This window comes from Trematomus bernacchii, unplaced genomic scaffold (genome assembly GCF_902827165.1).
Source record: "Trematomus bernacchii unplaced genomic scaffold, fTreBer1.1, whole genome shotgun sequence".
In the NCBI taxonomy this organism is placed as follows: Eukaryota; Metazoa; Chordata; class Actinopteri; order Perciformes; family Nototheniidae; genus Trematomus; species Trematomus bernacchii.
The window spans coordinates 4,949,066-5,073,450 of NW_022987662.1; the positions used below are offsets into that span (position 1 = coordinate 4,949,066).

At 40.7% G+C, this 124,385-nt stretch overlaps 9 protein-coding genes and 1 pseudogene across 16 annotated transcripts; 5 read left to right on the forward strand and 5 right to left on the reverse strand.

Moving 5' to 3' along the window:
* Positions 1-3,144: 3,144 nt before the first annotated feature.
* LOC117486912 (cysteine-rich venom protein TEL1-like) lies at positions 3,145-9,004 on the reverse strand. The gene is made up of 7 exons (XM_034135501.1): positions 8,990-9,004; positions 8,508-8,589; positions 6,075-6,151; positions 5,738-5,828; positions 4,818-4,957; positions 4,504-4,598; positions 3,145-3,197 (listed from the first exon to the last, which is right to left on the reverse strand). Exons 1-7 carry the CDS (start codon positions 9,002-9,004, stop codon positions 3,176-3,178), a joined length of 522 nt encoding a protein of 173 aa, XP_033991392.1. The 3' UTR covers positions 3,145-3,175.
* A 602-nt stretch (positions 9,005-9,606) lies between these two features.
* On the forward strand, positions 9,607-19,377 carry si:dkey-12h9.6 (macoilin). The gene is made up of 11 exons (XM_034135450.1): positions 9,607-9,812; positions 11,557-11,698; positions 11,813-11,939; positions 12,206-12,329; positions 12,628-12,806; positions 13,387-13,834; positions 13,910-14,068; positions 14,834-15,004; positions 15,872-15,998; positions 16,680-16,854; positions 17,491-19,377. Exons 1-11 carry the CDS (start codon positions 9,736-9,738, stop codon positions 17,679-17,681), a joined length of 1,920 nt encoding a protein of 639 aa, XP_033991341.1. The 5' UTR covers positions 9,607-9,735; the 3' UTR covers positions 17,682-19,377.
* A 163-nt stretch (positions 19,378-19,540) lies between these two features.
* Positions 19,541-30,549, reverse strand: nrbp1 (nuclear receptor binding protein 1). Of its 2 annotated transcripts, none has more exons than XM_034135595.1 (18): positions 30,054-30,549; positions 29,529-29,778; positions 28,731-28,853; positions 27,360-27,461; positions 27,168-27,257; positions 26,990-27,030; positions 26,717-26,811; positions 26,474-26,557; positions 25,946-26,004; positions 23,897-23,995; positions 23,671-23,803; positions 23,304-23,394; positions 23,071-23,121; positions 21,908-22,043; positions 21,624-21,677; positions 21,444-21,507; positions 21,276-21,331; positions 19,541-21,167 (listed from the first exon to the last, which is right to left on the reverse strand). In XM_034135595.1, exons 2-18 carry the CDS (start codon positions 29,745-29,747, stop codon positions 21,072-21,074), a joined length of 1,593 nt encoding a protein of 530 aa, XP_033991486.1. In that variant the 5' UTR covers positions 29,748-29,778; positions 30,054-30,549; the 3' UTR covers positions 19,541-21,071. The 2 variants fall into 2 exon arrangements, with proteins under 2 accessions (XP_033991486.1, XP_033991485.1); XM_034135594.1 differs by having other exon boundaries at positions 30,032-30,549.
* Positions 30,550-32,524: 1,975 nt separating this feature from the next.
* capn3b (calpain 3b) lies at positions 32,525-46,859 on the forward strand. Of its 4 annotated transcripts, XM_034135533.1 has the most exons (23): positions 32,525-33,031; positions 35,137-35,206; positions 35,684-35,802; positions 36,398-36,531; positions 36,900-37,068; positions 37,642-37,725; positions 37,830-37,921; positions 38,033-38,110; positions 38,482-38,642; positions 39,627-39,796; positions 39,880-39,891; positions 40,668-40,876; positions 40,987-41,020; positions 41,722-41,745; positions 41,985-42,077; positions 42,876-42,953; positions 43,045-43,102; positions 43,183-43,247; positions 43,944-44,012; positions 44,096-44,174; positions 44,699-44,815; positions 44,981-45,039; positions 45,488-46,859. In XM_034135533.1, the coding sequence occupies exons 1-23, from the start codon at positions 32,720-32,722 to the stop codon at positions 45,512-45,514; spliced, it is 2,313 nt and encodes a 770-aa protein (XP_033991424.1). In that variant the 5' UTR covers positions 32,525-32,719; the 3' UTR covers positions 45,515-46,859. The 4 variants fall into 4 exon arrangements, with proteins under 4 accessions (XP_033991424.1, XP_033991425.1, XP_033991426.1 ...); XM_034135534.1 differs by lacking the exon at positions 41,722-41,745; XM_034135535.1 differs by lacking the exons at positions 32,525-33,031; positions 35,137-35,206; positions 35,684-35,802; ... (6 more) ...; positions 39,627-39,796; positions 39,880-39,891 and adding an exon at positions 39,928-39,979.
* znf106b (zinc finger protein 106b) lies at positions 45,902-55,954 on the reverse strand. Its single transcript, XM_034135532.1, has 21 exons — positions 55,895-55,954; positions 55,397-55,527; positions 55,242-55,303; positions 54,691-54,894; positions 53,604-54,602; positions 53,163-53,526; positions 53,010-53,070; positions 52,463-52,617; positions 52,306-52,366; positions 51,160-51,943; positions 51,025-51,071; positions 50,796-50,938; positions 50,469-50,603; positions 50,098-50,214; positions 49,558-49,749; positions 49,095-49,157; positions 48,695-48,814; positions 48,237-48,308; positions 48,059-48,130; positions 47,728-47,874; positions 45,902-47,600 (listed from the first exon to the last, which is right to left on the reverse strand). Exons 2-21 carry the CDS (start codon positions 55,523-55,525, stop codon positions 47,529-47,531), a joined length of 3,999 nt encoding a protein of 1,332 aa, XP_033991423.1. The 5' UTR covers positions 55,526-55,527; positions 55,895-55,954; the 3' UTR covers positions 45,902-47,528.
* Positions 55,955-56,344: 390 nt separating this feature from the next.
* churc1 (churchill domain containing 1) lies at positions 56,345-58,614 on the forward strand. Its single transcript, XM_034135702.1, has 4 exons — positions 56,345-56,551; positions 57,265-57,400; positions 57,884-57,954; positions 58,111-58,614. The coding sequence occupies exons 1-4, from the start codon at positions 56,513-56,515 to the stop codon at positions 58,201-58,203; spliced, it is 339 nt and encodes a 112-aa protein (XP_033991593.1). The 5' UTR covers positions 56,345-56,512; the 3' UTR covers positions 58,204-58,614.
* A 1,896-nt stretch (positions 58,615-60,510) lies between these two features.
* Positions 60,511-69,583, reverse strand: ttbk2b (tau tubulin kinase 2b). 3 transcript variants are annotated; one of them, XM_034135669.1, is made up of 15 exons: positions 69,395-69,583; positions 68,803-68,925; positions 68,578-68,725; positions 67,886-67,959; positions 67,662-67,802; positions 67,468-67,572; positions 66,928-66,993; positions 66,750-66,842; positions 66,531-66,656; positions 66,282-66,439; positions 65,004-65,193; positions 64,331-64,545; positions 63,729-64,236; positions 62,596-63,290; positions 60,511-62,050 (listed from the first exon to the last, which is right to left on the reverse strand). In XM_034135669.1, exons 2-15 carry the CDS (start codon positions 68,869-68,871, stop codon positions 61,705-61,707), a joined length of 2,934 nt encoding a protein of 977 aa, XP_033991560.1. In that variant the 5' UTR covers positions 68,872-68,925; positions 69,395-69,583; the 3' UTR covers positions 60,511-61,704. The 3 variants fall into 3 exon arrangements, with proteins under 3 accessions (XP_033991560.1, XP_033991559.1, XP_033991561.1); XM_034135668.1 differs by having other exon boundaries at positions 60,511-62,053; XM_034135670.1 differs by having other exon boundaries at positions 61,829-62,115.
* Positions 69,584-71,178: 1,595 nt separating this feature from the next.
* mideasa (mitotic deacetylase associated SANT domain protein a) lies at positions 71,179-82,941 on the forward strand. The gene is given in 14 exon segments (XM_034135523.1): positions 71,179-71,703; positions 72,144-73,849; positions 75,137-75,355; positions 76,125-76,328; positions 76,330-76,468; positions 76,826-76,898; positions 76,984-77,126; positions 77,226-77,329; positions 77,500-77,575; positions 77,728-77,816; positions 78,270-78,413; positions 79,657-79,773; positions 79,892-80,058; positions 81,953-82,941. Coding segments are annotated over 13 exon segments (3,237 nt in total). The 5' UTR covers positions 71,179-71,703; positions 72,144-72,376; the 3' UTR covers positions 82,242-82,941.
* A 22,139-nt stretch (positions 82,942-105,080) lies between these two features.
* On the reverse strand, positions 105,081-113,442 carry LOC117487024 (potassium voltage-gated channel subfamily S member 3-like). 2 transcript variants are annotated; one of them, XM_034135672.1, is made up of 2 exons: positions 113,398-113,442; positions 105,081-106,710 (listed from the first exon to the last, which is right to left on the reverse strand). In XM_034135672.1, the coding sequence occupies exons 1-2, from the start codon at positions 113,440-113,442 to the stop codon at positions 105,265-105,267; spliced, it is 1,491 nt and encodes a 496-aa protein (XP_033991563.1). In that variant the 3' UTR covers positions 105,081-105,264. The 2 variants fall into 2 exon arrangements, with proteins under 2 accessions (XP_033991563.1, XP_033991562.1); XM_034135671.1 differs by lacking the exon at positions 113,398-113,442 and adding an exon at positions 107,301-107,334 and having other exon boundaries at positions 105,081-106,762.
* Positions 113,443-118,642: 5,200 nt separating this feature from the next.
* LOC117486913 overlaps positions 118,643-124,385 on the forward strand; it is a 6,666-nt pseudogene continuing 923 nt past the window's right edge.

Below are 124,385 nucleotides of genomic sequence, written 5' to 3' on the forward strand. Positions count from 1 at the left end.
AGATGCTAAACACTTTCTTTTAAAATTAGAAGGAGTGTGTTTTAAAGACAGGATGTCATCCTAACAGGAAGTTACCTTTTCGCCTTCCTCTGGAATTATTGCAGCATGGATTCCACAGGAAGCCCTCCCAAAATCTACCTGGGTCTTATCAGTGTATCATAATAAAACACACTGGGATTTCAGTGGTCTTAGAACAACAGTCAGTTACATATTTTAAATAGTAAATAACTACTTATGATTATTCAGCTTGATGCTGTGACATAGGATTTAGGAAAACACGAGTAGGCATTTTGAATATCTGTTTTTCTTATTAGCCACAGCAATCAGGTGTGGTCACAAACTGTGTTTATTTCTTGGCAAAGCCATAGGATATCCATTTTAAATTAATTTTCCTCCCCACTTGTGCCAAATCCACCCTCTCAGTGTTCTCTTTCCTCTTGGTGAGTCTACTCCTCACGTACAGTCAAAGGATGCCTGCTCCTGAAGGTTTTGTTTGCCTAGTGGTACGATCTATGTAAGATCGCGGAAAAAGGTAGGACCCAAATGCAGACTACAAAAACTGAAAAAAGGTCTTGAAACAAAAAGCGAGCTTTATTTAAAAGCTGGTAGACAAAACATGGCATAACTTGAAACGGTAGCACAGAAAACGACAACACAAAAACTGACCATGAGAAACATGGAGGAAGACCGGAGAGACAAACATGAAGCGTGACGTGAAGGGAGGACAAACAAACAATGAACCGACCGGGGAACACAGGAAGAGACAGGCGTAGACGAGATCCTGAACATGACATGGGCTGGTGTCAATGGGACCCCGGATGGAGCAAGGGCTGGTGTCGACTGGACCCCCAATGGAACAGGACACAGAGTTGGCAGGACCCCCGGTGGAACAGGTGTCGGTGGGACCTCCAACAGGACAGGATACAGAGTTGGCAGGACCCCCGGGAGAACAGGTGTCGGCGGGACCTCCAACAGGACAGTACACAGAGTTGGCAGGACCCCCGGCGGGACAGATGTTGGCGGGACCCCCAACGGAACAGAACATGGAGCTGGCAGGACCCCCGGCGGGACAGGTGTTGGCGGAACCCCCAACAGGACAGGATATGGTGTAGGCAGGAAACCCGGCGGAGCAGGTGTCGGCGGGACCCCCAACAGGACAGGATCTGGTGTTGGCAGGAAATCCGGCGGAGCAGGTGTCGGCGGGACCCCCAACAGGACAGGATCTGGTGTTGGCAGGAAATCTGGCGGAGCACTAGTCGGCGGGACCCCCAACGGGACAGGACATGGGGTTGGCAGGCCCCTCAGCGGAACAGGTGTCGGCAGGACCCCCAACGACACTGGACGTGGAGTTGGCAGGACCCTCAGCAGAACCCCCAACGGCACAGGACATAGGGTTGGCAGGACCCCCGGCAGAAGAGTAGTCGGTGGGACCCCCAACGGGACAGGACATAGGGTTGGCAAGACCCCCGGCAGAAGAGTAGTCGGCGGGACCTCCAACGGCACAAGACATAGGGTTGGCAGGACCCCCGGCAGAAGAGTAGTCGGCGGGACCCCCAACGGGACAGGACATAGGGTTGGCAGGACCCCCGGCAGAAGAGTAGTCGGCGGGACCTCCGACGGCACAGGACATAGGGTTGGCAGTACCCCCCGGCAGAAGAGTAGTCGGCGGGACCCCCAACGGGACAGGACATAGGGTTGGCAGGACCCCCGGCAGAAGAGTAGTCGGCGGGACCCCCAACGGGACAGGACATGGGGTTGGCAGATCCCCCGACAAAACAGGTGTCTGCTGGGCGGGACCTCCAACAGGACATGGGGTAGACGTCGGCCGTAGAGCCAACAGGACACAGGGGGCCGGCGTCGGCCGGCGAGCCAACAGGAGACGAGGTGCTGGAGTCGGCCGGACCACCGACAGGACACGAGGGGCTGGAGTGGGCCAAACCACTGACAAAACACGGGGGGCTGGCGTCGGCCGGGGAGCCAGTACTGGAGCCGAAACTGGAGCCAGAAACATGGCAGCAGGGGCCGAAACTGGGCCGGAACCATGGCTGCTGGGGCCAGGACTGAGGCTGGAACAATGGCTGCTGGGGCCAGATCTGGAGCTGGAACCATGGCTGCTGGGGCCAGATCTGGAGCTGGAACCATGGCTGCTGGGGCACGGGCTGGAATCCTGGCCCTGCGTCTCTTAGAGGCCTTTTGGAGACGCCGTGGACCTCCAACAGGACAGTAGTCGGATCCCAGGAAAGGGTTAGAGGCTTGAGAAAAGTTTCCAGGACTACATGTAAAAAGATGTAGCCACTCAGGCAACAAACCCCTGAGCCAGGGCTTGCGAGCAACCTCCTGGCGTGCCTCCTTCAAAGCAGTCACTCTACCCCGTATAGATGTGGCGTCATACCAGGTATAAAAAAGGTACTCTAGAGAGTACGCAAGACGTTCCGCCTGGAGAATAAAAAATAATTATAATCTGCTGAGTCCAATGTTGGTCGGTTCATTCTGTTACGATCTATGTAAGATCGCGGAAAAAGGTAGGACCCAAATGCAGACTACAAAAACTGAAAAAAGGTCTTGAAACAAAAAGCGAGCTTTATTTAAAAGCTGGTTGACAAACACAAAAACTGACCGTGAGAAACATGGAGGAAGACCGGAGAGACAAACATGAAGCGTGACGTGAAGGGAGGACAAACAAACAATGAACCGACCGGGGAACACAGGAAGAGACAAGACTAAATACAGGGAGGGGTAATCAAGGAACAAGAAACAGCTGGGTAAAGGAGGGAGAAACACAAGGGCAACAGGTGAACACAATCAGACAATCAGGTAGGAGGGAAAACAGACAGGAATCAACAGGCAAGACAGGGGGTGAACACTTTTCAAAATAAGACAGGAAACCAAAGACAGAAAAAGACAAGACAAAACACAACACAGACAGATCGTGACACCTAGTCAGGTTCCCGTGCCAGAGGACACTTCCTTTCTATTCTTTGGTTTAATACGCTCAACTATTTCCAGGTTTTATTAATCAGCAAAGGGACACACGCCTTAAAGAGAAGTATCTTTTATTGAATCTGACTGATATGTCAGAGCCCATGAGGACATTTAAATGATCTGAGAGGTGCACTTGCAGGAGGCGTTACTGCAGGTCGCCTGCTGCTTCAGATCAGGACAGTTGCTGTACTTATCAGCGTAGGGACAGGGGTTGGCTGCAGGAGACAAGAGAAAGGACAATGAATGCATAAATACAAATATATAATGTGAGAGCTCAATATTAAGATTGGAGTTTTTCAACTTGTTCTCAAATATGTTCCTAAAGCAGAAATGATCTCACTGTTTGACGTCAAAGTAAATCTACATCATTACATTGAGATCCGGGAAGTAAACAAGGTTATACTGAAAGAAGTACATTTTCATTCCGTCTGTGCTTAAAGAAACCTTTTTTTTGGCTCCACTCACTGAATTTAAACGAATCTAGTAATACATGTATTTATTTTATTTTACCTTTTTTACTTGTGATAATTTTGGTTTTAATTAGAGTTTTCTAAGCCATGAGAAAGCCAGGGAAGATGCATTTCCCTTGAACAAGTGTGCATTCAAATGTACTGAATCTAGTCCTGCAGTATTACTCTACAATGACGGCAATGGAACGTTTTGGATTTTATTGTGTCACCTTTGACATTTTTTTGCGGTTAATTGTCCTGCTTATAATTAAAAGGAACACAACTTAAATAAATGTAAAAAAAACCCTATTAATTCAACAGTTTTTTTATGCCCCATTTAGTGTATATGTAAGCAGTAAAAAAAAAGTTTAAGAAATCGTTTATAACATAATTTGTGTAGTTAAGTGTACTCCAATCATCCATTATTATTTAAAAGTTGTTGATAAGATGAAGTCTCGCAGTGCAGTATTTGCCACGGCACTTAGTCACCACAGGAGGGTCCTGATTTGTAGGGGCGAGCGTACTGGAAGTTTCCGCTGTAATGTAGGCCAGAGCATCAAATATTAAACTTTACAGCAATAGACACTCACACTCAGCCCAAACATGTCACGAATATGATCTGAGCAGGCAAAGCACTTTGAGTTATTATTTAATGACTACTCAGCATGTGTAGAAAGACAAATCAGATGCAAATTGCAGTTTTACTTCTCATTACTGCAAAGCATCACCGTGCTTTTTGTGTCTCTAGTTAATTATACTGATGAAGTTTTCTATATCATTAGTATTAGAATAGCACGAAAAGTAAGCAACCATAGTCTAAAATGTAAAAAACGATAGCACTTTTATCAGAGAAGAAAAATAATGTAAAAGATTGATACTTTTTTGAAAGCTTTTTCTTTTCTTTTTTCTTACTTAACTTCCAAATATATTTAATAATACATCATGGGACTTGATCTTGTTTCCTTTTAACTCAATGGACTCATACATCAATATTCATATAAATGTTATTTTTAAGTGAGAAAGTATGCTGGACTTTTCATTTGAAAAAGAGGGGAAGACATGTTTTACTCACGGTGGGCAGTATTGGCAGACGTAGAAGTACTTGTACTGAGAGTTGGGACAGTACGCCACACCACAGCCAACCTTGTTGGACCTGTACCAAACAACCTGTGCAGAGAATAAGAGTAAAATCAAATCAGCAGGAGGTCATCATAATGATTAATACTGTTTTCATAGTCTCTTTGGGATACTGAGTATGTTTGAAAATCACAAAAGACTTGGAAATCTCACTTTTTGTAATATGTGACCTTTAAATACACTCAAAAGTGTTGGCTTCTTTGTTTGCAAGTTAGTCAGAGTGCTCCACAAACTGAGATATAATTGTACCTGTGTGTAATGTCCGACCACTCGTCCATTAGATCCCACTCCGTAGCGCCAGTTCTGCACCTCGTCGTACCAGTCCTGGATAGCGTTGCTCCAGGGGTCCTGGGAGCTGGACATGTACAGGTTCTCTCCACAGCCGCTAGCTGAAGGTTGAAGAGGAGGAGAGAGACACTTTAGTCTTGTTAAAAACCATCATAAATGTACGCTCAACTCTTGATCGCACATTAAAAGGGAATCGTCGTCGTCAGGAAATTGAGTTGAACCCTCACCAACCCTTTCTCTCATTCTAAGGACATATGGCCGCTTTATGTGTTGCTCTGCCTCATCTATTACCCCCTCCTCTATTGTTAATGTAGTTCTTTGATAGCGAAATATCATATTTGGAGTAGTTAAAATATTACATGATTGGGTTGAGAGCCAACGCTGTGGCTTTTAAATTAATCTCATCAATAATTATACTCTTATTTAATATTAGGCACTCATTTTGTCCACATCTGGCATGACATATGCGGAATACAACTTTTTTGATTAAAAATGTATACAATACATTGCAAAAATTGTTCCATTATACAAAAATCACAACTTCATAAAACCAATAATAAAAAATACTTATGTTTGTTCCCCTCAGATCTAAAATGAATGTACTTCATGTTCAAAAACTGTAATTTCTTTAAGCAATATCTCGCATGACCTTCTAAGTTTCACAACGGTGGCATATTTAACGTAATTATTCACTAAGGACTAGTCCGATCATCGCCAATATAATCATATTTCTTCTACAGCTTATGATACAACCTGGTTGAGTAACACTGTAGTTCTCACCTACCTATTTGTTTGTGAAATGACAGTGTGTCTGACTTTTTAGTAAAGTACATTTTTTGTTAGTTTTTTTTAAAACATGGGGACTTATATAATGAACTTACAGGTGATCACTCTGGATCTGTCAGGGCTGTGGTTCATGGAGCAGGTGTTGGCCCATTTCTGAGTGTTGGCTGCAGCCTCGCTGCTCCAGCTCTGGGGGGGGACACATCAGCACACGCAGACCACCAGTAAAACACCAGCAAATCTACAGGTGCTGTGTGCTTGTCTGGAAATCATTTTATCTTCTACTGATATTCTGCACAAGGGAACAATGTGGAATATCAAATCAACCTTTAATAGGCTAGATCAAATGAGAAACCATGCTCAGAATAATGATCAATGAAGCACACTATGCCTTAGAAGTTGTGAAATAATTTGAATGCAACATCCATATATTACCATTTCCAACATGTTGCTGGCAGTAGGCTGAACATTTCTTCTCAGATCATTGTGCTTGTGCCTACGAAAGTATGTTACTTAACAAAAAACCCTATGCATTTAATGTTATTTTGGACCATTATTCATATAGTAATCACATTACCTGAGCCCTTGAGTTGCCTTGAGCAAAATAGTTACAGCATATATTTAGTGATTTTAATGTTAACAGATCATTGATGCAATAACATTTGGACCCAATTTGCCTGACTTGACACATGGAATAAAACATGGGCGTAGGAAGCATCCTCAATGTGGGTGAGACAATTTAACAGGGGGTGTGGGCAGGAGGTGGACCTCACCTCCTCTAGGGGGGTCCAGGGGCATGCTCCCCCGGGAAGATTTTTTTTTAAATGTTGAAGTTAAATGCATCAATCTGGTGCACTTTGAGAGCAAAATTAGGGACTAAATCTATGGATACATCTCTCAACACCCATATGAAACAGAACTGTAAACAGATTTACTTTTTCTTTCAACATTTATTTGAACAGCAAGTGGAGCCTAAACTCAGTAACAGAATGTGGGCAACACGTTCTTCTCCACAGCCGCGCGACCTCTGAGTCAGACGTTACTTCCCCCTTTTCTATCCTATGGGTACAGCCACTCCCCCTGAACCCCGTTTCCCTGCCAACCCCCCCCCCTCCCCTATGCAAGCCCCTCCCTCTGAACCCAGGGCTCGCTACAATACTGTATACACAAACTATACAAAAACGCCTTTACGCTTTGGAGCTTGTTTATCCATCTGTAAGCAACTGCCAGCTAGGTCTCTCAGTCACTCACTCCTGATCGTTCACTGCGCAGTGACAGCTGCTACGGGCCTGATGTGTGAAAGTGAAACTATCTGATAGATAGAACATAGGTGGCCTATCAAAACGGCCCAGCCCAGAATTTTTTTTTTGGCCCTCCGGCCCACGCACAGCGGCCCACCGGGAAAACTTCCCAATGGCCCCTGATTCAAAGGCATACGAGAGGTAAATCTAACATCCCAGGAGGAGATGAGTTTCCTCTCGGCAGAGATTCAGGCCCTGGTGCAAAAACAGGCGGTGTCTGTCGTGCACCCTCAGCACAGAGAAAAGGGTCTTTATTCCATGTACTTCCTGGTTCTCAAGAAGACAGGAGAATTCAGACCTATTCTAGATCTCCGCAGCCTGAATCGGCACATTGCCTGCAGAAAATTACGCATGTTAACTATAAAACAATTACTGGGGCTAGTGCAGCCGGGCGATTGGTTCACCACCATCGACCTGAAAGACGCGTACTTTCATGTAGAAATTGCTCCAGAGCACAGGAAGTATCTGCGTTTTGCCTTCCAGGGGATAGCCTACGAGTACAACAGATTACCGTTCGGCTACTCCCTATCCCCACGCACGTTCAGCAAATGTGTGGCCACAGCGCTTTAACCGCTGCGCGCCCACGGCATGAGAGTTTTCTTTTATCTGGACGACCTCATAGTCATGGCCAGGTCCAGGGAACGGGCAATGTTTTGCACAGCCCAATTGATCCTACACCTAACCAAGTTCGGCTTTGCAATCAATTGGAAGAAGAGCACCCCCATACCTCACCAACAGGCGTTGTATTTGGGAGTGGTGCTCGATGCAGGCACGCTGCGCGCCACCCTGTCAGAGAGCAGACGCGCGTCCCTGCTTCGGGCGGTTCGCAGGCTGCGACAGGGGGCAACAGTGACAGCTTTGACTATCATGCAGACTCTGGGTCTCATGGCGTCTGCTCACGTTGTGGTCCCGCTCGGGTTACTGCATATGCGCCGCCTGCAGAGGTGGTTCTCCAGCCTGCGTTTAGATCCCAAGAGACACAAACGACGTCTGGTGACCATCCCCCCCTCGGTGGAGGGCAACCTCCGGTTCTGGGGTCCCCGGATCACCTCCGGAGGGGGTCTCCACTGGGACGGGTGACCTCCTACATCACAGTGTTCACGGACGCATCCAGAACAGGATGGGGAGGGACCTGCCTGAAGAGAGCTATAGGTGGGCGCTGGTCTCTAACAGAAACACGGCACAGCAACCTCCTACAGTAGAGCTACGGGCAGTAGTGTTGGTCCTCCAGCATTTCAAGCCCTTGATTCAGGGGAGACATGTACTGGTCAAGAGCGACAACAGCACCACAGTGGCATACATCAACAGGCAGGGCGGAGTCCGCTCCGCTGCCTTGTTGACCACAGCGGAGAAACTGTGGTTATGGGCTTCAGAGGTGGTGTTATCTCTGAGAGCCCTCCACATCCCGGGACTGGAGAACAGGGGGGCCGACCTCGTGTCAAGGGGCGGCTCCCTGACAGGCGAGTGGGCGCTTCACCCGGAGGTGGTGAAGCAGGACTGGGTCCAGTTCGGGAGAGCAGAGGTGGACCTGTGGATCTGACCCCCTCCCCGGGCGTAATGCGCTTACATTTTTCCAGGCCCCCTGGAGGGTCCCGGGGGACGTAGTGCGCGCTGGGCCCATACAGGGCTGGAGGGCTCTCCTCGCCTGCCTAGGGGCAGAGGAGAGGCCTCCTTTTATACGGTGAGATGCGCGCGCATTCAGGTAGGCCCGCCCCGGGGCCGGCTACGTTTATAGAAGTCTCAGTGGATGAATGCTTGCGTGATATGATCAAGGGGTAGTACCCATAGAGTCCAGTAGAGGGCTCCGCCTGTGCTTATATAACAAGGGGTTACCATACGTAACCCCTCGTTATGACCAGAGGGTGTGCAATTTACAAAAGTAAAATGCTAACTAAATTAGAAGTATTGATAAGATATACAAAGATTTTTCACTCGTGTCCTTGACAGCTTATGATCTTTTTAATTTGAAAGGCCTGTGTGTTTTTAAATCTTCCAGTCTCTTCCTATTCGTTTTTTTCATATATCTTGTACATCAAGGGATGACCTCACGTTGGCCTTCACCATAATCTGAGTACTTGACATTAATCTCTACATAAATATCCAAAGGGACAACTAGCTGCTATCGCACAACTTCGATTTTATAGTCTGATTTATGTTATTTTATTTTTAACACAGTCATTTTGGTCATTTTGCACATGTTTGCAGAGCTTGGACTGTTGAATTGAAAATGTTTTTCTTCTTTAAATCAATAACTTTTTATTGAATTAAATCTGGAAAAACGGTTAAAGGCAATAAAACTGTGGTTTATAAATTGATGAAGAATTCCCACAAGGGATTTATGTAACCAAATCAAAATTGTATTTATATTGACATTAACATGCATAAACACAATGTCAGCGTTTTTTTAAACATTCTCTTTTTTGCTATTGAAAAAAGGTCGATTTCACTTGAAAAAATAAATTCCAAGTTGTTCTGTTAGATACTTGTCCAAAGGTTGCATCATTTATCCTTTTCAAACTAAATATAGTCTTCGGACACGAACGGGTTAACCCATTAGGTACAGTGTGTACAGTGTGTTGTTCTGCTCCCCTCCTGCGATGAACACTTGTAGGTACAACACCCACTGCGCATGCGCATAGCCTGTATCTGTTTCCAGACATCATCATCATCACAGGTTGAGCTGCACATCCTCGAGGATCTGCTTCCTCTATTTTCTGCTTCTTTTTTCTGCCTCCGCTGCCGCTTCTGCTGCTGCGGAGCGAAAACTACAGCACGGAGGGAGTAGAAGCCATAAGATGAAGAAACGATACGTGGACGCGAGCAGGCTACGGAAAATGAAAAAGCTGAAAATAACGGAGAAGCTTTCTGAAAGGTAGCGTCGCCTGGCGGAGGAGGCTGCTGCTTTTGTTGTGGTGTTCCGTCGTCTTTGTGTAAATTTCAGCCGTCGTCATCCAGCTCACCTGTCTGCCTCGCATCACTTCATCCCGTGTCTCACATTTTATATGTCTCAGTGTGCAGCTTTAACACGCTCCGTTAGGATTTCACTGCGCACACACACACGAGCGTACAAAATGTTGCGCGAGTTACTTCACCCGACATTGTTTACGGAAAGACAGAAATCAGCAGCTGTGCAAGTTAACGTCGGCCTGCTTCCACTCAGGCATGTTACATCTGCTTAATCTGTCTCCTTGCGCACACAATTAGGCCGAATTACTGCACAATTAATGCTCTGTTTTGATTCACTGTATTTTGCTACTTGGCTTAAAAAGAAGCACAGGTCGTTTTGCACATCATTTGTAAGCGTCTAGACAGAGTACAGACAAGAAAGACTGCCTCAGGAGAAAGAAACCACTTGTTTTAAGCGTGCATTGTTTCACATGAGCAAGGCAGTAAATTCAATAATCAGTTTAATAGCTTGCACTGTATTTTCAAAATATAAACACTGGCTTATATTTGATTGAATTTGTAATCACATTTACAATTGTTGCTCCTTTTATTGGGGAATTTATGTTTTTTATACATATTTTTTGTTATATTTGGCAGCTTTGATAAAATACAAATTCATTAAAATACTCTTTTCTTAATAGCACAAGATATATTTGAACTTATTTGATGAATTTAACATGCAGTAACGCTCAATTTCTTTCTTTAGTTACCCCTACAAATTAAATATTGCTTTTTTGAGGTGAAATTAAAACACACTATTTTAAGTAACCTATAAGGGTAATTAGAACTCGTGTGAATAATTAAAGCTCTTAACTCTTTCAGATGAAATATTACTTTTTATTGTTGCATATTTAGCATTTTCCTCTTATTATAAAATACATGTTAGATCATTTCAAGTACATTTAGTAACAGTGACAATAAAAGGGAGGGTTTTAACTCTCATGTGCAGGAGGAAACTGGTGCTCCTTCTCTCCTCCAGATGAAATATTGCCATGGTAACCAAACAAAGAGGGGGTGATGTGATGTGCAGAACAAAGGAGGAAAGCAAAGCTCCTGTTGTGCTCGTGGTCGCCCGACAAAACGAATGAGGGAGCAGTCATTGTTCTGTGGTGTCTCTACTTAAAAAGGACGGACTGCAGTTTTAAGACGCAGCTGCTCAATTATAGGTTCTGCAACGAGGATTTCCTGCTTTGTTTTGGATTCTGTGTGCCTTCAATGCTTTGGCTGAAGAGGCTTCGCTGTATCTGAAATATCTCAGTCGAGATAGAATACACATTTGTTATTCATTTGTCCAGAGTATGTTCATCCCATAATGATGTTTTATGTATACAATTGAAATGTACTAGATCTACTAAGATAAGTCAATTAGTTGTGATCTATTAAATTAATTACCAACAATTTTGATATTTGTTGGTTTTGATTAATTGAAAAATAAACAAAACAATGTGAAATTAAGCCTCCTAAATGAAAATGTTTCTTTACTCATTATTGACCGTGTGCAAACTAAATATCTTTGAATTCAAATATCTTTGAATCTTGGACTTTAGGAAACACTAATCAAAGTTTTTTTTATTATTTTTTATAGTATAAGTTACTAATTAGTGAAGAAAGTAATCATCAGACTAATTAACAATGAAAATATTTTGACTTTATGATCTGTGTATTTGCAGTGCGTACACCTTCGTGAAGTTTATGATGATGTGGATGCTGGTGCTGCTGGCAGATTTCATCCTTGAGTTCAGACTGGAGTACCTGTGGCCCTGTTGGCTCTTCTTTGGGAGCGTTTACACCACGTTCCACTGCCATGGGCTGGTGAGCACCCTCCTGAGGGATTTTATATTGTGTGCCCAGATAATGATAATCCAACATAATGTTTCCAGTGCATTTGACTGAAATTAATGTGTTTTCTTCTTTCTTTGTCTGCAGGCTATTTGTGTTGTTTTTGTTTGTGCTGCCTTCACGCTGGACATCTTTTGTTTAATTTTTGTTCCTTTGCACTGGCTGTTCTTTGTGGCAAGCACTTATGTGTTATTCAATTACATATGGCACACAGGTGAGACATTTGGACACGTGGAAATATTGTTTGTTTTGTTGTTAAATGTCCCACACAAAAGATAACCTAATTATATGTTGTATATATTGCTTTATAATATATATGCAGCGTTTACCATTAACAAATCCTGAAAAAGGCATATTATTGTATCTGATAAAGCTTTTCATAGTGTGTAAATACCAATTTGAGTGAATTAGCTCTGATTTTCATTTGAACAAGGACCCCTTTAACCCCATCACATCTAATTATTTGATATTTCTCTGCAGAGAAAGGCATCTGCATATCCACGGTGTCCCTGTGGATTCTGCTCGTCTACACAGAGGCGTCACTCCGACTAAAAGACCTTAAAACCTCTCATGCAAACCTGTCTCATCTTTTTGCTGCACACTGGTATGTTCATTCGACACAAATCTCTGCCCTTATAAGAATATCCAGAATGTATATTCCTTACATTCAATGAATTGAGCTGCAATGAACTGCATTAGTATTCAACTTTGATTCATTCTCTGTGTGATATAATGAGTCAAGCTGGATGTGTGTGCACAAAAGTATAAAAGACTAGATTCACATGTATGCTGCCAAGTAACAAATGAAAGACATTGGGTGTGTTCTGCTTGCCAATATGTGATATCTCTTTTAAATGTTGCACTCATATTCCCACTGTGTTGTTTCCCCCCCTTGGTTCCAGCATTGGGTATCCTGTGGTGTATCTGGGGTTTGATGCCACGTGCTACTTCACCAACATCTTCAAGCTGCGCATTCAGAAAGCTGTGCAGAGTGAGAATGACTTCCACATGCACCTCCTGCAGCACTCGCTCCCCCCAGGCCTGCAGGTCTTCCCAAAGACGGGAACAGATGGCAGCAGCAGTGAGTCTTCTGCACACATTTCACCACACACATGTCTCTACCATTCTTACAATCTGCAGGGTGTTCCTTATTCATGACATCAGACGATCGGCACTCCCAAGTATACTGCATATTCAAAATGAACGTGTGGAAAAATCTGCCAGTAACTGTTGTTCACAAAGTTAGGTGTTAAGTAAATGTAATAAACGTAATTTTATTTTTATGATTCCTCTGAACTTCAGGGATTTTATAGAATTGTAATAATACAATACATTAGTAATTCATAAAATCTTCAGGCAGTGAGAACTGATCACTGCAAAAAAAATGCAGGTAACATCTAAAGAGTAAGTCAAAAAATGAGGTATTTTGTACGCAATGTAATTTCTCCCCTGGTACAGGTCCTTGCAAAAAATCACAAATATTATAATTTTCTCAAATAGTGTGAGTCATATCGCAATTGGAATGTCATTACATTTACTTTGGTTTGCAGTTAATATTTGTAATATCTTAATCCAACAATCAGAACGTTCTCCTCTGTTTTTCCACACTTCAGTGAGAGTGATAAAATTGCATGTATTTTTCTTTCTGCCTGTATTTGCAGGCTCTAAATGGAAGATAAAGCCTGAGTCCACTCAGTATCAGTGTCAGAACAGCGCTGTGCTGGCCACTGACGAGGCTCACACCGTGGACTGCCTCCAGATCCGCAGCGAGGAGAGAGCGCCAGAGAAGGGAGCGCTGGAGGGGAAGTCCGCTGAATCAAACCGGCGGCCATTATCATCCAAACCTGGTGAGTCCAGAGATGTGCTTCCCTGCGGGGCAGCAGGACCCGAATCCTCCACAACCCCGGAAAATCTACCTCAAGATGAGCCAGGAAGCAAAGCTACGCGGGCGGCTAAAAGCTCCTCGCCAAAAGCCAGCAGAGGCAGCACAAACACTCCGTCCCCCCCCGCAGGGAGGACGGAGAAGAAGCAGAGATCCAGCTCAAAGACGGTCAGCCCCAACCGGGACGTCCCAGAGAAGAGCAATCACCACGCTGAGCAGATGAACAAGTACGCCATCAGTACCTTCAGCATGGGATCGTGAAATCGTAGCTTTTTCCTGAAACTCTTCCTGTTTCCTCTCAGGCTGGAGCAGGATCTGAGGAGGCTGCGGGCCGAGCTGCAGCTGAGCCGGCAGAGCGAGCAGGAGCTGAGGAGCCACGTCTGCAACCTGACCAACAGTGAGCGCAGCCTGAGGCCAGAGGTGTCCCTGCTCAGACAGTCCAACATGCTGCTCCAGAGCAAGTGAGTCATCCTGCAGATCCTCAGCTCTTTGGCTCCTCCTGTGGGCTGCTCAACACATTACATCAGGCTATAAATAAACCCTAAAGGCAGGGATGAATGCATGCAGAAACACTGTGTTCATCTTTGTGAAAAGCAGACCGTTTGTGGGCTGATGTTTTAATCCTCACAGAGATTGATGGTTCTCTTTTTAAAATGGAATTCATATCTTATCAAGTCATATTTTATTTTGAAGGATTGTGGCTCACAATTCTCATCCATAATTCTCATCCATAAATGAATGATAGCTACTTACATTTGACTGAAGTCTTTCATGAGATATTCAATTCATGAGAATATCAAATTGTATTAAAATGTTTTATTTATATAGTTTGGGGCCCTTAAATGAGTGCATTTCTCAATTTTACACAGTAGCCTAAATGTGTCTCAGTTTTATCTGGAACAACACATATGCTTTCTCTATGCTTTAAGAACATGACTTTGTTACATCGTCCATCCAATCACAGATGAGTTATCAACACATTTCCCACATCAAACCCTCATCCACAGCCAGAGGCTCTAAATCTGGTCTGAGATGAGCACTTTATGCAAAGCTTTGATCAGCAGCAACACTTCTGATAAGACATGCTACCGTTTTTAAAGCAAGGTGCTCTGCAGCAACTACATATGATTCAGTTTGTTTCTAAAACACTGAAGTTAATCTCAAACGAACCCACTTCTTTTTGGTCTTTCACATTATGCAAAGTAAGATTAACGCTTTTCCTTCAGGGTTCTGTGCCTGTCTAAAACCAAGCAGAGGGACAAACAGAGCAGCGCCATGCTGGAGAAAAAGACGAGAGCAGAGACGGAGGCCAGACTCTTCGTGGAGAAACAGTTGGCTGAGCTTCAGGCTCAGAAACTGGAGGAAGCAAACAACACAGCGCGGAGTCTCAACAACAGGTAAATCACACCTTTCAAACCTCAAACTACTCGTTGATGAAGTGGCTTTGTGCCTGGAAAGTAGAGCTGCATCTGCACCGGTACGCTTCTTCTGAGTATAACTAAATGCTGCAGTGAGTGTACGGCCAAACATTTGAAGAAATAGTTTGAATTATGCTTATTCGCTGTCTTGCCAAGAGTTAGATAAGGAGATTGATTCAATGCTCATGTGTGTGTGTTCAGTGAGAAGCTGAAGTGTAGCTTAGTATATCAGCATAGCATATATTAGCATAGTATATTTGAAACAGGGGAAATAGCTAGGCTCTGTCTAAAGGTAGGAAACTCTGCGTACAAGCAGGTCTATAGCCCGCTAACCAACACATTAGGTCTCATTTCTCATGTTTACACGAACAAGAAGAGTGAAAAAACACCACTTGGGGTTTGATAGGAGCTTCAGTATACTGTATGCCACACTTTGTTTTGGATAGCACAGTGTTTGACTATAGTCCCAATATTTATTTTGTTTGTTTTAGACATTTTTGATGATGCTAGTTGGTGAACTGTATAACCATAGGACAGATTTATGCTGGATGTTTCCACTTGCTTCTGGCTTTGTGCTAAGCTAAGCTAACTTAAACATTAGTCTTATATTGAACCTCCAGATATGAGAGTCGTATCAATCTTCTTGGCAAAGTGAATAAGCTTGTTTTGAAAATATCAAACTATTCCTTGAATGCACACAGGACATTTTGTACAGACTGTTAATACATGTTCTTGCATTTTATGTAACTATATTGATTGTATATGTAGATGTTTCTTTTTGTATTTTTCCAATGAAACTCCTCTCTTACCGCTGAAAACTGTTATTTTCTCCATCTCCTACACCAGGCAGGAACACTGTGAAACCCAAATGTTAAGGAAAAGAGTTAAAGATCTAGAGACAGAGTACAAACAACTACAGCTGGAGTGTCAAGTCAAAGAGAGTCGTGTGCTAGATCTAGAGAGTGATGTTGAGGTATATTTCTACTCTATTTGGGAATGAACTTTTAAGTGTCTGTGAGTCTCAAGTGGTCCAGTACTTGTCCTCAGTTTGGTCATGTAGTTTTGCTGTTTACATTTGGTTTTTTATGTCTGTGATTCTTTGTGTTTGTTAAATATATCAGAATCATCCACCGAGACCATTTAGTCATCTTTTTTTATTTTGGCCTGCAGTCAACCTTTTGCACTTTGTCATCATGTCAGTATGTAGTAATGTGAATGGTTGTTTTTGTCGTCTTGACTTCAGCTGTGGACGTTGTCGTACTGTGTTGTATTTGATTTCATTTGAGTGACATACCCTCCCTCCATGAAGCATGCTTACACCAAAGTCAGGTCTTTCATACAAATGTTGCACTGCTTTAATAAACGTTTCAGGTTAACGAAAAGCTCATTAAAAACTGTTGCCAACAAAGAAATGACCATCTGTCAGAGTATCTCAATATCTAATTGATGGCCAATTCATTATGGAAAATGTTCGCTCTCTGAGGTGCATTGCTTTCCTAAGATCATGAACACAAAAGACACATAGTCAACTTTTAAAAAGCCAAAAACACTTAGGAGACCAAAGCATCGAATCCCTCAGTTTTCATGACACAAGGTGGATCGATGTTTTGATATTTTAAGCACGTTCTTACTGTCGATGTGTTTCTGGTCTCAGGCTCTGGGAATGTACCGCTGTGTGGAGAAAGAGACAGACATGCTGCTGTCCACTCTGTCGGCCATGCAGGAGAAGGCTCAACATCTGGAGTACAACCTGAGCGCCGAGACTCGCATCAAACTGGACCTGTTCTCGGCTCTGGGGGACGCTCGCCGGCAGCTGGAGATCGCTCAAGGTTCACACTCCCTTAACTCATCAATTTTAACTTCATCTTTGGATAAAAAAAAAAACAGTATTCGAAGGCAGGATTGAGATACTCTATGACCTTTGGCTGCCATTCACAAGTCAGTGTAGTATCTGTTAGTCATGATAAACAGTCAAAGTATGCCATCAAAAGGTCAGGAAAACTGTCATATATCAGGAACACATTTTTTAGTATCGTGCGCATATTAAAATAATAATTATTATAGTGTAGTATGTCAACAAAAACAAAATATTTTTTTTTATAATATAGTATGCCGTAAGAAAAGTTTTTTAAATGGTATAATATAATTTTTATGCGAAGATATTTACTATAAAAATATATATTTGTTTTATTATGAAGAAATTATAAAAAGATGGTCATAGTATAGTATGCCATATACGTGACTTAGTATAGTATATACAAAAAAAGTCATAGTATGTTTAAAAAAAGTAATATTATAGTATGTTAAAAAAGATAAGGTCATAGTATAGTATGTAGAAAAATATGTGAAATAAAAAAAAGGACTTAGTATAGTATGTTAAAGAAAAAGCCATACTCTTAAATGTCACTAAATAAGACCTGTCTGTCAGTGTTGAGCCTCATGTATTCCCTGTGTTTGTCGGACAGATAAAGTGATGAGGCAGGACCGGGAGATTAAGGAGATGAAGCAGAAGATCGCCGAGGTGATGGCCGTCAGCCCGGGGGTTTCCTACATGGCTCCTCGCCCCCCGGTGCCGCAGTATCTCACCAAGCTACTGAGCTCTGAGCGCTACATGCTGAACCCACGAGCCCTCATGTACCAGTGCCTGAAGAAATAAAGGAAGTCGTCACCTTTGTCTGATCCTGGGGAGAGCTCACAGATTGTTAGGACAGAGCTGCATGACACCATGAAGTCATCTACTTCCAGCCAGCGGTGGAAACAGGAAGAACCTCCACAAGTCGAATGCCTTTTGCTGCACTGATGGTACCAAGTTCACATTATTTGTTTACAAGGGTTCAAGAAGTGTTTCACTCCAAAATACTATATCTCTCTTTATGTAGAGATACAGCTAACACTTTCTAGTTGAAATGCATCAGAGAAAAGCACACTTCTTCAAATTCAGACCCTGTTAATTTATCTAAATGATTTTGGGAAATTGAAGTTCATAATGTACTAGAAGATACATCTTGCTGCCCTGCAGACCCACGAACTTACTGTAGCTTTAAAACACAGGTTCACACTTCAATTAATCAAAAGTATAATACTTACAAGGTTTTAATATCACTTGTGCAATGGTACATCTGCTGGATACTACAATCAAAATAACATGGTCTAATTTTTTTTATCGTGTTTATCCCTTTGAGTCAAATGAATATTAGTTCATAAAAGCATCCAATAAGTGTTTTTCACAGCGGGCATTTGGACGAATCAAAAGAGAAGCAGAGGTGTTACTAACAACATGAACAATGGCTCTGCTTTATTAAAATGTTTTAGCCCTGACAGTGAGTCAGCGTGCACAAACCCATGAAACTCAAACTGCTTCATGGGATTCAGCCATTGTTAATTTATTATTCATAATGTCTTCTGTGAAAAGCGAATTCAAATATTAAGATATCCTGCTGAGACATGTTCTCAGATTCAATGTGAATATAGAGAGATGATACATTTACCAAACTAAATCTGAATTTTCTCAAAGCATATTTATAATTATGAACAATTTCCACAATGCTAAATTCTTAAGAAGAGTATGTATAAGTATACATTTTGGAATCCCTTCAGAGTTGGCCGTTTACAAGGGTTCTTTTTTGAGAAACAGGTTGAAATCTTGATGTTTCTTGAGAACATTGTGCAGTGATGTTGATTGTTGGAGTGACCAGAAACGGATATCACAGTTTGCGGCGATTCTTTTCTCTTTGTTTGGCGGCTCTCGGCGTAAAACAATGGAAATGGTGATAGTGACTTTGTCCCTGAGTGACAGGGGAGTTGTTAATAACGAGGAATGGTGTCGACCAAATGTGGTTCATGAATTTAATTACTGTGCCTATATACATTACTTTCAAACAGGAAAGTAAAACACAATTTAATGTGAAAGAGTAATGTGTTTGAATTGAAGTGCTATGTACTGTTTTTGTAGTTCCTTTGATTTATTTTCTACTCACAAGGTAAAGAATTGAAAATACCCACGCAGCTGGAAACACTCATGATCTGGATGTCGCCATTTTGGTAGCTTTTTATTTAGAGTGTCTTTCTAGGGTGTTTTATATCAAAACTATTTTTTAGTCTTGCTGTACTTTTATTATACTGCTGTCATTTTGTACGGCGATGTGTTTTGTCAGCATGAAATGTGTTTTATTCAACTGTTAATTGAGCACACATTGTGACTTTCAGTATGTACATGAATATACTTGTACAAGGGCTACAATTTCTTAACATTTTGAACAAATAATTCAAATAGTGATGCTCTAAAGGGTAGAGATCACACCCCTGATGCATCAGGAGGATTTCTTTTGTATAAATAATTTAAACAATTGAAATGTGTGTGTGTGTGTGTTCATTATGTTATCAATATTAGCTTTTTCTGCAAGAGGAAACACATTTAAAACACGCACAGTCGAGTACAACGTCTTTCAAACGGCATTTCCTGCATCAGAAAGATGTCCTTTGTCTTATAAGTTGACACCAAACAAAGACCTGAAGTGCTGATAGTGTAAATATTTATTTCAGGAAGTGAAAAAAAGGGGTAAATGCATTGCAGAAACAGCACAGTGTCCAGCATAAAGTGTACAAGATGGTTACTAACATGCCAGGCAGCTCCACACCTGTATCTCTCCAGACCGTCAGAAGGCAGTCACAGCGGAGAGTAGACCGGATCACTGCCGACACTTCAATCATTATCTAAGTGCTTCCTACTGCGAAGAGGCCACATGACATTTCCAACAGGATATAAAAGTGTACAGCAGTGCAAAGAGATCCCCGAACAATTAACATTTACGGGCCGAGAAGTGAACATCTCCATAGCATAGCTCTGCTGTCCAACAGAACAACGAAGCCATGAAGAGAACTGAAGATTCAGATACATCTAAATGTTGACAGGCCTAAACTGACCATCTCCTTTATTATGACTGAAAGACAATTGAACCAATGCATCAGTTACTTTTTAGACGTAGAACAGCAGACATGCATTCCCCAAACATCATGACAAACATCCTTTGGATCATTTGCTTTAATGTGAAATATCTTCACATGAATTCTCCTGTGTAAATGTCACCTAAAGACACATTTATATTGACCTAGATTCAATCTTTAAGTCTGAAATGAGCTACTTGGAAAACTGAAGCTACAGTAGACATTGGACCACAGTCAGGTGACAAACACCCCCCCCCACACACACACACACACTCTTTTTTTTTTTTCAATAGAAAATAATAGCGCGATTCAAAGGCTGAGAGAAAGTCAAGCTTACATTCAAACCACCACCGGCCTTAGTGCTGGAAGTGAATTACAGTACACACTCAAGACAAAATAAACAAATAAATAGACTTCTTTTTCAGATCGTGGCTGCAGCTCTTCAGATTGGGTTGCGGCTGCACATTTAATTAATTTGTCCTATAATCAAATGTTTTCAAATGAAAAGTGACGTAGCATCTGTTGCATTACGAGCTCAATGCATTCGAGTCTTCAGAAACCGATAACAGGAAGTGGGACGCCGCCTTACTCGCTGCTCAAAGTTTAAAGAGACCAGACTTAACCTTACAACACCATAATACACACACACACACACACACACACACACTTCAGTATGCCGGGACAGAGAATTTGCTTTATACAGACAATTATTTAACAGTTTAAGTACAAATCTTTAAAATACAATTTAATACTGACTCAAGGAAAATACTGCAGTAATCCAGTTTTATGTTGCTTACCTCCTTCGCTACTTGAGAACCGAAAGAGATAAGCCAAACAGTGAAAACATTTGTATTTTCCTTGTTGCGACTAGGATTCCCGCTGTCAGAAGAGAAGCAGATGGCTGTTTGGTGTGGGAGGAGAGAAAAATAAGATAGAAAGCGACAACCACTCAGTGGCAGCTTTTCCCCCCCAGGAGACCCGACAGCAGACCTGCAGCCGGAGCAAGGCGTCCTCCGGTCCTCGCTAAGCTTCTGCAACACAGAGGCGGAGCCAAAAGCTAGTCCTGTTGACGAGGAGGCTGAGAGAGCCGAGGAGTCCACCGCTACGAGGAGACCGTCACCGGGTTGAGGGAACCGTTCCTGCTGTAGAACTTGGAGAAGGCCTCTTCGAGAACTGAAGCAAGTCGTGGCTGATCGCCCTGAAACAGAGGCAGCGGGGGGGGGGGGGGGAGATAACATGTCAGAGGCTGCTGGGGGTTATTATAGCAGAAGTGTTCAGTCTGAGGGTCGTCATGGAGACCTCTCACCTCACTGATGAATCCGAGCTGAACCAGCTCCCCCGACAGATCATTCACGTTCTCATCTGAACAGAAAGGCAGAATGGTTTTTGTAACGACTGCATGATGCCAGTACCGTCTACGATCAAATGATAGAACTCGGCCCTAATGAACGAAGCAATAAACAAAGAAACTCACTTGGTAACAAATCACAGCTCAGGTGCCTGTTCAGTTTATCCTCCAGTTTCAACAGCAAGGTCAGCTGAAAAGACAATCAAATAATCATTACAAAAGACATATCAAAACATAAAACACTCTCATATAAGACTAAATACTAAGAAGCAGAGACAGTTATCATTTATCAGAATTGAAACTCACATGGTGCTTGTTGCCCTCGTCAACAGGCTCAATATTGCACTGCATCTGGAGGACCTGTGAAGGAGAACAGTTTAATACAGGAAGTGCAGACGATGAAATGTATTATTAAAAAGTATACACACAAAACCAAAAACAATTCACACTATAAGAAGCTTTTTGTTAGTTCTCCAGTATGATTCGAGCAGAAATCTCACTCACTGCTTACATACAATTAATACAAAAATAAAAGTAATTTACTAGTTATTTCTCTTTAGGATTTGTAAATATGATATGACAGATCTTACCTTCCTGGTCTCCAGCTCAGCGGGTTCAGGGGTCGGGGTTTTCACAGAGGGGGGAACGATGGGCGACTTCACCGTCTCCTGCTGAGGCTGATGAGGACTTGGTACCCCAAACGCCGTCAGAGGATAGATCCCATTCCTGTTGCATCGAGGAAAATAAGAGACAACCTCAGGACGACTGAAAACTAGTTCATGCTGTCCAGCTGCAGGATATCTTTAAAGTAAAGGCTTTGCTGACCATGGATACATGTGTATATCCAACTACAAAAAGGTCCTATTTCTGGCCTAAAGCTGTTCAGCAGAATGAATCAACTTTATTGATATCACCTTTCATGCAGAGAATTGAGCACAATGACCTTTACAGATAGCAATACACTATTAACACAAAGAGGAAGGGACAAATTATCTATCTACAAATTGGAGAAGAATTTTAAAAGATTGAAAACAGAAAGCTAATAACTTTAGGTTTTTATATGAAGCTCAGCGCAAGTTCAACCAGGAAGACCTTCTTTTCTTATTAATTTACTATTTCTATGTTACTACTCTCTCTCCTCTCAATAAGTGATCGGGGGCGTCACTCCCCAGCTTAACCTATCACTTCGCTCTATTCCCACAAGCCTATCATAGCGCTCCGCTAAACCTTTTAAATCTGCTCTCCCCTCTGACAGCTGTCATTTCAGGTGACTCGACGCAACCCCCCTCCACCCCTTTTCACCTCCTGTCCCTCTGAATCCAGGGTCAAGCTAAGCCCCTCCCCTTCAGACCGAACCCAACTATCCATTCACCACCACCAGTGTCTAGGGGGGTTTCATCAGATCGGTTCTCCCCTCCCGAATGATACTCCTGCACAACGGGGCCTAATCGCCAAAACGTCATTACATTCATTTGTGTATTCCTGGCAATAAATATGTATTCTTGCATCAAAACCGTCTCTCCTGATTGAAATGCTGTTAGATCAGCAAAGATGATTTCTAAAGACAGTGTTTTTAGGCTAAAATGGTTAAAAGTAGGATCTCCTGAGGAGTTGCAGCGTCCTTGTGAACAGTTAAAGATGAGCTTAGTGTTCAAGGAGAATCATATAACAATAAGGAGTCTGTGCCAGTAAAAAGAAGCAAGGCCATGAGTGCCTTAAAGGCCCTGACTCTGCAGACAAGCTTTGTTCCTACCTTACATCCTCCAGGAACTTGTCCAGCTCAAGAGCAGGGAACTGAGAGAGCCTGAAGCAGAAGACACAATGTTACTCAGCAAATCAAGACAAGAAATATACACGTGTAAATAATCTATTGATTTCAGTGTGATAATATGAACACAGGAACCCTTCTAAAGACTTCCTTCTCTCCCAAAGTTTTCATAAGTTTATCTCTGTACGTCCGCACTATGTGGTTCCACGCAGACTCACTTCATCTGAACTCCATCTTTGACTTCAACAATCACCAGGTTGGGGTCCATGTTCTTTGTCATCTCTTCTAAAGCATTTTCTGGAATCATATCTGCAGGCAAACAGAGAAGAGAGCGATCAGAAGAAGCAGTGTTTAAGTCCTAAGTAAAATAAAACAAATATCATTTTGGAAAATGAATGACCTTTATAAGAAAACAGATCATCTTCAATTCTTATTTGTAAACTCTGTATTTGCTTTGAACAAAATGCCAATAGCTGTATATTAAAGATAATAATTGCCAGTAATCAATCAGATGACACATGTTGTGAGTGAGTTTTGGGTGTGTGTGTGTGCGTGCGTGCGTGCGTGCGTGCGTGTGTGTCTCACGTTGGTGGCTGACGATGCAGTGAGCAGCCAGCAGCTTCAGTAATGGCACCTCGAACAGGGCCTGGTGAAACAGCAGCTCCTTAGCGGTGGGCCGCTTACAGGGGTCCACCTCCAGACACTTCTGGATAAATTCCTGGGAAATCACCGGGGGAAAATATCTTAAAGTTATACATTTACAATCCAGACAGCTATACAGGCTCTTAATATTTGTGTATCGCTCACTCACCCGCTGCAAAGGGTCCTCTAGCATCTGAATGGCATTGTTTATGGCTTCTTGGGACACATAAGACGAATCTCCGTTACTCTGGATTTCCAACACAGCCATCTGAAGGAGTGAGCAGAACAGAGGAGGGTGGTGATTGGAAGTGATTCATAAATAAAAACAAGTCAACAGCAGCCAATGGTCATCCCTGCAGACCTGAGTGTCTTTCAAAAGTCTGAAGGGTTAAAAACAGCATTTCCATTTTTCTGTCTTGCAAACAGAGTGAACTAACAACTTGTCTTCATTGTTAGTTTCCACATGCCTAAAACAACCTCAAGCTAAATCTAAAAGTTGATGGCTAAATAAGAGCATTTGAGAAATTGTGCAAGGCATAATAGTCCGAATAGTCCATTAATCGTTTCATTAATCGATTATCAAATTAGTCGTTTGTTGCAGCCCTAATTTCTATTTCCGTAACTACAGTAAAAGGCAAACTTAGCATGTTGATGACATCCTGATTAGGGGTGCAACAACTAATCGACTTAATCGATTAAAATCGATGACCAAATTAGTTGCCAACTAATTCAGTCGTCGATTCGTTGGTGACGTCATCACGTGTGTTTTACGCGCCGTTAAGCTCCAACGTTATCGGTCTTTCTATCGGTACTGGAGACATCTAAAAAATATATGTCACATGTATTATTGCTACATAAACATTATATCGCTGTCTTAGTGTCGCCAACTCGTTTCTAACATGCAAAAAGACAAAAGAAATGCGTCTAGGATGTATTTTCGATCTTTCCAATCCAGACGAGAGACCTCTCAGTTTACACACACACGGCTGCTACATGCATGCAACACACACGGCGGGGATGGCGGAGAGAACTAAGCGCTCCAAGGTGTGGTTAAATGTCTTGAAGTGGACAATGCTCATTGCCAAAAGTGCCATAAGAGTTTAGCATGTAAGGGCGGTAACACGAGCAATTTGTCTAAACATTTAGCAAAAGTGCACCACATTCAGACGGAGAAATGCACCGGGTTCGACTGTCTTTCTAGTAGCTCTGTAGCCCCATCCACGAGTAACGTTTCCACGTCAGCAACACACGGCGTTAACAAAATGATACAAACATGGGTTAATGATTAGAGGTAACTGAGTTATTTATTTTGTTAAAGTTTCAGCTATTCTGTTTACCGTTCTGTCATCAGATTATTTCATACGATTTGTTAAAACATTGTTTCTTTTGATGTGAAATATTATTTATTTAATTTAAATCAAAAGCAATGTTAATTTTGTTCACAATTTGTTTAGTTAATTTAATAATATATGTATTTTTGAATCAAGTATTCATCTTTATTGTCTTCATTGTTAGTTTCCACATGCCTAAAACAACCTCAAGCTAAATCTAAAAGTTGATGGCTAAATAAGAGCGTTTGAGAAATTGTGCAAGGCATAATAGTCCGAATAGTCCATTAATCGTTTCATTAAAGGTGGGGTAGGTAAGTTTGAGAAACCAGCTCGAGATCGCTAGAATTTGAAAATACACAACCGGAGAAAATCTGCCACTTCCTTACAGAGCCCCTCCTCCAACACACACGAACGCGCACATGACCAATGAGGGCACGAGATAAGTTTGTGCACAGATGGAAGGCTGACAGGCAGGTAGGCCATCCAGTCATTTTAGCCGGGCCGGCTGATTGGTGGTGCTTTTCACAGTACTACGGCTTCCACAGATGACATTCTTTAATGGATTTTTTATCAAAGCACTTCAGATATTCATTGCTATCGGGATGTTAAGAGCATTCCATGGAATATAACAAAAAGTGTATCTCGAGCCGGTTTCTCAAACTTACAATTGACCTTTAATCGATAGATTAATCGATTATCAAATTAGTCGTTTGTTGCAGCGCTAATCCTGATTTCTATTTCCGTAACTACAGCAAAAGGCAAACTTAGCATGTCGAAAGCTGGGGTGACATTTTTGTTAAGAATAAATTGTTACATACTACAGCAGAGCAATCAAATACATTTTCCATAAACAAAGAATGAGCCACCAACAGCTGGTTTCTTCTCACCTCTAAGGCGCACATCCCAAAGGAATAGATATCCACGGCTGTGGTGACATTGGCAACAGCTGGAAGCAGAAAATCAAACTGATCAAAATCACTCTCTGATATCTTTAAAAAGACAATTTTGAAGAAGAGTTTCTTAAAATAATAAATATCATTTTAATAATATGTTTTTTTAGTTGAACCATTTCACAGATCCTCAGAAACGGCCATATCTTTGTGAGGAGAAAAGTCAATGTGCCACATGAGCTAAAAATTCAGTTACAGGTTGTCGTACACTAAGAAGAAACAGTTCTGTAATGAACGACTGATCAAATATGTGAAAAAGGGACAAGTCGTTGGCACAAATGTTGGTTTTTGCATTGTATTGTATATTCATTACTAATCACCTGTTGATGTTATGAATTGTCTGTACTGCTTAAGCACAGAGATGGGAAAGACGTGCAACACATTTCCCACGCCTGGCTGCAAACCACGGTGTAACCAGACACTCTGAACAGACAGGATCTTTCATGAGAAACGTCTGGATCTTACCTCCATACTCCGGAGCAAAGAAGTGAAGGCTCTTCTGCTCTTCCCGACAGGTTTTCACGTGGTTGTTGATGGTGTCTGGTGCAACTGAAACGGTGGAGAAAAGCCTTAATAACAAGACAGCAAGGTACTGGTACTAATAATAATAATAGTGAGGGCATCTGTAGTAAAAAAAACTAATAATTGGCAAGAGGGACGTAACCCTGGCTTTACACTGCTGATCTTAGAGATTCAAACGATCTCTACCTGAGCCGATCTTGATGAGGCCGTTGTGCTGGATGAAGATGGTGTCACAGGTCAGGTTGCCGTGGATGATGGGAGGTTCACAGGAGTGCAGGTAGCTGGAGACGAGCGAACGAGCGTTAAGTCAACAAAACAACTGCTACCACAAGAAAGAAAATCGCCATTGCCATGGCAAAAACTATATATGCGCATTTGGACAACAGCCAATGCCCCATATTACAATTTATTCTTTATAACTACGTAACTCAGAGAAAATAACGTTTCTGTTCTTCTTACCTGAGGGCAGACAGTATCTGTGTGCACCAGCGCTTCCAGGCCTGACAGACAGGAAATAGATCAAAGAACATTTAAGATCATGAAAAATATGTGACAACTGTTTGTGACTTGTCCGCATCGTTTCCCCCAGTAACATCATTTACAAATGTATGGAGGAGGCACAGCAAAGCTTTCAAACCTTTTCATTCATGGTCTTGTGGTTTTTCTTCGTCTTTTTCAAAAACTGCTTGAGACTTCCAGAGGACATGTACTCAGTGATGAAAATGACCTGCAGGCAAGTCAAAGGAATGAAAGCAGATCAACGTTAAACCCATAACACTCATTTCATATGATTTAATAAAACAGGGATTCATTTCAGATGATAACCCACCCTCGCTCTGTTCTCTTTGACGTCCGCCCAGTACTTGTGAAACTTCACAATGTTCAGATGCTCCAGCTGGATCAAATTGTCAAAAACGGCTTTGACTTTTTCCTAAAAACAAAAACAAAAAAATATGTCATTAGAATTTGAGTTTATACATGTCACATTTCCACAGTAACATTTAACAGAATTTACCATCTATCTTGTCAAATGTAATGTTTCAAAAAATGCCACATGAGCTCATCATGTCTTAAAATAGAATCATTATAATGTCCTTGCCTTCTCTCTAGCAGCAGGTTGGACTAGTGGTCAAACAGATTGTCTTGTAAGGGTCAAGGTCAAAATAAATGTTGACAGCTGTGGGTCTTGCTCTTTACTTCATAGAAGTCCATCAGCTGTTTCATTTCTATAAAAGGGTTTATTAAAAGCTCAACAAGACTGAGGGCACCATTCTCTTTCAGTCATATGCATGATGAAACACAAAAGCTGCATGTTGAAAACAGTCTTGCAACAACTTCTGTGTTTTTAATCAAAAGGGAAGCAACAGACTAGATCGGATGCCATTAATGGGGCGACGCCTGCGAGCTAGTTCAGGCAGTCAACTCGAGCGCCAATGATACATTAACACGTGACGCACCTCGTCCCTCTTACAACCAACCAAAACACATTCTCCTAAACATGCCGCTCTATTTAAGCTGCCAGGTCTTCCTGCCTCTACCTCGCTATGCTGCTGCTGCCACTGCTGTGTTCACTTGCTATTGCTACGTTCATGTTCGTGCTGCTGTGTTTCATGTTGCTGCTACTCGCCTGCCCCACCACCACCCCAGCTTCCACCTGTAGGCTCGGGGGATAGTTATCTAATCATCACTCAATGTTCTTTGTAAATCTGTGGAGTGATGAGGCCCGAGCCTAGACGTCAAACTCAAACTATATGCTGCTTACAATAAACATATTAAGAAACACGCGAGTTGTCTGACGGAACTCAACCAAGATAAGGGTGGGTTAACAGAAACCACTTCAGAGTATTGCAAAACCACCAACAAAAATGAATAGATGTCAAAGAGTTTACGCAAAGAAGAAAAAAGTTTCTGCCTCTACTCAGCTTACAGTGTGTGTATGTTGCTATGGTGCTGGCAGCAACAAGTCTGACCACTTGCCAAAGAATCTTAAAGCCATACGGGGGAAAATGAAAATCAGTAAGCTGCTATATTGTTTTGAGATCAATGTATAATGTTTTGGGAAATGTAACCTCACACAAAGAAAGCACAATCATCCTAACCTTATCAAAACACTGGACTCCCCTGTCCTCTAGTTGACATAATATTGTGGACATAACTGCTTCAGACACGACTGAATACGTCCTCACAGCGCTGCACCCACCTCCTGTAGCTTGAAAATCTTCCTTTCTGAGAACATGACCTCATTCCACACCACCTCCACTCCTTCCTCAGTGTCCATGGCCAAGTAAGCATTGTCGATCCCAGGGACGTTACGCTGATTCACCTAAAAGAGGAAAACAAAATAATGCATCAGGCTCACAGGTTTTATTTTGATAGCTAACATGTATAGGTTAAAGCTATTCTTACAGTCAGCAAAAACAGAAGTCTAAAGTGTGAAGCCATTTTCATTGCTTTCACACAAAATGCACTCAATGACCACCAAAATCCATGTACTCCGTTCTCATCTATACTTCTCCATCTGTTGGTAATGCATATCGTATGAAGAGTTTTGAAGGGGGGGCTTCAGTATTGACCAGTGCTTGCTAGCAATTGAGTGTAAATGCACTTTATACCTTAGTAAAGGTAAACATGAGCCCTACTCGGACATGTTTGCATGTATATAGACTCCTGCATTTACTTCCTCACTTACAACATTCTCTGCAAGATTTCGTTTATTGTATTTATAATGTGTATATAGTTTACTCCATCTGCATTACTCGCACATTGGTCTTGCAACATAATCTTGCACCATTTTAAATGTACTCTGTTTCTTCTCGCACTGTGTTATTGTTTTTAAAATGTGTTTTATGTCTTATATATATTCATGTTGCATTGTTGGAGGAGGATGGGACTTAAGATGTTCATTGCTATATCTACACTGTAGCTACTGTCCATGAAAATAAAGCCTTTGAATATTTAGTAAAGGTAAACATGAGCCCTCTTCAGATTCATCCCATACCTCTTCTCTGCGTTTCTGCCAGCGTCCACAGGGGCTTTCCTCTAAAATCTCCGACTCATCCTCGCTCTCCTCTTCCTCATCCTCGGTGGCAGCAGTGGCTGGAGGATGGGAGACCATGGACACGGGGGGAGACACGGTCTGACCTGCGGGAGCAGCTGACTCGGTCTTCACTTCCTGGGCTGCAGAGTCGGAGGCCTGCTTGTTATCTCCCTCTGACATCTTCTTGGTTGTTGTCAGGCCCAACAGCCAGCTGTAACACAACAAGATACACCCAAACACAACATCAGCATCATATTTAATACACACACTGACAGCTGATGAAGTAAAAAAACACACAAAGTGGCAAATACATCGCAGTGCAAAGCTAGCTTGAGGGCAATGGTGTTCACTTGGTGGGTGTAGCTGCAGCAGAGCAACAACCTTTGCAACATAAGCTTAATTAGCACTCCACAGTAAATGGCATTATGAATTCCATCACAATTATAAGTAGAAGAAGCACATACGTTTTAAAGACGGGAAATATACCGATGCCAGCTCCAGTTTAGCAGACTTCCTCCGGCGCAGACCAATCCCAGCTTGTTGTTTTGTTAGCTTTGTTAGCAGAGCTAGCTTTGCGATGATGCTAGCTCCTTGAGTAACTAACTGTACACTGACAACATGTAACAACGTTCACTGCCGGCGATATTCACTTATATTAATATCTCTCAATGTGTCAATTGGTCGCCAGCTAGCTAGCTTTAGCAGCCCCTGACTGCTCCTTAAGACTCCGGCTAATGTGCGCTCTCAAAATTAGCCACCGCTAATGTCATTAAAACTACACAATTTTACCACAGCGCCTAACCTAGACACGTCCACTGATTAATAACATGACTACAGTTAACATACACCCGACAGGGGAAACAAAGGGAGGTTCAATCTATCATTAACTCTATATCCTCGGACAATCACGGCTGACTGACTTAAGGTTAGCTTAGCAGTAAGTCAAATATGATGGCGACAACTTCCAGATGCAAACTGCACTACGAGCTCGGTCACAGTGAGGTTGCCAGATAGGGATAGTCCCATCCTCCTTCTGAGGTGTTCAATTTATTTATAATAATATGAATAATCATAGCAACAGCATGCAATACTTTGTTGCTGGGCTTGATGTATGGCAAGCCGATTTAGCTTTTATTCATTTCTGGAGGATATCAACAAATCTATTCTTACTAGTAATAATGTTTATTTCTGATATCAAAAATAGAATTTTAACTAGTTAGAATGCAAATTCTTGATATCAGAAATTCAATTGTAACTTGTTGTAATGTGTATTCTTGATATCAGAAATGCGATTTTAACTAGTGAGATTTGCATCGTTTTTCTCTTTCATTTCAATGGGAGTTGGAATTTGAACTTGTTCAAATGCCAATTTCTGATATCAGTAATTCAATAGTTGATATCATAACAATTATAACTAGTTACAATTGAATTCATGACATCAAAAAAGGATTTGGAACTAGTTGAAATTGTATTTCTGATATCAAAAATTGGCATTTCGACTAGTTGAAATTGAGTTCTTGATATCAGAAATTGGTATTGTTACTAGTTCAAATGTAATTGTAACTAGTAACAATTGAATTACTGATATCAGAAATTGAAATGAATGAGAAAAACGATGCAAATCTCACTAGTTAAAATCGCATTTCTGATATCAAGAATACACATTAACTAGTTACAATTGAATTTCTGATATCAAGAATTTGCATTCTAACTAGTTAAAATTCTATTTTTGATATCAAGAATTTGCATTCTAGTAAGAATTGAATTTTTGATATCAAGAATTTACATTCTTACTAGTAGTAAGAATTAATTTTTTGATATCCTCCAGAAATGAATAAAAGCTAAATCGGCTTGCCATATTGATGTGTAATTTATGCGTGTCAATGGGTTATGGTTTCTTGGCATATAATATTGCCCTATATGCCTACAATTAAAAATTAAATTCGAAGAAAAATTCATTCATCAAGAAAATTATTAACTTTTTGTGGAACTCAGAATAAAAAAACGCATTGCATACAGCTCGAGGAAATGTCATTCAATATAACTTTGTTATATGGAAGTCCATTCATGACAGCGAAACATTTTTTGTAGAAGTGTAATGCAACCCCTGTGAAATATGTCTAATATTAATTGCTGTGAATGTCATTGTCAAATCAAATCAAATCAAATCAAGTTTTATTTATATAGCACATTGTATTTCTACACACAATAATACTAGACTGAATAGCCAGAGTGAAAATAAACATCTTGAACCAGAAAGCTGGTTTCTCTCAAACCTGGCAACCCTCCTCTCTACAGCCCCCCTCTTCTTATTTGATATGAGTCTGGATTGACAGACAGTCAGGCCAACTGAATCCTGAAATATGACGACTGGTGGGACAGGTCTGTTATAAAACACCAGGAAGAGTCAAGGCGTTTGTTTTGCCACTAGGTGTCAATATTACTCAAAATGCATCATGTTTGGAGTAATTATGATACAGTGCTTGTCTTTTGCGTTATAATAAAATCAAGTAAACTCTTCAAATATCAGATTTGCTGCTAATTAAAAGCACAATAATTGTATCATTATAGCAAATTGGTATTTCAGTACACACATCTAGATACATACCGAGACACAAGGCAACATCATTTTTTAATGCACAGCAATTTTGAGTTAAGTTTTACAAGTTAAGAGTAGGCCTACTTTGCTTCCATAACATGTCTTCTTTCCTACTAGTGTAACAAATCTTCCCTTCATACACATAGTATAGTGTTAATTCTACTACATATCTCAGGTAACAAACTGTCATATGTTCAGTTTGATGTATAGATTTTTGGACAGCCGCCTTTATCAGCACATTGAAAATGTATTAGGGTCTCTCTTAAGGAGCCCCCTCCCCTCCTCTGAAGAGGCCTATATATAGGTGTAGCCATCAGCAGACGCACAACAGAGACTGTGGGTGCTGGTGGAGTGAAAGTGCAGAGTGTACATGAGCAGTGACAACATTTACAGCAAAATAAGGAACTAGAAGTGATCATCAGAGTCAGGGAGGACACAGGAAGTCTCCTTGGGCTGTTTTGCAAGTCCATGCTCTGTTACTGCCAGTAAGGTTTTCTGATTTTGCACTTTATAAACTGATTTTGAAAAACAGGAACTGGCCTTTACTGACAAGATGGGGGACGAGCAACATAAAGAGCCTGTTGTTGAAGATATACAGGTGAAAGTGCTTTATGAAACTGAAGCATCATCTGGGCCCGATGAGAAAGCTGCCTACCCTCCTGCTGGAACTAACTCCATCTACTCTGCCATTCTGAGCCGAAACGAGGCTGTCAAGGATGCCACGCGACTAAAGACCTTTTTGGAACTTCGAGACAAATACGCGAAGAAGAAGGTGGTGTTTGAAGACCCCCTGTTTCCTGCAAATGACTCCTCACTCTTTTACAGTCACAAACCCACCATGAAGATTGAGTGGAAACGTCCCTCGGTGAGTGCCAGACTTTAGTCAGGCTCTTAATGTAACACTTTCTTTGACATGTTGGGAGAGATGTTTTTGAATCCCTGTGTATCTCACCACTTCCACCACAACACATGGCTGGGGTGTCATGTGGCTGCATGCTGTGGATGCATAGCTCTGGGTTGTCACCTTCTACAATCACAGACAGCTGAATGTCACACAGTGCTGGGAAACATTGTGGGAACTCAATGCTGGCTTTAGAGTTTCATATTTTTCTGATTGCACTAGCAGCAGCTTTATTCATTCTGCCAAAAGTCCTGCTGTGACTGTTAGGGCTACTTTTATTTGTAAACTTGAACAGTCACATCAATCAGTCAAAGCTATCTACAGTATATAGCAGATTTAATACATTTTCAACAAAAGCAAACAAAACAACGGACAATAAAATGAGGCAATGATAGATGAATGAGACAACACAAGCCATACCTTAATTAAAAGCCAGGCTAAAAAGACATGTCTTAAGTCTTCTATAAAAAATGTCCACGGTACCTAACACACCGACACAGATCCAAACAGTAACGTAAATGCAGACACAACAAATGACCCAAACCTTAACATAATACTTAACACTTATGTTGCTTGATTGCTTAGTGATTAGAGATTAATGGTTAGTGATGTAAGTTGTTTTTTGCCTTACCGTTTAAATTGGTGATACATGATTCCCTTCAGGGGGTCAACAGTAGAGCACGCTCTAAATTCGGAAATATGAGGTAGCATTTTCACAGCCTTATGGTGAATCGTTTGATGAGGGAAACAGATTCCCTGCTGGAATCCCCCCTGATTAGAATTTGATTTCTCATCTCTATCCTTTTTGTTATTATCTTGTTTTATAACCCGTGAAAACTGAGCAATTTAGATATTTCGGGAGTTTAAAAGTGCTAAACGTTTTTTTTTGCTCAAGTTTTGTGTGCTTTTTGGTTAATCAAAAGTAGTTTCAAAAGCTCTTTAAGTAAAATGATTCCCATTTTGTTGGCTTGGGATGCCTCTTCATAAATTGTGTGCATGAGAGGGTGATTTATTCTCTAAATGCTTCATTTGAAGATTTCTAGAGGCCTAATTCCTATCCAACATTACACAAGAAATAACGGCATTGAATATAAGCATAATTTGTGTAGCATAAATATGTTTTCCTTCTTATTCTTTTCATCATTTGGTGACAATCTACAGAATACCATGTAATCTTCCAACATAAAATCAAACAATGTGCTCCAAAAAAATTCTAACCGGTAGTATTTATACAGAAGGCAAATGTTGAGAAGAATAAACCATAAAATCCCTAATAGGTGTCTAAAAATAAGGTGCATGATGAATCATTTCCCGTAGGACCACAAACAGTCAGACACTTGGTTTTGACAGGTTTGTATTTATGATCGGAGGGCTTTTCTGCACGCAGCACAACGTTATCACTAAAGAGGTCGCGACCAGCAGACCTCCAGCAGCTGCTTCCTCCTGAATATGCAGCGAATGTAGCCAGAGAAAATTCTCCAACTCACTCTCAGTTTCAGGGTCCTCATGTTGTCAATCATTGCAAGTGAAGTTTTATAAATTCAGTTTTTAAATCGTTGCAGAGTTAGGCCCAGAGTTAATTGCCTTTGTTACAGAGGGGGTGCAAAAATCAGGCAGCAAAAATACTCTCTGCCAGATTTAGAAGCACTCCTTTAATGTTTTACCTGATTTAACACCTCAAAATCAATAAAGAATTTGCCACGTTTTGGTTTGAATCAGGATCTCAATCTGTCCAAGTATAATAAAAAAAGCAATCTGACCTGTCATCCGACAGATTTCAATGAATATAACATATGTCAAGTATTATACCCAGCTTTGTTAACGGCATAATTAATTAGTTTAAACTAGATTTCCTATTATTACCATAAAGAGTGCATGTTATATTGCAAGACATCTTAATTTGGATATTAGACTAAAAACGCACCAAAACATTTATATTTTCCCATATTATAAATATTTGATCAATATATTTAGGCTTTTGAAATGCATGCATCCTACATGGTATTTCAGAAAGACAAAAAAAGTCTGGCGCTGATATTTCTAACACTTGCTTTTCTTTTCCATGACAGGAAATATGTGACGACCCCCAGTTCATTGTAGATGGAGCCAACAGGACAGACATCTGTCAAGGAACATTAGGTAACTTTCAAACAAGTGGAAGAAAAGCACTTGATTTAGTCTTTCGATACATAAAATAGCCCATCACACTGATCTCCAAGCCTCTCTATGGGGCACACACATAGACATTTGTTTTCCTTAGTTAAGCCTACATGTTCACAGAAACAAGAATTGAAGAGCAAGAGCATGGAGAAGGGAGAAAGAAAGAACACATTCATCTGATTTTGGATGGATGTTTAAGAAAAAGTTGTACAAAAAGTCAATTGTGTCTCAGCCATACACTTCTGTCCAAGCAAAAGCAGTGCCGTTGTTTAGGAAAATACAATATCTATAAAATATACATTACAGCTTAAACATGGGTGGAAACTGGAGCCTGGAACACTGCAGCTGAAATGACCATGAGATTGAGCCCTAATTTAGTTACCTCACTGATGTTGCTTTATGAAGTTGTACCTTGGGATCAAGTGTTTCTGCAGCTCTTAAATCTTCTGTTGACAGGTGACTGCTGGCTGCTCGCTGCCATCGCCTGCCTCACTGTGAACGAGAAGCTGCTGTACAGAGTGATCCCCCCCGACCAGAGCTTCACCGAAAACTACGCCGGCATCTTCCATTTCCAGGTTTTAAATGGATTTTTGACCCACTGTGTAAAAAGCAACTGAGCTTTCATCTTCTGACAGATAGTCTCAGAAGATAAAGTTTAAATAATAAAAGAAAAAGCAACACATTTAAACCAGGGACAAGACATGATGTGCAAAACATAAACATATTACACTGAATTATTTTGCATAGGTTAAACATCAAAACACAATATAGCTTGAATGCTAATTTCCTTCATGGTCCTTCATTTTAAGACAATAAAAACACAGCAGATAATAAAATATAAAAGTGAAAGTTAAGGGAAAAATCAACAAAATATAGACCATTAAGAATATTCTTATAAGTAAGACAATTCGAAAATTCGAAAAATGACAAAAACATATTTACGTATTCAAATAAAAAACAAATAAAAGTGTATCAAATTAGATTAAAATTGACAGCAGTAACATGACCCAAACGTTGTTTTAATTATGTTTTTTACATGTTACATCTCACACATGAAAGGTGAAAGTATCTGATAAAAACACATTTTAGTTTGCCTTTGCTAAGAGATGGCGGGAGATCAATCTGTCTCTTCATTGACTTTGTTTTCAATCTGTTCGTTTTTTTACTCAGTTGTGGCGTTATGGAGAATGGGTCGATGTGGTGGTGGACGACCGTATCCCCACCTGCAACAACCAGCTGGTCTTCACCAAATCTTTCAGGAAGAATGAGTTCTGGAGCGCTCTTCTGGAAAAAGCTTATGCCAAGTGAGTGCAGCACAAGAGTCGTGCAGCTTCAACGTTATATCTTAATAATGTTAATTCTTTCAGTAGAGTTCAGGTTTTCTTTTCAGAAAATCTGTCAAACAAGATGATTGACACGTGAAACCACTGACCTCTCACCCTGCTGTCATAATATTTCTTCAACCAATTTCAAACGAAACAAGTTTTAAGATAACAATTTCACCTAAATGTCCCTTTAAGGTCTATACCTTTCTGCAGTGTAGCGACAGTTACTTGGCACATCACTGCTCTGTCCTCATGTTTCCCAAATTTGCTGCAGACCCTGTAAAAAAATCCAAAGCTCGTAAAGAACCGATGTACAGTGAGCAGAATGATTGATCTCTCTCTCTCAGGTTGCACGGATCATATGAAGCCCTTAAAGGGGGCAACACTTTGGAGGCCATGGAGGATTTCACCGGAGGGGTTACAGAGTTCTTTGAGTTGTCTGAAGCCCCCAAAGAGCTCTACAGCATCATGAGGAAGGCGCTGGACAGGGGCTCGCTGATGGGCTGCTCCATAGATGTGAGTGGTGAGGAAAGTATGGGAAATAAGTGCACAGGAAACAGAGAAAATTCACTCAAACATTACAGGGACACCAAAGCAAGATGCAACAACACAACTGACTGAATTATGAAAATCAATTTAGTGGTTTTCCTTTTCCTGTAGTGTGTCATATAGGTTTTTTCCCCCGTCACCCCAATTGGACACATTTGTTTATTTCCATAACACAGTGACATCACCATGTAACACTCGCACTTCCATTGGCCAGCGCTCCAACACATTGTACGTGATAGGCTAAGAGGTGGGACATCGCCAAGCAGTTTGACCAATCACAACAGAGCCGGCCAGCTAACAAATCAGAGTTGGAGGAACCCTATAAAAAAAACGCAGATACATTTATTTTCATAAATTAACATGTATATAGAGTGCTTTCCCAAATGATGAGAAGCTAAAAGTAAGTTCAAAGTAATTGTATCAATATTTTTAAACTTTGAAATCAAATCGAGAATAAATTACTGTATTAAAATGATGTTTTAACAGCATGTACTTATCCATGTCCAATGTGTTTTTTTCTCTGACTTGTGTATCTTTCAGATTACTTCAGCCGATGAGATGGAGTCTCGGACTGAACAGGGTCTGGTCAAAGGTCATGCTTACTCCATCATAGGCCTGGCAGAGGTGAAGTATAATGTCCACCCACAATGCTGTGAATGCAGATGAGATATTCTTGGTAAATGAAGGCCTTTAAAATGGTGTTGACCGATAAAATATGTTGTTTCTAGTGTGACGAGGTGGCAAAGGATAACAAGATTCGCCTGATTCGCTTACGCAATCCCTGGGGCTGGGTGCTGTGGAAGGGACCATGGAGTGCAAAGTGAGATTATATCTGGGACATGGGAACCTTTATTTAACTGTCATATAACATCTGCAAATTATTCTGATGTACTATGGCTTATTCTTGTTGTGTATTACATTTGTTTTCCAGTTCAAAGGAATGGTCGACCATTTCCACGGCTGACAAGGAAAACCTAAAAAAACAGACTGTAGAGGAGAGTGAGTTCTGGTGAGTAAAACCACCGTGAGAAACTCTTCTTCACGTCTTTGTCTCGTTTATAAAATAAAATATATATTCTATATTTGTATCAGTTTGTAGCTGTTTTTGTTTACATTCAAGCCATTTGCAATTTCTTGACTGTAATCTTAATAAACAGGAGCACACACATTTCTTAATCATAACTTTACACTGTACACATGAATGGATGTTGCTAGTTCTTCCCGTTAGCATGTTAGCATCTAGCTCAAATCACATCTGAACCCTCATACTTTACTTTTTTCAAGCCACACTGGCTGTAAAGATAAGAAAAAGGGCAAAGTTGTTTCCATTTTCATCATATCGAACTCTAAAGAACTTCCTTTTGTCTGTTCGACCTCTAGGATGGCTTTTGATGAATTCAAGAAGAACTTCACAAAGCTGGAGATGTGTAACCTGACTCCCGACACCTTGCAGTGTGAGGAGAGGACCAGTTGGACAGTGTCGGTCAACGAGGGTCGCTGGGTGCGTGGCAGCTCTGCTGGCGGCTGCAGGAACAACAAAAGTAGGCCTTAATGTTTCCAAAATATTCCTCTTAAAGCCAATAAGTTGGGCGTTGGGGTTATTTAAAAAAAAAAGAATGGCCACCTCACTACACATTTTCCCGCTTATTACATGGCCACATGCTAAATAATCAAACAACTTGACAGCCAATACTATTTGAAATGATTTTATTGACTTAAAAATGATCGTATTGCTAATCAGAATCAGAATCAGAATCAGAATACCTTTATTAGTCCCACAGAGGGGACATTTGCATCGTTACAGCAGGAAAGAGCCACAGACAGCTTAATGTTACCTATGTTAAGAAAAAAGTACTAAGTTATGATATAATAAAAAATATAATATAAAAAATAAAAGTAAAAGAAAAATACTTTCCAAAATACAAATCCTGTAACAGTTCTTAGGATTTAGCAGCCAGGTATATATTACACAGTTATTAATGGCATATGTATATAATGTATATATTGCACATATAGCACATATTGCACATAGTATGATGGTATTTAACTGCAGCAAAAAAAAACAACGGCTGGAACTGCGGGAACAACTTAAAATGAACGGCAGCACTGATCAAGGTTTTCTGTAACTTTCCAAGTCAAGGCAGGCAAGGCAAGTTTGCTTGCCTTGCCTTGAAGTCAGTTCACAATTTATCTTCCACTAACACGGCCTAAACACTGCAAAGCCCATACTGTGTTCCTGAAAGTGTTTACTTCCTGTCTGCCTTCTTCTGTTGATTTATTTGACGTCCAACGCTCTCTCTTTTAATCCTTTAATTCTCTCCCTTAATCCTCTTTAGCAACGGTCATTATGTTGCTTAGCAGCGGTGTTATTGAGTATTAATAACCTCTGAAAAGTCTGAATTGACCAATCAGAATCGAGTATTCAACTAAGCCGTGAAAGATCAATATCTTTCCCACCTGGATCTTGTGTTGTCACTGCTGTCATGTGACCACTTGTAAATGTGAATATACTTGTTGTGTTTCAGACACTTTCTGGACGAACCCTCAGTATCGGCTGCAGCTGTCCGAGGAGGACGACGACCCCGAGGACCGCCAGGCGGCCTGCACCGTGGTCGTGGCTCTGATGCAGAAAGGTCGCAGGATGCAGCGCCACCAAGGGGCCAAGTTCTTCACCATCGGATTTTCCATCTACGAGGTACTGATCACAAAGAAACACAACCACTGGATAAGCTGATGTGCATTCAGTGGGTTCAAATGTCTTCTTCTTTGTCTCTGCAGGTGCCCAAGGAGGTACGGCCATCTTGAAAGAGGACGTTAGTTTGATGATGTCCACAGTGTCGGCCTGCATTTCCAGAGATTTGAGTCTGTGTGTGTTTGGGTTAGCAGTTCATGTCGTAGATAAGCAGTATATAGCTCTTGTGAAACCTTAATGTACACGTGACATCACAAGCCCAACTACTTTATAATAATTTACAACACTGACTTAAAGTCACTTATTTATTTGATTTTTTAACCGTTTAGTCAACAAAAAGTTATAAAATAGTGAAAATGCCCCTTCCTATTTTCCAGAGGCCAGTCAAACTGTTTGTTTCATCCATTGTAGTTCTTAATTTCAATTGAATGTATCCTTTATTGAGCTTGGAATTATTAATTTAATAGTTTTGACTACTTGTCTTATTTGAGGAGTTTATTCCCATTTTAAGTACACATGACAGGATAATTTACAACACTGACTTAAAGTCACTTATTTCTTTGAATCAAAAAGTTATTAAATAGTGAAAATGCCCCTTCCTATTTCCCAGAGGCCAGTCAAACTGCTTGTTTCATCCATTGTAGTTCTTAATTTGAATTGAATGTATCCTTTATTGAGCTAAGAATTATTAATTTAATGTATTTCATACTTTCAATCCTAAACGTAGGATCTTTGATCTTTTTGCCTTGTCTTCTATGTCTCAATTCCCTCTTTTTGAATGATCCATTTCCGTTAATACCTTTTCTGTTTTGACTGCTTTTCTTATTTGAAGAGTTTATTCCCATCCCACCATCTGATATATCTCCTTCCATAGATGCTTGGACAGAATCAACACCTACAGAAGGACTTCTTCCTGTACAACGCCTCCAAAGCTAAATGTAAGACCTACATTAACCTGCGGGAGGTGACGGAGCGCATCCATCTTCCTCCAGGAGAGTACGTCATCGTCCCCACCACCTTTGAAGCCCATCAGGAGGGGGAGTTCATCCTCAGGGTCTTCTCTGAGAAGCAGAACATTACAGAGTAAGTATCACTCAGGGTGGCACACTGCAGCTGATGTTATTTTGGGGATAGTTGACAAAGGTCATTCAAGGACTAGAAGGAATCCTAATGTGATTGTTTTTCCCTCACAGGGAGGAGGATAGCGTCGGGTCTGACAAAACACAGGTTCGCCAAGTGTTTGAATAAGTAGTGGGGTTGTAGATATGTCTTGATAATTCTGACTAATATTTCAGTGGTGAAAAGGTTAAAAACAAAAGTGTAGGTTCACCTTTTATGTCTAATTATTCTGACATGGTTTTAATCACTTCTAGGGGCAAGTTTATATGTTGGGATCCACATTTTATTTGAGGACACGGTATATAAAATATGTTTGAAGGGGATACTTTCTTTTACAACACACTTGAATTTGTTTTAACTTTATAAGAAATTGAAATTGAAAGAGAATCAGACGTAAACAAAATTGAGGATAGGATAGAGATCATTATGATATTTTATTATTAAGTTATTAAGAAACATACACAAGCTCCCAGCTTCCCAATGGAAAATTAGACATTCATTCCCAAACAAAGCATCCTTTCCTACTTCCTTTTTAAAAGGTTAAATATATGAAACATAACAAAATAGTGCAGTGCAGAGGCCTACTTCCCGAAACACACTGAAATATCAGTTTGCATTTCATATTTTCTAAACCCCAACTGTATAACACACATAATTAATCAACATTGTTTTCTCAAACTATTTGTCATCTCCCAATTCACACTCTACTCATTGTTTTCCCACAAAAATAACTAACTGTCATGATAAGTGTTTTCCTCCTTTTCATCTAATTCCATCCTTCTGTCCTTCCTTGTGTCATTGGTCATCAGCAAGACACGAAAAAGAAGGAGAAGGTAATGCATGCATGTGTCAAAAGCATTGCTTGATGGCTCTTTAAACTCTGCTTTATCCACTGCTTCACTCCTGCTACTCTCCATTATGTCTGCTGTTTTAAATGTTGGTAGTTTGTGCCATTATCGCATATAGAATAAAACCAGTGGAATAACTATAAATAACTCTCTCTTTTCTGTTTCTGTTTGTCTTTTTTTAACCCGTCTCTCCTCTTACTAACCAATGCCGTCGCCCATGCCAGCCTATTGTATTTGTGTCAGACAGAGCAAAAGCCAACAAAGAAATCGAGCATGACGGCATTCGGGGAGAGAAGAAGAAGAAGAAGAAGCCAAAGGTAATCTCCCGATTTTAGGACACAAAACGTTGACACTGCAGACACACAGCTAAGAGCTGGTAGTGACTCATTTCTGGAGACTGACGGTTCTGACATGCGCTCTCGACCAGGTCAAATAACCCCTTTGAGAATTAAACAATTGAGAGTGGGGCCAAATGATATCAAGTGTCTCCGCTGCACCTGTTTCCCTGTGAGGCCTCAGGTTAGACGGGCCAAGTTGTTTGTGTTTATCCAATTAGCTGCTTTCCTGTGCTACGGGAAAGCATCCAGAGCTTAAACGTCATACATGTATTGTTATATATAGAGCAACAGGAACACATCGTTTTAATGTTTCAAGATGACTGAGAACTCAAAAGTTATCGATAGGAAAAGTAGTCCTATTTGTGCAATATTTATTTAAGAATCTGGTCAAATCATCTCTGAAAAACGACATTGCTCTACTGTTCCGTTATATTCAGTAATGTCCTTATCCAGCACATGGAGGTTGTCAAACTTTTTCCAATTTACACCAAAACCACCTCACAGTAACTACATATTTGGGCCAAAAATCATGTTCATTCTTATTTTGCAAAAGACATTCCTCTTTGACTGTCAATATCCACGAATGAATGTTACATTTACGGCGTAGGTTTTATTACTTATTGGTAGTATGTGTCTTTAGTTTTGTTGTGTCTTTACTGTTGTGTTATGACTGTTTGCTGTTCTGTCATGAGCAAACTAAAGCAGATTGAATATGGCGATGACATATTGGACCCTAATCATCTTAAGAAATGTACTTCTTTCTCACGTGGCCCTCAGATAAATCTACTCCAAGAAGAGGAGGAGACTGAGGAGGAAAAACTGTTCAGAGCCATTTACCAAAAGATTGCTGGAGATGTGAGTACAGGAAGGATAAAACAGGCAAGACTTGGATTTACAATTTATATTTATATTAATACATGAAACAAATTGTCCCTCCCTCTATCAGGACATGCAGATCTGCGCCAACGAACTCAAGACGGTCATGAAGAACGTGCTCTCTAAACGTGAGCACACTGGTTGATTTGAGTCATTATTATGTATTGTGTGTCATGTGATCAATCATACCGAGCCTTCCTTTCTACAGATAATGACATAAAGACAGAGGGTTTCAGCATTGAGACATGTCGGAGTATGATCGCTTTGATGGATGTATCCTTTCAGCTGAAACCACCAGAGTTTATACAGAGCTCACAACAGATAAGGTGGTTATTTATTGGTTTGAACTCCTCTAGTTATTGAACATCCTCAGTTACTCAGTGGAGCCACCCAGTGGTAGAACATGGAAACTATGTTACCTGTATACTCTAGTATAGCAAAGTCAAAGAAGTAACACATCATTTATCAGTAGTACAAATTATGTTATCCTTATTTATAATATTGACATTCACATCTGTAAATCAGAATTCATTGTCATCTATTCTTTGTAGGTCTATGCATTCTGTTTAAACACAACATTTCTGCACAGTTACATTTCAAGATGATAGGCTTCACTAAAATGTGTATGCTGATGCAGGATTGTTTCTGACTTAAATTAACAACTTTTTCCAGAGTTTTAAAAGCAATTCAGGCGTTTTATCTAAATATTCTGCTTAAATCCATATCTTTTGACAGTCAAAAAAACGGTTTGCTTTTCTGCTTGCAACACACAAAGGGAGGCATGTGCCTGTTTTTAAAAGGGTGGTATATTCAAATTGAGGATATGGTTTATAGGTCAAAATTAATATTAATTTGATAAGTTAAATAGAATGTTGAGTGTAAAAAAGTACACACTTTTCAGCCGTATTTTATCAACTTTAAAATCGTCCTTACTGGCTCCGTTGGTTTTCCATAACCGACCTCTCTCAGACTGATGGTACGGGGAAGCTGAACCTGCAGGAGTTCAAACACTTGTGGAAAAAGATCAAGGAGTGGCAGGTGGGACCGTTTTTAATCTTTCTATATCTTCTGCTTATTTTTAAAACAAACAACTGACTGTCCGTCTCCTCGTGTGTCTCCAGCTGATCTTCAGAAAATACGATAAAGACAAATCTTGCTCCATCAGCAGTTTTGAGATGAGGAACGCTGTTAATGATGCAGGTGAGCACAGCTTCAAAAAAGAAATACTTTTAAGTATTAACGACTCACCCAACATTTCTCTATGCATGTGTAAAGAAGTGCATTACCAACGGCAACTCACAAGATATCAGTTCATGGATTTCAAAAAAAAAAATGTTCCCATTTTATTTAGGATTGTGATTCAGCTTTTTTATTGTAAGCCTCAACAATGATTTAATATTCACTGGATTGGGTTAACATTTGTACTAAACATCCAAGAAACCATAAGGATAATTGCAACATTTCTTCATTGAAAATTACAGATTTTATACTACCTTATATTTAGGCTTTGAAAATAAAAAAGATATAACTACATAAATTGTGGTCTATAAATTAAAATGTAAATGTTGTAGACTACACGTCACATCTTTCAATTCATAACCAAATAAAATGGCAAGGATTCTATATGTCTCAGCTTTTGTCAGAAATAACATCCCATAATTGCCATTCTCTTGAAAGAAACTGGAAATAAACTATCGACTAATCTGAGTCTCCCTCCCATGCAGGGTTCCACCTGAACAAACAGCTGTATGACATCATAGCCATGCGCTACGCAGACGAACACCTCAACATCGACTTCGACAGTTACATCTGCTGCTTCGTGAGACTAGAGGGCATGTTCAGTAAGTAACACCACACCTCACCTTTCATTCATTTATTTCCTCTGAATAGGTTACACTTTAATCTTTGCAGGGCTAAATGTAAGTTGTATGAGCCGGTATCTGCTCATAATCACTGTGCGTTTTATTAAGAGTTAAATAAAGACTGACTTGTTGCGTCTCTTGCAGGAGCTTTTAACGCCTTTGACAAAGACGGAGATGGAGTAATAAAGCTCAATGTCCTGGAGGTAAGCCTGTTTTAGTATTCTTTACAACATGATATTCTGTGTCTTTTGCCATTTATACTGTATGTCGTTGCGTACAGTACCACAAACATGTTCTTTGAGAGTCATGCATGTGAGGAAGGGCATTCATGTTTTAAAAGTAAGAGAGTAATAGTTTGACTGAAGAGCTTTTAAACACATCACAGTCTTTGATTGCACTATGAGGTACTTCTATGTTGGATTACATAACACTTTCTAAAAATCTGTCCATTTATTAAAGAACAAACATTTCAACTACTCCTCACTAAAGCGCAATGAAATACGACAACACATACTACATCCACAAAATCGACCATGCATTATAAAACAGTTGAATGTGTCTTGGGTTTTTAGTCACAATGTGTACTGTGAGTACACTATCAAAGTGAAACCCCATTTAAGCTCATATTTGTTTCTCTGTCTCTCTTTCCAGTGGCTTCAGCTGACCATGTATTCTTAAGTGACCTTCCTGAGCGCTGACACGTGGAGCTGATGTTCATGACTTCAGAGTTCATCTCTTCTTGCACATACTTTTTGCGACATCTAAATCTTTTTCACAAATCAGATGTTTGATTGCGAATCATATCCGGATTTGATGTGGAATTTAGATTTTTCAGATCATTCAAACTATGATGGTGTAAATGTAAGGTCAATGTTATGTCACTTATGTTAAGGTGTCAGCATCAATCATGTTTTGGGCAGTGAAGTTGTTAAGAATATTTGGTTTGTAAAGCTAAACTTTGGGTATCATTGTTAAGTAATGTTTGAATATGAGAACCAAAATGTAACCTTTTGTATAACAGCATTTTTAGAGAATATATAATGTTTTCAAAAAAGCAGAGGAACATTTTCTAGATTATATTTGTATGTTTTATTGCTGTACACACATGTGTATGAAACACAAATCAAATACACACTGTCCAGTATAACATGTAAAAATGAAGGCATGAATTTAAAACGGATTTCTTAGAAGTTACTCTCTGGACAGTTTGGTCTTACAACTTTCACCACCACTTCTTCCTTTGCCAAAAACAAAAGTTCTCAAACATATGAAGGGATACAGGGGACAAGTACGATGCCTACTGTTCATCTCTGAAATGTAACAATGTAAAAGTGATCAAATGATAGATGGTTTATATATGTAATGAAGCATAAGACAACAGTCAGGAAGTCATTATGGAGAAATTGTTACAGGAAAATAACTTCATGATTCATATCAAATTGTATTATCGCTAATACAGTGTATCAGGTTGCTAAATATTAGCCCTAGGTTTCTCAAACTCTCCACAAACGTCTATGTAGGTTTTGAAAAACTTTAGAAGGGATTTTAAAATGACCATGTATTCTTAAGTGACCTTCCTGAGCGCTGACACGTGGAGCTGATGTTCATGACTTCATCTACTTTTTGCGACATCTTTTTCACAAATCAGATGTTTGATTGCGAATCATATCCGGATTTGATGTGGAATTTAGATTTCTCAGATCATTCAAACTATGATGGTGTAAATGTAAGGTCAATGTTATAAACCATCTATCATTTGATAATTATAAAATCCTCCTGTCGACCTTTGAGCCCTGACTCGTATCAAGTTGTTGTTGCGTCGTGGAATTATAAAGCATTTCAGACACCTTTAAAGCGGAAAGCAACACATGTCACAGACGGTTTACGGGTATTCGGGAGAACAACTGTATATTACGTGATTGTAAAAAACAACTGTTGGGGGTCGAGTTGCATTGTGGGTATTGCAGGTTGCTGATCTTAACAAGGAAGCTGAATGCATGGAATAAAGACAATATCCCCGGTTCTGCTGCATCAATTTTTACCCTTTTTTTCTTCTGTCCAACGTGAGTGTAATAATGTGATAGCAGCGCAACACTAGATCAATAGAATCATCTTTTCAAATAGCAGGATTTAATGTGTACATTAGTGTGAGTTGTGCAGGTTCAGAAAATTCCTGACATTTCTGCTTGGCTGTTCCTCAGCAGACGCACACCATATTAAATATTGAAGTCAGTTCACGCAATAAGCTGTGTAGTAAAGCTACTCGGAGGTGTTTCAGCCAATGCAGCATAGTTATACATACAAATATTTGTCAAATGTAGCTTTGTACTACTAATGACATTTCTGTTTCTGAGAAAGGTAGCTGTATAAAATAGTCATGAATTCACAGTTTATAAAAAATAAAAACATAAATAAAACAGTAATGAAGCACTCAATTAACTGATAATAAATGTCATTATTCAGGGATCAACGACAAGCGGACTGTCACAGAGACCACCGAGTACACACCAAACCAAAGAGATGCGAACAGTACTTTTATAGCTAGAGAAATAACAGAACATTACCTCCCATTTGAATTTAACAGAAAGATTTAACCCAAAATCCTGAAAAGAACTTTGAAACCAAGGGTTCAGCTAAGTACTGTAATGTATGGGACTCCAACCGTATATGCTCAGTCTCTTCAGCTCCACCGCTACTCCACTGGTTCTGTACGCTGCACCTCACTGTCTTTCTCCACGTGGCTCTGCATGTGTTCAGGAAGCTTCTGCAAAGATAATACAAACAAGACGCCTCTTATACTGTTTTCTGTTCATATCATCACGATTCAGACTCTCACACATTACTCAGCTAATACTTCACTCACACAGAATGACACAGGGTCGGTGCATTACCTCTCTAACAGCCTTATGTGTGCCAAAAAACGAGCTGCAGCCTCTCCAGCGACACTTGATCGCCTGCAGGTTTGGGTTGCTGTGATCTCTGAGGAGGTGCTCAGAGAGATGCTCCGCCATGCCGAAGATCAGAGTGCAGTTATACCACTGTACAGAGGGCAAAGGTCACAGAGACACATGTTAAGATGCATTTAGAAATGGTATATTCATTCAATATCTTGTGGAATATGTCTCTTGGAATTGGATCAGAGTAAAGGCACTGAGATTACATTATGTTTCATCCGACTTAAAATCTCTGAATGCTTTATGTATAATGAGTTTGAGTCGTTACCCAGCAGCGGCAGTTCTTCATCAAGTTGAGCTTCACAGCTTGGATGGAGCCATCATAACAGCCCGTGTAGATCTGAATGGGACAAACAATGTCAGATATTTCAACAGTATCATGAATCAACCTCTGGCATGCAAGTCAGGATTCAAAATGATGGCTGGGCAAGTTCAATTCCACGTACCACACTCTTATGTACGGCCATGCACATCACCATGTCACTGTGACCCCCGTACACCTGCAAGCGGTCATGGGACTGTGAAGACACAAATACAGAAGTTAATCTAATAATATATAGTTATTCACCTGAAACATAAGGAAACAGATGACTAATTAAGATAACAAACTAGATTTGTAAAGGTTTTTCAAATAGGGACTGGTTTTCCTTCATTTGTAATGGTACAAATGAAAACTATAAGCAGTCTAATTGTGATTTGTAAAGGAAACAAAGCTTGTTTTGAGTATTCTGCAAGGATGGAGAAGCAAAAGAAAGACTTATACAAATGGTCTTTTTTTTAACTGAGGTCTGAAGTAAAAAAAATCTAATACTTTTGTTTTTGATTAACTTTTAAAAACACTTGCCACTCATTAAAAAAAATATGATCTAAACATTATTGTAAACTTGAGTTGTAAATACTCTACCTGCAGCTCATAAATTCGGACCATCTTATCCAGAGAGGCTGTCACCATCACTTTCCCCAGGATGATTATCGATGTGACGGCATGATTGTGACCTTTGTAGATTCGGACCAACTCACCCGTCTGCAAATAAAGATGGACGATAAAAAATAACGTTGACAGTGAATGAATGAAGTTAAACAGAAACGACCTTTAACGCAAACCCAGGGAGTCACTGTGCTTAAATTAAAATGTTAATGTTTCAAGATTAAGAAAGCAACTAAACTAAAGCATGTTTTATATTTTTGTCTCAGTAACTTCCAAGACTCATGACATTTTCTGTTTATTACATTTCGTAGTGCAAGTGCCCGTCCTTTTCGTATTCATAGATAGTTAAACTCATGGAAATATATTTGACACTTACGTGGATGTTGTGAGCCTGAACCGATGTGTCACTGGAGCCGCTGAAGACCAGGTCGTTCACCACCTGAAAACAACAAGTAAATCAGTACAATTGATGTACAAGTGATATTTTCTTTACTAGAATTTCCTCTGCAAACACATAGTACTACTGACCCTTTTTATACAAATGTCAGTCGCAATTTCGAATCATTTAGTGTCCTTATCCAAACAAAGACCATCATTATGTTAATATATACTTTCACTTTTAATACTATCACCTGGCTGCTATAACACTATTTAATACATGCTACACTTATTGTTTTTAAATACTGGTACTGGATGTGTAATTGTGCATGCTTCTTATTTACTATTAAGCTATTTTTGGCTCTTTACTTTGGGCTGTAGCAATGTAAATGTCCCCTTTGTGGGACGAATAAAGGTGTTCTGATTTGAAACAGTGTCCAGACGTAGGTGTGTCTCCTCACCTTCATGCAGAGGACAGTTTTGGTGTGGCCGTCCAGCGTGCGCAGCAGCAGGCCGTTCTTGGCGTCCCGCACGCTGATGGTGCTGTCGTAGGAGCCGACCAGCAGCACCCGGCGGGCGCCTTCCTGAGCCGTGCCCAGACAGCTGACCCCGCGCGGGCCGTGGCACTCGAACACATCCAAGTTCTTCAGAGTCTACGAGAGAGATCAGGAGGAGGTTTAAGAAAGATATAGAGATAATGTTTATTGGTTTTTAAATCCGCTGTAAGAACATTGCTCTGGCAGAGAAAGGAGAAAGCAAGACTTGTGCAATACAGTCTACAATACTGTAAAATGAGTGGCTACATATACAGATAAGAAAAGCTTTTTGTTAGCGTGGTCAAAAGAAAACTCTGGTTACAGGTCTACACGAGTGAAAAACATAATCTGACTGAACCAAAACCAATATCAAATCAAAGTTTATTTATATAGCCCAATATCACAAAACACATTTGTCTCAGTGGGCTTTACAGTTGAACAAACATAGAGGACAGTGTCACTCACCTTTAAGTCAAAGCTAGCCACTGATCCACAAGCGAGTCCAGCATACAGGATGTTGGAGGCAGAGTGCAAACACAACACTCTGTCTGACAGCGTGACCTGCTCCAGACACCGTGTGGTCTAGAGACAAGAGGAATAAAATGCCTCAACAAAAAATCAAACGTTCAAAATGCAAACCCGACAACAGGAGGCAGAACTTTAGATTGCTTGTTAAAAACCCATTAGCAATTCAACGATTCAATTATAACTAGCTCTGCCAGTAAAAACTATATTTTTTTGACAAAACGATGGATGAGTCCCTCTAATAATGGTGGAAAAGTCAAATTACAGGGGGTCATGTGTATCACAATATCAGTTGTCCAGGCATTTTGTACCTTTATGCTGAAGCAGCGGATGGTCTGGTCACTGGATCCGGTGTAGAGACGAGCCAGAGTGTTAGGGGACGACGACACCAGCAGACAGTTGACCTTGTTGGTGTGACCTTCAAACACTGCTTGGCACTCCTTAGTCTGGATACACAGGGACAACATGATATCTTATATTTTAAAAGCGTATAAAAAGAGAAAACGAACACTCTGCATGATAGAGAGGGGTTTTAGTTTGATCACATTTGCTTATTCTCAGGAGAGGGACACACTAGTCAGCAGAGACACACTTGGGCCAAAGTGAGAAGACATTTTGGATCCTGATGATGAACGTACCATGAGACTGTAGGCCCGCGCTGTGTTGTCCCCTGAACACGTGTACAAGCGGCCGTCGTGAACACGGAGGCCGTGGACGGGGCCGGTGTGGCTCGAAAAAACTCCAACTGATGGCTCCTGATCCTCGGACACTTCAATGCACTCTGGGTGAAAAAAGTAACGAGGTCTTTGCTTTTCATCTCAAAACATCTTATGTGAAACCTTATGTAAGCAGGAGAAAAAGACTCACCTGAAGGAATCTTTACATCTTCAACTTTAAGTGTAGGCTGACGTTTTCTGAGTGGCAAAAAGAGAAAGAAAGGTCACATTTACCAGAATAGTACTGCTTGTAATGTTTAGGATGTTGCATTAAACACCATCTCACCTCTCAACTTCATTTTGCTGGATCGTCTGTGTGCCTGAACAGCTGACCTCCACACTGACAGAGCTCTGAGGAGGCTCCGGCTGGACGGGAACATTCTGTACTTCCTCACAGTCCGATTCATCGATATTAATGACCACCGGGACGGGGGGGTCAATCAGTTTGAGAGAGGCGTCGCTCTCGTTCCCTCCATCGTTGTCTATTACAACGGATGTATTTAGATCTTTTTTTGGTACAGGAGTGGAGATGGGCTTTTCTGCGGCTGGCTGTTTTTTTTTAATAGGTTCTATGCAAACAACATCTCCAATCTCTTCCACTGAGTCACTGTCATCTACCTTTTCTTCTTCTTGTCTCACTAACCTCACGCTCTCCTGCCTGAGAGATGACTTCGGAAAATGATTTGTATTTGCTGATGTAGAGCACTCTGTTGCAGGTTGTTTGAAAGAGGGGACAGCCATTGGAGGAGAAGCTGAGTGTGGAGGGAGGAAATCAGAAGGTAACAAGGAGACAGGAGACTTCACAGGATGTGTGTCAGAGTTACAGGAGACAAATTGAATGGCTTGTCCAGAGGTGGATGGCTGGGAAATGTCTTGCATTACTGGTATGGTTGGGAGGGCGAGCGGGCTAATGGAAGGGGGTGTGTTTGTTGGCGATGGTTGCCGGCTCGGGGGGGCGGAGGGGAAGGCACTGGAGGAAGGCAGAGGGGAGAGTCTTGGTTGCACAGTGGGAGAAGGGGCTGCAGGTAAAAGGGGGGCTTTCTCTACGTTAGATGTTGCTTTGTGTATTTCTAGAAGAGATTTAGAGGGAAAAAAACAAAGTAATGTATTAAAAAAAAAATCCATTTTGATACAGACAATTAATGAAACAGAAAATCAAACTAAATTAGTAGAAACAGGGGGGCAGAGAACATAGCTTTTAAAGAAAATAACCCTCCCTTTAGTCATCCAGTTTCAGCATTTTGGTCAGGGACCCAAATATTACGGCCATGTTGATAAATACACATATGAATACATGAAATTCTATATATACACACACAAATATATACGTATATATTCACACATACACATTTACATACATATATATTTATATAATATATTTTTTAAGGTAAACCAAAAAGCAATGACAAGCAAAAACAAAGATGTAATGTACCTTTCATCCCTTGCAGGATTCCAATGCGCTGGGCTCTGAGATGGTTGACCTCAAAAGTGAACTGTAATAGCAGGAGGGAAGAAAAATGTAATGTTAACCATGAAAATACACCATTGGAAAAGATTAAAACAAATCTGTGTCTTCATTAGTGTGGTACCTGCTGCCTCAGTAGCAGGAGTCTCTGGACTTCAGCGTAGGCGGCCTGCAGGATGTTGCGGGCTTGGATGAGAGACACGTCCAAATTCTGCAACGAGTGGCTCAGCTCGTCCTCCCTCAGAGACACAGCGAGCAGCTGGTCCATCTGGCCCTGCTCTGATAGGCAGGAAACATACAGAAAAATATACTCTGAGATTTATGGGATGACTATCCAATGACATGACTGGGATGACAACGTCAATCAGAATAAATAAGGGGCTTCGGAGTTTAAAACTAGTTAATTTCTCTTCCGTTTCTGTTTTAAACTGCATTATGTACATTCCCTTGAGCCGTCTCTTCATAAAAAATATGTTATTTAAATAAACTTGCCTTCTTATATATCCTGTTTCCAAATAGCCTTGTTATGTGACCTGTGTATATTTACACTCCTACAATGAAACGATAATGCCTCAAAATGTCAGATATCCTTCACAGTATGTCAGAATTACAAATTATAGAACTTTTAACTAAAGTAAAATAAATAAATCAAATAAAAAGGTTATATTTACCATTGTTTGACTTTGTTTTCTTTTTTTTCCCACTTGGCTCGTTCTCAGCCAAGCCATCACACTGTAGCAAAACATGATAATCAGGTTTTAACAAAAAAAAATGTTTTATGTTTCAGCGGTGGACCTCACTGAGAAAAACTGTATAATACTCACCATTTTGTGTTTCCTCTTGCTAGTATCACTGTCGGCACTCAAATCTATGAACGCTACGTCCAACTCCACCTTCACACGGACAGCTTGGACTGTGCGAGTGCTGCAGCCTTCCTGTGCTGCGTCAGGCTGCTCCGATGGCTCCTGCCTCTGAGGCTCTGACTGCGGCTCTGTGTAAGACTCGTAATACTTTGTGTTCTGGGGTGGAGGAGGTAGTTCGGTCCAGTGTACGCCTGGTTCAGGTAGTTCGGTCCAAGTGTCTGTGAAATCCTCCCAGTGAAAGCCCTCTGACAGACTCATGTCGATTCCCTCTGCTCGTGTTGAACTCTCTTTTTCAGAATGACGCTTCGTAAGCTCAATTCCAAACCTGTTACCACACAACACAACAGATATAAAAACTTATGTTTGACAAAGGGCAACACTGACAGTTAAAACAATGTTTACCTGGGCCTGACTTTGTCTCTCTCCTGCTTCTTCCTCTTCCTGTCCTCATACTTCTCCCTCCAGTTTGACTTGACTTTAGGTACTGATGAGCTAAACACATTATTTATAGTTGGTTTAGGCACAGGCATTTTTCCTCCCTGAACTGCGGCTGAATCACGGGCAATTCGAACCTTGCGGGCTAAAGTTGTTCCATTTGACACATTTTCCCATATAGGAGCAATGTTAGAGGGACCAGCACCAGCAGTGGAGGAAGAAGCAGGGCTGTTGTCGTATGAAGATTGCATAGATGTAGCTGCAGCAGAGGCAACATGAATGGGAGTTTCCTTGGCTTTGTTCCTGAAGGAGCACCGTAACTGCTGCTGTCTCCCAGCTTTAGTTTGCCCCCCCGTCTCACTGCTCTGTTTCCGAGCTTCACGATCGGCCCGACACGGCTCCCTCACACCCAGCGCGCGTCTGATCTGCCGCAGCATCGCGCTGACGTCCACGTCCCGTATCGGAGCTGCGTTTGTGGATTCGTTTGTCTGAGAATGTTGAGCTGAAGCTTCCTTTCCTGAATGAGAACATACTGCACTCTCACCCTGGCAAATACCAAATATGATAGCTCCGTTATGAGGAAGGTGATCACTGGTGAAGTCTCCATCGTATGGCTTGTTGTAATAGTCATTCTGTTGGTCTCTTTGGGAGCACTGCTGAGCTGATTGGGCGCACTTGTGAACAGGAACGCAATGTTGAGTGTGACCCGGCTCTCCTGACAAACAAGACAATCTTCCGCTTTGATTAGGCAGAGATGATTCTCCTTGGTGAAGAAGCCTTTTCACACTGGACAATTTATTCTCTTTGTTTTGAACAACAGCAAGGGTTCTTCCTTGCTGGAAGGTTCCCTGTTGCAGTTTCCAATTGTTCATTTGTTTGTTCTTCATTAACACTGCTCGCACTTCTGCACGCTTCTGATCATATTCCTGCTTCTCTTTCTTTCTCCTCTTTTTTCCTGCTTTCTTCCTGTAATGCAACAAAAGTCACAGTTATTAAAGCGCATTGAATCATGGAGAGAATAAATTGCAAACAGATGACAAGATGAAATTATTACTCCTCTTTTTTCAGGGCCTTGTTTCTCTCCAGGATCAAGTTCATGGCCTCATTGCTCAGAGTCTTAAACAGAGGTAGGGGCTTTTTTTTTCTTTTCTTTAAGCTGTGCAACTTGGCTTTGTGTCGAGGGGTGGAGATGTGCTGAGCATACTCATTTAGACCCATGGAGGATGCGTTACATGCCTGACATTCATGAAATGAATTCCTGTCAATGGAAGAACACAAAAACAAACAACAGTTGTGTTAGATATTAGTTTTTTAAGCTGGTCAGTGCATGTTATGATTACTTATCTCCGAAAGACAGGGAAATACTTTGGAGCTGTATCGTTTTACCTTTTTTATACAAGTGCAGACACAACACAAGTTTCAGCACACAACCAATCAATCGTATATTCATATGTTGTTGAAGTGTTGTATTACAAATGAATGGAACTAGGAATAGTCAATCAATGCAAGGTCTAAATAAGTATATTAAGTATGTGTAATATTTTTGCATCCCTAGTAAAAAACAAAGAGAACAGGGTCATATTAGTATTGCCAAATATCACTCACTTGCCCAGCACCGTCTCCAGCTCTCTGTGGTGCAGCATACCATGCACATGATCTTGTGCTTCCTGTAGATCAGAGACATCTTGTTAACATTATTAAACATTTAATGGCTGTATATAAAAACACTGAAATATATTTGTAAATGTAGATCCACTTACATCTTTCAAATGGATCATGCGACACAGTGTACAGTAGTTGCTTTTGGCCTTCTTGGAGTGTTGTCCATTGTCTTTCTTCTTAAAAGCGGATTCCCCCGAATTATTAGTTGGTGTTTGAACCTCTGCCATTTCTGAACAGGTGAAACAAGAATGATAACCACACAAGCTTTTCAGAAACGAGCCCAACTGCAACCACTCAGAAGCATAATATTATCACAGCATAAAGGCTAAACGAAATAAACACCTTTGGGAGTTTTATATAATATCATGCTGCACACGTTTATAACCAATATAGCATTGCAATTATGTAATTTAGACTTAGAATAGCAGCACAACGTGTTTGGTAAATCACCACCAGCGTTTACGTTTGAGTTGGACTAACGTTAAACGGTTGGCAACAATTCACCCCTCGTGCAAAGTTATCGGCATTTAAATACATTCATGACGTTTTGTGCTCAACCAAACATTATATGAAAGTTGTTAATAAATCATAATTACCAGCTGTATTTCACATGGCAACAAAAGTCAACTGCAGTCAACGGCCATGTTTGCTTACGTAGATTACGTAAGGTTTGCGGCGGCCAATCGTGTGCTAAAGACGACACCGGAAGTTTCCCAAATATCGCTTTCTAAAAATATCGCTTTTTAAATAATGTCTTTCGTATTTATTGGATAACTTAAAGACATGGAACTATGCAAAGACAATCCAAAAAAATCTAAAAAAGTAAGAAAGAAGCCCAATAATTTTACCAATTTCTACACACGTTAATTCCTGTTTGACCACTTGTATTTAGTTTTTATTTCGCTCTCTTTTTTTCTGTATATAATGCATCAGAATTGTATTCATTTAATGAACAATGATGTTCCTTTTTCTGATATCTTTGAAAAAATTGTGAAGGAAAAAAAGACGACACCGGAAGTGTCACGACACTCAGTTTGCTTAGATCTACAACACATCTGTGAAGAGGAATTAAGCGCTTTAGCTGCGAGCGTTTATCTACAGATCTGTGAGTTTTAGGGACCACCTTTCGATGCGGAAGAGGAGATTGACCCAAAAAGAGGAATAAGAAAAGCTGTTTGTTAGAAGATTACAGTGTTTTAAGATTTTCCTTCAAAATGTGCAACGGGTGCGTGCAAAAGGAATACCCGGACAGGGTGAGTTACTAAGGCAACATACTGGTTAATGTTTAGTTATCTGTAGTTAGCTTGCTATGCGTATCATGTAAAGATAGGTAAACAACCCGCTGCGAAAGAGCAGAGGTGAGAAGTACATTTAATCAAGTACAATTTTGAGATAGGCCTACTTGTACTTTACCTGAGTATTCCCATGTTATGCTACTTTGTACTTCTACTCCACTCAAATTCAGAGGTAAATCGGGTACCTTTAGTCCACTACATTTATTTCGTACCTTTTAGTTACTTTACAGATTTGGAATAATGATGTAAAATATAAACAGCACTTAAATAATACTTAAGTTACACCTGGAGTAACATTCAAAAGCTACCAAGCAGTAATTTATGCAATTTAAAATGAGTTCTACCTTTACCAGCTTTGATAAACACATCAATAATTATAATCAAAACATATAATATACTGTATATTATTCTGAAAAGGGCCAATTTGTATAATGAGTACTTTTACTTTTGGTACTTTAAGTATATTTTTATGGTAGTGCTTGTGTACTTTTACTTTACTTTTGAATGCATAACTTGTACTTGTAAGAGACGATTCCTACACTCTAGTACTTCTTCTTTTACTCAAGTAGAAGATCTGAGAACAACTCCCACTTCTGCAAAAGATGATGACATGTCAAAATTGGGTTGTCAGAAAGCTAAAATGTGATGTGTTCCCTTGACTTTCTGCTCAGGGTAACACCTGTCTGGAGAATGGCTCCTACCTGATGAACTACCGGTGCTGCGCCAGCTGCCATCAGAGGGACTTTGTGCTGATCATCAATAAGGCCACAGAGGATGAGGATGGAGAAGAGATCATCACATATGACCGTCAGTCACTCTTTTTTTATGCTCCTGAAACTTTGACTGTGTTTTTATTGTTGTAAGGAAATAATAATCGAGTTTGTGTCCACACACCTCCGGGGTTGTTGTTTTTTAAGTTTGGGCGAGGCCCCTATCAGTAAAATCTGAGGAAAATGTTCATGTTGCAGCATGCAGAGGTATCTTCTGTACTATAGTGTTAACAGTTTTGGGAAGATGTTTTTCTATCCCTCTAACTGAGAGCCGTAGTACATTACTAAATATGTGCAGATTCCTAAATTACAGAATATTTTAGATTTCAGATTTTTATTATAACATCAAGTTTTAAGCTTTGATACATTTTTGGTCAAATTTGGAATAAGATAGATAAACCAGAACCCATCATAACTCACAAAAAAGCTAGGGGCTTGTAGTAATAATTCCAACTTTCCTTAAAAACGTCTTCCACAGCAGGTTTGTAATCAATCCAATAATGTCAATTTCTCTTTACAGATGTTTGCAAAAACTGTGATCATGTCGTCGCCAGGCACGAATACACTTTCTCCGTTGTTGATGAATACCAGGTCAGATTCTACTCTGTTTTATTGAACATAACTATGTATATTTGTATGTAACGCAAATGCTTCTTTAACTACCACACTCATTTAACAGTATTTATGGTTAGTTGTTCTTGCCACCGTTTAGCCTTTAGTAGATTAAGTCTGTTTTGTGTTGTCCAGGAGTACACGATGCTCTGCATGCTGTGTGGGAAGGCAGAGGACTCCATCAGTGTGTTGCCAGACGACCCCAGGCAGTCTGCTCCTCTCTTCTGAGTGTCACCACCGAAACTGTTCCTGGCTGCAGGCTTCGGGGATCCAACCCTTTTTTATTAAATGCATGCAACATTTTCTTCAATGAGTTTACCATATTTTAAGTCTTTGGCTGTTTATAAACTACTGTATGCTGATAACAGTTGAGCAGGACATAAGGCTTTTTCATATTCCTTGCAACAAATATTCTGTAAGTGAATTGACAGTGTTCTGTAAATAAACAGTTTTTACTACGTTTTATTATGGCCTGCGTTTCCTGTTCAACACAGAATATTTGATGTTCATAAGTAAGAACGACATCTTTCAATGCAGCTGTATACAAGTACAACTTTTTTGAATATCCAAAATGTGTAAAAAATAAATAAAATTCAGTGGCTACATGGTTTGTTAAAAAATAAAAAGCATAAGGATTCATCTGTTAATATCTTTCAGTTCTTTATTTAGCCAGACGGCTTTCCCCCGAAATAAGTATTGCTTACAGGCATTCAGCAGCTTGAAGCATTTTCATTATGTAAAGCTCTGGGCCCAGCTGTGCAGTTCCAATTTGGGAAGGACATGTGAAGCTGCTTGGGACTGATTCTTTATTCTTGACCTTGGCAATGGCTGTTGACAAAACATGTCAAGGATGAACATTCAAACGCACATTTGTAACAGAGAAGCAATGAAGCATTTATATTTCCATGACAAACTAAGAAGCTCATAGGCGTCATTCGCACTGGGGACGCTTACTTTACTGACTCTAAAATGACCCAAAAACATGCTTGCGGAAATGTTGTTTGGCCTTTTTGCCTACATTTAAATGTTGTCTTTTTGCTTTATTTTCTTGTGTGATTTTGGTGACAGTGTGACTATGCTGGACAAAGTTATAGAGGGGGTGCCCAATCTGGCAGCACTAACACCTGCTCTGCCAGATTTGGAAGCCCCTCTTTAGTTTTTCATCTGATGAGCCCAGAGTAAAATGCTTTTTTGTGCAAAAATCTCAAACATGTTAGAAATCCCATCCCTTACAGTCCTGTTACTGAGTTTTAGGTAGTAGGAAAACCTTTAATAGTAACACCATTTTTGAAGCTAATAAACATTTATATCTGGCTCTTGAGGGCTCTGAAGTCAAGTGTACTTCTTGCACCAAATCCATCAATCAAAGTTGATTTATTTAGCCCAATATCACAAATTGTACTTTCGTCTCAGGGGTTTTAAGGTTTATACAGAACATGAATATGCCGGAAATTCCCGGTTCTGTAAGCTTTTAAAATATTTATTGAAGAGAGAAGAGTCACTGTGTACTACTTGACACAAAGCTTCCAAATAAAAGTGGGACTGGTCAGAGGAAGTGAAAAGACACATGCACTTCAGAGCAATTGAAAGTACATTTGTTATAAAGGTTGTCTTATCCACAGAATAGAAGGCTACCAAGCAAAACAACATTGTGTGAAACAAGCACAGAAAATAATAAATGTTTGTTATTGAAAATAAATGTAGAAATACATTAAACATATGTGTGCTCTGTTTTATTCTCTATTTATATATACATATTTTCTTGTGTTTATTTATTCCTGTATTTATTTCCACATGTATTTATTCCCATAGTTATTAATTTGTTCCTGTGTTTATTTATTCCTGTATTTATTACTGTTTTTTTTTAAATGTATTTATTCTTCAAAAATTTTTTTATTCCTGTATTTATTTTTTTCTCATCTCATGTTCTGTCCTCTATACCCGTGTACTCGTTGTGTGAATAAAGCCACACATTCACTCAAAATCACATCACAGCAGGATGTATCATAAAAAAAAACACATATTGGTGGTCCAGAGGTCTCTGCATTGGTTTTTCATGGAGAATCTGGAGAACGTGTCCCCAACACTTTTTCTAACAAAGAAGAAGCTACAGAACAGCTACTTGTGGACATTTTTGTGAGATGGTTTCTAATTAAGTTGCTTACTATAGTATCATATTTTAGTTTACTGTGTTAGCAGTGGAGATAAATAACTGACCAGCACTTGCCATATGTGGGGGAAACTTCTGAAGCAATTGGAGTCAGGACTCAAACAGAGACACGATGGAGAGCTGGAGCTTTGATGGCAAACACTGACGGTTTGTTTGGAGCTTCGGCCGGAGAATTCACAAGACATGTCACGGGCCACGGTTTGACCACACGGTTGAGATGCCACAATCAATCAGCAGGCTCTCTTATGTGCTTACAGGGACGTCTGTCAAAGAAAACAGCTGCTTCCACAGAATTTGAAATGGGATTGTTCTCAAGTGACATAATGCAGTCTGAGTTTGTGTGACTTTAGTTTAACTTGAGTATAAAAAATTAAAGCATTTTTATTCAAAGTTTAACCGACTGTTTTTATCACATTTATCTGATCAGTGACAGTGCTGCTGAGCGTGGGACAACTTCTCGTTTCCATTCCCATTAGAGCCAATATTTCATAAATAGACATCTGCACTTAAAAAAAGAAAAAAACCTATTTGCATAACACCAGGAGTGAATGAAAAATTGTGAGAACATGTAAATGCACTAACCGTTTAATCAACAATGAAAAACTACAGCAAGTGTAGCCATGAATTCAACGTTTGTTTAGAATTGGCATTTATTTAATTGACTATATTTAAAATTGTGCTAAAAAATAAAATGCAACAACAAGGAGACATGATGAACAGGTTCCATTTTTATCAGTTTTCTTCCTTTACCATCTATTTTGTGGAAGAAATAAAATTGCACATCTTTGCTGGTTCATATTATGATGTTCTTTGAGATCATAAGCAGTTCAATAAAAATACACGCCTAAGCAGATTGTACAAATGAATAAAATAAAAAAAAGATCCATTGCAATGATAGTCATGCTCTTTCACAATACTTAAGTATGAGTGCACTTACATGTACATTCTAATATGCGGATGCCTTCTGCATGACAAATATTTTCTAGCAAAGTAAAAGCACACTACTACACTCTGATATGCCAAATGAGCAATTCATTGTCACATATAATAATTAATCCAGCTGTTTTACAGGAGTGAGGTCAAAGCTGCATGCCCTGGTTCTGTACATGTCTGCCGATGTTGGTATACTGCACATGGTGTTATTTATTATTAGTGTTCTTAACGTGAGTTCATGGTTTCTATTAGTGTTTACTATCTTCCTCATGGTACATATCTACAATAAGCATCATTTTTTACATCCCTCAAGTATTTAACATTATCTTTTTGGTCTCATATTAGGCCTATATGGAGAGTTAAGAGGAGTGAAATGAGAGGTAAGAGTTGGCAATCTTAAGGTTTTCTCAACCTTTCTGTTTCAACTGCAGGTATCAAGCCACATCGTCAAGTATTTCGAGAGACACGTCCAACAAATGAATAAATAAATAAATACATTTTATATTACATACAGTACATTCCCTTGAGTAAATACTGTATTTACACATGCTATCAGCGACTGGATGTGAAACAGCCTCTCGCTACAGTTGCACCATCCCGATCAGTCACTTGTGTTCCAAATACAGTCATCGACTCACTTTTCCGGAGCCTTTACTCTCGTGGAGGAGACCCCTTCCCCTGGAGCTGTGGCCCCACGGAGCCTGGAGCCCGGGCCTGTCGTGTGGGTGAGAGTGGCGAGGAGGAGGGGAACCAGAGAAGCTGGAGGGAGAGTAGCTGCGTCCCTGCAGCACCCCGCCCTCCCGGAGCTCCCGGGAGGGGGAGGAGCTTAGGGAGCGCTGCAGGGAGGAGGAGGAGCTGCGAGGGCGAGGGGGGGGGCTGAAGAGCACCCCGCCGCGGTCCTGCATCAGCTGAGTCAGACTGGCCAGGAAGTCTGCGTCGCTGGTGCTGCTGGCACGCACTCTTAACCGGCGCCTTCTTGAGAAAAGACATCATGATTATGATTCTGCATTATGATTCGTCGTGCTCTTGAAATCATTCTGTGAAGTGAAATTCAAGTTATAAACCTTCAAATGTGATCAAGCCAACAGTTTTTGATATTTAAATATATATATATATATATATATATATATATATATATATATATCCCCTTTTTTAGGTGCATGCTTTATACTTTCGTATTCTTGAGGTTTCTTCACTAGCACATGCTTTAATGTTCAGGTTTGTATTATTTTTCTGTCTGAATATATCTGTATAAAACATCCTGTTGTTGTGCATTTCAATGGCAACAGCCTGGATCCATGTTTCCTTTTTCTCATTTTCATACACTTTAAAGCAGTGTCTCAATTTCTGTATGCCTGGATTTTTTTGCAAAACTGAGGAGTATGGAAGAATGCAGTGCACTATGTGTTTCTTACAGTGCACTTAGAGCAGTTAAAAAGTTGAGTGTGGAATGCTGGATACCTATTACCTATACAAGTACATGGTGTATAATGTGGATCATTTTGACAGCGTTATACCTGTTGTCCACGCCCAGGCGGATGGGTGGTTTCCCCGGCGGTGGTCGAGGCAGAAACCTGCTAGTGAGTTGCTCCGGTATGAAGGTGGCGCTCACAGGTCGGGGGATCTTACTCTTACTCCCCGATGAGGAGGACAGGGAAAGAGGGTCTTCTCCGACACAGTCAGACCTGGATCCTCGCTCTGAGAAGAGCCGGTCTCTCGGCAAAACGCACGGCAGGTTGTCACAGGACAGAGACGGAGAGGGGGAGTGGGTGGGGGAGCCGGGGACCGGGCTGCTCCAGCGGTGACGCCTCTCCATGTTCAGGTCCCTGCTCGGAGAGTCCAGGGGGTTGCTGGGAACTGGGATACGACTTAATCTAGGGGACGAGGGACAGTCTCTTATCCGGAGCAGGGCTGGGGGGGGAGAGGAGGAGACGGTGACGGTGCTCTCCATAGCGCCCCCTGCTGTGTCGGCTTGAGGCTGCTGATTGGGCTCCGAGGAGCGGTCAGGCAGACCAGAGTCACTCTCAGGGTCTCTGTCGTTTGTCAGATGAGCAGCGTGACCTTTGGCTGAGCTTGGCACTGGAGCTAACTCCAACTTCTCTCCGTCGTTTAAGATTTCTTCTGGGAGTATTTCAGATTTTTCAGATGGCGCCTCTAGTGGTATTGCAGCGCTCCTCTCATGCACAGGGGACGGGAGTGCACAGCTAGAAGACTGAGAAGAGTTTAATGAGCGTTAGAGGGCTTGACCTTTTTCTGATATGCAACACAATGAAATTGAAAACCATCCTATTATTTATCTAAAGAGCACGTCTAAATGTTCAAATAACATTCATAAGTTGTGGTTTATCCAAGTCTTAGACATGCTAATAATCATAAAGCTTGGAGTTTGAACATATCTATAGTGCTATGGCAATCATTAGTCGAGTTCATTCATGAATAAATGCTTTGTTAGTAGAGCTGCAGCGTTTAATTGGCGTATCACCTAATCAACAATTGAAAAATATGAAAATGTAACTGAATATATTTGGGTATTGGACTGACAAAACAAGACTTTAACTAGGAAACTTACATATACACATATTAGATTCGTTTGGCAGATTAATTGCTGATTAAAAAAAAGGTTAGTTGCTACTCTATTGGTCACCCCTACCTGTTCCATCTGGGTTCGTCCCATCATGACTGAGGGCAGTTGTCCCAGCATCCCCGGCAGTCTCCTGTGGCACAGTAACCACGTGCCGGGCATGGACATCTGTGACAGGACAGGACTGCTGGGCACCGCTGCTGCTGACTGACCCTCCTGCGGCTCGGAGGTCTGATTCTCAGCCTCAGCGGGCGCGTCCGTCCCAGGCTTGTCCTCACACTTGTCCTCACGCTTGTCCTCATGCTTGTCCTCACGCTTGGCCTCGCCTGTAGGAAGCTTGGTGGCTCCAGAACCGCCGCCTTGCTCTAGCTCCAGCATCACCCACTCCTGAGAGTCTCCCTCCTGGGGCACGGGGCTGAGGTTCACGGCCACAAATCCGCTGCTGGCTGCTCCTTCCTCTTGATCAGGGGTGGCTGCGCCCGAGTGCTCCTCGAGGCAGAAAGGCTGCTTCCCCTCCCCCCTCTCAGGAATGGTCATCTTCCCGACTTGAGAAAGGACAGGGCGTTGTTTGCCCAGGCTGAAACAAAATATTGTGCATGTTATGTACATTTCTCAAAAAATTAAATGTTGAAAGCTGTATATATTGTCATTCGATTATATTGTGTACTAACTAGGCCTCAAGAAAGCGTTCGATGGTGGGCTTGGGTTCGGGTGCGAGCCTCTTTTCAAACGCCAAGCTCTGACTGTGTCTCATCCTCCGGAGAAGAGGTGCAGCCCGCTCCATGAACATGGTCTCTGATCGCACCCGTCTAGGAGAACTCTGCATGGAGCCGGTGTTGGGGCTTTGGTTCCCCTGGTTCTGACTGTGTTCATCCTCACTCACCACCTGAGCAGAGTGAACGACAAGGCAGCTCAAAATGTTAATATTTATTGCATTAGAATCCGTCACGTTATTGTTTTACTTCCTGTAAAGGCACAGCAGATATAATTTCATTGTAAAGAAAGGCTTAAAGGGAACCAATGGTGTCATTATTTAAAAGGCACATTTATTATGTAATTGCTATATTCTTCATCAACTGAAGGAAATACGTTTTCATTGCCATTTTAAATATGAAAGCAGGGTGTCAGTAGTGGGTTTGCAGTAGATGTAACAGAGGTTAACCATGATAATTTCTCTAGGCAAAGTCAATGTAGTCTTGCGGTTGTTTTTCTAACAGACATCCACTGCAGTGCAGATAAACTACACATTAAAATGCATGTGTAAAAAAAGCAGTTACATAAAAATCATATTTCAGTAGACAAGAACATTCTGCTTAGCGATTACAGTAACTACATTGCCCTGACCTTCCTGATGGTCGGCTGGACATGTTTAAGGTTGCGGTTGCGGTCCATCTCTTCCCATACATCTGCACCAGGGGTGGTGGGTGTGGGGATGGGGGGGCAGTTGTCTGCGTCGCTGAGGCGCTCCCCTTGCAGGACATCCTCAGTGTTCTCCCTCTGCAGCTCGGCTGGCAGCATGGAAGCGTTGGCCATGCTGTGGAGGAGAGGGAAGGTCACCCTGCAGCTCATTTTCACAGCACAATTCAGAGCAGCTATTTTCTCAGGGATCACTGACTGTGCAGAATTTGAGTCCAAAAGAAATTGCAGCTATACAGGGGTAGACATTAAGGGAGTCTTAAATATCTGGTTCTTTGATATTAAGGACCAGTAGATTTTCATTAACACTGGCCCCACCATTGTAACCACTGGCCCAAGAGCATTCGTCAACTCTAATAATGAAGAAAATTAACACATTTGTTGCAATAGTAATTTATGCACAAACTACATTACTACTTGTACTACAACATTTGAATCATCAGTTCTTCCTAATTTTCCTCAATTGTTCATATTTGGTTTATTAAAATTATTATATTGTGGTCATTGTTAAAGAAAAAAAGGAGGGTATATTGAAGCCAGCTCCATCGATCAAGCCAGTGTGGCTGAAACTTTCTCTCAATCTTCTTCTCAAACTCCCTGTCACTCTCCTTTAACTCTTCCGGTGACTTTCTTTTATTTGAAGATTGTTTTTTGCCCAGCGCTTGGCCGGTTACCGCTGGTATTAAAAACATTTTGGCGAATGGTTAGGTGGCGCGAAAGTCTGTAGTGAAGGAGCGCGCTCTACCGCACTCTACCGCACCCTACCGCACACTACCGCGCTCTACCGCGCACGGGAGCCTGCTCGCGCTGCGCTCCGCAGCAAACAGCTGTTTGCTTTTCATCCAACAACGACAACCGCCTCACGAAACGCTATGTTGTAGTGTTAATAAACGAAACAATTTAACAAAATTGCTTGTCAAAATACCAATACTACAGGACAATGTGATTTGATGTCTTACCGTTTCTTTTTTTTTTTTTTTTTTTAAAGCATTTTTTTTTAATGGCCCGATCGGGCAAGTGGAAAGTACGTTATGCTGGCCCGGGGTGTCTAAATAGTGCTTCTGGGCCAGCGGGCCATTTATAATGTCTAGCCCTGCTATATATTCGAACACATTTTCCACAGAGAAGGGAGATATTTTGAATAACATAAGTGAAAGTAAATGGATTTATGTCAGTAGTAATAGAGCTTTCTTTGGCTGTAAATACCCCAAGTACGCCGGTGTGAGGCGAGTGAGCTGCTGAGCCGTGGTTGTTGTGGCAGTGATGGTCAGCATACCCTCCGAGTCACATTTCTCCCAGTCATAAGGGTCATTCTCCAGCACACTGTGACTCTTCATAGCGTTCTCAAACACTGACATCAGGTGCTGTCGCAGAGAAAACCACAGGCGTCAGCATTTGACAGCTGTAGAGAAATAGACAGTGTGTGCAAAATAAGCCAAACAAGAGATGGCCAACCTGATAGTCTGGCTTAGTGAAGTAGTCCAAGGTCAAGATGTGATCCAGGAAAGCACAAAACTCTGAGGGAAGGTGCTTCAGCATGAGTCGGTGGTCATACGTATCTTTTAGGTTTCCTACTTGTTCCTGAGAGCAGAGAGGCGGTAATTAGAATATGAATTAAAAACACATGCTGATAATTAATAAACCATACAGACAAAAATGCATTGAGGCGCCTACTTTGTCTTTGATTTTCCTCCAGGGAAGCTGACCAACAGTGAACTCAACCAGCATGTAGAAGAGGGACCACAGGTCGTCATGTCGACCCATTTCCTACAAATTACGATACGCAAATGTAAGTAAGGTCGAGGGTAAAACTAAATATGAATAGTAGAATATCATTTTTGTCTGTGCTTACCTTATTCTTATGAGCATTGATTGAAGCATATCGCACAGTTCCTCTGAAGCCTGCCACCGGACGGGGCTATAGGAGAGAATAAAGATATAATTTAATAAAGATATGGTCGAATAGATTAGTTAGCATTATGATGTATTTATAAAAAATGTGTTAAAGGGAACTGGCTTTATTGTTTAAATCTGAAATACATTGCCAATCCAAGACCCTTTTGGGATGGTCACACACTGATGTCACATGGGGTCATTAAGGTGAAGCAGTGGAAGTTGATGTGACGTTACATGAAATGAATTCTAATTTGTTGTGAAATGTGTATATTTATGTGCCTTTAAATAAGTGTTGAGGTCTCTCTAATGCTGTAAATAAAGTAATATAATATCGTATCAGAGTTTCATTTCTTGTAATAACACTTTTCTGTGTTAACATGCTACACCAAACCAATAGGACTACACTTTAAACAGCTTCTCCAACATGAAATAACTTGTGGGATCTTTGATAAAAAAATAAAAAATACATTGCAGGAAATTGACGCAGTATACTTACTGGACGGACTTCTTGGCTGGAGTTGGTAAATTGGCGGGCCAAGCCGAAATCAAGCATATAGCAGCATCTGCAGGTACTGGCTAGCCTTCCCATTGCAAAGTTGGACTACAATTTTAACAACACAAAAAAATAACAAGCAAGTTAAACAATAAACTGACTGTCATTTAAATGTACAAACCGTACAGTGAACTTACGGGTTTGATGTCTCGGTGCAGGAAGCCTACAGAGTGGATGCTTTCAATGGCCTCTAAAATCTGTTTGCCAAGTCGCAAAGTTGTGGAGACGGAAAAGGTGCCGCGGCTCATGGTTCTTCGCAAATCTGCAAGATTCCTCCCCTTAAGAAGATAAATCAGTGTTCAGTCACAGAGTGATGGTCAGCAAAAAAAACTTGACTAACAATGACTGGTTAAAATCCTACCTGGAGTTCCATCACCACGTAGTTGAACCGATCATTTCGGCCACAGCCCACAAAGCGGCACACGTGGTCTTTGCCTGTCAAATAAATATATGCTGTATAAATACAAATGTTGATTTCCTGATTCAGTGAAATCAGTGCTGATAAATGTCAGAATGAGTAAGTTATTCAATCATTGAATTCAAACAAGTTCTTCAGTTGGATTCTGACACAGCAGGGCTACTTTGTTTTGTTGATACAAAAACAAAGACCACCACTGCTTATATCATCAATGTTTTATTATTTATTAAAGGGGCACTTAGAGATCACAGACCTCTGCCAAGGCCGTGCCCCGTATCACAATGTCAACGAAAGTGAAATATAATTTGTGTATCCGCTCTGTGTTTCGGATGAACTCCAAAATGTAATGGATCATTCTTGGCTCATGCTACAGCCTTCCAATACGTTTCATGAAAGAGTGCTAGTAGCTTTTCCCTTATCCTGCTGACGGACAAATAATCAGACCGAATCAAAACTTTGCCAAGGGTAATAAAACATTAAACTTCATGGAAAACGCAGAGAGGTCATACAAGCTAAATGCAATGTGTGAGTTTGGTTATTGCTAGGCCCTTATAGTATACTTATTAAATTGGCAAAAAGCACGATCATGTGGGGAGATACCACTCCATCACTGACAAATGGACAGCATCACTCACCCTGAAGTTTCTTCAGCACAGCCACCTCCATCTTCAGCACCTGTTTGGGTTGTTGAGCAGACTCCACCTTTAAGGCAACAGTGGCCTGGCTCAACTGATCCAGAACCTCGTAGATCTCCCCAAAGCCGCCTCCACCTATCTTCCTTGTCTGCAAAGAAGATCATATTCATTGTCAACCCAGTGTCATCTGTATTTTTTTCAACCTGATTTTGTGATTTCTCTTACCACTTTCCATCTGTCTCTGACCACGTCTGCCACTGACAGGATGTCAGTGTGCTCTCCAGCCCCACTCATCCTGAGAGCTCTCAGCTACAGCCTGCACCTGGCATCAGTGACGCAAGCCCCTCACTGAAAACACATTTTAAAATGCATGTCCATTTTATCTTCGAAAATCTCTGCACTCTGAATGCCTCTGTGCGTGCAAACATCTAAGGAGGAAGCATTACTTGTTAAATGTTTTTGAGTGGCCGACAGAAACATGTGGGGCAATACCATTTCAACTGCTGCAAAGGTTAGCTAACGTTACACCTCACGTCTCAAAGGCTCATTCAGGAAAAAGCTCAACAAAGCTGAATTGTCATACAAAGATAGCAACTGGGATAATTTGACTCTGTGCCAAACACACAACCACGACTAGAGCAGCAGCAATCTCCTCTCATAAATGGCCATAAAGCATGTCGTTTGAGAGGATTAGTCGTTAGGAAGCTAATCTAGCTAACTGAAGGCTTTCAATGCGGCGCGTCCGGTAGTCCAGTAAACAAGCTAACTAGCTTAGCGTGTTTACTAAAGATACCCTCTTCTCCTGACCCCTTCTTACCTCGCTTCGTTGCACCATTGGATTCCCAGTTAAAATCCAAACAGTCCCCATGTCCCGTGCCTGTTGCTAGTCAGCCATGTCATTCCGAGCGGTTGTTTATTTTGGAAATTAGATAATAATAGTGATGGACCATAGCTGACGTTAGCCACAGTTAGCCAGCTAGCCTGCTAATGGATGTGCAGTGATGCCCCGTGCTCTGCCTCACAGTGCTCTGACGTCACAGCGCTAGTCTCTCCTGATTGAGCCGCAAACTCCTGCTGCTGCATCCTCTGAGGAGCAAACTCTGCAACACTTTGCACATTACAACACTGTACAGACAAACTACATGTGGTCCAAATACAGCAATGCATATGTGAATGAACACTGCATTGCAAGCATTGTTGGTCCACTATTTGTGGTGTGTTGTCGAAACATACAGCATTAGAGTAGCAGGGGCGTTGCAGTACATTCTGGTAGTCCTTATAAAATATTAATAAACATTCACCCCACCACTCCTCACCACCACCTCTTAGTGGCGCTCCCAGAATTTAAGAGTGGCAGATGAGGCCACTGACAATCTTTGGGTGGCACACCAAAACCAAAAGCTGAGACTGAGCTTTAGGAATTATATGTTGCTTTATTATATATTATAGTTGTATCCCCCAGGCTATAAGACTGCTAAACCCCTGAGCTCTGGCCTTCACAACTCCATACCATTTGCATCTCACATATGTATCTATTATTACAATAAGCAGTCTTTTAATTCACTGTACAGCATATCATTTTATATTCTATGTTTAGCTTATTCTATGTTACTTAACGCGGCATATAGATATAGTCAGTCTTGCACCATTCTCCTGGACTGTTTTATTTCTACTCTGTTTCTTCTTGTTGTATTTTGATTGTTTTTTCATTTAGTTTTATGTATTATATATATTTGTGTTGCATTGTTGGAGGAGCCTGTGACTGTAGACTGTGCATATGATATGACATAAAGCCCTTTGGACCTTTGAACCTGTTGTAGGAGACTAGTTGAAAAAAAGGTCAATGTGAGTTAAGGAATTGTATACTGATATACTAAGTATTTCAGATTGTTTCAGGGTGGTCGGTCGAAGTAGGCAAATGTTTTACTGAAGTAATAGCAGTGTTTCCCACATAATTTGATTCTATTCGTGGGGGCCCGCCACAAATAAATCAATGTATTGGAAACACTGAATAGTATATTATCCTGTACCTGCCTCAGGACTGCAGATGGAAATTGCTATTAGCTAAAATCTGGCATTAAACATCTCTTCTCTTTTCTAAGATTAATGTATTTGTATGCAAGGTCCTTGTTTAGATAAATTACATATATATTAAGAAGTTCAGCCATACTCTGTTACAGCACATTTTGATTGAAGATTGTATTTAAGTACAAAGGTATTAGCAATTAACATTCCATAATAGGAAGTAACCTAAGTGTTTTATTACTGACTTTGTTTTCATTCCATATAGCTCAAATTCTTTCTTGAAAATATGATAATGATCTTTGAAAAAAAAAAAAAAGCATTAATAAAAACATACATTTTCATATATTTGGTCAACCATTTAAAAAAATCCAATAGAAGTTCAATGTTATAGCATTTCTCAATATATCTCGCCACAGTTCTCGGGTAGCATTACTTAAACAGACTGTTTCCGTGTTATGAGCTCTCAGTCTATGGTTATGAGACTCCGCTTTCCGGGCAGCCGGGACAGTAAAACAAACGGACACGGATACAGCATGGGAGTGGCCAGACGATCGGATTGGATAACAGGATGTGAGTTTTGCTGTTTTGGGGTGAGGCGGTGCGTTCTGGGGTGCACAACTTTCTGCGTGTTTGCGCAGTTTCGCAGCGCTTCATATACTCTGGATAAACCTAAACACAACATCTGAGTCCGCGGGGCTCGTGTGCAACGTGTTGAAATCTCCGGAAATACCCGAGCAGGCCGCTGCACGGCACAGTTTCCACACACTCGCCGTCTCATGTGTGCTCTACTCGTTTATGCGGGGAGAAAGTTGTGGACATTTTTTTTCCTGGAGTGTAGGGTTTCGCTGATCCAGTGTGCAACTGTGTAACTACAGCGTTAATGAGCCTCTCCAGCCGGTCCGGATTTTGGATTATGTGCTATTGGGATTGTAAACTCGCTTGTTCGCCATATTGTGCGCTGTGAAACTCGAGGGAAAGTTGTCAGAGTTATGACATTTGCTGCGCACAATCCCTTCATGGAGCTGTATGCAGTCGACTTTGATCGAAACCAAAGTGACTCCATGGAGCTGGACATAGAGAGCTCCGTGCACCATTAAAAAGGTATATGCACTAGTTTTAACTCATGCTCACTATTCTGTTGTATTGCCTAATAGCTCTCAAGACGCTTCCTTATTGCAGTTTTTTCTTCTTTACATAACATCACTGGCTATCGCTCGGGTGATTGCATGAGCCCCTCCGTTTCCTGTATTTCTTGTTATGCCAAATGGAAGCTGCATAGTCAGCGCCTCCTTGTTGCTGTCGTCTCAAAACTTCTTCAGTTTATGCGTCCTGTCTGCACGCACTGTACGTAAACATCGATTACATAGGTTTTGATCACAAGACATGCTCTCTGACTGAGTTTCACTTTACTCACTGCTGGGCTAGTCACTCGTGTAGGCCCCAGTTTCATTTTTGCTCCATACCAGTGGAAACGACTGAAAACTTTGTGTGCTTGTCTTCAGATACAAATAAAGTGTCTAACCCCTCCTTTCTCTCACAAGGTCCGGCACCATAAAGAGGATGAGAAGAAAGAACAACAAACCTCAGATTTGATTCTGGAAGGAGGGTTGCATGCTCCCCACCCTGCACTTTCCTTTGGGATTTATATTTCCTCCCAATCACCTCTGTATACACAATTAAACAAAGAGTTCCTCGACCTCAGGCAGTCAAAGCACACTACAGAGGCAGTACCAGTTTGAGAGCTCTGACTCCAACATTACCGTACAATATTACTATGAGTCTTCCCTCTCAAGTTAATACTGACAAGAGCGGCAAGCTTCGGGCTGCAGCCATGAAAGAGCCTGTGCAGCATTCAGGGGATGTTTATTATGGGATGGGACCTCCGGCTTTAGAGCCAAGCCACAGTGACTCTGCTAGCAGCTCGGCTGTTTACAACCCTGAGAAAGGCCCCCAAAGTTTACCGCACTATCAACAGGCTGCTCCAGTAAAGTGGATGCACCAGGAGTCCGTGCAGGCCCCCGGCTGGTCTCAGGAAGCCCCTGCTTCGGCCTGGGGGCAGAACTTTGGCCCCTATGGTGGAGTGAATGCCAGTGGGCAGATGGCATTCCACAAGGGGGTCCATGAGGGTGTAGCTCTGCCAATGGGGGGAGAAAGTCAACTGCCAGGAGGACCTGTTGAGGTTTACAGAGATGCCCCCCAGGCACAAGCTCAGGGTAGGGGGCTGGAGTGGGAGCAGCACACAGCGGCTGCAATGCACCAGGCTCAGCTGCAAGTCTATCAACATGCCCACAAAGGCGTGGAGCTCCAGGGTCAGCCCCACGCTCCTCCTCCTCACACTTTGCAGGGGCCCATGCTGCAGCCCTTCCAGACAACATTTAGGCCCAGCAAGCAACAGTTTTCATCAGGTTATTACTCTGTTTTTCCAGGGAACAAGGGAATACCAAACCTGGCGTACGCCGAGCAGCCTAAATCTCAACAACAGCAGCTGATACACCAGATGCAACAGCAGCAACAAATGCACCAACATCAACGCCACCAGCACCAGCACCAACACCAACAACAACAGCAGCAGCAGCAGCAGCAGTTGCAGCAGCAGCATCATCTTCAGTTGCAACAGCAGCAACATTTGCACCAACAGCGGCACCAAATCCAGCAGCAGCAAATTCAACAGCAACAACTGCAGCAAATGCAGCAGCAATATCACCAGCAACAGCTTCAGGAGCGACGGCAACAAATTCAGCAAATGCAACAACAGCAACAACAAAACGTGACGCAGAAAGAAACAACACAACCACAGGTGCAACCAAAACAGCAGCAAACCCAAAACGTTGTCCCGTGTCAGCCCCCTGAGCCCAGTCCTCCAGACACCGAGCCTAAAAAAGAGGTCCAGTCACTGGGACCAGGAGCTCAGACCTGTGACTCATCACCCGTATCTGATTCATTCCCTGAAAAGGTCGCCACAAATCCTGCTGAGCCTTCAGATACAAAGTTGGCGGCACCTAGGCGTTCCCGTCGCCTTTCCAGAGAAGGACAGTCTCCACTGGGACCCCCCTCAACAAACATTTGGTCTCAAGCATCCAAAGATCCTGCACTACCCCACAACGGGGTAGCAGGCACTCAGGTGGTGAAAGGAGGGGAAGCGACAACAGAAGGGGTCATCCGTAGGAGAAGGAGGGCGTCTAAGGAGATCAACTTGGAGACTCTGGCCCAGAAGGCGTCAGAAATGGAGTCCATGCCTCCCAGAAAGGTCTTTTATTACACTACAGCTGTGTTTAACTTCCATTTATGGCAGTACTACAGTAAAATAGCCATTTCAATACTTGTTTTAGGCTCAGTTTAGTTGAAGAAGAAAGACATGTGCAGCTTATTTGTGCATTTTCTCAGCTGACGAAGTTAGCAAGCAGCTGCACAAAGAGGAAGAACCCCGTTTCAATGCAGGACTTCCCCATGGTTTAGAAAATCATTTTCTAGAGTCTGTTAAGTTGATTCGAACAGCTGTCGCGCCTCAGCTATAACAGGCTGTTGAACAAGTGTAAAGTCATACTAAACATGACATCTAGATAATGGTGCAACCTGAAAAACAGCCATTATCAAAGATTGCTCTGATTTTATCGCTGCAAGAAAGACGAATTACTTTACGCTGCTATTCAGGCTCCAAAATGTTGACATTGTGAGTGGCACACCCTGAAACCTGCTTCTTTATTTTCTCAAGAGCAGCTTTGTTAGAAATGCACTAAGCACAAAAACTAGATAAACTCTGTTTTGAGGGATTTCTTAGCTCAGGGATTTTTTTTAGTACCCTGCCCCCGGGGGTTATCAGGCTTGTCGTAGGTAGGTTTTTGTGCAAAGTGTGCATGCTGGATTTACAGTTGGAGCAGCTGCATGTCTGCACACCTCCACATTCCTCAGACGCCTTCCCAGTCATTCAGCAGAGCCAGGGAGGGGCTGCGCTGTCACCCTGCACAGCTACACTCCTCTACCTGACAACACACCCAAAACAGGTTTAATATTGTAGGAACAACCCAGAACTGCTGTTATGTGGTTAGCTAACAGCACTTTTGAGGGTGAGGAGATGATATTCAAATGTCTTAACTTAACTTTGCATGCAGTATAAATCATAAAAGTGATTTATATGTCTTATCAGTTTGACTAAACATACCAGGGAGGCGTCTACAAGGCTCTGAATACCAAGGAAATATCAAGTAATATAACAGCTGGATCTTAAAGTTAGGATTTTCTCAGTGTTATATTATTCAAAGAAAATATTGTCTAAATTGTTCATGCTTCAGTTTTACCTTTTGATAGACAAAATAATTCATTACAATGTTTACTAATATTAATCTATAATTAAAATATTCTGAAATTGTAGTCTTATAAACAACAACATGGATACTTTCATTCAGGATGAAAATGACTTACTGATTTAGTTGATTTTAACATTTGATTCTCACACCATCTCAATCCATATTCTATTTTCTCTGCTCTCCTCCCATTCTACCTGTTATCCTCCTGTCTCTTTGTGTTGGTGCCACAGCAGGAAGAGGGTTCTTCAGGCAGACAGGCCAGCATGATGCCTCTGGTCATGCCTGTGTCAGTGCCAGTGCACAGGAGTCCAACAGATCCTCAGGGTGCCTTAAATCAGGGACGTGTCGGGGGGACTGAGCGACCGGCAGGACAGACCCTCAGCAAACCCTCGGTCATTGTGGCTCGTCGAAGATCACTCAGGAAATCCATCAGCGAGAGTTTTGGTCAGGTTAGTATTGATAGGAAACAACATTGGCATCACTTTCTTTTTTTGCTATGATTTCCGTCAGTGTTAGCAACTTGTAACTACTTTATAAGTCTTCTAAGGTGCCAGTATTGGTACATATTCACACTTCTGGTTAGGCGGTTATCAAGTGAGTAATTTGGAGATAAATGTTGGAGGAATGTGACAATGTTTTGCGAAGAAAATAAGTTCAATGGTCCAATCAAATGTTGGAAGAGTCCATGTAAAAATAAGAGTGAAATGTAATCTTCTATCTTTTGAAATTCCTGGTTGATTTGGTAGAAGCAAACACATATTGAGCGGCTATTTTGTCATAAATTCAGCAGATGAAAAACCAGGTGATATTAGATTACAGCGCAAACAACCTCAAGTTGTTTGTATAAAAAGTGTAATCTTTGCAACTGCCAAGCAAGTAGTTTTCCACACCTTGTAGACTGTAACCTGCAGCCCTTTATCTAACGTAATGTAGCACTTCGGGATTTGAAATCAAATATGAAGTGCTTTATAAATGGAACCCATTATTATTATTATTATTATTATTATTATTATTATTATTATTATTATTATTAATAATGTATCCAGGTGTTTTATTACTCCGTGCAGTACTTAAAACTGATCTGCTGTCAGAAATAGCAGATTTTCTTTTACATACAGCACATACAAGTGCTTGATGCTCAGTTGTAGCAGAACATTTTTTACTTTTCATTCGACTGATATCAAAGAAAACAACTTAAATCCTAAATATTCTGTCTAGGAAGGGGAAAACGATCCAGGGACGGATGAGGAAGGAAAATCCAAATTAAAGCGCCGGCCTCGCCCCGAGCCTCTGATCATCCCTCCGCCCAAACCAGCCACTTTCATCCCACCCTCCCTCTACTCCAGCATCTCTTCTTACCAGAGCAACCTGCGCTCCCCGGTCCGCATGCCGGACAACCCCCTCACCATGCCGCCCTACACGCCCCCCCCCCATCCTGTCTCCTGTGCGCGGGGGCTCGGGACTTTACTTCTCCACCTTCCTGACCAACATCGCCAGCAACCAAATCCTGCCGCCGCCGCCACATACGCCCAAATCTGCGACGCGCAGTCTGTTGCGCTCCAGTAAGTCTTACATTTGAGGATGATCTGTGAAAGATTCTACTGATGAGATGAGATTAGAATTCATTCAACTTTATTGTCATTGCACTGAGTATACATAAGTATTAAGTCAACTAAATGAAGTTTGCAACCAACCAGCAGTGTAGAAAATAAAAATAAATACACTATAGATCAGGTATAAATAAGATAGTATATTACAGACACAATACAGAGTAAATAGGAATATATTATAGATTGTTATTGTCATTTTCAAATGCTACAAATAAATATGAGTATGCCATAGAAAAATATAGTTGTTTGGACAGTTTTGAGGCATTGACAATGCTTAAAAAGGAGATTCCTTTTTTTGTATTTTTGCAGCAAGTTCAGATATCACGCCTCCTGTTCTTTCCTGTTCCTTGATCACGGATGCTACAACTGCTAGCCTTGAACCGTAAGTACAGACACCGGACTCTCAAGGTTTTAAATATCTGGCCCAAAAATTAACCAGAACCCTTCTTTCTTTTTTACTTCTTCAGACGGATAAACATCGGGCAGCGGTACCAGGCAGAGATTCCTGACTTACGTGACCCAGCTTCCTCCCAGTTTGACCAGCACAAGGCGGACGTGGTCTGGCTCACTATAGATGACTCCAAACTCAATCACGGTGACCAAGAGTGCAGTCAGTGTCTCACATCAATCAGTCTGCCACTAGTTGTCGTTTCCATTTTATTCTTGTTAGTCCTTTTAAATTCTTGTCATTTTTTCTGTTTTGTTCTAGTGGAGGATTTTATGAACATGGCATGTTGCAGTGTGCTCAGGGGCGGAGGAACCAACCAGGAACTGGTTTTACACTGTTTTCATGAATCCGGGGGGGATTTCATTGTAAGTTTAGTGACTCATATCCTCTCGCTGAAGTTTGGCAGCAGAGTCTTAAAAACTTCTTTACGAAAATGCATTTTTACTTTACTTATATTTTCACTGCAACTTCGTACTTGCAAGGTTGGACTTGTAAGAAATGATTGTTAACTGTGATTTAAAATGTTTATTCCAAGGAAACACTGGAACGTTTGATGCTTCAGGACCCAGTGTTCCCCAAAGATCATCTACTGACAGGTTATCACTACTCAGGTGAGCTTTGACATTACAGGCCAATAAAAGCTATATCATGTTAATCATTGCAGTACAATCCCATGGTTTCTTCATCTTACTCCGTCTGTCTCTGATTGGCTAACGTCTCTTTGAATATTTCCTCATTTGGTCTGTGTCTGATTCACTCCCAGGCTCTGACTGCTGGACTGCAGAGGAGAAGCGCTACTTCAATAAAGGGATCTCTGCCTACAGGAAAGACTTCTTTATGGTGCAGAAACTGGTACGCTCGTTCATTTGACCCTACAGCATGAACCATTATGAATCAATGTCAATAAATATGAAGTACATTTAAATGTGTTTGTGTTTCAACACCAATAAATCATTAGCACAATATGCAAGTTTTGAGGCATTGGTATAACTGCTTTAAACAAAAAGGACCAAAATACAGATTTTCTGTGTCTGCATTTTACATAAAGAGGCGTTATTATGATGTAATGGAAAATGTTTATCACAAACAGTTGTAAGACGTAATGACTTCCAAACATGCAAAATTAGACTAATTAGAAAAATGTGTTAATGCGGTTTTCATTTCACAGACTGCCACTCCCCTTAAGCTTGTTTGTATTTATATTGTTTTACAATATGTACACAGATGATTTTGTATGTAATTGTAAGATGGTTAATTGATTACATAGATCATACATGTGTATTTCTTTTGCGTCTGAATTTAAAGGTGCAGTCCAAGACGGTGGCTCAGTGTGTTGAGTTTTACTACACGTACAAGAAACAGGTGAAGATCGGTCGCAACGGGATTTTAACCTTCGGCCCTCTGGATTCACCGGACGAGAAGCACACCGATGCTGTGGTGGACGTAAAGGTGGGGAGAAGTTTATTTCTTAAGTGATGTGTGGTAAAGCCTTAAAGGTCCCATGTCATGGCCATTTCTACTGATCATAATTCCATTGTTGAGGTATACTAGAATAGATTTATACTGTGCAATTTTCCAAACTCACATTGGTTTCTCATACAGCATCTCTGTAAAGTATGTGTATTCACCGGTATTCACTCTCTGTCCTAAACGGCTTGTTGGAGCTCCTGCACCCCCCCCCTCCCTGTGAGCCCAGTGTGCTCTGATTGGTCGGGACGTTGAGAGGCTCGTTGCTGCGATCTGCTCCGCTCCTCGCAGTAGATCGCAGCAACGAGCCTCTCGGCAATACAGCGAGAACAAGCGAAACTCATCCTGAGCACACACAAACACTCACAGCCGAAGTAAAAACAATAAGTGTGGCTTGATATTGAGTAAGAAAAAGGTTTATAATGCTGTGAGAATGGGTCTGCGGAGAGCAGTTCTCCGCGATCCCAACTTAGTAGCCCGAAAAACGTTTACCCATTTAAACAGTCGTGGTAGATACCTTGTTTGTTTTAAACATCATAAATACACAAACAACAATGAATACTTACAGGTTGTGTACCCGAATCTCCCGCCGGTCCAAACAAAGTAGGAACAGCATCGTTCTTCAGTGCCCTACGCTGTACATATCCGGCATGAATCGCTGAAAGGTTTGGGAAGCTTTGTTTCATGAAAGGCTGGCAGAGGGTGTGGCCTCTGGGTATCCCCACGTCAGAGTACCCAGGAAGAAAATGAGAAATCTCCAACGAGGCGTTTTGGGGAGGTCTTTTCTGTGTTAGAGTTTTACTCCCTACAGGGTGTACTTTGAGGGTTTTTGACTCTGCAGACCGTTTACATGCATTAAAACCTTCATAACACACAAGGGGACGGGTAATAACCGGAAAAGCATGACATGGGACCTTTAAATCAGTTTATGCTACAGAATGTGTTTGTTTAGTATTTTCATAAACGGAGTAAAGGAAAGAGCAAGATCATTTGGTGGATTTCATCATTTTTAAGCCTTGGAGATGTTAAAAGGGATTGTTTACCCCAAAATCTAAAATACACATTTCTCTTCATACCTTTTTATAAATCTTGATTGTTTTGGTGTGAAAAAAGAGCTCCATAAGTAAGAGAGAAATGTATATATTGTTGATTCTGGGCTTGCACTTTAAGTTTGTATTTTGAAGGTTGTTCTATTCATTTGTGCAACGATCTTATATTTTTGTAGTGTGACACGATTCAGACTTCACAGCAGTCAAATGTAACTCAAGGAGAGACAGATGGAGACGACAAGAAGGACGTTTCCTACGGGAGCAGCCAGCAGGCACTACAGACTCATGACTATGTAAGGTCACTACATATTCTAGTAACTTCTCGGATTTGCATTGACTAATAGCACACGGCCTTTCTTTAATTGATGTAAAAACTGTCAAACTAACACCTTCTTCTTCCTGGTGCTCCAGGCAGGGACAGTGCTAGTGATCAAGGAGCCGCACCCGGTGAAACAAGAGGCTCCGCATGCAGCCACACCTCACAGGCCGAGAGCCGAACCTGCCGCCAAGAAGCCCCGAGCGCCACCGAAGCCTCCAGTCGATCCTGACGCAACATTTCCATGCAAGAAATGTGGAAGGTAAGCCTGAATCAATAGAGGGAATCACTTTGTCCTTGTTTATAGACTATCTAGACTGTGATATGTTGTCTGGATTTTGATTTAAAGGGGACCTATCATGCAAAATGCACTTCTTGATGTGTCCCCGGTGTGTCAGGGAACTCACGCAGCGTCAGAAAATAAAACCCTCTCTCTTTTCCTCCGTACCCAAATCTCTAAAAACGGGGGTTCAACGAGCGGATACAGATTTGCGTCCGATATGACGTCATATCGGCAATGCGGACCCACAGCACTATCAGAAACGTTGCTACCAGAAACAATGCCCGACTGTTTTGGACGTAATATGGTCGGTGTTTACATTAGGATCACTAACACTCAGAGCTGACCTGTACTTCACAGAGCATGTGTGTCAAGAAGCAGGAAATAAAAAGGAACTCACCTTGTGGTATAACCGGCAAGAGAGAAAGCCTTTAAGCTCCATACTGTTTCAGAAATAATCCTTGATCTAATAATCCTTTTGTTTCATCACCGCAGCATTTTAGACCGTATCTGCCAGGTCCCACATGAGCCGGCATAAGCTCCGCCCCTATTTTTTTCAGTTTAATTAAAAAACGAGCTTTATTTTTTTATTTAGCCTTATATTTATACAGGTGAAAATCTCATTGAGACCTGTTTATACCCAGAATCAGCACTTTTGTAACAGGAAGAGAAATAGAGGGATATGAGGCATGGCTAGAATGTGTGATCTGTTTGGTTTTTTGACCAAAACACTTCACAGACATGTTTCTTATATTTTTTTATATATCTGAGACCTATGCTATTGCCTAAAAATAGCATGATAGGCAGTGGTGACTGGTCATTAGGGGCACAGCCCCACCTAGTGTCAGCAGAAAGTAATTCAAATAAGAATTCCCAAAAAATGCAAAGAAATGCAAAGAAAATACATCTTAAAATATATTTTAAGATCATTTGTCATCTGATTCGTCTGTACATTGCTGTTTTAGTCTATGTTCTTCTAATTAGTGTCTACAGTGTGCCTATTGAGCCGTTTTGAGCGACGTGGGTCAAGCCCTGATCTAGCCCCTCTCTCTCACTGTCTAAGTGAATGGGTGCTGTAAAAACGACACTGCGCATGCTCAGTATTTTTCTATTCAATGTGTGCGGCAACAAAATAATCACCATAGGGGCACTGTGCTGGCATACCTACCAAACGTCATCTCATAATTCAGAGAGCTGATTGGCTGTAAGTACGTGTGCTGCGAAAAGTGTAGTTTTCACCCTGTAGTGAAGAGGAGACGAGAGAGAGAGGAGCGTATAGCGATTAAAATCAGTAAAACTGAAAGAAAATGAATGAAGTTGACCATCTACTTCAGCTTTGGTAAGTTCATTTCATGTCATATCTTTTGTTGATCTTCTATGTTTTGCCTATAGGCTATTGCTCTGCTGGATCGATTGATATTGTGACCTCGGATATGAGTGTCTGTGCTTTCCTTATACATAACACATTTCAAACAGTAATTTAAATTAACTAAAAACCAGCAGAGTGGAGCAAACAAAAACAAACAATACAACAAAAAATCTCACTAATGCAATCTTTTTAAAGTGGGATTTTAAAAGTAACTTTGAAAAGTGCACTTTTTATCAGATATTAGTGTTGCATCATTCAAAACCGCTGCTATTACATTACATTTAGTTGACGCTTTTATCCAAAGCGACTTACAATGACCAATTACAGGGACATTCTCCCTGGAGTAACTAAGGACTAAGTGCCTTACTCAAGGGCACACTAGTGGTGGTGTTGCTGGCGGGATTTTAACTCACAACCTTCCGATCTTCAGCCCACCTCACTATCCATTAGACCACCACTATCCCTCTATGTGCGTGTAATGTTGCGTTGTTATTCTCCATACCATAGGGTGTTTTATAAAGTGAAGAGCCGAAGTGCCCACATGAAGAGTCACGCAGAGCAGGAGAAGAAGGCTGCAGCGCTACGTCACAGAGAGGAAGAGGAGCAGGCGGCGGCTGAAGCCCGGGCGAGGAAGGCAGCGGCGGCCGTAGCGGCGGCGGCAGCGGCGGTGATGGTGGCGGCAAATCAGGGAGGAAATGGAAACGGAGTGACAGAGCCGGGGGAGGTCAGCAGCCAGGAAGACTCGTCTGAGGAAGAGGATGACAAAGAGGATGACAAAGATGAAGACTGGCGCTGAGAGACAAAAAACAGGATAAAAGAGAAACCAATGAGAAGATGGATTTGTGGGTAAAACAAGGGATGAAAAAAGATGAGAGCACAACAAAGACAAGAGGAGTGATTTCAAGTCTTCCTGGTAATCTCCACACTCCTTATCCCTCACCCACATCACACTCCACAGCTTACACATTTTGTATCTTTTAAATATTCAGAGGAAGTTTATTTTTTGTAAATGCACTTATCCCCTATGCTTCTGCTTTTTGCCAATATTGCCTTTTTTATATCCTTTATTTAATTGAATATATGTCAAAAAATATTATACATTTTTTCATTGTGTGGACTTAATGGTTATATGATATTTCATAAGATAATCAGGATGCCTGTTAAGCGATAAAACATCAAGATCAAAGCAATTTTCACTTTACAGTAGCAGCCCTTTTAAATTAAGATAGAGTAAGAGTATTTATCTTTCTCTTAGGAAAATACTGTGCTGAGTATTGCAAATTTCCATCAGATTCTTAGGTTGGTTGCACTCATATTTTTTTTACAACTAAGGGACCTTTGAAATAAATATGTATTATTAAAAACAAAGTATATGAGATGGCCATATATTTATGATACTGCATTTTTGCAATGATTTTGGTAATGTAAAACTAATCATGTCAGCTGCAATAAGATTTGTGAATTGAAAAGTTTATTAAAATATCTACTGTTCTGAAGTGTGTCTTTTTTTTTCTGTCAGAAATGGTCAGTGTGTCATTGTAAGACTTTAAAGATCCAGCAGGTGGAGGCAGTGCTTCATGTGATGTTGGATATCTCCTTCACACACATGGATGTAGATAAATAGTGAATGAATAGTCTGTATACAGTATATAAAGATAAACTGTCCTGTTAGTGGATCCATTTTATCACTGTTTATCATATGTCCTCAAAATCTTAAAAATGTTGTTTAACCCTTGTGTGGTGTTCGGGTCAAATTGACCCGATTTCCACTTTCAATGAATAAAAAAAAATATAAGGATATTTTCGTTCAACCTGAAACTCAATGGCCGGGGCTTATTTATTTTGAAGGACATGTGGAATTGTTTTTATTTTTTTCCACTTATGAAAAAATGCCCACACGCATTTATATCCTTCATAAGAGGTTCGGGTCAATCTGACCCGGATACAATACCAAGACAGACAGACAGAGAAAAACACACAGAAATACACAAACTAAAGACACACACACAGAAATACACAAACTAAACACACACACACACACACACACACAAAAGCTGTTTGATCCTGTTTTCCCTTGATCTTTACCCTTTGTAGTGTACACAAAACTATCCTAGAACATTATAAACATTTTAGATCTTCCAGATATGTATAAACATTTTACATTTTCTCGCACTGTCCCCCTCGCACCTGCACGCCGGAGGAGGGACTAAACAGAGCCATCACCTCACATTACAGTGTATAGTGCAGAACTACAATTATCTACCAGCAAAATGGCCAAAAGATATTCTGCTCAGAGAGCCTTGGAGCTAATAATGGATGAGAGTGAGTGGAATGCATTAGAAGAACTTCATCAATATATTTTTCGGATATACTGTATTTTATGAATAGTGACTGTTAATTGTTTTTTATTTGCTTTGTGTTTATATCTGTTCTACTGTATGTCATTTATATGGATGTTTCATCATCTCTATATATTTCACAGCCAAATACTTTCAGATGTGTGGTTCTTGTGTTTCAATTGCTGTTAAATTGCTTTATTTCCTTCAGGGCTTTGATTATTATATGACAGATTAAAAATAATAAACATTAATGAAAAAATGTTTCATTTACATTTGTCCTAGAAAAGCATGAGCAAAATGTAAACCTAGTTTTTATTACAGTGTATATTTTTTTTAACATAAATTACATTTTTATCACAAAAAACGATGGACACTTCCATTGTTAAATTTGATCTAGCGAAGAGTATTTTCAAAAACGAATCATATATTTCATTTATATTGTTGGGGAATGAGTTAAAGACAATATATATAAGGAATTGTGCATGTTGAATTTTGTTCTGTATTTTTTTTAAACCCTGAAACATGTCCCGGGTCAATTTGACCCAAACATTACCAAAGGGTGCGAAATGTGAACATAACACAAGGGTTAAAGGTCAGCTATTATGCAAAATCCACTTTTTCATGTCTTTTATACATTAACATGTGTCCCCTCTGTGTAAAGAGATTCTGAACGTTTCAGGAAAAAAGATTCACTCTTTTTGTCCTGATCCATTTATATAAAAACCTGTCTGAAAATGAGCTGACCAGATTTTGGCCACTTTGTCATAACGTTTTTTTGGCTTGTGTCACCATTAGTCAATAACCAACCAAGGTAACACCTGCCACCTTATCACCTGACACAGAATCAGCACTTTTTAAACAGGACTGAAACAGAGGGGATTATGGGATGCTGCAATGCATGATCTGTTTGGTATTTCGAGGCAAACCCTTCAGAGACATGTTTTGTATATATCTGAGAACTATAATATATTGATAAAAAACAGTATAATAGGGGACCTTTAAAATAACACCCACATCTGTATCTGCTTAACAAAAAAGATTTACCACCATAAAAAATAAAACTTCAAATACTGTATGTATGGGTCTTATTCAGTATGTTAATACGGCTCCACCATCATTTCCAACTTAAGGGGAGTGTGGTGAACACTGTCATTGATCAGAGGTGACATAACTCATCCATTTAACCTGTTAAGCCCCAAGCCCCATACAGGCTTTTTTTCTCACGAAACTGTGTCTCAGGGCTTCTTAACATTTAATAAACTATGAATGTGTCACAAGTCTCACAAGAAGCATTTAAATGAGCCCTGAGCGGAAAAATGCTACCGCACTTAGCACAGAACTCTAGGTATAAATACTTTATTACTTATCGGATCTGCACAAACAAGCTTTGCTAGCAAACTGAGATTCCACAGATTCTAGAAATATAAGTATCATCACTGAGCGATCAGAACTCGCGACATGGGAAGCAAATACAGACATCACAACACAGAGCTTTAGGTAGCAAACACGGGAGACATTATTATCTTTTGCTGTTATTCTGATCAAAAGTTGTGTTCAATGGCATTAAAACGAGAAAAACGCGGCTGAAGGTTAATCCATAGGTTAATCCAATGTGTCTGTCACATTGAAAAGATTACTGATAATCCATAATTCAATTTTTATGTCAAAAACTGAGTTTTCATATTAGCTGCTAATGATAGCTACCAGAGTGTATGACAGCTTCCTGTTTTGGGTAGAGAGAGGCGAAGTCCCTCCCCTTCCGGTGGGACTCATGGGACCTTATTTCGGAAAAAGTTTGTATTGAAGTCAATGGAGAGAGAAAGATTATCTTTCGATCCCGTTTGAATTGTGCCACGAATTACACATATGATGTTTGTCAATTCAAAAGATAATTTTACAAGTCAAAACATTTTTTTTTTTTCGTAAAACTGTGAAGTAACACTTTTTTTGTGTGAAACCGCTCAATGACCTACATCTCCCGTCTCACACCACACACCAAGACGGCCGTCACGTTGGCACGTTTCACTTCTTTCTTTCAGAATGAGGCGGAAAAATCACTCCAAGTCTGGGCATGTTGAGAGCTGTACATACACAAAAGGGGAGTTAGTCGGTTCCGTAAGAGCCAGCTTGCGGGACCGGGATTCTGGGATTTGTAGTCTTTCTAGTTGCGTATTTTTCATAGTCTTATATTTCAACAGTTTTACGACAAACTGTGACTTTTTTGACATGGCAATTATTATTTAAGATTGACAAACATCATATGTGTAATTCGTGGCACAATTCAAACGGGATCGAAAGATAATCTTTCTCTCTCCATTGACTTCAATACAAACTTTTTCCGAAATAAGGTCCCATGAGTCCCACCGGAAGGGCAGGGACTTCGCCTCTCTATTCTGGCTACGCATCACTCTCACTCCTTATTTGGTAACGTGTGTGTGTATGTGGGAGTTCCCCTCAATTCTATTGGCTCTAGCGGTTAAAAAGAGATGTCAATCATCAAAATCGACCAAGGGGGGCCAGAGATATGGAAAATCCACCCAAATGACCCCAGAAGTGGGTTTCTTTTGCTAAATCTCTCTTAAAAGGTCAAATGTCACTTGTTTTGCATCAATCTTGATACAGGGTACTTATTATATGTTATAGTTTGGATTCCTAAAGCTTTTAGTCTACTATCCCATCATTCAAGGATGGTTTTCACTCTAAGTAATGTTTTTTTTTGGACGGACACTATAATTTACATTTTTTTACTATGTTCAATCTGAATTTACTTTAAAATAAAAAAAAATCTATATTGATTCTGACTCTTCTACATCCAACTCACAGGTTTATCATTACTTTGAGAAAAAAGATTATTAATTTAACCCTTTTAGAAGTGAAGTTATGGTCATTTGTTCTGGGAATGTCATTTTCGAGCCTGAGACCTGGAAAACAGGCTTGGGGCTTAACAGGTTGGACCAGATACATGCAGAAAAGAGAATGGGTTTTGCTCTTGGCTCAAGAAGTAGTGATATACGAAAACTGGCTTCTCCAGCTAATTTCTGCAGGTAAAATAAAAGAGAGCTGACAAAGTCCAATATCTCAGCGCTGAGTTGGAGACAGAAATAGGAGCATTTTGTCTTTCATGGTCTCACAGCAAAATGCCTTACATCTCATTTCCTGAGGGCGACACTTCCCTTTACTGAGCACGCTCTTTAAATGAAATAACAATACAGAAACACTTTGTCACCAAATGCAAATGTAGTCATTCTCTACATCTTTAACCTCTGTAGGCAGTGCTCTGAGTTAATGCCAAAATAAGTATGCTACCATATTAAAGAGGCCCTATTATGCTTTTTGTGGTTTTCCCTTTCCTGTAGTGTGCTTTAGGTTTATGTGCATGTGAATGGTCTACAAAGCCTAATATCCCAACGTTCCCTCCAGAGGGAGTTTGTTTTGTGAGAGATTTCAGTCCTGACCAAAGTGGCTGCTTGATTTATTAATGATTCTGTCGGCAGAGATGTCACCGTGGGTTCAATTGTAATATATTTAGAAGAAGACATACTTTATTAATCCCTTACAGGGAAATGTCTTTCCCCACTCTGTTGTGTTTACACACATTACACACACAGAGCATATACATGCACACACTGAGTGTGATTTGGACATGACTCTGGCTGAAATCATGGTTACATTTAGGGACTGTATACAAATGATTGATGTGGGAAGGTTAGAAAAAAATGGTTTCACTATCAAAAAATAAAATGAAACAAATGTAAGATGAATTAACTTAAATAAACTACTTTATGTGGCAATGTGTTTCTTCTTTATGTTCTGATGTAGAATAAAGGAAGAATAAGTGTTAGCTTGCTTGGAGCTTATTAACCCTTTTTCTTTTTTTAATAGTCAAATCACAAACTCCATGTATAAGGCTGCTCAGTGTTGATCTATTGTCCAAATGATATATGTTTGCAGGGAAGTGTTACTGGCATTGTGGTGTTTTAATATCTTCAAAGGATTCATTTTCTCTCAGGGTTTGTGATGAAGCATTAGAGGTTTACAGTGAGGATCAATTATCTTCACTGACCAGTGCACACGCTAATACAGCCCCATTAGAAACCACGCTACATGGATACAGTAAAACAGGTTAGGGATAGAGGAGAACATGAAGACATTACCAGATGGAGATGGAGACAAGGGCAAAACTCTGGATCAATGTCACTAAATGTCTGGAAGACAAACGATGGAATCAATGTTTCTCCTCCGGCGGGGCCGAGGTTAAACCTGATGCAAAGCAGAAATGTACATTAAGATTATTTATGTTCAGCCTCTTAGCAATAAAACTTTGATCATTTTCTGGATGTGACCTCAAATGCTGCAGGTCAATGTCATACTTACGGTAAGTGAACTGAAGGAAACACGGGAAACAGTTTACAGCATGCTCATAAAGGGACTGCTCATACATACAACACATCTCTATCCACCATCTAGCCTATTTCTTCATTCCTGGGGTTAAAAATAAGTAGATCCATTGTTGTTTAACTTCAGGTTTTTGTTCATTAAAACCCTGTGAAAATAATCCTAAAATAATGTTAAAAGATTAGAAAGATGTCTAATTCGTGGGTTTTCACTTACAACTAATTATTATATATCTTCCTCCTAAAAATGACATTAGGCCTTATATAAGCCTACCACTAATTTGCAAAAGATTATGCTGGAAAATTAACGTAAAAGCAGACTGGATTCAATTTATCAAAATGGTGAATGTCTGCGAAAATGCCAGCCGTTTTGTGGAATAGAGACATAGCATTGATCCTACATGGCTTTTATTGGCGTTTTCGGTAAATATTAGGCTATATTTACTGCATTAAACTTGATTCAGCTTGTTCAGCACATGATCGAAGAGATGCTGCTTCCTGTGAAGGCTTCCTGCTGTATGTAACAGGTATAATCTCTGCAGCATTGCTTACAGTCAACTGTCCTTGACGCCAAACCGAAACCGCACATGTAATGACACCAGCCGCCATATAACTGACAAGCCACTCAGCTCATTTCCAAGGTGTGGTCAACGGCCTTGAGGGATGCAATCTGCCAGGCTGACCTCTCGACCTGTGACACCTCTCGCTCGATTGGTTATCAGTCTGTCATCTTCACCCACAGCTCTCCAGCATTTCACAGGTTCAGAGCCGTAACCGTAAAGGCCCTGACACACCAGGCAGTCACCAGAGAACTCGCCGACACCCAACACCGACAGTTCCATCGACGAGTTCTCCTGCGTCTTGGCCGTGTGTCGCACTGGAAATCACCGCAAAGACTTCAGCCGAGCACGTACGAACTGCGCATGCGTGAGTGGCAATAACTCTCCTTACCAGCAGGCGGCGGTAGTGTGTATTCGTCATTCAAAATAGGCAACAACCGGAAGACAGAGAAGAAGAACAGACTGATATAAACAAACAAATAGCGTGTGCATTCCATTTTCACTCTCGTCCATCGAAAACATGTTTTAGAATATAAAAATACATGAATGATGAAATGAGCACATAAAGTGCAGACATACTATAAAATCACAGTTAATAGACCTGCATCTGATGATCGCAGTGTTCTGGCGGGTGTGTAGTTTATTGAGTCAGCAATGTAATAATGGCCACTTCTTGCTAAATTTACGATGAGATGAAAAACCGGACTTGACCAAACAAATCACGGAGCTCTCAGCAGAGGACAGCCGGGGACGCTCCCGCCGATATCAGAGATGTCCCTGCTATGTGTGGGAGGTAAGAGAGGACATTTAAGGGCTATGTTTGATGTCTTTAAGTATCACCTGCTGGTGTTTAGCTGCTTTCCTGTGCCTTAAATCGTTTGTTTACGTCCCTCACTTCCGTTTCGCTTCTCATTTGCTAGCTGAACAGCTGATCAGAGTGGTTTCTTGGCCCGATAGCTTGTGTCCGACACCCGGCCGATTCAACATGTTGAATCGGCCGGGTGTCGACTGTGAAAGGCCAAATAAGGCGTGTCACGGCCGAGGGTTCGGGACACACCAAATTGACTTTGGGCGACAAGGAACCCGTTGTCGCCAAACAACGCAAGACGGCCGATATCGGCCTGGTGTGTAGGGGCCTTAAAAGAGCCCCGCTGCTCTGCTCCTGGTCGGCCGCTTCTCCATCCCGGCACAGTAGCCCAAGTAATGGAATTAAACCCATCTGTCAGTATTTGAGCTGGAGTCAGCAGCATTATTCTCTCGTTTATGCAAATTGCCCTCGACCAGCGGTCCATTCGTCTCCAGTGAAGAGAGGATGTGATGCCGGGGAAAAACGAGCTGCCGGTGACTGACACTGGCATGTTTAGTGAGATCTGTATCACCGCTCATTTAAATGACACATATGGATCTTGGCCTCAATCTGCACCTTGAAGTGTTGCCTCTGCTTTTGAATGAGGAGGTTTCTTATCCTGCTGCCAGCTATACAGTTAGAGGCATTTATCACCTTGTCCAGGGTCCCAGATCTATGAAGTCCTCCCTGAGGGACCATATTGAGATACAGCAGCTTAAAGAAAAGAAGGTAGAAATGAAAAGAATTACACCTTTCAGCTTACTTGCGAGTAGATAAGAAAATCGATACCAATCTCATACTTCTATGTGACGAGATACAGCGTGTTAATTAGAGCTTCAAAGGAGCCAGATTTGTATTAGCTTTATACAAGGGAAGCTGTCTCTTTCCCCCTTGTTTTCAGTCTTAAAGGGCCCATGTCATGCTTTTCCGGTTATTACCCGTCCCCTTGTGTGTTATGAAGGTTTTTATGCATGTAAACGGTGTGCAGAGTCACAAACCCTCAAAGTACACCCTGTAGCGAGTAAAACTCTAACACAGAAAATACATCCCCAAAACGCCTCGTTGGAGATAAGTCATTGTCCATTTGATTCTTCCATTTTGTTCCGGGTACGGCATGATGTCATGCCGTACCCGGAACGAAATGGACCAATCCGTGGAGCCGTTACGTTACGTCCGCAGAGCCGTTACGTTAACCTTTTAAGCCCTAGAGCCCCCTGTACAGGGGGCAGTGGGGTGTTTTTTCACGAAACTGTGTCTCAGGGCTTCTTAATATTTAAAAACCTATTAATGTGTCATACCCATTTAACGGGAAGAAACTCAGCTAACTGACAATACGAACCATTTTTACCGAAACAAAACACAAGTCTCACAAGAAGCGTCTAAATGAGCCCTGAGCGAAAAAATGCTAACACACTTACCACAGAACTCAAGGTAAAAATACCCTTATTACTTATCGTAACTGCAAAAACAAGATATCAAATTAAAGCTGAGATTCCACAGATTCTATAGGTATAAGTATCATCACTGACCGATCAGAACTCGTGACAGGGGAAGCAAACACAGACATCACAACACGTAGCATTACGGAACATTCACGGGAAATCGTCTCAAATTAGCTGTTATTCTGATCAATAGTCATGTTCAATGGCATTAAAACGATAAAAACGCCGCTGAAGGTTAATCCATAGGTTAATTCAATGTGTCTGTGTCACTTTGAAAGGATTACTGATAATCCATCATTGCATTTTTATGTAAAAACTAGAAATTTCATATTATTTTTATTTTTATAAATCTCTCTAAAGAGGTCAAATGTCACTTGTTTTGCATCAATCTTGATACAGGGTACTTATTATATGTTGTAGTTTGGATTCCTAAAGCTTTTAGTCTACCAACCCATCATTCAAGGGTGGTTTTCACTATAAGTAATGGTTTTTTTTTAGGCGGAGGTAAGAATTTACCTTTTTTTACAATGTTCCATCTGAATTTACTCTGACACAGAAACATCTATATTGATTCTGACACTTCTACATCCACCTCACAGATGTAACCTTGCTTTGAGAGAAAAGATTATTAATTTAACCCTTTTAGAAGTGAAGTTATAGTCATTTGTTCTGGGCATGTCATTTTCGAGCCTGAAACCTGAAAAACAGGCTCAGGGCTAAACAGGTAAGCCCCCGCTGATTGGTCCAAATTGACCAATCCACGGACTTCCTCACACACACATCTGTGCAGGGGGCAGGCAGCTCAGCTGATTTCTCCTCCCTGGCTGCAGGCTGATAACAGACAGTTGGGATCGCGGCGAAATTCTCTCTGCAGACCCATTCTCACAGCGTTTATCAACCTTTTTCTTACTCAATATCAAGCCACACTTATTGTTTTTACTTCGGCTGTGACTTTGTGTGTGCTCAAGATGAGTTTGGCTGTGTTTGGCTGTGTATCGCTAACAAGGAAACAACACCTCCACGGAGCTCAGCGCGATTCACAACGTCCCGACCAATCAGAGCACACTGTGCTCACAGGGAGGGTGGGGGCTGGAGCTATTGGAGCTACAACGAGCCGTTAAAGGCAGAGAGTGAAATTCAGTGAATACAAGTAGTTTACAGAGATGCTGTATGAGAAACCAATGTGAGTTTGGAAAATTGCACAATATAAATCTATTCTAGTAGACCTCAACAATGGAATTATGATCAGTGGAAATGGCCATAACATGGGCCCTTTAATGCTAAGCTAACCATAATCTAACTGTAGCTTCACATTTATAGCATCAATTCAAACTCTCAGCAAGAAAGAGAAGCGTGTTTCCCAAAATGTAGAACTATACCTTTAAATCTGTCACTGTGTAGTCATAGAAAATACATACAGCCGCAAAGGGGACACTAAAAGGAGGCAGCTGTAAATAAAGCAACATATAGTGAATAAGTAAACAGTAAAAAGCAGAATATATAAATACAGGCTGAACGGTTGAATTCACATTATTGCAAATAGGAAATATTGATATTGCATCAAGGAGAAAGAGAGAGATACTTGGCATTTCAATGATATAACCACCAGGTGTGGAGGACGAGGGAATGAGAACTTAATCTAGCTTGAAAATGAGACACATTTTAACAGAAGGATTGAAATCACCGCATAGACAATATCAGGCGAAGCTGTGCTCATTCACCCGCTTCTCCCCTTGTAAAGTCACTCTTGGTTTATTACAGGATCCTTTGTTATGACTCTGCAAAATAAGCAACTTGGGTGGCAACCTTGCTGAAATTTGAAAATGTCCGGGAGTGAAAGAGGTGGTGGCTGTAGCCCTGCCAAATGCACTCACTCTGTGTAAGTGCTCTCAATTCAGTCCTCATTTCCTGACTCCTGCCAATCTTCCCATGAGAGAACAAGAGCTTTTGGCCCATCCTCACTGAGCCAGAGCTTCAACATGAACATACAAGGACATTATTAACTGCTTGTGCTGCAATAAACCAGGCATGCTTCAATAGAAATGAGAAAAAGAACAACACAGTAGTGACCTCATGATACTTGTTTAAAGATATTTTTGAATGTTGACCAGATCAGGACGCCTTAGATGTCACATTATGAAAGGGAAGTATACTGTAGATTACAAAATGTGCTTTAATAAATGTTTGACGCTCTTTCTCTATTTGAGGATCAACATTGAGCAATCAACTGTATACAATATCTTGATAGTTGAGGTGGGACCAAGTCATTGTTTTGCCACAAGTAAATCTCAAGTATTTACACTCGATGTGTGTTATGACTTAAAGGGGACCTATCATGCAAAATGCACTTTTGTACGTCTTTTAGACATGAATATGTGTCCCCGGTGTTCCAGGGAACTCACCAAGTGTCAGAAAACACAACCCTCTCTATTTTCCTCCATACCCAAATCTCTAAAAAAAGGGGCTGCAACGGATCTGATAAAAACTGATCCAGATTTGAACACTGTCCTGACGTCAGGACAGTGGCGCTACGGCTATTGGGCCAACTCCACCAATCAGGAGGAGACAACCACGGCATTGCCGTTCGAAAGCGCTGGAGACGCTGTAGTACATATGCCAGGCCTCTAGGTGGTGCTGTTGCTCACATAATCAACCCTTGCAAAAACAGAGCTAACATTTTTCAAATTGAGCGAAATGAGGCATGGCTAAAATGCATGATCTGTTTGGTATTTTGAAAAAAAAAAAGTATAAATATGCCTTATATAGGTATGGTCCTACACTATATTATTCAAATATAGCATGATAGGTCCACTTTAATGTTAGTTAAATCAACCATCAAACTTACCTCATATGAAAGATATTTGTTGAGTAGTAATATGATAAATCTTTAAAAAACAAACTAAACACTCCACTGAGCCCACACTGAAAAAACTGAAACGTTGACTTTAATTAACTGTATTATGTCAACAGATTTCCCATAAATGTATTAGGTTATGAAAGTCAACGTTTCAGTTTTTTAGTGCATAGTTGATACATAAGCCCTATCAGCATGTTTGCTTTCTGCATGAGGATGTTCCCCTCAAAGCCCTGAGCCAACAGTTTTTAGCTCGGCCAATATTCCTCCCGGCTGTGATCCATCACCCAATCTGATGGATACTGAATCAGCCATCCATCATAAAGTCATCAACGTGCAGCCTTCTCCTCTCAGAGGAGAGGTGATGTAGTGCCCGGATGATGCTCTGATTTATCTTCACTGTTTCACCTGCACCTCCCCCCCCCCCCCCCCCCCCCCCCTCACCAGCGTGATTAAACGGCCCTCATGCGTCAGGATGTAATAAAGTGTCAGCCAACAGCCGTGTGACGTAAACCGGAGGATAAGTCCTAACTAACTGAGATCAGGAATTCTTCAGCGATATGGTGTTTTGATTGATCCAGGCACACAGCCAGAAGTGCATTAGTGGAAACGCTAGACTGAGAGCTGATGAGAGCATGATGAAGATTCTCAGAGGGCCTTTCCTCAGTTTCCCATCATTTATTGAAGCATAAATCATGCATTCATTAACGAGATTATTTATAGCCTATATATGGTCCTTTTTTAATCTGTGAGAAAATCTGCAGTTTTTTTTATTGAAAACTCTTCATTTCAATAGCGTCCCTGTCATGTGACCTTGTGACTCCAGATCAATGCAACATTGTATTACTGCACTGGACAAGTAAGGACACCTCTTTTTATAGGTTTTTAGTCCTTTTGCTATTTTATATTGTTAATAAAAGAAGGCAGTTTAATGACAATTCTTGTTTCTTTTCAATAGCTTCCATGTCATGTGACTCAATGACTCCAGATCGATGCAGCATTGTAATACTACATAGGACAAGTATGATACACCTCTTTTTTTTGGATTTGGAGTCACAGTATCACATGACATGGATGCTATTAGAAATACATTTGACTTTTCAATAAATAAACTGCTATATATTCATACAAAACTGGACTAAAATCCCACCAAAAGCCCTTTTAGTCCAGTGTAGCAATACAATTCCACATTGAGTGGGAGTCACTGGGTCATTATTGAAAAACTATTGAACCTATTCAAAGAAAGGTTGCTCATACCTGAATCTCTGCAGCTTGAAGTCATGTTCAATCTGGCCGTTTACATTTTCTCACAGTAGACAATCTTCCTGTTTCTCTGAAGGATTCATGTTTCAGACTTTGTTGTTTCTGGAGGGATGTCAAAACCCAAAACATAAAGCATTTCTCACATCACTTCAGTATATCATCAACAACAATCTAAAGCACATATTTTGGTCTTTGTACCCCAGTTTTTTGGACTAAAATCCATAAAACGTATACACAATCATAAATTGCATTTTTCTGACCTTAATAGCAGACTGTAATTTGACAGCAGTGATTTACTGATGGACCCGCATTCTCTATAGCGCTGGATAATTTCTTTGTTTTGACACATTTGTATGCAGAAATGAAGATGACACCACATGAATCTTGTTTAAGTTACACTTTATTGTGCGCTCGATCAATAGGAACATTCTCTCTGGTGCCTGGGAACAATCTAAATCAGACTTATTAGTCTCTTAATGACCGCACAGAAAGCTGTTATTTCAGTCTGAGCTCAGTGGCTACACTTTGCACCCAGTGTGTTATTAGACAAGACAATTGCTCCGTCCAAGAGTGCTTTCTCTGTTTACACGTTCAGATAAATAAGCTGTCGCTGTCCATTACACTGAGAGGCTCTTGTTCAGCTCTCTGGGCTCTTATTTAAATTGAACTGACAACTACAATAACGTCCATATCTGCGCTCCAACATAAACAATCATGCTCATTCTTTACAGCCATGAGGACTTTGTGTTCGTAACGCTGTATGGATTTTGGAAACATGTTTTGTAACACACTATTACTGTCAGGAGGATGAAGTGTTTCGCACACTCCCTACACCATCGCTAACGGAGCTAACTTACTGATTAAATGCATTACACAGTTCAGTGAAAAACAATAAGCAGCAGTGGGTACAAGCATTTGAACAATGCAATAAATATGTAAAGGATTTTCCTACAGCAAATGTTAGTATTATAAGGCAAACAGGGTCATCTCTGTTTCGTTTAACAGGCTTTAACAAAAGAGACTAAGATGTGCTAATTAAATAAATCAAGAAAATGTAAATCAATAGTGTGCTGACAACAGTGGAGAAGATTGTTTCGATTCAGGTTTTATTCTAAGCAGGATCCACCAAATTAACTGATTAATCACTTTGCCTAGATCCCCAAAAATGATTTTCTGGATCATTAGACCAGAAGCAGTCCAGGACGAGTGTGCTTAGTTTTAAATGACATTGCTGTACTCGGTTATTTTATATTTAAAGAAGAAAGAAGGGAAATCTTTTGAATGCACATAAGAGGAGAAGTAGAAGAAGGAGATTGCACACAGTAAGTAGATGTTCTTAAATGGTGTCAATCATCCTGGAAGAGATATAGTATACAAATCAATTATCAGCAAGGTCATTGAGGGCTAATCAAAGCAATCACAGGGGCACAATAACGCTCAGAGATGCACAGGACAATTACTCACTGAATAACGCCCTCAGAGCTTTGTTAAGTGCTTTATGGTGCCAGAGTCCATTTTCATTTGAATGTTAAATCGACAATGCAAAGCAAACGCTGCTTGTAGCTGACAATGTAAACTGATATGGGCGAAGAGACTTGAAGAAGATTTGAAAAAAGAAGAAGATAACAGCAAGTTATTGAGAGAGAAATAGAGCCTGCCCCCCTCTTTGACAAACTTTTTAAAGAAAGTTTGTGAGGTAATTGTTCATTCAATGTCACATTGTGTGAGTTGTAGATTTTCTTTATGGCACATTAGTCCCTCAATGACAGAAGCAGTGGCCTTTTACACAGAATTTACTCAATACAATTACAGCTTCTGTTACTAGTGTCTTTGCAAATGTAGATGCAACAATAACTTATGATGCACCATTATAGGTTAAGCTACCCACAAATATGTAAGTTGGTTAAAGTAAACCTCTTCTTTACCAGCTGCAACATTGATGAACACATGAATGCATCAATCATTTTAAATCAGAACAATTATATCCATTATATAATTCTGAAATACGAATAGGCACATTTTGATGCGTATCATTTTCTTCTTTTAATTGAGTACTATTTAAAATACACAACTTTTCTTTCCAATAAGATATTTAAACACTGTTGTATTGCTTTTGCAAGAGCTTCCACCAGCTTCCATTTTTAAAGCGCTTAGCAAGGATTGAGGGCAGTGGTCATAATGTCAACATCATTCATATTAACTTTACAAGATGGATGGTACCATCCATCTGTTTAATCAAAAGCCCTTTCTGTTGTACCTGCCAAAAACGCTCCACAGCCATACATCTACAGAAGCTGCTGTAAGGACAAATGCACAATATCTCAATAAATCAGATTAGAGGGATATTAAACCATGATACATAACTTAATAACTAAATCACTGCTGAGATAGAATTCAATAAAGGGGCAGATTATCATTGATTTTTAATTACCGACATTTATTGATGCTGTGAAAGACTGAGTGGACACAATTACGCAGCATATGCATAGCTTGGCACAAGCAGCTCACATCAGTGACTGTAAAAATCCGCAGCCGAGGTTTAAAAAAAAAACATGCTGCAGTAAGTTTCCAGGCTCTGCCCTGATGGGATTTATGGATGCATGAATACATTTTATCATCATAGGCTAAAAGTAATAAAGTAATAACTATTCATCTGTGGCCAGAGTGTCCTGAGCACATACAGGGTTTGGACATACTTTAACATGCATGAAATAAGTACAGCGGCTAATGAAGGTTTTCAGGTTTAATGTTAAAAGTTTTTGATATAAATAAAATTACAAATACAAAGTATGTATTGATAACTAAGAACCCAAACTGACAAAAAATGTGATTTGTTCCTCGTCCATTTGTGCCCTTGTTGAGTCTCTGTATTTCTTGTTTCAGAAATTAGAATATTCTGTCTTAAAGCGGCCCTATTATTATTATTTTTGAATTGTTCCCTTTAGTGTGTTATATAGGTTTGTGTGCATGTAAATGGTCTGCATAGGCTAAAATCCCAACTTCCCTTTAGAGGGAGTTTCTCTCCTCCCCGCCTGAAACACCTCCATTGGACTCCTTTGTTTACTTCTGTAACATAGTGACATCACCATGTAACACTTGCGCTTCTATTGGCTAGCGCTCCGAAACATTGTACATATAAGCTAAGGGGCGGGACATCTCTTAGCGGTTGACCAATCACAACAGAGCCGGCCAGCTAACCCATCAGAGCAGACTGGGCTCTGGTTTCAGACAGAGGGTGAAAAGAGGCAGTGTGAGAAAAACAAAGAGCTCTTTGAACATTAAAGCATGAAAACATAAGCATGAGCTCAGGGCCCCTTTAATCACATATTTGTGATCATTCATTTAGTTGAATTGAAGTTGTTACCTGTGATAACAGCTGTGTTCTTTCTTTAATGTAAATGGGTTTAACTCCTGTGGCTACATGCAAATAAAGGTGAAAAGTATTTGATTGTATCCATGTCAGGGTGCTGTTTGCAGAATATCTTTTTGTGTCTTTCCCTGGCCCATCCCTCCCTGTTCAGTCTTCCTCTCGCTCTCCTCATCCTCTCTTCCTTCCTCTGATTCATTAGCAGGACTCTGAGTCCTCCTGCCCTCTTTTACTGCCTCCATTAAATCCTTGCTCTCTCCATTGCAACCCTCCATAGCGAGTGAGTCAGTTCATCATCCCAGCAAAGAGCCGCAGCCGTGTTCTCTACATTTTTCATCCTATCCACTCTGTCGTCACTTAGGCCCAGCCCAGCTCAGCACTCTGTCACTCTGAAACACATTAATGAAATGTAAATTCAATTCATATAATGTTTATGAGCCTGTGATTAAAACTACATGTAAGAGAGCTACAGTATGTCCAAACTCTGATATTGAGAATATATTTCCTTTATATCGGCTGTGAAGAAAATTAAATAAACTAGATTTATTCATAAATTCTATGTAAGTAAATACTGAAGTCGGGATAAAGCTAATAAATTGTCCCATAAACATTGACGGAAAAGAGTTTTACGTCCACTATTACCTGGTACATTTAAACTGCTGCGAGAGACTAGTGAACACTTAGAGGTTAAATGCTGCTGGTGGGTCATTATGCTCACACTGCGCAGCTAAGCATTGTTCAAACTTTATTTTAAATTCTAATGATGATCAGAATGAGAATCAGAATCAGAAACAGGTTTATTACCAGGTAGGTTTACACTTACGAGGAATTTGACTAGGTGTCGTACATAAAAGTAAAACAACAATTAAAACACAGATAGAGAACTAGAATTAAAAAAAAGAACCATCCATGCCAGACTGGATTTAGGAAAAAGTGTCTTAAATGATAAACAAAAGTGTCAATGTCAATGCAGAATATATGTAGAATGTTGTCAGACATTGTGGAATAATATTATTTTAATAGCTTAAACCATTAATTTCTTAAATAGCACTTTAACTGTTATTCTAGTATTTGTTATCTGTCTCATTATACTTTAGCTTGGCCTTTAATTGTTGTTTTAAGTGTCATTTAATGTCATTTAATAATTTGTGTTTCTTTTGCACTTTGTCTAATTACATTTGATGTTATTTGTTAATCACTGTGTATTGCGTTGTTGTTCAAATGTGCTTTATAAAAAAACATGCCTTGCCTTTAAACCACATAGAGGGGGGATGGGACATTTTTAAGTGGAGTTTTTAAACATCTCAACTACAAATGAAATTGCACATGTATGTTAGATGAGCAGCAGAACACAGGTTCAAACCCCACTGCAGTCAGCATGTCGTTGTGTCCCTGGGCAAGACACTTCACCCCAAATTGCTCCTGTGGGGATTGTCCGCAGTATTGAGTATGTAAGTCGCTTTGGATAAAAGCATCTAACAAGTAACATGTAAATGTAAAGAACAGTGTCTCCTTACTCCTTGTATTCTCGGGGGTTTTAAGTTGAGCCACAACCTTGCAGTGTTTAGGCTGTAACCTCACGTAACCTGTCCAAACAAACTGGAATCGAATCCGTCTGCAAGACAAACAGCTCGTTCCCCGAGGAGCCGACGCTGCAGTGAGCCTCGCTGAGCGCAGGGGACACAGGCCTGAAACCCCCCCCCCCCAGAGATGGATTCCAGGCAGGGGACTCTGGATTATCTGTTTATCTCTGCCGTCATAATTACTGAGCTCACGACTGCAATGGTGGCCAAAGAGGCTAATTGAAATGCTTCAGTCTTCTCTTGTTCTTAATGGGATAAGTCACACTGCAGTGTCCAAGGTGAGGTGAAGGTGAGTTTGGCCCCAGCTGTTCTTTTTTTTCCAGTCCAATTTGCTTATAATGTATCTTTGTCTGTGTAAAACACTTGACATTAAGATAATCGGGTCAATAAGCCTTTTATCTAAGGGGCAGCCCACGTCAGAAGCTAATAAGCTGAATACATAAAGGTTAATGGAGAAGGATTTAGAGTGGCGTCAGGAGGGGGTTTCCTGATGATGTACATGTAGTGAAGTCCCATATATGTAACTGCAACATCCCCTGTTTGATTTGACAAGACCTGCATTTAATAATAAAGGCAAAAAACTGGTTCAAAAAGTAAAATATGTCTATCCTAATTTAGATTTATGCATTTTGTACACATAGACTAATTATTACAACCACTGTATGCTAACAATAGATTGTACAGTAGCACCATTTTTTCACAGTAAAGTGCTTGTGCATCTTTCAAAAACATCCACATTTCAGATAGGAACATCTCATCCCAAATCTCATCCCATTCAAGGTACACTTACTAATTATTGTTAGCTTTCAAACACAACTTTTAAAGACAACATACCTTAAAGTGCTGTGAATAAAATCATGACAACTACTAACATGTTGATTTCCATGAGTTCCTATGCCATGGCTGAGGCATTTCAAGACAGATATCCATTGATTTGGGATGGAAAATAAAGTATTTCTGAATCTAAAATGAAGAGGAGTAGGCAGGTTTAAGAATGCTGAATGAATAATGAAAGCATAGCTTGTTCACAATAAAAGTTAATAGATGTAAAAAGGCTTATATGCCTGGCTGAACTACAGCAGATTTATATGACGCCCAGTCAGAAAGTCAGCTTCCATCAAAGTAATAAATGATTATGGAAATGCACAATCAAATTGTCCATCAAGCCTCGTTGTAACAAACCTGCATGGGGGAACAAAGCAGGAACCCAATATAGACAAAGTGGTTCCTTTGTTATATCTGACCCTGAGCTGAAACCACACTGATGGTAATGGGAGAGTAAAAGTGATCTGGCTGTACTCTGCAGACCACGCAAAGACTCAGATCAAGACATTACAAATTAGCTTCAGCTAATGGAAATATTAAAACAGTTCCTCCTAGCAGAGTCTCCTCTATCAGGAAAAACGAAATACCGGCTACAAGTCTCTTGTTTTCCCCTCCAGACAGGAGTCACAGAATCACGTTTCAGCTCATTAAAATTTAACAAGTGTTTCCTTTTTGGATGGGGTCATTATTGTGCTTATTTATGAGGCACTAGCTGTTATATCACAGTGGCTTTAGAAAGTATTCAGACACCTCAACTTTTTGCAAACTTTGTATCTGATGTAATATTAAATGGACAAAATTAACATTTGTGTCCCATAAAAACGTCAATCTGCCCAACATAACAAAGCCATAACAATATGTAATACAAGGTTTTCCGAATTTGTATTTAACATTAATTAAGCAATCACAACCATAATCCATTAAGCCAACTTTGCAGAATCCCATTTGGTTCTTGGCCAATTCTCTACAAGTTTTGAATTGCGTTTTTATCTATTAAAACTCAATGACTTGACACTTATAAAGGTGGTAAAGTAGCAACCTTAGAGCTCGGGCACTGGGTTCCTGCAGTATTTCACACTACATAAAATTCCTGTTTGCATTTTGCAAATTCATCACTGCAGTGACCTTTTCCTCTTGTGCGAGGTAGAGGGACAAATGCCTTCACGGAGCCCAAGGCTTTATGTAATATATACAGTATATATAGTGTATACCACCCTGAAAACAGATGTCAGATTTTCATCGAAAGATTAATGTTCTCTCTTCAAAAAACTTGAACTTCACTTTGATCGTCTCTCTCCATTCTTCTCTGTATCAAGTTTTGTTAAACATTGCGATCCAGCAGCCTCTGCAGCACTGCAAGACTTCACTGTCACTCTCTGCACACAGACAACTCTCTTCAAATCAGCATCAAAGTTGCTGGCTATTACAAACACAACCCTTTAAGAGAAGAAAAACCTGCTTAAATAATTGTTATTGATCTGTTTTTATTTCCCACTCATGGAAATGACCACCGTCTTTCTGACAGGAACTCGATGATCAGTGACACCTTTTATCCTGGTGGTTTAAATTCTCTGCTGCATCCAATCATCAGGATTAAGACTTAATTTGACCGACAGAAGTATTATGGTTAGCAACTTTACTACAGCCTTAATGTAATGAAGCTTTTTTCATTTTAATAAAAAAATAAAAAGCCTAAAGGGTAAGTTAGAAACACGATTCACCTTGTCAGTGCTGCAACATTGACATTTGTGCTGACACCCGCACTGTGACATTTACAGGTAATTGGCTTTTTCTCCCCTTTACATGAACAACACCCTGACTCCACTGTTCCTCCCCCCTCTGTGTGATGCATATCTTGTTGTCTTTAAACTCAGCCCTACATCCACCTCTTTGAGTTTGTTTGTTACATTTACAGTGACTTAAATATCTGTAGACAGCGGTCCCATTTTTATTCATTGCAACAAACTCCGGTTTCCTTTTTCTTGATTTTACAAGTAACTAAAGGTGTCAGTTAAATGTAGTGGAGCAAAAATACAATTCAACATGTTGCCTCTTGGAGTCAAAGTATAAAATGGAAAGTTAAGCACCTCAAAATTGTATTTAAGTGACTTTACTGGGGTACATGTACTTTCCGCCACTGACAATAACAACTACCTCCAAAAATACTAAACTTTCAGAAGTCAGATGGGGACCACAAGCTGCGATGGGAAATGGGAAATATAAGATGCACATCCTGAAATAAGTTCAATAAGGGAATGCATTTTTGCTGATGGCCAAGTGAACAGATATTGAAACCCACTTCCCTGAACGTCCAAAGCCATGAGGGTGGGATTAATGGTGAGGAACGCAAAACCATCACTATTGTTTGCCGACGGTGCTTGATCGCCATTTCCTGCGATGGATTCTTTAACAAACAGACTGCTATCTGAAAAATCCAATAACAATTACAGATTAGCCTGAAGACCCTTTATAATGGAAGCTGAGGAGAAATCCATTGATGCATTTTACACATTTTCCTGACAAACTGTAGGCCAACGCAACTTGTGTTAGCATTTTTGTTCATTGTTAAAAAAGTTCTTAGAGAGGTTTGGTTTCATAATGTTTCTTACATCATGAATCAAAGTGGGAATTCAGCTGCGGTAATGATCATTAAAGCATCCATCCTCACTTAATGGCAGCCATATTTCATTTTTACAGTTTGTTTACATTTTACTGTGAAGAAGCTAGCATTGTCTCAAATGTAATCCCTCATTTTCTCCATTTACTTTTTATTGCAGAGCTTCAACAGCTTTTGGTTTTGCGACGAGGTATGAGATTTTAAAAAAGAAAGAAAAATATTTCACCTTTTCAGATAACTTGATATTGTAAGAAGGTCAACAAGAGTTAAAAATATTGATTATTGTTTTCTACAACACAGAAACAAGAAAACAAATAAGCATCGTTTTTGAGTGATAGAACACTATTTGTCAGATTTATTATCGGACATAAAGTGTGACGAATAAATCCAATATTATTCAGCCATTCGTGCATCTGTGTGAATAATAATAATTGAAAATCGATTGCTTATCTGTACCAAGACCCCTGTCATTAAAAAAAGTGCGGATTGAGCAATATGCTAATATCCCATGTTGCCCACCTGAGACAGGAAGCCAAAACAATCAAAACTAATTTACCATCAATCAAAGCAAAATGAGATTATCTGTCCTGGTTAAACTGCAGCTAGTCCCTAAACCAACCTCTGCAACTCCACAGTGACACCCATTCATTATTTTGTTAATGTGTTTCATTCATTAACATCTAGCTGATACATAAGAAACCATCTGAACATTATATTGGAAAACAACATTTGAGCTTTAAGTGTAGAAGCTTCTGAAGAGCTGCACCTTAGAGACCCGTGTAGAGAACGATATTTGACATCTCGAGCTCTAGTAACAGCAGCTCATCCAACCGGAGATTATACAAAGGGACAGCCAATCGATGCTTTCAGGAACAGAAGAGTGAAGAAGATGTGCATAAAGTTCGTCAACAGTTTAAAGTGCATTTCCCCAATAAAGAAAAGACACTGATGACAGGTTGGTTTAGATTTTAGAGTTATTTTAGTGAAGAACATATGGCGATGAATAAATGCAATGAACCTGAGCTGCAAAGCTTGTCTGAGTGAGTGGGCGGTACACCTTACTGTATGCCATGTCACAAACGAGAGGCATATTTCTTCTGACTCACTGAGTTTTATTTCATGTCCACATGAGTTATCCCCCTAGGAGTCACCCAGCATGCGGAAACAACTATCCAAAAGAAAAGTTAAACACCAATAACCTGGTATATCAGTGCTTCTGTGTGGCATTTCCTGGTCAGCATCAAAACTATTGCATATTTCTACACATTATTCAGAAATTCATTTATTTTTGTTCATGCAGACTGTGTAACATCAGTCAATTAGAGATCTATAATACAATTTTGAAACAGCAAACAGTATTGTTGTCGTTATAGACTTTAGCTGAAATCTCACTCTGAACTTTCAGCTGGCAGACAAATCAATACAGGGCATTACTTTGAAAAAACATTAACATTATGGCCTCCGACATGCATCATTGCTGTTTTTTCAAGCAGAAAATGGGCTTTTAGACCTCTGAGCAAGGCTCAAATTCCCTTAAGATTTCCGGGTTTTAGTGACACTGTGTATATTTCATAAGCCCTTGAAGAAGAAAAAAACAATCGACAGCCACCATATTTCTCTGTCAGATTGCAGGAGGAAGACAGTTCAGAGAGTCAGGCGGTGTGATGGAGCGCCCTGAGAGGCCCGGAGTGACTTGCAGTCATAAAGGGAGTGACACTCCATTGAATCTCATTTCGCTGCCCCATTTTCACAAGTCTCGTTGTCATACATCTCAATATCCTGGAGACTGGAGGCGTCCGTCTCGTCTCCTGCGCTGCTCACACTATTCCTGAAGGCGATACTTCCGATAAAGGGATACACGCTTCCTGCGAAGAGGTCTTTTATGTTATAATAAGGAATCTCTGGATCTTTTCTTTCAGGCTTAGTGATACCCTCCATGGCTTTGTTTCTTTGATAGTACTTTGAAAACTTATTGAAGATGATGGTGATGGGCAGAGCCACCACCAACAGGCCACACACGATACACAAGGTCGCCACTATCTTCCCCGCCAGCGTTACCGGGCAGGTGTCACCGTAACCCACTGTGGTCATGGTGATGGTTGCCCACCACCAGCCTGAAGGGATGGTCCCCAGATCTGTGTTCTCCACATCCCTCTCTGCCGAGTAGATGAGGGCAGAAAAGATGGAGATCCCCACCGAGAGGAAGAGAAGGAGCAGACCCACCTCTTGGTAGCTGTGTCGGACGGTGGCGCCCAGCGCTCGCAGACCGATGGAGTGGCGAGCCAGCTTCAGGATCCGGAGAACCCTCATGAGGCGGAGAACCTGCACCACCTTCCCAACATTTTGTAAGTCCTCGTTCTCCTCTGCGGCTTCCTTATCAGCTGTTTCCAGAGCTAAAGTGGCGTAAAATGGCAAAATGGAGGCAACATCGATGAGGTTTAAGGGGTTTGCGAGGAACTTGCTGCGTGAGGGCGAAACAACCAGCCTGAGGAGGAACTCAACGGAAAAGCAGGCGATGCAGACCTCCTCCAGGATCTCAAGGACAGGATCCTCGATGAGTTTATCGTTTTCGTCCTTCTTCTGATACTCAGGCATGCTGTGGACACACATGGCAACGATGGAGGTCAACACCAAGCTGAGGGAGGCCACGGCAATGATCTTTGAACCTGTTGAGTGACCGGGGTCCTCCAGCCGCAGCCACACGTAGCTCCTCACCTCTGCACACCAGGCTCCTTTGAACTTGGCCATGTCTTGATCGAGCGCAGAGAGCTCCTCAAAGGAGGAGTCCAGGCTGGGCTGCTGCTGGTCGTCACTCCTCACATCCCAGTCTCCGTCGTCAATGTACTCCTTCCTCTCGTGGTACCAGTAGCTGCAGCAGGGGCTCAGGTGGAGCTCCTGGATCCCCCAGTACTCAATCTCCTGGCTGAAGGAGAAGACGCACACCTCCTCCATCATGTGGATATGTCCCGTGTGGTAGAAGTTGAGCACACCAAGGAAAACCTGGGGATTCCTGTCGAAGTAGTACTCCTTCTCGGACGGGCTGTAGTCGTCACACAGCTCCAGGATGGCCGCCTCGCTTTGGCAGCACAGCAGACGGGCCAGCCGTGTGTGAGGGAAGCGGAGCAGCATATCCGGATCGACGTGGTGCAGAAACCCCCCCACGTTGAGGTGGACCTGGTCCTCCTCATTCCCCCGCCGGTGGAGGATTTGCCCATACCCCATGGTCCTGATGATGTAGATAAATTATGATTAGAAGCAAAGTATGTCAGTTATATAGCTTTATATATGCCCCAAAAGCATTACAGTCAAGATTGTACAGTGGTACATTATTGTGGACTGCTGTCTATCAAGACATATTTAACTGCACTGTTTGTAGAGCACATTAGTCCTCTGAAGGAAAAATAAAATCAATACAACATCCACAGGAAATGGTTTGAGCTAGAGTGAGGGAAGAGGCGTGAGGTGCTGTCACTTCTTCCAGTGCTCAAGTACAGGACTATCACCAGAAGAATCAAATTACAGACTAAACTAATCAGAGGAAATGACAAGCAACAAGTTGAAACTGAAACCACACATCATTACAAGCAGTTAGGACTGTTTTCCTGCATGTGTAGCTTTCTATATTGTTCAGTAAATACCCTTCTAGAAATTCAGAGCAACGAGCTGGTTTGACTATTTTTTTCACCCAAACCCTATTTAGAGATAAACAATTACTTTTTAGTTTTCTACAAAAACTGAATGCAAAACGTGAAGCTGGTACGTACCTTTACTTGCAGCCTTTCTTTCCATGAAAACAACTTTTATCCGGGTGGTTTAGTTTTCACATTGTGGTGGAGCTGCGGGTCGGTGGAGCTGCAGCCTCGCGGAGCAGAGAGCTGGAGGCGGGACAGCAGCACCGGTGGTTTGTTCCCTTTTACAGGGAGCAGGCAGGGGCGAGAGAGGGGAGGAGGGAGAGGGGAGAGGGGAGGGACACTGCACAGATGTAGGAACACCCTGCGAGATACTTGTGTATTCGATTTTTTATGGCTTTTTATTAACCCTACTCTATCACTGTGTCTGTATGCTTGTAATATCCCTCATTACATGAATGCACACTATGCAAACAGTTGTTTATATTTCAAATAAAGATAAGATAAGATATACTATATTGATCCCAATTTGGGATTTTCGTCACAGCAGCATGTAGGTAAGACATTGAACATGAATTGGAAGCAGGGCCGTCCCTGGCCAATTTGGGGCCCCAAGCGACATTGTGAGATGAGGCCCCCCCATCCGAGAGGAGTGAACATTTTTTAAATTATAATTATCAACACAGTTACTTTTTTATACAGTGAGGTAAATGGTAAATGTGCATGTATGTCGTTCAGTATGCGTTTACAGGTGAATACGTCTGCATTTCCTGCCAAATACTAGCCTCAAAAAGATTAAAATATAATGAATGCAAATAAACTACTTCTACTAATAATAATAATCATAATCATAATCAATTCAATAATATAAATACTATATTATTTTATTATAATATAGTTGTAATATAGTCAAGACAAAACATGCTTATTACATGCTCAAAAACTGATATTTCTTAAAGCTGTATTCAAAGTTCCCTCTGTCAGCAATGTATCAACAACGACACACACATTTCTATCAGTATTTCTCTGTGTTGTGGTCGACATGATGATGACTGTTAGGAGTTAAGGGGAGAGGCTGAGCATCACCATGAAATGTGCAAATTGACATAAAAATTAATAAAAGGGGAAAAAATGGGGGGGGGGGGGTGCACGGAGAACTGCGCTGAGCTCATAAGCCGAGGCCCCCTGCGCAATGTGAGTAAATAATAAAGAAACGCAAAACAGTGAATTAAAACATATTAATAATGAAGGATATTTATTGAATTTTATAATATTTTGCACATTCGTACAAAAGCTTCTTAACATCTGCACAGCTTTCCACTTTTCATAACAATACTGCTCATATTTTATGTTGTTATTCTGATAATTGTTGTCATAGTATACTGTACATAGTTTTTTTCGTATATCTATTCATGTAAATTATTTTCTATATCTTAAAGGTGGGGTAGGTAAGTTTGAGAAACCAGCTCGAGATACACTTTTTGTTATATTCCATGGAATGCTCTTAACATCCCGATAGCAATGAATATCTTAAGTGCTTTGACAAAAAATCCATAAAAACATTTCATCTGTGGAAGCCGTAATACTGTAAAAAGCACGACCAATCATCTGAGCCGGCCCGGCTAAAATAACTGGATGGCCTACCTGCCTGTCAGCCTTCCATCTGTGCACAAACTTATCTCGTGCCCTCATTGGTCATGTGCGCGTTCGTGTGTGTTGGAGGAGGGGCTCTGTAAGGAAGTGGCAGATTTTTTCCGGTTGTGTATTTTCAAATTCTAGTGCACTCGAGCTGGTTTCTCCAAAATTACCTACCCCACCTTTAATGTTATAAAAATGCCTATGTGTAAACCTAATTGGCAATGTACCTGTTTCTGTTTCTGATACTAAAGGAAGCTGTATTGTTGTTATGATCATTTCATCTTTGACGTGTATTAAAAGATCATATGAATTAATTTTTTGTTTTGAATGCACCTGAAGCATTTTATTGTTTATCATTATATGTTTAATGTGTTAAAAAAAAACGATTTTATTTGTGTTAAACTACTGCAGCTGACCAAAGCTGGGCTGCAGCTGGAGGGAGTAAAGGAAGTAGAATCACACTCTGACATTTCAATCCTCTGTGAGAAAGCCCTGCTGGCGGGATATCTGCCAAAGCAGGCAGTAACACTGTATATGGCAGCAAATTGGAAATACAACATACCTTTATAGTGGCAGCTGATGTAAACATATACATAAAGGAATAAGCTGCTGCCAGTTGTCATTGAACTCACAAGACAATTTTTAATGTATGAAATAATGTGCCAAGTTTTTCCCCCCATCTGTGTCATAGCTGAGGGGGTTTCTATCCATCATTTTATTACCTCCATAAAACACATTATCAGTATCTCCCAGATGTGCTGCTCAAAGCATAAAACTCCAAGAACACCAAACCCTTGCAGGGTGTTAGACTTTCACTGTTCTCCTCCTAAAGTTAATGTAGTGTTTTAAACATCCTTCCCACACGGGTACGGTGAGAGGCTGTTGTGCAGTGACACAGTAGACACAACATTTTCAGAGCGGATGCAATATAGATGAGGAATATAAAATGAGTCAGCAACTTATTTTAACATCTCTGTCCAGCTTGACAGTTGCAATACATTTGTGATGTTCTCTATGTGATGGTAACAACAAAAGCAGCACGTTTAGCATCCAATAAATCCAGTCATGTTACATTTCTGCTCTGACTCAAAGAAGTAAAATCATTTTCTGTTAGATGTTTTGGTTTTACGCCTCCTTTTTACTTTACCTTCTTTAATGAATGATGTAGGATATACACATATGATACAAAACCCTGAACATCCCGCTAAATTAAAAGTCATGGCCTAAAGGAGTGATGTTTTTAATGACCATGAACTACAACGGCCCTTATTAGGGTTTAGCTGGGGACTTTGCTGTGGTAAGAGAAGTATTCAGATATTTTACGAAAGTAAAAGTTCTTATACTAGCCTTCTTACAGTGCAGACGCTTTTCTGCTTGCTCTTGCCTCTGCTTACTTTTTTATGCTGATTTTCCTATTTTTCTTTTCTGAAAAGTTCAAGCAGCGGCTCCTGGACATTAACTTATCATTGGGACAGTTATTCTTCGTAAATAGATTGAGGATTTCAGCCATATTTCAATATTTTTACGACGACCTCAGTCTTACAGTAGCGTGGCCTAGCAACAGCTATAGCCTGGTACTGCATGCTATTTAGCTTAAGCTAGTTAGCAGCACAATGCCTCCGTTCTATACAGATGACTTCCACAAACTTCTACAGAAGATGGCCGTGTTGGAAATGAAAATGCAACGGTTGGATGCTAACTCAAAGCTAGTTAGCAGCTACAAGGATTCCAAGGAACAGGAGGGCTGTGTACTGGGTAATAAATCTACAAGTGGTAGTCCTCCCTGGAAATGTCTGGGTGCAAGGTCTAAGAGTAAATCATTTCCATGGGATTTGGGAGGACGAACAACAGGCAGAGCCCAGCACTCTGAAATCTGTGATGCGACCGACTGGCCTGCATTGTTATCACCCAGGAAGAGCGCCTCTTCAACCCCTATTCATACTAGGAAACAGCCGTGGAAAGCTGCTAAAGGGAGAACTACAAACAATCCTCCTAAACCACAGAGTGTGCCAATCCAGAACAGATGCGATCCACTGACCCAGAACCGGAGATGTCTTTCTGATGACCTGGATAACCTGTCCTCTTCACACAGCAGGGTAAGGACCAATAGCTACTCCAAAAGTAAAAGGCTAGAGGGAAAGCTAACGACTGGGCCTGAAACTCTGATTGTGGGTGACTCTGCTGTAAGAGATGTAAAAAGTCTGTGTAGTAAGAACAACACCAAAGTACTCTGTTTTCCCAAGGATATGGTCTCTGACTTGGCTGAGAAGATCCTGCATATTGGGGCTAAACATCCGACTGTGAAAAATGTGGTACTGCATATTGGAACAAATGATGTTGTGAAACAACAGTCAGAAGTGCTGAAAGAAGACTTTAAATGTTTGTTGGAAACTGTCAGCTCTCTAAATGCAGAGGTGTTCATCAGTGGCCCTCTACCGCCAGTCAGAAGAGGAGTGGAGAGATTCAGCAGATTGTTTGCACTGAACACATGGCTTTTAACTGCCTGTACTGACCATTCTGTCAATTTTATTGAGAACTTTAACTTTTTCTGGGACCGCAGACATCTTTTTAAGGCAAATGGAATTTGCCTGAACAGGTCAGGAGTGAAATTGTTTATCTCTAACATATTCAACTGCCTGCATCATCAATCTGTTCCCTCTGCCAAGGACAAGCAACAAGAGGAATCAAAACAAGAGAAAGACACAACACATCACTCAGAAAACCTTGAAAATGTATCACTGCACCCGCCTGAGGAATGTCTTGATTATGGGAGACAAATGGAGGAGTCATCACCGCCCTTCACCCCCCCTATCACCTTTGAGGATACTCTTCCTTCACCCCACAGCTCTCTCTACTCTCTACTCTCCGTGCACCCTTTCACCCTCGCCCACCCTCCTGGAGATCGCTGAACACATGAAGGAGATACAGAGGGTTGGCACCAATTCCTTCCTGGAGTTCAATGACCAAATTAAGGCGATACGCAGGGTTGGCAGCATGTCCTTTACCCCCGCCCCTCAACGACGCCCATCAAAATCACCGAAGCAGAGACACGCACCATCTCCCCCGTCTTCATCACCGTGCCTACGTCAACCACCTTCCCCCCTTCAAGAAAGCATCTGCGGTCTCCAAAGCCTGATAAGGATGTGTGTACAAAACGCAGCAAACTCTAACTGATATGTGCTGGGTCCAGGCTCAAGGGCGTATGGCACTCTCAACTCTTTCCAGGACATGCCGGGGCCCTGCCTGCCAGTAGCTTTGTCGATATCTGTGTTGATAGGTAATAGATTAAGAGCGGTGAATCAGCTTAGAAAGAGGAAGTGCTCACACGTTTGTGTGAGTTTATCAAATTTAGCAGTGATTCCATGTCAGCCACAGCTTGTCACAACAAATCTTACTGATAATGTATTTAACAAACTTAAACTAGCTTTATTAAATGTCAGGTCTTTGGCAGGAAAAACATTTTTAATCAATGATTTTATCACTGAGCACAATCTCGATTTTATGTTTTTAACGGAAACTTGGATTGAACAAAATAACAGTGCAGCTGTTCTTATCGAATCAACCCCTCCCAACTTTAGTTTTATGAGTCAGGAAAGAATGCATAAGAAAGGGGGTGGAGTTGCTATTTTGTTCAATGATTCCCTTCAATGCAGGAAGACATCTTATGGGAACTTTGCTTCTTTTGAATATGTGGCCCTTCAGCTGAAATGCTCCTCTCGAGCTCTGTTCCTAAATATCTATAGACCACCCAAATACTGTGCAAGCTTTTTTGATGACTTTACTGAACTGCTGTCTATAGTGTGTATTGACTTTGACCGGCTAGTCATTGTTGGTGATTTTAATATCCATGTTGACAACCCCCAGGACAGAGGGGCTAAAGAACTGTTTTGTGTTCTTGATAACTATGGACTGACTCAGCATGTGACGGAGCCCACGCACAATAAGGGGCACACTCTGGACTTAATTATCTCAAAGGGTCTGAATATCTCTGAGGTTGAGGTGACTGATCTTGCACTCTCTGATCATTCCTGTGTTTTCTTTGAGAGCTTTCACAAAAATGTTCAAAAAGAGGTAACCACAAAGCGATATTTAACTGAAAATACTAGGGAAATGTTTACTCCGAATTTTTCTTCCACACTTGCCCCCACTAACATCTCAATAAATGAGCTAGTAGATCATTTTAATAAAAAAATGTTATAGATGCCATTGCTCCAACTAAGGTAAAGGAAGTGACTGGCAAAAAAATATCTCCATGGAGAAAGGCCATGACCGTGAAGACAGAAAATAGAGAGTGTCGAAAAAGCTGAACGTAGGTGGCGAAAAACAAATCTCCAGGTTCATTTTGAAATCTATAAAGAGAGACTTGGCTTTTATAATTTGGAATTGAAAAATGCACGACAGTCTTTCTTCTCTGACATCATTACCAAAAACAACGCACGTGCCTTGTTGCTACCGTCGACAGACTAACAAACCCCCCAGTGTCAGTAGCCTCTGAATTTCTATCCACCAGGGCTTGCAATGAATTTGCCTCCTTCTTCACTGACAAAATTCAGAAAATCAGACAAGCAGTCAGTGCCTCTGCATCAGGTACAGCAAATGTGTTGTCCCTGTGTCCACCTAATATCAATCCAAACACCATGACACAATTCCATCAAATTAATGATAAAAACCTAGAGGACATTATTCAACTTCTGAAATCCTCCTCCTGCTGCCTTGATATTATTCCAACAGGATTTTTCAAAGATGTTTTTCATTGCATGGCCTCAGATCTACTTCACATAGTAAACGAGTCTCTTTACTGTTTTTCCACAGGCCGTGAAAACTGCAGTCATTAAACCGCTCTTAAAAAAGAATAATCTAGATGCTTCAGTAATGAACAATTACAGGCCAATATCAAACCTCCCATAGGTAAAATCATTGAAAAAGTTGTTTTTCAACAGTTGAGTAATTACTTGCATTTAAATAACTGTTTCGATGTGTTCCAATCAGGCTTTCGACCAAACCACAGCACTGAGACTGCTCTTGTAAAGGTCTTCAATGACATCCACTTAAACACAGACAGTGGCAGAACTTTAGTGTTAGTATTATTAGATCTCAGTGCTGCGTTTGACACTGTTGACCACAACATATTACTAGACCGACTAGAAAACTGGGTGGGACTTTCGGCAACAGTTCTAAATTGGTTTGAATCCTACTTAACCCTTAGATGCACGAGTGACTGGACCCTACACTCTTCCATAAGTGGGTCAAAAAGGACCCGTATTAGAATAATATGTTTTTTATGCCATTTTTGTCATTTTGGTTAAGAAAAATCACTTGTATAATATCTAGTATTATATTTTGGTTCACACTAGAAATATTTTATATTTAATTTTCACTATTTATAATTTTAGACATTTTTTTAACATTTTGAACAAAAAAACGAAATTCCATAGAAAATGCATGCGGGTCAAAAAAGACCCACTTATGGAAGCTTGGGGGTAGTAATACGAAAACTACAATTTCTTAAATGTAAATGTAAAATTTGAATGGCATGATATTCAAAACATGTTTTTTGAGGAATAGCTGGAATATGAAATGATACAATTTTTTAATTACAAAGATACTTCAAGAAAACCACCTCACCGGGTCAAAAAAGACCCACTTATGCATCTGAGGGTTAAAGGACAGAAACAACGTTGTTTCTATAGGTAAATAGTTACACATCTGAGTTGACAACTATGACATGTGGGGTACCTCAAGGCTCCATCTTGGGGCCTCTTCTCTTTAACATCTACATGCTACCACTGGCTCAGATAATGAAAAACAACAAAATAAGTTACCATAGCTATGCGGATGACACACACATTTACGTAACCATTTCACCAGGAGACTATTCTCCAATTCAAACACTGAGTAACTGCATTGAACAAATCAATAACTGGATGTGTCAGAACTTTCTCCAATTAAACAAAGATAAAACTGAGGTAATGGTTTTTGGAGCCAAGGCAGAACGTATAAAAGTTAGCGATGAGCTTCAGTTTGCATGGTTCAAAACAACAGTAAAAATACTCTCTCTGATACAAGTAAATGTCCTGCATTAGAAACGTTACTTAAGTAAACATAAGTGAGTATATCAGCAAAATGTATATTATTTAAAGGTAAAAGTAGATGCAAAGAAAAAAAGAAACATTACATTTAATTTAGCTGACGCTTTTATCCAAAGCGACTTACAATTACCAATTACAGGGACATTCTCCCTGGAGTAACTAAGGGCTAAGTGCCTTACTCAAGGGCACACTAGTGGTGGTGTTCCTGGTGGGATTTGAACTCACAACCTTCCGATCTACAGCCCACCTCACTATCCATTAGACCAGTGGTTCCCAAACTGCTTGTGCCCAAGGCACACCAAAGGACAAGTACAAATCTCAAGGCACACCTATTGTGCAAAAATAGCCCTTATAACACGTGTTATCACTCATATCATGTAAAATATCTGTAAATGTGCATAATTATTTACTAATGCCAAATAAAATGTGACAAAGACAACTATATTACTCATGAAATATTTATTAACGAAATATTTCAGAAATTAATTTGAAACTTTATCAAATTAGGCTTCATCAAAGCAGCAACACACTCATTTAAACCAGACAGGTCACAAAATTAAAAATTGTGGAGGATCAGGCTTTGGTGGTCGGCTCCCATCTCGACGCACAGCTGGGAGAAGAGGCGAGATTTCAGGGGCCTTGATTTGATGTAATTCACCATCTGCACAGCCTGATTCAGCACCTCAGTCAACTCCGGGGGCATGGTTTTGGCAACTAATGCCTCTCTATGCAAAATGCAGTGGTTTGTCACGATGTGTGGGTTTTGTGCTCTCACCTTAGCAATAAATCCTTTCACTCTCCCCGTCATGCTTGCCGCACCATCTGTGCAAAGACTGACGGACATATTCCAGGTCAGACTGTTCTCTTTTAAATAGTTATTAGTTACCCTGAATATTTCTTCTCCCGTAGTATGGCTTTCCATTTCTTTGCAAAAGAAAAACGTCTCTTTGATAGAGTCAGCATCAACATATCTGACGTTTGCCAGAAGTTGGGCAGCCCCACTTATGTCAGTAGATTCGTCTATTTGTAGGGAAAATCTGCCGCTCGCCGACGCACTCGGGCTGAGGATTGTTGACATCCCCGGTCCAACTGAAGCCATAAGACAGGTAACTTTCATGATACTGTCTGCTGACAGTTTTTTTCCTCTTTTCTTTCGGTGGTGGGTTGTCGGCAGTCTCTGCACTGGTGGTTGGTGGTTTGCTCCGCACAAGAAAGCGCTCCATTTTCCCTCTTGCGTGTTTCTGTTTTAATGTTGTCCTTCAGCCTTCGATGTGTCACGGTCTTATAATTCCCACCTGCAACTGCGTTAACAGTGAAATATGGGGTTCTGTGAGGATTTTTTTTTAAAGAATTGTTTTTAGGTATAGAGTTTGCCTCTGTATTATGAAATGAGTGCATACAAAGTACTGATATAGTAAATTAAAAAATAATTATTTTTTGTGTAGTTGTATATTGCAATAATAATATATGGTTGTCACAAAATCCCACGGCACACCCGGACTTGCCTCACGGCACACCAGTGTGCCGCGGCACACCGTTTGGGAACCACTGCATTAGACCACCACTATCCTGAAACATACCAAATATATAAAATTGTTCAAACAAATAAGTAAATTAACTTAATGTTCATGCCAAATACTTACTAATCTCTAAACTGGGTAGCTGATTAACAGACTTAGCTGTTCTCAGTCATTTTTAACTTCATCCAACTGCTTTGGCCATGCTTCAGTATTATTGCTTCAGCTTCTTTTTTAATGAAAGATATTTCTATACTTCTCCCTGCTCAGTCAGCCATTCTTCTTTTTCTTCTTCTTTCGGTTTTTGGCGGATTGCAAACAACTTTAAGGTGCATACTGCCACCTACTGTACAATAGTGTGTATCACCATATCATCCTATCACCACCTGTGGAATTATACCACTGTGTTTACATTGTTTTAAATTCTTCCAATCAATCCTGTTTCACTCAAATACTTAAGAATGGCTTTCCTGGTAGCTCTTACCCCCTCACCTTCTGTTCCCAGTATGCCCATCAGGCTCCACTCCCTTCCTGCCTCTCTGACCCTGTCTCTTAGTTTTTCCCTCTCTATTTTGTACATGTTGCAGTGTAAAATGATGTGTTCCACATTTTCTTTCACTCCACACCCCCTGCATTCTTCAACTTCACTTTTTCCCACTATAAACATCGTGCCGTTTAATCCTGTATGATCCAATCTGAGTCTAGTGATGATGATCTCCTCCCGTCTGTTCCTTTCTGTACAGATCTTTGTTATGATTGATTTCTGTAACTTGTGGTATCTCCTCCCTTTCTGATCTTCCTCCCACCTTGTCTGCCATATTTCCATACCCTTCTTCTTAATTATTGCTTTTCCTTCTCCTTTTCCAAGTGAAACTGGTATTGCTATTTCCTTCTGGAACGCATCTTTTGCTAATTTATCAGCATGCTCATTCCCTTTAACCCCCCTCATGTGCAGGCACCCAGCATAACTGCACATCTATTCCCCTCCTCTGAAGTCTCAGTAAGCAGTGGTTAAGTTCAATGATTAAATCTTCTCTTAACAGTTATTGTCAACTGTATGCTTTCCAGAGCAGATAGTGAGTCTGTGCATATCACCAACCTATCAGGTCTGAACCTCTTCAACCCATTGTAGCCCAATCATTGCTGCAAGTATTTCTGCTGTATAAACTGATAAGTTATTTGACACTCGTTTTGAGATTGATATTTTGAATTCTGGGATATACACGCCTATCCCCACGCATTCTTGCTTCTTAGATCCATGTGTGTAAATGTTGAGGTAATTGTAATACTTTTCGTTCAGGTACATACTCATTTTAATTCCCACTTCATTTATTTGCCACTCTTTTTTCCTTTCTATGATACTCACATCTATATTAGCTTCTGGGAAAAGCCATGGGGGAACACTGCTAAATGGACTTGCTTTGGTAAACGTTATGGTCTCCACTCCATATGCCCTCGTTCTCTCCTTACTTGTCCAGCCAAACCCACGCCCCTGGAACTTTGTATATTCCCAGCAATCCTGTATATTCTGTTTGTGATATTTCCTCTCCACTTCCTTGTAGCCTGACCCAGTATGACAGAGCAAGTTTCTCTCTTCTGATTTCCAGAGGTGTCTCTCCTGCTTCTATCAGACCTGCATTAATAGGGGATGACTTTATCGCTCCAATAAACAGCCGCAATGCTTTATATTGTAGTCTATCCATTTTGAATAGTGATGTTTTTGCTGCTGCTCCATACACTATACAACCATAGTCTATTGTGGACCTCATAATTGATCTGTAAATGTCTATTAATGCTTGTTTATCTGCGCCCCAGTTGCATCCAGCTACAGCTCGTAATAGATTTAATACTTTTTTGCATTTTGTTTCCACTTGTTTAAAATGCATTTACCATGTATATTTGCTATCAAACCACAGTAGGTATTTGAACTCATTCACCTTTGTCATTGGACGATCATATAGTGTTAACTGTTGGCCATCAATCTTGCGTTTATTTGTAAATATCATGTAGCATGACTTGCTTTCTGACATTTTGAATCCCCAGTTTTATGACCACCTCTCCCCTTTTTTAATCGCTCTATATTCTCCATTACGTATGGGGCATTTCTTCCCCTCATCCAAATAGCCCCATCATCCAGTTAGCCATTCTGCTCCTCTCAATGCCTTTAAATGTTGGGATTCCCTTCAGACTGGATTACACACACAGGCCTGCTCAATCACCTCATCAGGCAGTAATGGGCTCCACCTGTGAGCAGGACCCTCCCTCATCCTCAACAACTTCATTTAAAAAGTGCAAAAAACCAGGGACCTTCACCAGTCTCCCAACTCTTGCCATGGGTTGTTCAGCTGGATTGGGGTTTGTAGTTTTTGATTTTATGTATAATTTTTAAATTAAGGTTTATTTTTCTTTATACATTTTAAAACTTATTTAATATTTTTCAGGTGGGTTCATTCTCCTTGTAGCAGTTGTTAACATTGAAGCCACAAAATAAGACCCCAATAAGTACGTTTTTGTCATTTTGTGATATTTTTCACACACTTGTGTGCTGCTATCTAATATAAATCTTTAATCCCAGAAATCAACTCTAAATGCCTTGGAAACTTGCTGCGTGTGGATGTCAGTGGACTTGGAGGAAGTTTTCTTGAAGTGTCCGCTGTCATAAGTAAGGCTGACATTTCAAATGTGTTGCTTTTTCTTAACTTAATCTCACTTTTAATTCGAATTTTTCTTGTTCGTTTCCTCAGATAACTCTCCAAACATCCTCACGCCAAGTCTATCTTCTAAGTGTGGCTTCACCATCAAGAAATACCACAGGGGAAATGCTGTGATTTATGCCTCCATCCAAAACTGTTTTGCTCAAACTGTGGTAAAAACGACTGAATGCTAATTTGTGACTCAGCACCAAATGTTTCTTTTGACGTGGCAATTCATTTTGAGACTTGTTTCCATGTGTTTTTAGGATGATAAAGCATTCACAACAAAACTAGGTCTGCGGCTACAATCTGACAATGTGGTTGAAGATGAGTTTCACCTGGTGGAAGAAACTTGCTACTACTCTCCCTCGGCCTCCCGGGAAATTATCTGTACACCCAACTACATGGAGGCAAGTGAACGCAGCAGGGCATGTTCCCGTCTATATGATTAGTGGCTTGATGCCTCGTATGAGTGTCAAGGCCGGTACATTGCATGTCACTGCAGAGATTGATTATCACTTATGGAGTGGCCTCATTTCTAGGTGTCTTGTGAAAATAGCAGCTCCAAATGAATACAGCCTGCCTGCATACTCCGACTCGGATCCCCCGAAAAGCTGCTGAGGTAAGATTGGCTAATTTGGCCTTTTTTTTAATTTTTTTTATTCTAGAAACATCTTTTATGTAATGTTCTTGATATTTGCCTCACAGCAACCCATGGACGCAAGCTTCAGAATCAACACAGTGGTGTTCTTCACTCCTGAGGAGAGGGTCATGCAGGTGGACGAAGCCCGGAGAAATGGTTTATGGGATCTCAAGCACTCCTACCAGGCTGTTGCTGCGAAGCCCAAATCCTTCACGTGAAACATACACCAAGGATGTAAGTGGACTGCAGGTTCACTGAGATTCAAACAACTCTCACTTGATATCTTTCCCCTCAGGCAGAATTTGTTAAATAACTTGCAGCCAATTACTGTAGGTACTTGCTTACACTTACAGCCGTAGATCAAATAATGTAATCAGACTGCCTTTCAAATGGATTACTTTGTCTGGAATCCAGTTGGCACTCTTAAATCAGTGAGTTCTTATTTATAACCCCCCATATTTTTACGAGGGAAATTATTATGTTACCACAGTATGCATTTACATCCACATGTTGTGTAATCTCCCCCCCGCAGGTAGCAGGTGTGCCGATGACTGTGCTCAGCACCTCGATTATATTTGAGAAGACGAAGCTGACTACTCCACTTTATGCACGAGCCGCTTGTCCTCAAGCTCAGGGTAATGTAAAGACTCACTGATGTCATGTCTTCTAGTGTTTTTCACTGTGAATTTGGGGCACTTTTTACTGTCAGGAATTTAAAAAAAACACATCTGCGAGTATAATTTCTGATTCTAGCATTTTTTTAAATATCAAAACTTTTCTAAAAATGGAGCCAGAAATATCTTCCCCACCAGAATTCTATCTAGGAAGAAGTGCTTTATTTTTTTTAATGACACTTTAAGGATGTGTTACTGTATGTGGCTGTAAAAACTGCTACATTCATAATTTGAATTCTCCTTTTTCAGATGGTTGAATAAAATACGAATGATTAACCATTTGTTCAGTCAAAATGTTTTGAGGATTTCACTATTTCCGAAACGTTAGCCCTTTTCCTTAAATCTTTCAATGTTAGACCTTTCTTTAAGTGCTGTATTTATTTGCTTTTTTTTGGTGTACAGGTGGGGTTTCCTTTACTGAAACCTCAATCCGCTGGTTACTGCCGAGGCGCATTGACCCTCTGACTTGCCCGAATCACTTCAGACTGTTGGAGGTGAACATGGGCGTCGATGGGAGGAAGCCCGAAGCTACAGAGATGTCGGCCAGAAACTATTCCCTGACTCTCGATGACCTTTACGTCATTGTTGAAATCCCTATTGGGGCTGCTGGTTGCCAGATCAAGGTTAGATAAAACAATTGAGTCCATACATTGACGAGGTCGTTTTAGTCATGTATGCAGCTATGCAAAAAAAACAATCTAAATGCTACAAAAGGGCTAAATGTAGATGTTTATATTTCTTGGATCTAAAGAATTTCTCACAACAGTGGAGAAATCGGCGTAGTTAAATGGCACATTCAAGTCATTTTAGACTTTAGAGACACAGTTTAACAAGCAATCACACTTTGTTGTTTCATGGAAAATAACACTACTGAAATCCTGTTGGTATGTACAAAACAAATGTAAACAGATCGCGTGAGTATGTTTGACTGTTTGCAACATCTAGTGCTTCATTGCCAGAACAAATTTCCCTTTTTCTTTTAAATCTGTAGATGATAATGTTATTCAGGAAAGGCCTACTCAGGATGTTTGTTTATGCAGAGTCATGCCCAGGATGGTCAGTACTTCACTTCTTATATGATTGAGCTGATGCTCGAGTTGCTCTGGACTGAAGACGACACTAATGAGGACACGAGATACAAAGTCTTCCTCCCCGTCGAGACCCCCCTGCAGCTTCAACCTCCACAAGTCATTGACGGTGAGTCATATTATCTTGGTACTCATGTTACTTTTTTACATAAATTGCAACCTGCCTTAATTTCTTCATTTTTGACCTACAGCCACTGTTCCCAAGGAGATGATGTTTAAGGCGCTGATTGGGCCGGTGGGCTTTGATGTAACGCTAAAGAACATCATCTCCCCCTCTGAGGTTCCTTGGCCGACTGCATTGCCAGAGGCTTTAAAGTCTTTGACCAAATGTCCCCTAATGGCTGCTCAAGGTCTATACTGTTGAAGTGCCCTTCACGGACCGTGTCGTAGGACAAAGGGTGAGCCTTACACTCAAGTGGGAAATGAAATGCATTTTTTATTATTTTTTTGTCAGCTAATAACTATCTGTTTCTCCCAACAGAAAGAAATGGGGGTTACAATGTACACTCTTCATCTGACCTTTGGCTTCCTGGTCCTGCCAAAGCATGCTCCATTTACTGCCACTGCTTATCTGGGAGCTAAACTGGAAGACGTAGGTCTGTACCCATGGATAAGAGGAATTCATAACAAAACGAGCACAGTTGTTTCAAAGTATTTTCCTCCCTTTTCAGCTCGTCCCTCTGCAGCTCGTCCCTCTGCAGCTCTTCCCTCTGCAGCTCTTCCCTCTGCAGCTCCTCCCTCTGCAGCTCCTCCCTCTGCAGCTCCTCCCTCTGCAGCTCCTCCCTCTGCAGCTTCTCCCTCTGCAGCTCTTCCCTCTGTCTCAGGTAGCTGTGATGATAAGAATTTCCATGTCCTCGTGGAATACGGGACCAAAGGATTGAACTTTGAGACCATAATGGGAAAACGAATGCTGACCGCGTGCCTGGCTAAGCAGTACGGCTTCATGGGCAACGACAAACATTTTAGTTTGATTGTACCATCTTCTGCAGCTGATGCTACGGTCGAGGTATGACTCTTAACCAAAGTTTTAAATGTGCAGGGATTTATCAACATTTGTCAAGATTATTGTCCTCTTTAAATCATAATGTATTGTTTCTAAAAACTTCTCAGGCTGTTCTGTCGTCATCATCCATCAAGAGCAGACTGGATGTGACTCTGAGACATCCGAAGACCAACAAAAATATCCAAGACTTCTCCTTGGCTTGCAACTTCGTCACAAAGATGATTGGTTTGTTAAAGAGAATATGTTTTCTTATGTAGGCTTGAATCTCCAATGCATACAAATGTCTGATCGTCTTTTTCAGAGTGTTTCCCTAATGGGACCATCACGGCTCTGGCTATAACCCTGGAGTCTGTTCCCAGTCTGAACCCCCGACGGCTCACCCTCAATAACCCCGCCTGTGGCCCCACATACAGCAACGACAAGTACGCTTATTTTGTCTTCACTGCAAACTCCTGTGGGACGACCAGAAAGGTAAAGCATGCTGCTGAACAGCTTGCTGATTGCGGTAGGTTTAAAACTGAGAAATGACTTTCCATTTGTCTTTTCTTAGTTCTTGCCCAATATGATGCTGTATGAGAATGAAATCTCCATCACAGATGAACTTGAATTGAGAAAGCTGTCGAAGGAGCCGGAGTTTGAGTGAGTATCTCGAGACTTGGAATCACCAAGCTGAAGGTTGGATGATTAATTTATTATCAAAGCTGTTTCTTGGAAGATTAATTAACAAAAAGTGCTTCTGGTTTTCTAAATGTCAGCTTTTTAATGCTTTCTGTTTGTCTTAACATGATAAACTTCAGGTCATGGGTTTTAGACTTTTGGTCAGAAAAGAGACATTCTCAGCTTGGACATTATTAAAAAAAATCTGGGTTTTGCAGCCGTAAACATTCATGTTCACCATTATGTAAACTGACAGTCTGACGCCAAATTTAAAAACAAATACAGAGACTTTGTAGGCTAACCATGTGACAAAGTTAGAACTTTAAAGACTTAAATGGTATTTTCCTTATCAGAAGTCAACTGGTACACCATAAATCCTTCTATGGTGCAATCCCAGATGTTAACGGTGCCAATGGGTAACAATTGAACAGTTCTAAGTGTTCCCAACGTAAGAGTTTTCTTCTTTCAGGCTTAAGGTGTTCTGTTATATGACATCAACACAAACCAGGCTATGGGCTTCAACACCCGACATCGCAGGAGTGAACCGTACGCTGACGATGCAAGAGGAGAGATGCAGGTTGAAATGAGAGTTGCTTTGGGTAAAGAAGTTCTTCATGCCTTGTGTGGTTTGTTTTTGTCTTGCATGCTTGCTAAGATTAGATTCTTTTTTTGTGTATTTGGAAACTCTCCCAAAGCTAGAAACTGGGGGAAATAAGAGTTCTATCATGTCAACACGTTGAAAAAGCTTAATGCAAAGAGACAGGAATTTTGGGTAACTTGGACAGTTCATATGAATCTAGTTGCTTGAAGTAATTGGAATGTTTTTTTTCATAAAGTTAATCTTTAAAACAATGAACTGAGTTGGCACCTGGGATGTTGACTATGTAAATCCAAGTTAAACTCTTCTGCATTATGCCACCTTAATGTTCTGTGTACAGGCCGTTTCTTTCCTGTCTGAATCCTTAATAATTTGGGTCAACATGTTCTGCTTCACTTCAGACGACTCCTACAGTGTGTTTCAGCACGTTGAGGACGATCCATCACAAGTACCAACACAGCCGCTGTATTTCGAGGTGGAAACTGATGGGATCTTACAAACACCTAAAGTATCTCTTGAGCTGGCGTACTGCTGGGCGACGCCGGAGGAGGACAAGAGTCCCTCCCTCGATGGGACCTCATCGTTAACGGGTAACTTGTGTATATAGTCTCTTATTTTTT

Bases quoted from the DNA above. Each gene is read 5' to 3' on its own strand.
- nrbp1 (XM_034135595.1), bottom strand. From the start codon at position 29,747: ATGTCAGAGGGAGATAACAAGCAGGCCTCCGACTCTGCAGCCCAGGAA. The intron at 26,005-26,473 runs GTAAGATCCAGA...TTCTGCTTCCAG, and splicing joins CTTTGCTCCGGAGTATGGAG to CTGTTGCCAATGTCACCACA. The intron at 21,508-21,623 runs GTGAGTTTCAAT...TTGTCTTTTCAG, and splicing joins ACGAGGGCAACAAGCACCAT to CTGACCTTGCTGTTGAAACT.
- si:dkey-12h9.6 (XM_034135450.1), top strand. From the start codon at position 9,736: ATGAAGAAACGATACGTGGACGCGAGCAGGCTACGGAAAATGAAAAAG. The intron at 12,330-12,627 runs GTATGTTCATTC...CCTTGGTTCCAG, and splicing joins CATCTTTTTGCTGCACACTG to CATTGGGTATCCTGTGGTGT. The intron at 15,005-15,871 runs GTAAATCACACC...CTCCTACACCAG, and splicing joins GCGCGGAGTCTCAACAACAG to GCAGGAACACTGTGAAACCC.
- LOC117486912 (XM_034135501.1), bottom strand. The intron at 6,152-8,507 runs GTAAGCGCATTA...TTTTTTGTTAAG, and splicing joins TCCAGGGGGCCTGGAAAAAT to TAACATACTTTCGTAGGCAC. The intron at 4,599-4,817 runs GTACAATTATAT...TTCTCTGCACAG, and splicing joins TGGTCGGACATTACACACAG to GTTGTTTGGTACAGGTCCAA.
- znf106b (XM_034135532.1), bottom strand. From the start codon at position 55,525: ATGGCAGAGGTTCAAACACCAACTAATAATTCGGGGGAATCCGCTTTT. The intron at 53,071-53,162 runs GTGAGTATTATA...GTTTTGCTACAG, and splicing joins GCAAGAGGAAACACAAAATG to TGTGATGGCTTGGCTGAGAA. The intron at 47,601-47,727 runs GTAATGCACCGA...TTATCTTTGCAG, and splicing joins CACATAAGGCTGTTAGAGAG to AAGCTTCCTGAACACATGCA.
- capn3b (XM_034135533.1), top strand. From the start codon at position 32,720: ATGGGGGACGAGCAACATAAAGAGCCTGTTGTTGAAGATATACAGGTG. The intron at 41,021-41,721 runs GTTCGCCAAGTG...ATTGGTCATCAG, and splicing joins TCGGGTCTGACAAAACACAG to CAAGACACGAAAAAGAAGGA. The intron at 44,175-44,698 runs GTGAGCACAGCT...CCTCCCATGCAG, and splicing joins GAACGCTGTTAATGATGCAG to GGTTCCACCTGAACAAACAG.
- LOC117487024 (XM_034135671.1), bottom strand. From the start codon at position 106,758: ATGGGGTATGGGCAAATCCTCCACCGGCGGGGGAATGAGGAGGACCAG.
- churc1 (XM_034135702.1), top strand. From the start codon at position 56,513: ATGTGCAACGGGTGCGTGCAAAAGGAATACCCGGACAGG. The intron at 56,552-57,264 runs GTGAGTTACTAA...CTTTCTGCTCAG, and splicing joins AAAAGGAATACCCGGACAGG to GGTAACACCTGTCTGGAGAA. The intron at 57,955-58,110 runs GTCAGATTCTAC...TGTGTTGTCCAG, and splicing joins CCGTTGTTGATGAATACCAG to GAGTACACGATGCTCTGCAT.
- ttbk2b (XM_034135668.1), bottom strand. From the start codon at position 68,871: ATGAGTGGGGCTGGAGAGCACACTGACATCCTGTCAGTGGCAGACGTG. The intron at 68,726-68,802 runs GTAAGAGAAATC...TCTTCTTTGCAG, and splicing joins TCAGAGACAGATGGAAAGTG to ACAAGGAAGATAGGTGGAGG. The intron at 66,994-67,467 runs GTAAGTATACTG...TCTCTCCTATAG, and splicing joins CCAGCCAAGAAGTCCGTCCA to CCCCGTCCGGTGGCAGGCTT.